At 38.1% G+C, this 121,720-nt stretch overlaps 3 protein-coding genes across 9 annotated transcripts; 1 reads left to right on the forward strand and 2 right to left on the reverse strand.

Moving 5' to 3' along the window:
• Window positions 1-7,250: 7,250 nt before the first annotated feature.
• LOC141544316 (keratin, type II cuticular Hb6) lies at window positions 7,251-51,501 on the reverse strand. Of its 3 annotated transcripts, XM_074270326.1 has the most exons (11): window positions 51,373-51,501; window positions 17,951-18,016; window positions 14,287-14,682; window positions 13,176-13,384; window positions 12,339-12,399; window positions 11,511-11,606; window positions 10,529-10,693; window positions 10,184-10,309; window positions 9,617-9,837; window positions 8,353-8,384; window positions 7,251-8,206 (listed from the first exon to the last, which is right to left on the reverse strand). In XM_074270326.1, the coding sequence occupies exons 3-11, from the start codon at window positions 14,656-14,658 to the stop codon at window positions 7,989-7,991; spliced, it is 1,500 nt and encodes a 499-aa protein (XP_074126427.1). In that variant the 5' UTR covers window positions 14,659-14,682; window positions 17,951-18,016; window positions 51,373-51,501; the 3' UTR covers window positions 7,251-7,988. The 3 variants fall into 3 exon arrangements, with proteins under 3 accessions (XP_074126427.1, XP_074126429.1, XP_074126428.1); XM_074270328.1 differs by lacking the exon at window positions 8,353-8,384 and having other exon boundaries at window positions 9,601-9,837; XM_074270327.1 differs by lacking the exons at window positions 17,951-18,016; window positions 51,373-51,501 and adding an exon at window positions 38,069-38,449.
• Window positions 30,005-71,710, forward strand: LOC141544318 (keratin, type II microfibrillar, component 7C-like). Of its 4 annotated transcripts, none has more exons than XM_074270329.1 (12): window positions 30,005-30,839; window positions 30,959-31,085; window positions 31,752-31,972; window positions 61,186-61,576; window positions 63,061-63,269; window positions 64,716-64,776; window positions 65,883-65,978; window positions 66,593-66,757; window positions 69,001-69,126; window positions 69,468-69,688; window positions 69,920-69,951; window positions 71,101-71,710. In XM_074270329.1, the coding sequence occupies exons 4-12, from the start codon at window positions 61,193-61,195 to the stop codon at window positions 71,283-71,285; spliced, it is 1,479 nt and encodes a 492-aa protein (XP_074126430.1). In that variant the 5' UTR covers window positions 30,005-30,839; window positions 30,959-31,085; window positions 31,752-31,972; window positions 61,186-61,192; the 3' UTR covers window positions 71,286-71,710. The 4 variants fall into 4 exon arrangements, with proteins under 4 accessions (XP_074126430.1, XP_074126431.1, XP_074126433.1 ...); XM_074270330.1 differs by having other exon boundaries at window positions 61,189-61,576; XM_074270332.1 differs by having other exon boundaries at window positions 61,215-61,576.
• Window positions 71,711-77,824: 6,114 nt separating this feature from the next.
• KRT7 (keratin 7) lies at window positions 77,825-97,540 on the reverse strand. 2 transcript variants are annotated; one of them, XM_074270333.1, is made up of 9 exons: window positions 96,898-97,540; window positions 93,964-94,175; window positions 92,249-92,309; window positions 90,426-90,521; window positions 87,945-88,109; window positions 87,198-87,323; window positions 84,907-85,127; window positions 81,341-81,375; window positions 77,825-78,270 (listed from the first exon to the last, which is right to left on the reverse strand). In XM_074270333.1, exons 1-9 carry the CDS (start codon window positions 97,270-97,272, stop codon window positions 78,110-78,112), a joined length of 1,452 nt encoding a protein of 483 aa, XP_074126434.1. In that variant the 5' UTR covers window positions 97,273-97,540; the 3' UTR covers window positions 77,825-78,109. The 2 variants fall into 2 exon arrangements, with proteins under 2 accessions (XP_074126434.1, XP_074126435.1); XM_074270334.1 differs by having other exon boundaries at window positions 77,825-78,296; window positions 81,314-81,375; window positions 96,898-97,539.
• Window positions 97,541-121,720: the final 24,180 nt, after the last annotated feature.

Consider the following 121,720-nt stretch of genomic DNA (forward strand, 5'->3'; position numbering starts at 1 on the left):
TGATTTGAAAGCATCAATTTTGTGGTGTTCAGCTTTCATTGTGGTTCAACTCTTACAGCCTAACTTTAACTATATAGGTCTTTGTCAGTGATGTCTCTGCTTTTTAACTTGTTGTCTAGTTTTGCCGTAGTTTTCCTTCCAAGGAGCAAGTGTCTTTTTATTTCATGCCACAGACACCATCTGCAGTGATTTTTGAGCCTCCAAAACATAAAATCTAACATCATTTAAATTTTTTTCTCCCTCTATTTGCCAGGAAGTGATGAAGCCAATTGTACAATGTTTTCAATATCATAAAGATGTTTTCTGGATCGTCTATTTTTTCAGTAGTAACAAGGTCTTCAATTTTTTCCTAAGCATTTAGTATTTTCCTCTCAGATATTTGAGAATTAATCCCTCAAAGCCCCCCAGATTGTATTGCCTCCAGCATGGAATTCTACTATGTATACTTTTTCTAGTCCAGTTGCTTTTCTCAGATTTATTTTCTTTAATGCAATTTCTACCTCCTCATGCAGTATATAAGTGTACATTAAATTAGAGTCAACACATGGTGGTATTACTATCATTAATAAAAATCTGAACAAATCTTTTTCATTTTAAAAATCTTTTCATTGTCTTCCTGCTTCTTTAGTTTTATTTTTTAATGACTTATTGATAATTTTATGTAAACATCACTTCATAATTGATAATTGTGTAAATTGCTCTTTTCATTTATCTTACCTTTGCATGAACTCATGAAAATATTCTCAAGCCTTTCTGAATTCTTCATATTTGTCATTTCTTAAGTCATAGCAATATTCCATTATATTAGTAGATCATAATTTCTTCAGACATTTTGCTGTCATTGAGAACCCAGTATGTTGGAAACATTTGGACCATTATTATACCATGATAGTGTTAGAAGAGGAGAGATAATAATTGTACTTTTCCTTCTGACGTTAACCTTCTTACAGTATCTGCCCAATAGGGACATCACCAGGTCAAAGGATTAGTCATTTTTCTAGTATAATTCCAAATTGTTTTCCCAAAGGGATGGATCATTTCACAGTGCCACAATCAGTTCAATTGCTTTCCAATTATCTACTCTGTTGTTTTGCTCAATTTTTCTTTTTATACTTTTTTATCCAAATGGCTTTAATGATTATGACTTTATCATATAGTTTGAGATTTGTTTTCTCAATGCTAGACCCTCTTCACTGTTTTTTCTTCCCATTATTTTCTTCAGAATTCTTGACCCTGTGTTCCTTTAAATGAATTTTATTATAATTTTGTCTTGTTTATAAAGTGACTTTGGTTGTTTGATTATTATGGCATTGCAAGGATAGTGTAATATGATCAAAAACATATTGAATTTGAAAACTTGATAACTTCAGTGCTGACTTTTTACTACTAATGTGACTATAATCAACTTACCTGTTGGGTACTTGATGTCTCATTTGTAAAAGAAGCTGATTGGACTACATGGTTTCTCGGATCCCATGAAACAATGAATCTATGATCTAAAATCTATAAATTAATTTAGGAATTATCCTGATTTTTATTATATTAAGCTAAACAGCATTAGACTTGTAATATTCTATAATTAATATAATGTAAGTAATATTCTGAAATTAATTTGTCAAAATTAATAGCAACACATAAAATAAATCCTTCTAGTTTCCTTAAATGTTCTTAAAATATTTGTTTAATTTATTACTCACCAAACTTTTCATAATTTTTATACACTTTTTTGCTCTTTTAAAGATACTTTTATAATCCTGCCACATACCCTTATACTTTTACAGACTTTATATTCAAGATTTTTGTTGCCTTGGCAATCATTTATTGCCTTTTTTCAGTTCTCATTCTTCTCCTTTTCTCTGTAGTCTTTGACATTGTTGATCACTTTTTCCTCCTTGATACTCTTTTCTTTTTAGGTTTTTCAAGATACTAATATCTTCTGGTTCTTCTCCTATCTTTCAGACTACTTTTTCTCTATCTTCTTTGCTGGATGTTTATGCAGGTCATGCTCACTAATTCTAGATGTCCACAGAAGTCTTGGGTCTTCTTCTCTTTTCCATCTACTCTTTTTTACTTTACAGATTCAATTGTCACCTCTATGCTGATGCTTCTCAAATCTGTTTATCCAGTCTTAACCTCTGCCGACCTCCATTTTTGCATCTCTAAATACTTATTAGATATTTAAACTTGATGTCCCATGGACATTTTATATTAAACAAAACTCAAGTCATTATCTTTCCCAAAAAATTCTCCCTTCTTTCTAATTTTCCTGGTACTATCAAGGGCACTGTCCTCCTAGTCTCCCAGGCTCACAATCTAGGTTGATTTTTCATGCTCATACCTGCTTGCAATTTGTTTGACAAGGCCTTTTGTAATTAGTATTTGTAATTATTGCAATTAATTTTATAATTAATATCTTTCAAATATATCCCCTTCTCTCCTCCAATATATCACCACCACTCTAGTGCAAGCCTTCCTCTTCTCACACCTGAACCACTGTAATAATCTGACTTATTGATATATCTATCTTAGGTCTCTCCCCATTCCAATCCATCTTTCACTCATTCACCTAAAGTATAAGTCCAACTATATCATACTCCCCAACTATGTCACACACACATACACACCCCAACTTTTCAATAGCCTCTAATGACTCATCACCTCCAGGATCAAATTTACAATCCTGTCATTCAAGGCCATTCATGACCTAACCCTCTCCTTATTTATACAGTCTTTTTAGACTTTATTTATGTACTCTTTGATTCACTTACACTGTTCTTTTTGATCTTCCTAAAACAAATCAATCTCCCAAACTTAGGCATTTTTACTAGCTGTCCCTCATACCTGGAATGTTTTTTCCTCATTCCACTTCCTGGATTCCCTGACTTCCTTCAATTTCCAGCTAAAATTTCATCTTCTATAGGAAGTCTTTTGCAATCCCTCGCAATTCTAGTGTCTTCCTTCTGTTATTTCTTTTTTTCCCCAAATTTCTTTAACTTATTTAAAACTAATACAAAATGAGAAAAAACAAAACAGAAAAAGAAAGACAGAAAATGAAAAAAAAAATTTTAAAAACAGTGTCATGCACAACAGAATACCAGGGAGGATTCAAAATATGTAATAATAAATTTCCATTTAAAGAAAGAATATATGATAATAGAAAAGATTATATTTTCATGACTGTCCATATTTTCTTTGCTTCCTTGTACTTTATTCTTTTGTTCTCCATTGTGCACTAATTATTTTTTATATTTCCTATGTATAGCTTATTTCTACAGAATTATTTGTATGTTTTTCTCCTCCATTAGAACTTCTTGAGGAAAGAGATAGTCTTTTACCTTTCATTATATCCCTAGAAAGTTAGGTGTTACAGTGGATAAAGTGCAGACCCTGAAGTTAGGTAGACCTGAGTTCAAACCCAACCTCAGTGACTTACTAGTGTGACCCTGGGCTAGTCACTTAATCCTATTTGCCTTAGTTTCCTCATTTGTAAAAAATGAGCTGGCAAGCCACTCTAGTATCTTTACAAAGGAAATTCCATATGGAGTCATGAAGAGTTAGACAGGGCTGAAAAATGACTGAAAAACAACTTACAAGTTCAGCTTTTACAAAAGTATCTGGAACACAACAAGTGCTTTTTAATGTTTATTGACTCACTGACTTGCAGGAATCAGATGCTTTCTTGCTAAGACAGATTCTGGACTCTCCTAGTCCCCTCTTTTCAGTAATTAATTTAGTTCCTTAGGAAATAGTAATTGTTTGTGCTGATGTCTATTTATCTATTTTTATTTTTTGCATCGATAGTTTATTTAAACATTTCAGTTTGGAGCTGTTTTAATTGCACACCATATAATTCTATTTTTGTTCTTCTAATTTGGCGTTGATTTTGATCCTCATTCTAACAAGCCAATTGTCTGATGATTCATAGCTCCCACATTGGTAACCAGTTATTTCTTGTCTGAAATCATAGACAATTCTTTTTTTTTTTTTTTGCAATACTATTTAGAGCTTCCCATTTTCAATGTCATTCAGGTTTTTTCCTGAATAAAATAGATTAATGCTATATAGGGTGTCTGAAAAATCTAAAGCTAAGTAAGGCTCTTGGGATACCCCCTAGAGAAATGAAATTCCTGACTTGTATATAAGGCTATGACCTATTTTATTCATTCTTCCTGAGTGTATTCTCAAAAATACTTTTTGTCTTCCTCTATGCCCATCTTTGCATTGAACTCATTAAATATTAAAGTGTGTATCAATTTATTTTGGAAGATCTCATTCATTTCTTTACACAATTTCCCTTGCTTTTCATCTCCTGCAACAAGTGTCACATAAGCTATAATTATCTTCACAGAAATCCTTTTATAAAAGCTTGTTATAAGCAATACAATACAAAATGACAAAGCGTCCCATGAAATGATATTTCATGTTGCATTTGGATGCACAATAAAACCCAACTCTGCCAACTCCTTTGTTTGCCTCTCTTAGAAAATAGAACTTCTGAGACACCCTTCTATTTAGCTGTGATTTCCTTTTGTCTTCTGATTTCATTAATAGCAAGAATGTTCATATTAAAATAATACAATTTCTCCAGTAGAACATTCCTTCTTTGGTCACTGGGCAAAGGAGTCACATTTAGAGTCTTCACATTTCACACAATATTTATATATGATTTAACAACAACACGTTTCTTAGGACCTCTCCCCACCTGCCATCCACTTGTCTGCCACCATCACTGCAAAAGCAAAAGATGGGCAAGATAGGACTTTATGCTTTTTCTCTATTTTAAAAGTTACCAAGATCAAAGGATTCTTTACCAAGGGCCCTGGAAAGGAGTCCATACCTGAAGCTTTTCCAGAACCTGTACTGTATTCTAATAGTATAGTCTTTGAAAACCCAAGCATGATTCACTTACCTCAGTATTATAGTTAGAAGGGAAATTTGAAATCAGGTCTTCTGACTATACAAATTTTTGTGTACTATGTCACAAAGATTCTCTAGAATCTTGTTTGTGTCCCTAGTAGTAGATACAATCTCTATTAGATCTGGGTCAGATGCCCCATGTCATCCCCTGACTCCTATTCCTAGAGCCACCACTCCTCAGGCTAGGACCACCTTCCTAGACTATTCCCACAGTTTCCCTGAAGGCTTGTATGCTTGTGGTATGGCCCCTTTATAAGCCATTTTTTCATACAAATGTCTAAATTTTTTATTTTGTGCATGGATTTAGTCTTGCCTCTCCATTGGTTAAAGATTTTCAATGATTCTCTGTTGCTTATGGAGTAAAAGTCAAGTTTTTGCCTTAAATTTATGGCCCATCCCAATCTGACAGCATCCTCCTTTTCCTTCAAGTTGCTATTACCTTTCCAACCTTGTCTCATACCAATTTTTTCTATGCCCCCAGCTAACCTGGCATAATTCTCTTTCACTCTCCCGTCTCTATACCTTTGCTCACATTATTCCCTATAGCTTAAAGACTCTTTCTCCCTTTCAATCACGGAATTTCTGCCCATTCTTTAAAACCTAACTTAAAAGCTACCTTCCCTAGGAATGCTTTGATTCCCTAGCCAGTAAAGACTCTTCACGTGGACTTCAAATAGCATTCTGTTCCACCCAACTCTTATATAGTAGTACTAATAATGATAGTTAGAATTTATAGCATTTTAAAGTTTGCAAATATTGTTGCATTTGATTCTCACAGCAATTCTGAGAAGTCAGTGCTATTATCTTTATTTTACAGATGGGAAAACTGAGACAGACTTGCCCAGTAAAGGTCCAAAGTAATATTAGAACTCAAATCTTCCTAGCTCCAAGTTCAGGATGTGATCCACTGAGCCACCTAGCTATGTCAAGTATCTGGAACTGGATGACCAGGTTGCAATTTTAACTTTTCTACTGTGTAACCTTGGGGAAATCAGTTCTTCTCTCTTGACACCACAGTTTCCTCAGATGTTAAATAAAGAGACCTAACTAAAGAGTCTCGAAAGCCCTGTCCAATGTTATAGAATTCTAGTGTTCCAGAACTTCAATATTCTAGAACTATGAAATTCGACTTCTGTATAGAACTGTGTTATATAACACTAGAAGAAAAGTGCTTCAAGTCAAGGAAAGGGATTTCTGTAACATCTAAAAAACTGTGCATAATTATGAAAACTCAAATTCAAGCTAAGAGGAACATAACTTAAAGATACAGACAGGTGGACCGAATCACTCAGTGGTTGGTGAAGTGGGCTTATTAAAACACAGAATCTTAGAGCTGCAAAGACCCCAGAAGGATAAAAAGACTTGCCTAACCTCTTGTGAATCAATGATAAAGTCAGCAACCCAGGTCTCCTCTGTCTCTTTAGAACTAGGTCTGTGATCTTATGATTCTCACTTCAGTGTGGCCGTTGCCCCAAAGATTCTTAATTCTTTTGTAGGTTGGGTTTAAAGAAAAGGAGAAGCTAAGTCCTGAGTCCCAGAACCCTTTGTACCTGAACCTGAGGATGGTCCTGTTAATGGTGTTTGTGATTTCAAGAAACATAGATCAATCTAACTTCTAGAAAATATACAAACCATCTGGACACACTCATACAAGAAGGGTATAAGAAGACATATACATATCCATGTCATTGTCATTTTCTGGGCTCCCATCTTTGCCTGATCTATCCATAAAGGTCAGATCTATATATAACAAATAACCCAGTGTCCATCTATGTAACCTTCCTGTTTGTGTAGTTTTGCTCTATATGTAACAAGGATCAACAGGGATCCTTGATCTCTTGGACCTCCAATGGATTCGCAAATGAAAAATTTGGGTCCATGAGGAGGAATATACCCAGCAGAATGGAGTGGGAGGGAGTCTCCTCTTGACCCCTGTTATATAAACAAAGGTAACTGGGGATTCATATGAATGCAGCAAACTTGAGCTGATCCAATATAGCAGAACACCGGTGTTGGTAGAATTCCTTTGAGATTAGGGACTGTATTCATGAATATTCATTAGTTACTATTTTTATATGTGTGACCATCCTTCACCTATGGGAAGGAGGCAGATCTAATCAGCCTGTATTACTTAGGGAGAATATCCTATTTTTGAAATCATATCACCTAGAGACAGATAATTAGAACTGAGCTGACTACCAACTGGAGAATTTCCCAACTCCCTCCAGTCTTAGAATACTTGGTAACCCTGTAAGGAATTCTATGAATCCTCTAAATCACATTTGTGAATCAGTATCATGGGTACATTTAAGACTCTTAGCCATCAGACTTGATTCACTACATTGAGTTTATTGGAGAGGCAGAATGAAACAAAGACAAACATACAAGAAATTGAATTATTGGCTTTCTGGGAACTTTTGGGCATAGACAGGGGAAGGAAATTAGATGGGGTGTGAATACCATAGAGTCAACTGAAAACAAAAATACAGCAGTGTTTCTCATCTTCCCATTCCAGAGGCAGCAGCCACAATGACAGCATAGGCAAGGTGACTGCTGGCACAACCAAGGCTCATTACCTAAAGCTACTGAGAAACCCTTTGCTCCCAGATGGGGCTTCTCCTCCACCCTCTGTAGACCTTAATATTGCTATTGTAACAGACCTGCCAGAGCCAAATAATCCAGCAGAAGACAGACAGACAGTTGGAGAAGAAGTACAGTGAGATATCTACTAAGAAATAACTGCCTGGTATATAAGCAGCAGATTCAGAAAAGGGAGCCATCCACCCATCAGAGAACTAGATCCAATTGGGTATTAAGATCAGGCCATCCAATAGCTACTAAGGTCTGGTTTAATATTAGGTAGTAGAAGAAAAAGAAGATGGAAGTCCTTGGAAAATTTCATTTAGAGGCATAAAATGTGCAAGTTCTCATGCTCTGTTGAAACTGTGGCTGGGCCCATGGAGGGAAGATGAGACTGAAGAATACATTGCTGTCCTAGAGCAGTAAAGGATGTGGTGAGGTTGCAGTGACATTTCTGGGGGTGAAGTTCAGTTCTGTTTCCTCCTGACTTCCTAACACCTCTTGACTCCACAACAGCTGGTACCACAAGAGCGGATGCTACAGCCGGTGCCAATGCCACTGCCACCCCCACAAGGGGCACAGGCATTAGGTGCACTGACCACCACACTGCCACCAGAGGGGCCACTACTGCCGGTGCTGACAACACGGGCACCGGAGGTGCTGGTGCAGAGATCGCCACAGACGACGCCACCTCGGGAGCTGCTGACACCTAGGATGGGGATAGGCAAGAGAAAGACAGGGTCAAGTCTGTGCTACAACTTGGTCTGCTTCAGAACATCTAGAAAGCAACAACCACCACAAGAGACGCTCCAGCAACCCCAATATGAGCAAAAGGGGAAAGCTGAAATTACTTACAGACATTCACAGCGCCAACACCCTCACACAACCTGTGTTGGGAAGAAAAGGAAGAGAGGTCAGTTTAATATCAATAAAGCCCCTCAGTTCACTCAATTAAGGTGGAATAAAATTCAAAGTCATTCACTATGCACTGAATTTGGAATCATTGGAATCATAAGACTGGGAGCTTAGCAGAAGCCAAATCTCTACCAACATTCCTTCCCAATACTCATAGAAAGGAGATGCCCAATATGGAGATATGCTATTTGTTGACTGGCTGACCAAAAGACCCAAAAGACATAGACTGTAACTTGGCTTATATTTCTCTGTCTCATCTCCTACTAATGACTCAGCCAGAGACATTAGACTCATTCCCTTCCTTTCAATGAGACAGTATTTTCCCCATCACCAAAAAAGTGGTCATTTCTTTTTGTAAAGCTCTATCTAGAAGGAGACACAACCTTTGAGTATCTCAACAGAAAGTTCTTCTTCGTATTTAGCTGCAACCCTTACTTCCATTATTGATTCCGGTTTTGGGAACTCAACAGAGTACAATGGCTCTGGATAGGCCAATGAAAGCTTCCCATCAAAGTCCTCAAGTATAAAACACAATCAAATTGATAGAAAGCTATGGATGAATTTGCCAGGAAAGTCAGAGTCCAACCAATGTGATTAAAGTCTTTTTAAAGTACCTATGGAGCCAGAGACCTAGAGATAAATGGTAAAGTGCCAATGATGGAATAAGCATTAAATGTCAAGGCTGGGAAGTTAAATATGAGGGAGGGATGAACTGGTGCCATTGGTGGGGGTAGAATGAGAATGGAATAAATGTCAGAGTTGAGAAGCTAAGAACCTGGGGTGTGCTAACTATCATGGATGGGTAGGACTAAGTATCATATTAAGGGGATGGTAGAGTTCTAGGAATAAGAGGGGGGTAAGTGCCACCAGTGGATGTAGGGAAGAGATTTGGGAGGATGTAAAGATTGCTGAGACCAGGTACAAAGGACTCTGATACTTTGCTAAGGAAGCTACAGGTAAGCCCTGAGTTGACACACCCCAGTCAGTGAATCCAATTGAGAACCCCCACTCAATTGTTTCTAAGGGGTGGGAAGAATACGCATAGGACTAAGTTCAAATTACCTGTCCAGTGCAGGATGGGGGAAGTTTGTAAAGGAGAGTCGAGTGACTGTTTCCTCTGCCCTAGTTCAGAATGGTTAGGGACAGAGCAATCTGGGAGACCTGGCTGGATTGGGAAAAAGGAAAGACTGCTCAAGGCACCCACCTTTGCTCCTCGCCTTCCAACAGGCGTTTGTAGGTGGCAATTTCGATGTCCAGACCCAGCTTGGAGTTCATGACCTCCTGGTACTCCTTCAGCAGACAAGCCATGTCTTGCTTGGCCTTCTGCAGAGCCTCTTCCAGTTCAGCCAGCTTGCAACGGGCATCATTGAGGGCAGCCTCACCCTGCTGCTCAGACTGTGTCACAGCAGCCTCCAGTTTGGAATTCTGGAAGAGGGAAAAGGAACCCATGAGGAGAAGTCAGATTAGCAAAGCATTTCAGGAATCATATTTCCTAAATGAGACAAACCCCAACTCTTTCCCTGCCTCTATGAATAATTCTTTCCTCACCCACCTCTCTGTGTGTCTGCCTTTGTATTTGTCTCTGTCTGTCTGTCTGTTTCTCTCTCATATAAAAAGGGGCTTCTTTAAGGGAAAAGGTTCTATAGAACCCCTTTATCTTTTATCTTTTCTGGTTCTTTGGGAGTTCCCCATGGAAATATATGTATATTGAATCTCTCCTACTATGGTTTAACCTAATTCTTTTCTATCCAAATGTGATCTCTGTCCATACCTGACATTTGGCATTCTCCACCTCAGCAGTCAATCTCTGGATCATACGGTTCAGCTCATTGATCTCCTCCTTGGTTCTGCGTAGAGTCTCCCCATGGCGGATCACTGTGGCCTTCATCTCTTCACACTATAAAGGGAAAAAGAGAAAGAGGGGAATCATGTACTAGAAAAAAACAAAAATCACAAACTTATCTCAACAATTGCTACAATAATCTATTCCTCCCTTAAACTACAATGGGAAAGGAGCCTCCATAAAGGCCTGGAATGAATATATCCAGAAAAAAGGCAAGTCCTTCCCACTGCAGTTCAGGTGGGAGAAAAAGGTGAGGAATCCATGCTCACTCACCTTGCTGCGGTACCAAGACTCGGCCTCAGCCCTGCTGCGGCTGGCAATGTCATCGTACTGAGACTTGATCTCGGCAATGACACAGTCCATGTTGAGGTCTCGGCTGTTGTCCATCTTCACAACAACGGAAGTGTCTGAGATGTGGGACTGCAGGACTCGGATCTCCTACAAAGTCAGGGGAAGGAGAAAAAGAAAGAGATGGCCAAAAGTTTGTGGAGAATGGAATTCTATCTTTGTACAATTCTTCCTCAGGATTCCATCTTCCTTTCAGACATGCCCACTGTGGTCCATCCTCTCCAAATCTCCCACTCCAGATACACAGTCCCAGGAAAGACAAACAGAAAGGCAAGAGGAGTCATCCAAGCTGTTTCCATTTCAATTGATCCTACTTGCTGATTTCTGGTCAGACCTACAGATTCCTTGCTTTCTCCTGACTTATCCAGCTGACCTGCTATCTGATTTTCTAGTTTGATCCATCATCATGGTCTCTAGCCCATTCCTTTCTTCCAGATCTACGTGGACATGTAAATGCTTTTATTTCTAAATCTTCCAAACTAGGGCAGGGGGGAAATGTAGAAAAACTGTAAAATTTAGAAGTTTTAGACATCTAGTCCATTGCTCTCTCATTTTATAGACTTAATTTACTTTCTATCTTTCATTTGACAAATCATTTGGACTTAGTCCTACAAGCATGTTCTTGCAAACTTTTTGCCAGTTTTTATAAGGGATCAGGAGTCTCTACGGGTTTTTACTCTAGCCTCCTGAGCCAGCAATGGGACTGAATTCCTGAATAAAATTAGCTTTTGAACCTTAGCTCCCCTACTCCAAGGCCTCCTATCCTGGAGAGAATGTTTCAAATGTATTCGAATCAGGGGACAAGCTGCTGTTGTAGCCTGGCATGAATAAGTCCCATGGATCCTTCCCTTCCTTCCCTTCCCCATGGTCTGTGCCATTTCCCAGGTACTCCTTCTTGGTTTCTCACCTCCTCATACAAGGCCCTCAGGAAGCTGATCTCCTCTGTCAAAGCCTCAGCGTTGGCCTCCAGGTCAGATTTGCGGAGGTAGGCACAATCCACATCCTATTGGGAAATGGAGAAAGAACAGTGAACACATAGAAATGAAAGCTTACAAGTTTATAATGAAGAAACTTGAGAGTCAAGTAGATAGCAAGATGCAAAAGTAGAACATAAATCTGGGTTTCCTTCTTCGCAAATGTATTTCATTCCCAGTTTCAAAATGTGCTCTACTCCATCTGTAAAATTTCCCAGAGGCCATTTCCCAATCTAGAGGAATATCCTCAGATCTCTTCCTCCTTTTCTTTCCTACCAAACATTCACCTGCCTCTTCAGTTCCAATATATATGTTATGTCCTTTTACTCCTAATCATATCTTTGCTTATGGATTCGATTTTAGCTTCCACTTTCAAGAAACGAAGAAGAAACTCGGGACAGGAAAAGATCCAGATACATAGATGCTTCTTTGCTACAAGACTTGGCAGAACTTCCGCCACTCTCCAGCAGGTAAATCATAAAATCTGAAGCTAGGAAGCTCCCTCAGAGGTCAATTCATACCTGTCCCTTCCTTGGAGTTGGATGCTACTCCCTGATCAAACATCACCTCCCAGCTTCTAATTGTGTTTCTCAGTATCCTGGTTTTCTTAAAAATTCATCAGGTTTACTTTGGAAAGATCATCTTACCCTCTTTTTGAAAATCCCAGATATCTATACCCTGAAGAAAGCTTTGTGGGTACATATTTCAGGGCACTTTTCTTTCTCTCTTTCAAATCAAACACTATGCCCAATGTCACTCACCTTCTTCAAAGCAACAAATTCATTCTCAGCTGTGGCTCTCAGGGAAACCTCCTCCTCATACCTGAAATAGAATAAAGGAGAGGGAACCCATATCAGTGGGAGGCAGATTGCAGTCCCTCTGAGGAAAGGGGGAGCATTTTAACTAGGAAAGATCCCATTTAGATTCAGGATCAAAAATTGGAGACCTAACTCTTGGTTCTCCAAATCAATGATGGGTCCACTAGCAATGCAGATCATTTAAAAATCACCCTCTGTTTAAACCTGAGACACACAGCACTTCAGAAAGCCTCCCTGTGTAGCTCTCTTTGGAGGAGTTAAAATGCTGTCTATCTTCCTTAGTTTTTCTATGATTTCCTTTCTCTCTATCTATACTGTCATAATAGGAAGATAAACAGCATCAAATCATCAGCCTATGTTGAGCTGCCTTCTTTCTCTGAATTAACTAGCTGATTCATATCTTTCCTTGGCTATACAGATAGATAATAAAATAGTAACAAAAGATTTTTCTTTCTGGGGTCTATAAGAGTCTTTGGGGTATGAGGGTATGAGAGTTGACTATAATGTCAAGAAAAGTAGTGATAGCTTCAATAGGAAATTAACAGCAAATCTAGGATGGAAAAATAATAAACATCCAGAAGGCTCTTATTTGTTTCCTAACACCATAACTGAGAGGGTTCTAACACCTTTCCTTCCTCCTTTACCAGGTGCATTCATGTCCCTGAATCTTCCTCCTATTAAAAGTCTCCCTATCTCTGTGCTCCAGTCTCTAACTCCTTTTACTATTGGGAGGTTCTATAGTGGAAGAAGCCTATTTCCTTTCTTTTGCCAAACTCTCACTTCTTCTTGTAGCCCTCCAGCACTTCTTGCACGTGGTTGAGCTCAGAAGCCAGGCGCCCACTGTCAGCCTCCACACACTCCAGTTCCCGCTTCAGGGTCTCAATGTAGCCCTGGAAAAGGGGCTCCAGGTTGCTCTCACAGCATTTCCGGTTCTGGTAGAATTGCCACTTGGTCTCCAGAAGCTTGTTCTGCTGCTCTAGGAACCGCACCTATTGTCCAAGGAAGGTGAATGGTCAGGCTAGTTCCTAGTTATTCTTATATCCCATGGAGAGTGCTCCCCGATAGGAGTAACACCAGGCAGGAACTCAAAGGGAAAAAAAAGAGAAGGAAGATAGGGGACAGGAGGGAAGGCAGAAGGAAACAGTAGTAAAAATAATAAATTAAACTAAAAATATTTTTTTAAAAGCAATAACAGGCTGATCCTCTGAACATGTGTCCTGTCCAGATCAGAGGACAACTAATTATAAAAAAAATAAATAAATAAAAAATAAAATAAAGAAAGAAAAAAAGAAAAAAATCCCTGAATATTTTCACCAAGAACTAAAGTTATGGATTTTGTAATTCCAAGGATGGCTAGGGAAGAAATCATACTTTTCTAATCCAGAAATTATCTAATGAGTTATTGAACATCTGGATTTTTCCAACACAGAGACAATTTAAGAATAGAAGGGGTGAATACAAAATCTAGAGCCAGGGGATACCTTCGAGATCACCTAGCCCACCTATTTTGTAGATCTGGAGTCCCCAAATAGAAATATCTGGTTCTCTGAGCCTTAATGAGAAAATTGCTTTAGTCCAAAGACCCAGCTTTCTCATTCTAAAGGCAAACTCCTATTCTGAGATGGGACTCTCCAGTTCTCCTCTGCTCACCTCACAAAGAATAAGCCATAGGGAGAAGGTTTGAGGAAGATGGGGTTTCCAGGACACCAGTGCTGATTGGGATATTGTGGCTCAATACAGAAGGGGTGTCTAGCTGGCAGTCTTCCCCTTTTGTCAAAGCTAAGGCAGAACCATCCTACACTGGAATCAAAAAGACTTTTCCCTCTGTTTGTCTGCTTCCTCTCCCCAGAAGGCATTCCCGCAGAGGAGAGCTCACTTCTCCATCACTCACCTTGTCAATGAAGGCAGCAAACTTGCTGTTCAGGCACTTAATCTGTTCCTTCTCCTCGTGCTTCACACACTGAGCATTGGGGTCGATTTCCAAGTTGAGGGGGGTCAGGAGGCTCTCGTTGACAGACACAGTGGTGATGCAGGGGGGGCTGGGCCCGCACACTCCGCCAGAGCGGTAGCCAAAGCTACGGCCGCAGGAGCCAGCCCTGTAGCCTCCACAGAAGCTGCGGCTGCCGAAGCCGGACAGTCCCCTGTAGCAGGACACTCCTCGGTAGGGAGCAGCAGTGACGCAGCAGCGGCCAGGTCTGGGCCCACAGGCTGAGGCACAGCTGAAAGCTCTCACAGAGCCTCCACAATAAGATCCACAAGTCATGATTCTGCTTCTGGGAAAGGTTGTCTGAAGAGGAGAGGAGTTGTTAACAAGATGACAAGTCTCTGGTCCCATGGTCCTTTTATACCTCTGGGAGCCAGGCTTGGTCCCTGCCACTGGGTCAAGAGCAATTAACAGCCTTAATGGGCTTGGGACATTTTGCTGCTTCAGCTCCTCCCTTAATTTGCTTAATTGGGGGCCAGATGCAGCATAGATGTTTATGAACCTTCACCCCAAAATGCCCGCTTTTCATCTTCAAAGGGCCCAACTCACACCACCCCCTCCCATTATGCAGGTGTGGAAACTGAGAGATTGCAGTGACTCAGGCCAGGGGACTGAGGCAGGGCCAATGAATGTGATTGAGGTTTCATCTTCCCTCCCTCCCTTCTCCTCCCTTCCTGGATCCAGAACTTCAAGCTCTCAAAACAGGGGTCCCCTTTTCTAAAAGTGTTTTCTGTGTTAAATTGGGAATGAGGGAGAATCAAGAACTAGACATTATTTGGGGGAATAGGAGGGGATGTTAGCCCTTTTATCATGGTTCTCTGTGACTGCTCCTTTAGGAGTCACATATACACATGTATATGCCAGCATACTTCCTTACACACTCATTCCCACACATCAAATGCAACATACACACAAAGCAAATTTATGAATTGCCTGTATATACCTATGAATATATTCATGACCATATGCACCCATAGAATTTAAAGCTGGAGCGGACCTAGAAATCCTCTAGCCCTTCATTTTTTCATACGAGAACACAGAAATCCAAAGAAGTAAGTTGAGTTGCCTAATGTCACTGAGAAATTAAAATGCAGAACAGTGAAGAGAGCCAAGATCTTCTGCTAAAAATCTAGTGTTCTTTCTGCTCCACCAAATACTTCTTGCTCCCCAAAGTTTTATGATGAACCTTCCCCCCAAAAATTGTAAATTCAGACCCTATTCAAGAGGCCTAGCATTCAAACCCTATTCAAGAGTCCTAGCAGCGGAAATTTCTCCAGAGACTGAAGAATTCTATCTTTGGCATCTTTCAGAGAACTTAGAGACAAATTTCTTTCTTCTCCTCCAGGGATCAATGAGCTATCCAAACTACCTCAGAACAGCAAACTGCTATCCTATAGGCAGAAGGGGAGATTCCAAAGTGTCCAGGGCAGAGGATCCTGTGTATACAACCAAACCCCAAAATCCCACTATTCTTTGATCTGATCCCCCCACACACATACACACATACACACAACTACCCCCTTTCCATGGCAGCCTTCTTTGTTTCATAGTCCCTCTTGAGGTTGTTGATGGACCTCCTTTCTCAAAGACCTTGATACCAAAGAAGTGATGCCATGACATGCAAGAGAATTGGATTTAAGTGAGGGAGAGCTAAGCAAAGTCACCAGCCTCACTTTCTCCTCCAGAACTATCTGGATCCAGTGGCAAGATATAGGTCAAGATGACTGGAAATGGCTGTGAATAGAATGGGAGAACTTGGTCTTTTTAAGCTAAGGTTTTCCCAAGACTGTGTGGATTCTAAGATCATGGATTCAAAGAAAGAAAGTGCCTCAAAAGTCATAGATTCTCCCTCCTTTGTCTGGAGGGCAGTGAAAAGAACTTTGGTCTTCCTCAGCTGTAGAATGAAGGTATGTAGGAATTAGAAAACAACTCTTAAGAGATGACTGTTAAATGTTCAGTTTGAATATACACACCTTAGAAATTAGTATAAGCTTTTAATAAGAGTTTGATTTATTGTTTTGTTGATTGTCCAACCTTAAGAAAATGATGGAGAAAATGTTACTCATGCCAATTTAAACTTTTGGAGAGTTGATTGTTAAATATTTGCCAAGACCCCTGGACTAGATGATCTTTAAACTTTTCTCCAACTCAAAATCCTACAATCTATGAACTGGCCTCTCTCTACCCTTCTCAGAAGGAAAGGAGGAAGGGAGGAAAGAAGAAAAGTGGGAGACAGAGACAGAGATGGAGATGAAGATAGAATAAACAAAGTGGTGGGGGAGGAGGAGGCAGCAGTAACAACTGGGAGAATCAGGAAAGGACTCTTGAATCACCCAATACTTGAGCTGAAACTCAAAGGGATGTAGAAATTCCAATAGGGATTTCAAGTTTGGAAACAGCCAAACCCAGTCACAGATTGTCATGTATAAAAAATAATCAGGAGTCTCTTTTGGCTTAACTATTAAATATATGAAATGCGATTAATGTGAAAGACTTAAGATGACAAAAGATTTTGTATTTTGCTGTGGTATCAATAGAGAGTCAATGAAGCTTCTTGAGCAATGAAGCTATAAAGTCATACCTATACTATAGGAAAATTACTTTGGTATCTATGTGGAGGAGAGCTGAGAAGGAACAGAAAATGGATATAGGGAGATGAATTAATAGGTTATTGTAACAATTTAGGCTAAAGATGATGAGAGACAACTAAAATGGTGAGAGTATGAGTGGATACAAGAGGACAAATTTTAAGAAATATTGTGAAGAATTGACAGAACTTGGTAACTGATTAGATATGGAGGCTGGGAGAAATTGAGGCTTTGAAGATGGTTCAGAGATTGTAAGACTGGGTAACTTTAAAAATGATTGAACCTTCCAAGGAAATAAGGAAATTAAATGGGAAGGATGGGTTTAGGGGGAAATTAAGAGATATTTAGACAGGTTGGATTCGAGACATCCAAATAAATATGTCTAGCAAGCAGTTCAGGATCGAGATAGGTACATTTGGAGGTCATCTGCATAAAAGTGATAGTTAAATCTATAGCACTTAATGAGATCACTGAGAGAGATATAAAGGAGAGAGTCCAAGAAAGAGCAGTGGGTTCACAGTTATATGGTGGGACATCAAAAATAATCTTGTAAAGACTGAAAAGGATTGTCCAGAGGGAAGAGAGCCATGTCAGAGGAGTTCATAAAAACCCAGGCATACCAAGAAGGATTGGATGGTTGATAGTGACATACTCTGCAGAGATGTCAAAAAAAAAAAAAAAGAATGAAAAGGAAGAAAAGCCACTACGTTTAACAATAAAGAGGTAATAGATGACATTGGAGAAATCAATTTTAGTTGAATGGTTGGAACAGAAACTGCACCAAGGGGTTAAGCAATATGAGGAGAGAAAGGGAAGGCATTAAATGTAGACTCCTTTGTCTAGTTTGATTATGAAAAGAAGAGGGAAAGGGAAGGATAGCTAGCACACTAACACAGTCAGAATCTAGAAAAATCTTGACAGGCAAAAGCATTGAGTTTAATCCAATAAGATGAAATATGATAGAGATAAATGTAAAATCTTACACTTAGGTTCAAAAATCAATGTCAAAAGCACCAAATCGGGAAGATATGGGTTAGATAGCATTTTTCCTGAAAAAGATGCAAGACATTTTAGTGGATTGGAAGCTCATTATGAGGTAGCAATGTGATGTGGCAGTTGGAAAAGTCATTGTAATCTTGAGATGCATTGATAGGCATGACTCCCAGAAACAAGGAAATGGGAGTTCTTTTAGGGGGGAAAAAGCATCCCAACACTGGATACGCACTCTCTCCTCCAACTTAGAATACCTCATTTCCTTTAAGATTCAACTCAATCCCCAATCCTCATCTTCTACATAAAGCATTTCCCTGAACTCCTAATCCCAAAGTTCTACCTCCCAAAATAACCTTGTAACTACTTTGTATATTTTCTGCATACAGTTATTTATATAAGTGATTAGAATCTAAGTTCCTTTTCAAGGCATTGTTTTGTTTTTATCCCAATACTTCCAGCCAACAGAATAATGCCAGGTACATGTATGCTTATTGATTTATTAATTGACAGCTTATTGAGATAGTAAGCCCAAGTAAATGTTATTTTAAGGATAGGGGAGATCTGAACATATTTATAGGCAGCTGGAAAAGTGCCAATTGATAAAGTTTGTAGTTGAGGCAGAGAGATGGCCACCGACCCCTTTTTATTCAGGCTTGCAGTACCGTGGACAAGTCCCTTAAGCTGACTTTACTCTTGTGCACAGCCTTTCAAGGCATCTTCACTGCCCTTCTCTATAGTTTCCATTTTCTCCTCAGTCAAATATAAGGTTAAAACATCTGTTGGATACAATTATATTTTTATTACTCTGGTTCCCACAAGGCTGGGGTTTGGAGGAGCACAGATTTTACCAAAACAGGCCACTGTACCATTAACCAGCTCAACTGACCTCCATGACTTTGTGACAGGATGAACCACATATCTAAAATGCTCTTCCTCTTTACTTATCTCCCTTGGAACTCTCAAGTCAATTCTAGATTTAGTTCAGTTGCTCTTTCCAACAAAAGGCAACAATGTCCACAGTTGTGAGCTTTTTTTCCCCTCTGCCTCACATTATTTTATATTTATTTTTTGTATATGTTTATACTAGCTTTTCTGAACAGGAATTGTTTCCCCTTGGTTGAATGCAATCTCCTTGATGACAAGAACTTTTATATTTATTTCATTTTGGTTTAGCAGAGTGCCAATTACAAAAAAAAAATGTTTGTTGAATTGAGTGATCCCATACCACTATGGACTAATCATGCTTTCTTCTGCTTCCTCCTCCTCTCATCAAAATATTCTGGGTTTTGTAAATAAGAGGGTAATAGTCTGGAAGTAAGCATGAACCCCCACTTTCCATTTAACTAGGCTGACAAAGGTTGGGGTAATCATCCCTTCTCCCAGAGAACCAAGTCACAATTTTTCTCTCTTTCTTTCCTCCCTTCTTTGCTCCCTTCCTTTCTTCTCCCCTTTCTTCCCTTCCTCCCCCTTTTCTCTTTCTCTATCTCTTTCTTTCTCTATCTATCTATATCTCTCTCTGGAAAAAAATAAGAAGGAAACAAGCTTTTATTAAGTGCCTGTTATATACTATACACCAGGCATAGCATTAAACACTGCAAATATTATCTAATCTGATCCTCACAATATTCCTATGAGATATATGCTATTTTACACTAAGTAAACTGAGGCAGTAAAGTGACTTGCTATGGATCACACAGCAGGTAAGTATGTGAGGCCTTTTCCTGACTCCAAGACCAGGACTCTATCATGGAATACCTAACTGCCTGAGTGTGCAGAAGGCAAATTCCCAGATTCTTTGGATAGGCCCCTGAGACTTTAGGAAAGATTTCATTTGACCTCTTTCTGGTAGATGGAAAATGCTGCTAATAGCATTACTGGAAAGGAGCTGAGGCATGAATAATAAAAACCATTCTGGATATTTCCAAACAATGCATGATTCACAAGTAACTTTTATTTGGCTTTGGAATATAGTCAGATATAATCAAATAGATCAGGAAGTAATAAGTTCTTCATCACCAGAGGTCTTCTGAGACTGGATGATCACATTTAGGATATTTTTGTGGATACTAGGAATAGCATTCCTAGTTACTGATTGAACTAAATTATTTCAAAAGTCTCATCTAATTCTGAGATTCTATCATAGATACTCAAATACACTCACCCCCTTCTCCTTCCTGTTTCAACTTGAAAGTCAAGAGCCCAGGAACTAGCTGAATAGTAGAGGAAAGGATGTTACAGATGATTTTTATTTTTTATACATTTTTTTTACATTTTTTATTAATTTTATAATTATAACTTATTTTTGACAGTACATATGCATGGGTAATTTTTTACAACATTATCCCTTGCACTCATATCTATTCTGAATTTTCCCCTCTTCTCTCCACCCCTTCCCTTAGATGGCAGGCAGTCCCATACATGTTAAATGTGTTACAATATATCCTAGATACAATATATGTGTGCAGGAACGAATTTCTTATTGCACAGGAAGAATTGGATTCAGAAGATAAAAATAACCTGGGAAGAAAAACAAAAATGCAAACAGTTTACACTCATTTCCCAGTTTTCGTTCTCTGGGTGTAGCTGATTCCGTCCATCGGTTGAATTAGATCCTCTCTTTGTTGAAGATATCCATTTCCATCAGAATACAATCCTCATACAGTATCGTTGTTGAAGTGTACAACTATCTCCTGGTTCTGCTCATTTCACTCAGCATCAGTTGATGTAAGTCTCTCCAAGCCTCTCTGTATTCATCCTGCTGGTCATTTCTTACAGAACAATAATATTCCATAACATTCATATACTATAATTTACCCAACCATTCTCCAATTGATGGGCATCCATTCATTTTCCAGTTTCTAGCCACTACAAAAAGGGCTGCCACAAACATTTTGGCACATACAGGTCCCTTTCCCTTCTTTAGTATTTTCTTGGGATATAAGCCCAGTAATAACATTGCTGGATCAAAGGGTATGCACAGTTTGATAAATTTGGGGGCATAATTCCAAATTGCTCTCCAGAATGGTTGGATTCTTTCACAACTCCACCAACAATGCATCAGTGTCCCAGTTTTGCCACATCCCCTCCAACATTCATCATTATTTGTTCCTGTCATCTTAGCCAATCTGACAGGTGTGTAATGATATCTCAGAGTTGTCTTAATTTGCATTTCTCTGATCAATAGTGATTTAGAACACTCTTTCATATGAGTGGAAATAGTTTCAATTTCATCATCTGAAAACTGTCACAGATGATTTTTAAAGAGGTACTTCTTTCATGGATAATCAGCAACAGACTCTCAGTACAATTGAAGGCAAAAATTGGCTTAGGACTCTGCACATCTCAGTAAAGAAATTGTGTTGTATATAATCAGATTGCTTGCCATCTTGGGAAGAGGAGAGGAGAGAGAGGAAAAAAGAGAGAAAAATTGGAACTAAAAATCTTATGAAAAATTAATGTTGACAATTGTCTTTACATATAATTGGGAAAATAAAATCCTATTAAAAATAAAAATAAAACAGTGTTATAAGCACAAGATTTTCCATCTTTTAAAGAGATAAACTTCAAAATGAGTAAAAGATGACAAGGCTGAAAATAGGACATAAAAGAATGGGAGAGTGAGGTTTAACTGAATTATAAACTACCTCAAAACTCTAAAAATCAGCCATTTCCCTGCCTGGCTAAGTCATGTTTTAAGGAATATGTTCAACAATAATTTTTTGTGGTCCTACTATATGGAAAACCTTTCCTGGATACTGTGGGGAAGGGGATACATAGTGAAATTGGGAGGCTTTCTGTCATGGGAAACCCCTAGTCCAATAAAGGAAACAGCATATACATGCTACAAAAACATTGGAAGGTGAAGAACGCTTACAAGTGAGTTGGCCATAAGTTTTGAAGGGTTGCTGAGTGATTAATCTTGCATAATTTGATGTGTTTTTCCCTCCTAAGTCAAAGAGAACAGTCAGAGAATGTTTCCTGGAGGATTCTGGGACTACATTTTTAGATATGAGGGGGAAACAGGGTTTAAAGAGCATCCTATATAAATAAGAGTCTATTATGAAAGTCAGAGGTGAAGAGGGGGGGTGAGGCCTTTGCACTGAGTCCAGAAATACACAATCCAGCAAGGGTTAAGAATCTGGATAAGACAAAGGAAGGAAGGGAGATAGTGGACACAATTTTTGGAGAGGTCCTTCCCTACTCCATGCCCTTTGTAGCTAATGTAGCCATTGGGGACCTGTAAGCTTTACTCAGAATTATTTGGCATTGCTGAAAATGGAAAGGACTACCAATACATCCCCATTTGAATGATGTCAACTATCTCTATGCTAGGCACACAGGGGCTGACAGGACTCTGCCATTGCTCTAACTCTGCTATGTGACTGCTGAGCCCAAAAGTTCAGCTGCTGGAAAATGGCTCTTGGAGGTTGGGCCAAAGAGGAGAATATGGTCCACACTGTGAAGAGGAAACGGTGATAAGCACTATTACACAGTCACTTGGGCTTTTAAAGAAGAAACTTCAAGCCCTCATCCATTGGCCAATGGACAAGTTGGTCTGTGAGGTTCTGGGTCCCTTAGTAACTAACTGGGGAGTCCCCTTTGTCTTTTATCACATAAACCCAATCAACCAGTTAGCTACTCACAGAATAGGGGAATCCCCCTGAGCCAACTGGAAGGGTATTGATAAGGGCTGAAGGCCACGGGTAGGGAACCTAAGACAAAGAACCCTGACTCAGAAACCCTGCCTTCCCCTACTTCCTCCCACAAACACACTCTCAGTAGCAACAGCACCACGATCACCACCACTCAAGCCATAAACTTCCCAACAAAAGCTGGGGCCACAGTAATAGCTGGGGATGGGCCCACCCCACCCTCAACTATTGTTTTACACCTTGGCCAAAGGAAGTTTCATTACATAAAAGGAGCCTCAAAGTAAATCCTGCTTCATTTTTCTTCAGGATAAACAATGTTCATTTTAGGTTCATCCAGGAAACACATCTGATCCTGGATATCTGTTCTCCTGTATTCCCCCAAACCTGTTCTTCTCTCACCACCTATTATACAGTGAAAAGCTGGACTTGTTATCAAGAAACTCTGCTTTGAATTCAAGTTATATATGACATTTACAAGCTAGATGACTGGGGGCAGGTAACACATGAGAGTTAAACTAGATGGCCTCTGAAATCCATTCTAGCTCCAAATCTATGGCCCTATGGCTTCTACTGACTACTTCACTTCTTCCAAGAAAGTAACAAAAGAACATGGAAACATGGTCTATTATTTCCCCCTTGATCATAGCATCACAAATTGGATTATCCCATCATTCAGCAACTCAGCTGAGAATTTCTAAACTAGGAAATCAGTGACAGTGACCTCTTCCAAATTTGTTGAATAATAAATAAGAATTATTAGTCCAAAGCAGGAAATCTCATGAGGGAACATTTGCTTAGGAGTAATTATTAATAGCAATTTGTATTTATTGAATAGTTGTATTTTTCAGAACTCAAGTGGGCTTTGTAAAATGGAAAAGAGAAAGGTAAAGGGAGGAAATAGCCAGTAAATGAACATATACAAAAAAGAAAGAAAATAATCTTCAAAAAAATTGAATTTTGATTGTCATTTTGCCCTAACTGTGTGATTTATTCATCTCTCTGAACCTAATTTATAAGAAGAGGAAAGGAAGCAACAGGCCCTCCCCCTACTTACCTAATAGAATTATTGTAGCTATGTAATGAGATAATGAATATAAAACACTTTAGTACCATAAAGTCTATAAAAACATGTACCATAGTTTTTCTGAGCTATAAAAAGATCTTAGATATCATTTAATCCAATCTTAGTTTATAGATGATAAAACTGAGTCACAGGGTGAAGAGTGTAGTGGCTAGTGATCAGTGAGCTAGAGACACTCCAATCCACTTTATCATATCATTATTATCACCATTATCCTTAACTACATATCAATTGCAGCTACCCACATTAGGGAGCTGTGAGCTCCCTTAAGAGGTAGTAAGTTTCCCATCAGTATAGGTCTTCAAGCAAAGACTATTTAGTCACCTATCAATAACATTTTAGATGGGATTCTTCTTCATATACAGAATGAACTAGATGACCCCTGAATTCCCTTTTCAACTGTAATATTTTATAATTCCATGACAAAACTCTTCCAAGTTTGGCACTGGCCACTTCTTCTCCATCTCTTAATCAGTCACTTCCAATCCATGTCTTTCCCCCACAGCAAGAAATCTTTCCTAATTAGCCAACTAACTTTGATAACTATTATTCAGTACTTATTGACTTATTTTGCACAATTTATTCACGAGTCAATGTATCAACTTATGTCATTGGCCCTTTTCAAAAAGGAAGGACAAACAACTCTATTTTTTACTCTCTTCATCTGCACACATCAATGTATTGCTGTTTGTGTTTTTCTGATCACTTCCTAGATGTATGTCCTACTTCCCTAGGGACAAGGAATTTTAGGTCTCTTTTCCCTGTGGTTGTATGTTATGTTGTGGTTATATCCTGGCATACAAGACAAGAGCCTAAATAAGGAAAAGACAAGGCTGTATTGGAAAACCAGGGGAACATTGTACACAGAAACAACAAAATTATATGATGATCAATTCTGATGGACATGGCTCTTTTCAACAGTGAGGTGATCCAGGAAATTTCAAATGATCTTGAGTTGAAGAGAGCCATCTGCACTGAAAGAAAGAGGACTATGGAAACTGAGTGTGGATCACAATATAGTATTTTCACTTTTTTGTTGTTGTTTGCTTGCATTTTGCTTTCTCATTTTTTTTCCTTTTTGATCTGATTTTTCTTGTGCAGCAAGAGAATTGTGGAAGTATTTATAGAAGAATTGCACATATTTAACATATATTGGATTACTTGCTGTCTAGAAGAGGGGATAGAGGGGGAATGAGGGAGAAAAAAATTTAGAACCCAAGATTTTGCAAGGGTGAATGTTGAAAATTATCTGTGTGTGTATTTTGAAAATAAAAACAAGATCTGGGTGTACACACACACACACACACACACACACACACACACACACATATATATATATATATATATATATATATATGGATATCTATACCTATTATATGTATGTATATACAGACATATATAGATATAGCTATGTATGTATATGCGTGTATATATATATATATATATATATATATATATATATATATATATATACGCATATACATACACACTAACTTAATTATGTGAGGGATAGAAAATCCTATCCAAAAATGACTACTCAGAGATCACTCATAGAAAAGCAGAATTATTTATTAGAATCTCGAGAAGCGGACCCCATCCTGGGAGTGAGCCAGATTCACAGCGGGAGAGCCATTCTTTTGAAGATGTTTATAACTTTTATACATTTCAGACAAAGAACCTCCAAAATCCCACCCTCCATAGGTTGTGATTGGTCATATTTGGTCATTGGAATGCAGCTGGCAATGTGATTTATAGCTTCTTCGGCCACGTATAGGTTAATCCCTATTTGGGCAAAGGAATGCAGCCTAGGCCTTCACGTGACTGAGGCCTATAGGCCTGATTTTACGTTAGCTAGCAGTCTCTGATCAATATGTGCTTAATCAGTAAGTTCTTCACCATATCCTACTTCATACTTGCTCCACACAATTACAAGTAATATCTCTAAATGTAAACCTTTGATGGATTGATTGATGAGAATTGAAGGAAACATTCTGAGACACATTTGAAAGTACTTTGGAACAAATACCTTCTTTGAGAAAATGTTAAGTACTTTTGATAACGAAATTTCCTTAAAGTCATGAAATCCTAGAAAAAAGGATATGGTATATCTACACATAAAAACTAAATTTCAAGGAAAGATTCAAAGTAAGCTTTTTTCTTAGTCTAGAATAATATCAGGGTTTAATTAAGCAATCATTGATAATAGTTGATGTTTACTGAGAAAGGAATGAAATAAATGAATGAATGAAAAAATTAGATTAAGCATTTATTCTGTACAGAGCATTGTGAATACAAATGGATGAGATAGCTCCTATCCTCAAGGAGCTCACATTCTAAACATAGGAGGTAATAATACATATAAAGTACATAAGAGGTAATAATACATATAATAATATTTCAAATCCAAGAGGATGTTCTTTGATGAAATTTCTATCTTTGATGGAAACCTTTGATGGTACCAAGTATTTTGGTGTTGAACACTTTGTTTCCTGCTTCTTCAGTAGATGTGGCTACTTCAGAAAGGAAGGTGGGTTACAGTATCAGAAGAGGCAATTGTCTCCCTGGAATGCTCTCCCTCTTCATCCCCTAGATTCCCTGGTTCCTTTTAAGTTTCAACTAAAATCCCATCTTCTATAGGAAGTTCTTCCCAATACGTCTTAGTTCTATTTCCTTTCCTCTCTTCTTCATTTCCTATTTACTCTCTACATAGAGTTTGTATATATTTGTTTGTTTATTGTTTCCCCCTATTAAATTGTGAGCTCCCTTGAGAGTGGACACCATCTTTTGCCTCTTTTCATATCCCCAGTACTTACTGCTTGGCACATAGTGCTTAATAAATGTTTACTGGCTGACTAAACTGCCAAGTCATTTCCATAAGAATTGCTCCCCTCGAAGATGGCTTCAGGGGATGGCCTAGATGGATGCCAGTGGTCTCAGTGGTGCTGGTAGTGGTGATGCTGATGGTAATAAGAGCTAAGCTGGAAGCAGGGGATGGGGATGATGCTGCTGTTCAGAGATTATGGCTTAAATTTATACCTTAACATTTATTTTTCTTTAAAGTTTGCTCTTATATTTTTTTTCAAATTATTAGGGAAATGTTAGTAATAAATGATTAGTCATGCTTATTATTTAAATGGATTCATTGTATCATGGAGGTGATCTTGAGTTGTCCATTGACCTTTGTCACGAAGTCATCCATTCTGTGGTAGCAGGGTTGTAATTTTGAATTGGTTGGGAGAGTATTCACATTGACCAAAGCATAAGTCCTTGAAGTATTGAAACATTTAATAAGGATTAGTAGGAAGAATTGAGCTGACTGAAGTATGCTTGACTCAATTACCCAAGCCACCACAGTTCACTTGTCAGCAGCTCCCTGAATTGCAAGTTCAGGGGAAATAAATTGACTCTAAAATGCCAGCCTGGCACCTCCAAACCTATAAAATGATAACAAATGTCGCCCTTCCTCAACCACCAGATGACCTATATAATTCTTATTCTTAACTTTCCATCCTCATGATCTGTTTTCCCAAATGTACTCCCCAACTAGTATGTTCTTCCCCAGGATTGAGTTTATTTCTCTTCATTTCATTCCCATCCTCCATAGAATCCCCTCTACTCTTCAGCCATAGCTTTGGGCTTCCTACCACCTTTGTCCTCAGAGAATCAAAGATGCCCTGAGGCACTAGGAAGTAATTCCAGCCTTAAAAGTATTTAGGTTTTCCTTCCAACCTAGACACCGCCAATGGTTTGAACCAAGCCTAAACTTTGAAATAACCAAGAGAATGACAACATAGCCTATTTTTTTCTCCTAATCGGTCTTTTCATGGCTGGTCACATTCATCACTCTTCTGATTTCCCCTGCCATTCATAGACTGGGCAGCCCCTTACTCCTCCCCAATTGCTTTGGGGTCCCTCTAACCCTACTGTCTCTCTTCCTCTACCAAGATTGAAACAAGGGGTCTTTCCCCCTCCCCATAGTCATCTGTGCACCTCCTCTGAAACATGGCCAATCTCCTTTGCTGCCTCTAGTATTCCTCTGTCCCCAGTTCAGAGCGATGGCTGGGGGTGTGCCCTGCTAGGGAAGCACTTTGAAGATGAAACATCCTAACTATTATTTGCACCTGGCTGTGGTGACTGGGTGGGTCCCACACTCTCAGAGGAGAGCGGTGGAGCTAACCACACAAGCTCATAAAGGACCAAATTGTCCATCACCATGTGCATAACCAAGCCTCAGGTGGGGGAATAAATAGGAAGCCCAGGACCTGAGGAGGTTTCTCAGATTGATCTCTGGGATCCCCAAATCTCGCCAGTTCTTTTCCTCCAGCGTTATGTAGCCCTATGCTTCAAGCACCATGATCTGCAGATCAGAATTTGGGGGCAGGCATTTAAGCTTCATCTCAGCCTGTGGATCCCAACCTGACTGCTGCAGTGTCAGTGCTGCTCCCTACCAAGGAGTGTTCTGCTGTAGGGGACTAACTGGCTTTGGCAGCCACATCACCTGCAGGGGCTTCAGGACTGGCTCCTATAGCCAGAGCTTTGGCTGTCGCTCTAAGGGGATGTGAGGGTCCAGCCCTTCCTGCATCACCACTATCTGTCAATGAGAGCCTCCTGTCTCCCCTCAACCTGGAGATTGACCCAAATGCCCAGTAAATGAAGCATAAGGAGAAGGAGCAGATTAATTGTCTCAATAACAAGTTTGCTGCCTTCATTGATAAAGGTCAGTTCCATTTCTTCCTGACCACTTCCTGAGTTTTGCCCAACTACTTGGAGGAGAAAGAGACCTGGGATTTATCCTAGGGGAATGCCCACTCTGATGGGAAAGGTAGGGTACATACACACACACACACACACACACACACACACACACACACACATCCTACAACATTAGATAGAAGATAGAACAGCGAGGGTAGGAAAATCTGGTGTTCATCCTCTTTCCCAAGTCTATAATATACCATCAGCATCAGTCCTTGGAAGTCTCATCTTCTAGGAATCCCCCAAAATGAGCTGATTCCAGAACTTTTGTCCTTCTCTGGAAGAGAACAAACAACTATCAACTTGGGTTCCTAGAATGAAGGTTGTGTACCTCTGGATAGAGTGTATCTCACCAGCATCAGCATTTAAAATTTTGGAGCTTCACTTTTCTAACCTATTCAGTTAGAAAAGAAAACAAATCAGCGATTCTAAATCTGGGTTCCAAGAACTTATAAAGATAGATGGATAGACAGATAAATTATTAATTTATCCTATTATGTTTTAATTAATTAATATTAATAAAGAGAGACATACATATTTATATCTATGTACATATGTGTATAAATGTTTACATACATATATCTATATTGTGTATATATAAAATCATTTTAATATATGTTTTCTTTTTACTTTTATGTGTTTTATTTTATATATTTAAGACCATTATTATGAGAATGAATCCATAGATCTTACCAGAGTACTAACAGTGTCTATCACACAAAAAGTGTGATAGACACCTAGACTAAAGACTCTGAGATCCCACCCAGATTTGAATCTTGTTACACTAACTAATGTAGACTGAGTTTCCAGATTTCTTCACTGACAGAATTTCCTCTGGGTTGGAACATCCACATGTTCAGTTGTTCATTAAATACTTTTTTGGATGATTAAATAGACACTATACTTGGTTGGTAGCTCTGTGAATAGTCTTGGCTGAACCTTAGCTGACATTCCAGATCAGAGAAGCCAGACAATCTTCACTTCCTAGTGAGTTCTGAGACTCTCAGCTGGAGTGGTTGCCTTATGGCTCCTCTCTGTAGAAAAAAGGAATAATTACCTGAGAATTACCCTCACCATTCCTCTTCTTCCCTGAATTGTAGGTATAGTTTCTTAACAAGCAGGTGCAGTTCCTGAAGAAGCAGAACAAGCTCCTGGAGACCACGAGGAAATTCTACCAGAAAAGGGAGTTCAGCAAGAACAACTTGGACGCCATGTTCCAGGAGTATATCATCTATCTGAATCCACCATGGACGTCCAAAGTGATCACTAAAACTCTGAGCTCGATTGCATGCAAGAGCTGATAGAGTGATATCTGTCATCAATGTTCTCCTAAATCAGGCTGGCTGTATGTAAGTCCTGTCTGCCTGTTCACCTTAGACTAGGGGCCTGGGAAGACAGGAAACTTGGAAAGAATTCCCTAATTGTTTTTGTGCACCTGAATAGTTCTTGCAGAAATAGAAATGCCACAAGCATTTGTAATATGGTAATCATTACCTGGACAGACAGAAAGCTGTTAACCTAAGGTTAAACCTTCTACATATGAGTTGTCCAAACCTACTTCTCTCTATCTCTGTCCCTGTTCTCTTTTTGTCTTTCTGTCTCTGTCTCCTCTGTCTCTTTCTCTCTGGTCTCTCTCTGACTCTGTGTGTGTGTGTGTGTGTGTGTGTGTGTGTGTGTGTGTGTGTGTGTCTGTCTCTGTTTCTCCCTTTGTGTCTTTGTCTTCTGTCTCTCTGTCTTTCTCTCTGTGTATATTTTCTTTGTCTTTCTCTTCTCTGTGTCTCTGTCTTTGTGCCTTTCTCTGTGTTTCTCTGTGTGTCTACCTCTATATATTTCTCTCTCTCTCTGTCTTTCTCTATTTCTCTATTTCTCTCTGTCTCTCTGTCTCTGTCTTGTCTTTCTCTGTCTCTATGTCTCGGTGTCTGTGTGTCTCTGTGTGTCTCTGTCTTTATTTCTGTCTCTCTGTCTTTGTCTCTATTTCGCTCTGCTTCTCTATCTGTCTTTCTAGTTCTCTCTGTCTTTATCTGTCTTTCTATTTCTCTCTGTCTCTTCTGTCTCTTTCTGTTTCCATTGATCTCTGTCTCTCTCTACTTCAAACCATTTGTGATTCCTAATGGAAGAGCTAGTCTACAATCTTCACCCCAGGCTCAATGATTCTGTATGAGCCACTCCATTTCCAAATTTCTAGTAGTGAAGGAAAGTGGAAGCTAATAGCTAAAATGAAAGTTCTTGGTTTATTTAGGACTATCTATTATACAGATTCCCTGTAACTTAAGTAACTCAAGGGAGCTGAGCTAAATACCAACCAGATTCAGACTCCCAGTGGAGGAAAGGAGAGCTTCCTCTTTGTAAAGCTGAATACCCAGATATTTCAACTCTGGCCTGATTTCCAGAGTAAGAGTCTGTCCCACTTTGGGGAAAATTTTCTCATTTCAGGTTCCTCACCTTTCTCTCTTAGAAATGCCTTCTGTGGCCTGTGTGAGTAACCAATCCTACTTTTTTGCCTCTTACAGTTTGAGGAGATGAAAACCATAGTGATCTGCCATGGGGATCGTCTATCTGGCACCAAGGAAATCAGTGAGCTGAGCCACATGATCCAGAAGTTGACCACCAAGGTGGAGAATGCCAAGTGCCAGTCAGGTACAAGACCCTGCAAACTTAAGCATAAGAACATTCCCCAATGTATATTGTTGCTCTGGACGTCAGACAGAAGTCAAATTTGAGTGGTATTTGATATGATGGAACTCCAGTTTCTAGTTTACTCTCAATTACCTATACCTGGATTTGAATTGTTAAAAAAAAAAAGTTAAACTAGAACTTATGTGTGAACTTATATGTGATCTGTTAATCCTCCAAGGATATATCTACCCACAGTCCCCAAGGAGGATGCCAAGCCTTGTTATTATTATTCCACAAAACTCAAATCAGAATTAACCAGGTCTGACTGGAGTTCTAAAGACTAGAGTTCTGAATAATCCATGTTCGAAAATAGTTCACCTATTATGAAAGCTCTCTCCTCTATTAGCATGAAGGATTGGGAGAGCTATAAGGATTTAGGAAGAGGAGTTCAAGTTTCTATAGTAAAATAGCAAAAGCTGTATGCCCAAGTACTTCTGTCTCTCAACTATATTTCTTCTTGTTTTCTGGTTATCACTTCTTCACTAGGCAAACCTCCAACAACACCTATACCTGAGCTCTGGGGTGGGAATGCAGATGAAAGGAGACCAATAGATAGTACTTAGAATAAATATCCAGACCACAAAAACTATAACACTTTCTTCTCCTCTCCAATTCCTATACTCCTAGAATTTTAAGCTGGAGGCTGCTATGTCCTATTTTGAAGAGTAAGGTAAGACTGCCCTCAATAATGTGCACTGAGAACTGACTGAGCCAGAAGGTATCCTGCAGAAAGCCAAGCAGAACACGCCATGTCTACTGAAGGAGTGCCAGGAAGTCATGAAATCCAAGCTGGGGTTGGGCATTGAGATTGCCACCTATAAATGACTGCTGAAGGGTGAAGAACACAGGTAGGAACCTCCTGCTTCCATATTCCACTTTAGCCTAAACCACATAGATTCGATATTGATTTCAAATTTTACCCCTTCCCTATAATTACCTATTGTTCCAAGAGATTCACATATGATGAAGTCCAGTGCCTTGTTTTATTTAGAGGTAGTTCCTCCAGGAGTAACAACGATTCATCCTGTTCCACAGATCGAAAAACTGAGTCTCAGAAGTTGTGACTGTTACAACGTTACCCAGGAAGTGAATCTAGTTGAGAAAGCAACCTTAGTGTCCTAACTCCAGTGATCAGGGGATTAATGCCTGGAGATAGATTTGGAGAGCCTAACTCACATAGATAATTAAACTTTCACTTTGCCCAGATACAAAGAACAATAAATGCCTCAGAGCTGAGATAGGAGAGAGGGGAGGCAGTTCAAAGAGTAGAAAGAAATCTTCCTCTATGAAATTAGTTGTACCAAAAATCTCCAGTTAGTCACAAAACCTATAACTCCAGTCCCTTGGTCTAAGCTATTGGGTATGGGTGCAGTCTGATCAAAAGATTTTTTTTCCAAACATGGTACCCTGGCACTTTTCTCCAAGGCTCTAGGAGAAACTGATACCTAATCTCTAAAGCCCTTTCCTTTCCACCTTCTACCTAGGCTATGTGAAGATGTCAGTAATACAAGTATCTCTAACTATCAAGGCCCTAAAAGGAAAAATAAAAGTCTAATGGAAGGAAAGGCTTCCTTCATGGAAGAATGAGAAAACTTACAAACAAAACATTGATATCTCAACAGGAGTTTAAATTAGCCTTTGGAAATAACTTTTTTACTATGAGGTCAAGGGTTCCTAGAACAGAAGAGGCCTTTGATGAACTGCTTAAATTAGAGGGAAGGGCTTTGTAATAATATTCTTTAGTAGAGTGCCTGTCATATAGTAGGTGCTTAATATTTATTTATTGAATGATTGATTGAATATTAGAGTTTAAAGGTCACTGAGTTCAATCCCCTTCATTTTATATATAAGAAAAAATAAGACCTAGGGAAGTTGGTGGTGAGTGATAGAGCTAAAACTCAAAAAGTCTTGGACCTCCAATTCTGTTCTTTCTATCACACATTTCCTGCCCATTGGTCTCTAAATCTCTCTTACTGCTTAGCATAATCCTCTGCACATAGTGGTGCTTTGAGACATATTAAGTGGGAGAAAAAAAATCTACTCTATAGAGACATTGATACATTCTTTGTTTTTCTTTTCTTCTCTCAAGAGTCAGCAGCTCCAGGGGAGGAGTGTATTATAAGCCCTGAATCCCAGGATGTCAGGGACCCTAACTCCTATTCAATATCTCCCAAGCCTGGCAGATGTGTGGACCCTTTGTACAATCTCTTGATTCATACTTTGAAACTCTTTCTGATTCTGAATCCAATAAAGAATGAGAGACTCCCTTATCCTAAACTCTAGTCTCCTTTAGATTGGCATAGGCTGCCTGGGAAAAGCAATGCCCATGGTAAAGAGAGGCTTAGCTTCCCAGAGCAGGAATTGATGCTAAGTTGACTAACTTCCGCCCTCTTCCACCTCAACCCTTTCTCACTTCTTCCCTTTCTTTACTGTCTTAGATTTTTTTTCCCCTCAATCTATGTTTCTGATAAATTAATGTAACTATTCATAGAAGTTGTCTATATCCTTATTCCCTGCCACCAGAATAAGAAAGGTCTTTTCTATGCCAAATTTGGAACAGGATTAGATTCCTAATTCTTTCTGCCGATGTCATGCACAGAGCACACACACACACACACACACACACACACACACACACACACACACTTATAAAAAAGCTTATTCTTCTTTTTCTTCCTGGTATTTAATCCTCCCCTCTCCAGTGCAGGGCTGAAAATACTGGAAAATAACTTTTGATAAAGCCAGAAAGCCCTGGCCACATTTGGATAATCTGATGGAATCATTATAAAGTTGAGTCATCAAAGTCTTAAGCAATCATGACCTATTTTCTCCTGCTAAGGTGAAATCATTTGGGAAAAATGCACAAAGTTCTTTGTGGGTATACACAGGCATGTGGACAAAAGCAGACACAATTTATTTAGCCTTTCAAAGGATATTTAACAAGGTACCTTACACCAAAGGCTAAAACTGAGTCACTCCTGGCTTAGAAAGAATGTTTTGTCACGAAAAGGAAACTGACCTGTGTCCAAGAAACAAAAGGCAGGGAGAACTAGGAAGAATAAAGGATAAAGGAGCTCACAGATCAGTCCTGGGACAAGTTTTAGTTCTCCTTTTTTCCCTCAAATAAATGAACTTAAAGATAACGAATTTTCAATCTGCAAGTGACAAAGAGCTGCTGTGGACATTGATATGTGGATGTGGGGAAGATGCTGTGAAATGGTCTGGAGTGAGATAGGTATGAATAGAATCATGTCAGTGATTTCACTGTGGATAAAATAATGTGTTTCAGGAGAAATAATCCAAATAATCAGCGAATCAATCAACATGGATTTATTAAATGCCTATGATGAGCTAAAACTACATATATAATTATAATATCTAGATGTATTTAGCTGTTGACTGATATGTATTTACACATATATGTACATAGATTGATATCTATATCTAATATCTATACATATATATCTAGAGTTATAGATACGAATTTACATACATGTAGATGCATATAGATAGATATTCAAATAGTCAATCAATCAACAAGAACTTATTAAATGTCTACCTTGAGCTAAAACTACATATATAAAATAAATATGTATGTATATATAGATATCTATATCTAGATAGATTTAGAGATTGATCTATTTCTATAGATAAAGCTCTATATAAGTATGGATACATATAAATAGATCTATTGATATCTACATCTAAATAGCTACAGATATCGATTAACCAATCTATGCAAACACACACATATGTGTGTGCATGGCCATATGTATATGGCCACATTTGGATAAGGCTAAAAAAAAAAAAAAGAGTTGCCCAAAATGACTCATAGAAAAAACCATAGCTCACAATTTAGAATATGGGTCAGAAGAAGCTTTATTCAGAACCATATAGAAGAATTCAGAAGGAACAATCTGTTTTGTTGTTATCATAAGCTGGAATAGGACTGGCATCTGTTTTTACATAGACTGAAGTTTCTTTTTAAGGAGTCTAAGAGGATATTCCAGGAATATGGTTGGTCCAGGGAACTAGAGTTTGAACAATAACATTGCTTTCCTTGCACTAAAGTTATAAATATCTACACTATGGGGAGCTAGCATCCCAGAGGATTAGCAAGATCCCTGTTGCCCTGTGCTTTGTATTCCTGATCCAGCACTACTTCTCTGAAGAAGGGATTGCAGTGTCCATTTGAATTAGGAAATTGTATTATTTTAACTTCATTATAAGTAAACATAAGTAATATGTTTTATTGCTTTTTTGATATAACCACAGTTTTCCTTCATTATTCCTTCCCCTCCTGAGAGCCATCCCATATAAAAATAGTATTTTTAAAGACAAAAAAAAAATCAGTATAACTGACCAATATATCAAAAGTCTGCAAATATATACAAGATCCACTGCTTATAGATTTCCTAATAAGGTTCTTCATAATTTTTCAATATTTACTTTTGTGTAATAGTTCTTTCATTTCTATTGTAATTATTGTGTATATTTCCCTCATAGCTAAAATTAACAGCCAAGATTTCTTGGCCTGAATCACTGCACTGGCCTGAGCTAGGCTAAACCTTTGGCAAGATTAGATCAGAATAACCTCATGGTTCTTTTTGTGGTTGTAATGGAAAGGGAGCCACATACAGGAAAGGGAGCCTTCTGTAACTAAATGGACAAGTACATGAGTCTTGTAACTGTAGTTGTTATGCTTTTAGCTAAATTTGAGAAGCCTTTTCAGTGGAAGAAAGGAGGGGAGTCCACTAGTCCTGTGGGATTAGCCTAATGGAGACTTATGCAAAAAAAAAAAAAAATCTATGGATCAACTTCCCATAGAAGACAAATGACACATGTAAATTCAATTACAAAGTGTTCCTTAGAGAAATAAAGAAAAAATTTAATATCTGAAAGAATATTCAGTGATCATGTCTGGGCTGTGTTAAAATCATAAAAATGTCAATACTACCTAAAGTAATTTATATTTTAATGCTATGCTAATCAATTTACCAAAGGGATACTTCATAGAACTTGGATAAAATGGTAACAAAATTCGTTTGGAAAAACAAAAGATCTGGAATATCAAGTGAAATGATGAAAAGATGTAGAGACAAAGAGGAAACAGTATGTCCAGACTTAAACTATATTATTTAGCAGTCATCAAAACCATCTGGTGTTGGTTAAAGAATAAAGAGATAGCTCAATAAAACAGGCTGGATAAGGGAGATTAAAAAACTAGAAGACTCAGTAATCTGGTGTTTGATAAAGTGGAAAACAAATTACCTGGGGGAAAACTCTCTCTTTGATTAAAAAAAACTATTGGGAAAACTAGCATGAAGCCTGGCAAAAATTAGGCTTAGACCAACACCTTCTATCATGTTCCACAATATATTCTAAATGTTTACATGACCTTAATATTAAAGAGCACACTAATATTAGAAGACATATATCCCTCTCATATCTATGAGCAGGGATAGATATTCTTTTTTTTAATTTTATAATTACAAATTTTTGACAGTATATATGCATGAATAATTTTTTATAACATTATCCCTTGTAATAATTTTTCCAAATTATCCCCTCCCTCCCTCTACTGCCTCGCCTAGATGACAGGCAAAGGGATATATATTCTTAACTAAATAAAAGATACAGGCAATTTCAAAACAAAAATAGACAACTTTGATAACTTTAATTTGAAGAGCTTCTGCATAGATAACACTAATGCAAATAGAATAAAATGAGAAAAAAAACTTTGTATCATTTTTTTAAAGGATCTAGTATCTAAGATATATTGTGTGTGTGTGTGTGTGTGTGTGTGTGTGTGTGTGTAAATAGTTATTCCCCAAGAGATAAATGGTCAAAGGATATGAACAAATGCTTCTCACAAGTATTCTTAACCATATAAAAAAGTATTCTTAACAATATAAAAAAATAGCAAATCAAAATTGGAGGGATTGTAGGAAGATAGGTAGACTAAAATATTGTTGATGGAATTGTGAAATGGTAAAGACTACTTCAAAAAACAATTTGGAATTAAGTAAGTAAAATTACTAAAATGTCCCTATCTCTTGAACCAGAGATTCTGTTACTTAGCTTATACTCCAAGGAAAGCATTGATTAAAAAAAAAAAGTCCTTATATACAGCAAAATATTTATAGCAGCACTTATTGTGATAGCTAAAAATTAGAAACAACATAAATTTCCATTCATCAGTTGGAGGATGGCTAAGCAAATTGTGGAATATGCAAATATGATGGAATATTACTTTGAGATAAGAAATGATGCATATGATGAAAACAGAAAAGATTAGAAAGACCTAAATGAACTGATGTAGAGTGAGATGGACAGAGCCAAGAAAATATGATGATGTAAGAAACAGAAAGTATCAATTAAAACATTCCTAAATTATAGAGTATATATGCAGATATATTAATATTTTGGCATTATTTAATGTTATTAATATTATTGACATTAATATGTGTAAATATATGTACACAGCACACCAAATTCCACTAAAGCCAGAGATGCAGAACATAAATCAGAGAACTGAAATTTTTTAAAAATGTCAATTTGATATGAGAGGCAATGAATTTGAGCTTTGAAGGGGGCATATTTCTGGTAATGAAATGCTGTTTTAACCAATGAGTGCTTTTTGCCCTGCACAACAATGTTATTGTTGTTTAGTCATCTTTTAGTCATGTCTGACTCTTGACTCTATGACTCTTGGTTGATTTGAAACAATCTAACTGAGGAAGTAAGTAGTAAACCACCATAATTCCCCCATTTATCTCCAAACAACCATAAAATAGTGCCCCAAAACAAATCCGAAAAAGCAGAACCAAAAAGATGGGTGAAACAATCTTTTAGCCCAAGAACTTGGAAGACTGATAAGAAATGTCTGTATGATTCAGGCTCAGCACCAGTTAAAGTGTCTGTAAATACCAGCCACTACTCACCTAATCCCCTCAGCATAAGGGTCCCCTATGGACATCAGGGAAACATCAGTGCTTCATCATCAGTGGAATCAGGAGCAGCAGTCCCTTGAAAGAAGCCTAAGACAGTATCCCTTCCACCCCAGAAGCAGAAATCAAATTTAAAAGAAGGGAAAAGATAAAAAATTAGCCAAAAAAACCAATCTAACCGCAGAAAGTTACTGTGGTAACAAAGAAGATCAAGACACAAACTCAGGAGACAAAAAGAATGTGAAAACACCAATAAGCAAAAACCAAAAGAAAAAGTGAAAGTGGTCTCAAGCCCAAAAATTATTCATAGAGAAGTTAAAAACCATATAAAAGAGGTAGAAGAAAAATTGGGAAAAGAAATGAGAGTGGTGCTAGAGAATTATGGGAAAAGAGTCAGCAGTTTGGGGGAAAAACAATTGCTTAAAAAGCATAGTTAGCCAAGTGAAAAAGGAAGTACAAAAGCTAACCAAGGAAAACAACTCCTTATAAACTAAAATTGGTCAAGTGGAAGTTAATGATTATGAGAGATCAAGAATCAATCAAATAAATTCAAAAAAAAAATGAAAAAATAAAACAAAATTTTAAATACCTCATTGGAAAAACAACTGACCTGGAAAATAAATTCAAGAGATACAACATCAAAAATCACTGGACTACCTGAAAGCAACAATAAAAAAAAAGACCTGGACAGCATCTTTTAAGAAATTGTCAAAAAAACAAAACAAAACAAAACAAAAAAAAAACTTACTTAATATGCTGGAAGTATAGGGCAAAATGAGCATTGGAAGAATTCACCAGTCACCTCAGGAAAGAGATCCTAAAATAAAAAAACCCAAGGGACATTTCCGCCAAATTACGGAAGTATCAGGTCAAGAAAAAATACTGCAAATGTCCAAAAACAATTCAGATATTGGAGAACCAAGATGAGGTTTACCCAGGAATTAGCAGGTGCAACATTAAAAGATTAGAGATTTATGGAACATTATATTCTGGAAGACAAAGGAGCTGGAACTACAACCAAGAATCACCTTCCTGGTAAAATTAAGCATAATACTTCAAGGAGAAAAAAAATTGGTCATTCATTGGAGCTTTCATAGGGAGAAAACCAGAATTGTATTGAACAAAAACATGATCTCCAATATCAAGAGAAACCTAAAAAGGGAAAAAGAAGACATAGAGATTCAATAGAGGTGAACTGTTTACATCCCTACATGGGAAGATGAGAAGATGATACTTGTAATTCTTTCAAATTGTACCATTAAAAAAATTAAAAACCAATAACAGTTGTTTGCTTTTCATTCTTGAAGAGGATCATGGTGTCAGGGAGGTGATGCCAAGATATACAAGTAAATTGGATTTAAGTGAGGAAGGGCTGTGCAAAGTCACCAGCCTAACTTTCTCCTCTGGAGTCATCTGGATCCAATGGTAAGATACAAATCAGGATGATTAGAGATGACCCTAGATGCAACAACTAATAGTACAGTTAGAAGGAACATGACCCAAAAAAGCAATTAAAGGATGAGAAAGAGGAGTGCACTGGGTGCTGAAGGAAGGAAGAAACAAATGAGGTAAATTATTTCATATGAAGAACACAAAAAAGCCTATTGCTATGGAGAGAAAGAAAACCTATTACAAGGAGAGTGGGTGGTGGATTTTCCCATAAAACAGAAGAGAATATCAGGGTATCAATAAAAAAAAGAATCCTATAATACATAAGAAACACACCTGAGGTGCATGTGCGTGCACACACACACACACACACACACACACACACAGTAAAGGTAAAAGCCTAAAACAGAACCTATTATGCTTTAGTTGAAGCTAAAAAAAAATAAAAAATAAAAAAAGAGGGATAGAAATACTTATTTCAGACAAAGCAGAAGCAAAAATAGACCTAATAAAAAGAGATAAGGAAGAAAATTACATCTTGCTAAAGGTATCATAGACAGTGAAGTAATAGCAATACTAAACATACATGTACCAACTGGTATAGCATCCAAATTCTTTTTTTTATCAAATCTTTTAAATTTTCAAAACATTTGCATAGATAATATTTTAACATTAATCCTTACAAAACCTTGTGTTCCAATTTTCCCCTACTTCCTTCCACCCCTTCTCCTAGACGACAATATATGTTAAACATGGTAAAAATATATATTAAATCCAATATATGCACACATTTTTATATGATTATCTTTTTGCATAAGAAAAATCAAATCAAAAAGAAAAATTGAGAAAGAAAATAAAATGCAATCAAACAACAACAAAAAGAGTAAAAATGATATGATGTGATCCACACTCAGTTCCCACAATCCTTTCTCTGGGTGTAGGTGGCTTTCTTTATCACAAGATCAATGGAATTGGCCTGGATCATCTCATTGTTGAAAAGAACCATGTCCATCAGAATTGATCATTGTATAATCTTATTGTTAGCATTCAGATCCTTAAAAGAGCAGTTAATTGAGTTACAGGTTCATCATTATCAAGCAACAGATAGAGAACATTACAAAATGTAAGACAGATAATTTTGATTATATTAAATTTAAAAGCTTTTGCACAAATAAAATCAATGTAACCAATATTGGAAGGAAAACAGAAAGTTTAGAAATAATCTTTATAGCAAATGTCTCTGCTAAAGGTTCCATTTCTCAAATATAGAGAGAACTAAGTCAAATTTGTATTATGCAATTCCCCAATTTTCAAATGGTCAAAGGATATGAACAGGCAGATTTCAGATGAAGAAATCAAAGGTAACTATAGATGTATGAAGAAGTGAGGAATTCAAATGTTGGAGAAGATGTAGGAAAATAAGGATAGTAATGCACTGTTGGTGGAATTGTAAACTGACTCAACCATTCTGGATGGCAGTTTGAAATTATGCCCTAAGGACAACCAAACTATGCATATACTTTGATCCAGCAATACCACCACTAGGTTTATATGCCAAAGGAAATATAAAAAAGAGAAAAGAATCTACATGTGCAAAAACATTTGGAGCAGTTCTTTACATAGTGGCAAAATACTAGAAATAGAGGAGATGCCCATCAATTGGGGAATGATTGAACAGGATGTGTTACATAAATGTAAAGAAATACTATTATGCAATAATAAATGATGGACAGGCAGACTTTAGAATAATCTAATGACTTGTATGAACTGATGCAAAGTGAAATGAGCAGAACCAGGAAAACATTACACACAATATCAGCAAGATTGTGTGATGATCAATTATGAATAACTTAGCTTTTTTCAACAACACAATGATCCAGGACTCAAAAGGAAAATGATCTCTCCTGATGAACTGATGAATTATGAATGCAAATCAAAGCATACTTTTTCACTTAATTTATTCTTTTTCATGCTTTCCCCCTTTTTATCTGTTTCTTCTTTCACAAGTGTAATATGGAAAAAATGCTTTACATGATACCATATGCATGACCTATATCAAATTGCCTAGCATTTTAGGAAAAGGGGAGGATAAGAAGGAAGGGAGAAAAATTTGAAATTCAAAATCTCATAAAAATGAATGCTAAAAATTGTCTTAACTTCTAAATGGTGGGGAGATACTATTTTTTAAAACTGTAGCTGAGGTTAGCAAACAGGCCAGGGAAAGTCTAGATTAGTCTGGCCAGGGGAAATCTGGGTCTTCAGAAATTAAATTTCCCAGTATGTTTTTCTCTGGAGCTCAGAACCCTACCAGAATTTTCTATTGACCTCCAAGAAATGCAAGCAGAGTTGTCTCCCTCAAAGGAAATAAGGGTACACCAACTAAGGGATACCATAGTGCATAGACCTCTGGGCCTGACGTCTCATATGTTTGCTATCTGTATAACCCTGGACAAGTTCACTAATGGCTTCCATTTCCTCAAGTATAAAATAAGGATAATAATAGTACTTATTTCCTTTTATTTCCTTCCTTCCTTCCTTTATTCCTTCTATTCCTTTCCTTGCTTCTTTCCTTTCCTTCCTTCTTCTTTCCTTCTTCCATACTTCTGTTCTTTTCCTTCTTTCCTTCCTTTCTTCCTTGCATCCTTCTTTCCTTCTTTCCCTCCCTCCCTTAAAAAAAACCCTGAGTCTTTCCTTCTAGACTGATTTTTTTTTCCTTTTTTTTTTAGTTGGCAAAAGAAACCATTCTCTGTCTCATTTCTTACCCATCCTTAAACACTGATTGGGCTTTGCCCCATGCAAACTTAGACCTGTTAGAGGCCTTAGTTTAAAAAGGCCAAGATCTCCCATTGCATCCAAGATCATGTGCAGTTGTCCTGTCTCTCCCACTTAAATCCAATTCATTTGCATATCATGATATCATTCCCTGATGTCATGGTCCTTTATGGAATGAAGGACAAACAACAACCCTCTTTTTCTCCTTTCCTTTCTTCCTCCTTCTCTTCCATCTTTTCTAAAGGAGGAATGACTCCAAGTTTTCCTGATGCTTTTATGACAAATTTCTTGCTTTCAGAATTTATATAGACTCAAAAGCTTGTAAACTCCACACAAATATAACACTATAAAATAGTTTTCACATAAGACCAGATTTATATCTATGTAGATCATGACGAATTGAATACAATTGAAACTTGTTGAGTTACAATAACAAGAAAGAGAGAAAAAAAGGAAGGAAGGAAGGAAGGAAGGAAGGAAGGAAGGAAGGAAGGAAGGAAGGAAGGAAGGAAGGAAGGAAGGAAGGAAGAAAGGAAGGAAGGAAGGAAGGAAGGAAGGAAGGAAGGAAGGAAGGAAGGAAGGAAGGAAGGAAGGAAGGAAGGAAGGAAGGAAGGAAGGAAGGAAGGAAGGAAGGAAAGAAGGAAAAGGAAGGAAGGGAGGGAGGGAGGGAAAAAGAAAGAAAGAGGAAGGTGTTTTATAAATCCTTAGACTTGTTTTTGTGCTAAATCATTAGCCCCCATACAGCCAACTCTTAATTCTCTGCCCTCATTTAGGAGAGTGGAAGATAGCACAGATAATTCCACATTACTTCCAAACCAACATTTATTAAACATTTATTTAAGGTGACACCCTTAAAGGATTAGCCACATCCATAAATACTTGTGACATTTTTCATGGCCCTATGGTAGGCTTTAAAGGGAGGAGAATGGGAGTAAGAATACAAAAGGAGGAGCCATAGCCACTAAACTTTATCATTTGTCGTAATTTGCCAATTTTTTGTCATTTATTGGACACCATTGAATAGTAGGAACTTAATAAATGTTTATTGACTAACTTTGGATTCAGATTCCTCAAGTATCCTCCCTAGCATTGCCAAGGCAAATCTTACTTTCAGCTTATCAAGAATCACACAATATAAGAGAAAAATGAAACAAAACAAAATAAAAATTTTCCACTGAATGACTGTCCCTGAGCCTCTGTTTCCTCCTCAGAAATATGGAGATAAGAATGCTCTTGATATCTACCTTATAGGATTGTTATGAAGAAAGCTTATGGTGAATAATTACTTTCACTACCATTTATTTAATCCCTTTTGGTTGATGTTACTGTCCCCTCTGATGATTCAAAAAATCCAAAAGCAACTCAAAGTGGTGATTTTAGAACTAGTAACTCATAACATCCCAATAAATTCCATTGTAAGCCTGCCAGACTAAAGCTTAGAGATATCTTTCTCTAGCCCCTGTCCCCCAAAAGCTCATTATAGGATAATATTTTGCATTAGTCTGAAAGGTGATGTTTACAACTTCTCACTGAACAGCCTTGTTATTTAAAGCAAAAAATCCTATGAATTCTAAGAGCTTTAGCATACCAACATTCACATATAAGACTCATAAAAACATAGCTCAGAGACAAATGGAAGTAATATGGAATTATCTGTAATATCTACCACTCTCCTCCATCAAGACAGATGATAGAGAGTTAGCTAGATGTAGGATTAGTGATTTAGTGGAAAATAAGCTCAAAGAATTACAAAATATCTTTTTCTTTCTTTCTTTCCTTCCTTCCTTTCTTTCCTTCTTCCTTCCTTTCTTTTTTCCCTCTTTTTCTTTCTTTTCTTCCTTCCTTCCTTTCTTTCTTTGTTCCTTTCTTTTCTTCTTTCTTTCTTTTTCCCTTCTTCCTTCCTTTCTTTTCTTCTTTTTCTTTCATCCTTCCTTTCTTTTTTCTTTCTTTCTTTTTCCTCCTTTTCCTTCCTCTTCTCATCTTTCCCTTTTGTTGTTCAATCATTTCAGTCATGTCTCACTCTTCATGATCTTATTTGGGGTTTTTCTTGGAAATGATACTTGAGTGATTTGCCACTTCCTTCTTCAATCCATTTTACAAATGAAGATACAGGTTAAATGCCTTGCCATGGGTCTATAGTTATTAGGTTTCTGAGGGTGAATTTGAATTCAGATCTCCCCGATATCAGGTCTAGGCTCTATCTGCTTAGTCTTAGCCCTGGTATAACTGAGAACTCCTGAGCTTGAGGGATGCACCCTCAAAACAGAGGGCCTTAACTGATGTATATGATAAATGGTCAAACAGGCAGTTTTCAGATGAAGAAATCAAAGGTATCTATAGTAATTAAAAATGTTCCAAATAATTATTTATTAAAGAAATTAGAAAATTTATTAGAGATTACCATGTGATACCTATCATATAAGCTAATATGACAGAAAAGGAAAATAATAAATGTTAGAAAGAGTGTGGGAAAAATAACAGGAAAGAGGAACAAAGGAAGGACAACATTACCCACAATTCAGAGTTAAAACTTGATTATAATAAAAAATAAAACAATAAAAATGAGTAAGCAAAGGAAAAAAACAACCAGACCATAGATAGCTACTTTGGTATAAAAGGTTAAAAAAAAAAAAGGCACTCATTCCAAAGAATAAGGTTCCATAGTCATAAGCCCAAAAAGAGTTCTTAGAAGAACTTTAAAAGGAATTCAAATCAAATAAGAGAGATTGGGGGGGGGGGAATAAAAGCAATGCAAGAAAATTATAAAAAGAAAATTAACAAACTGAAAAAAGATGATCAAAATTTTAAGGAAAAAAATACCACTTAGGACCTCTCTTGGAATCTAGCAATTTGATTGACTCCAATTCTACCTCTTTATCACCTTAGTATAGGAGTTTCTCCCCAAACACCCATTACTGTGCATGATGGGATTGTTGATCCTTAAAAATACAATCACATTATTATCCAGCTCAACATTCTCCATCCTTTCTGTGATGTTCTGGTTGGTTTTTTGGAAATCTCTGGACCAGCCTTCCTTTTTTATTTATTTTTATTTTTTATTATGGACTTGGGACTCTATTCTTTTTTTTTTAAATAATTATAAAAAATTTTTGACAGTATATATGCATGAGTAATTTTTTATAACATTATCCCTTGTATTCATTTTTCCAAATTATCCACTCCCTTCCTCTACTCCCTCCCCTAGATGACAGTCAATCCCATACATTTTACATGTGTTACAGTATAACCTAGATACAATATATGTGTGTAAATCCAATTTTCTTGTTACACGTTAAGTATTAGATTCCGAAGGTATAAGCAACCTGGGTAGATAGACAGTAGTGCTAACAATTTACATTCACTTCCCAGTGTTCCTTCTCTGGGTGTAGTTGTTTCTGTCCATCATTGATCAGCTCGAAGTGAGTTGGATCTTCTTTATGTTGAAGATATCCACTTCCATCAGAATACATCTTCATACAGTATTGTTGTTGAAGTGTACAGTGATCTTCTGGTTCTGTTCATTTCACTCAGTATCAGTTGATGTAAGTCTTTCCAAGCCTCTCTGTATTCGTCCTGCTGGTCATTTCTTACAGAGCAATAATATTCCATAACCTTCATATATCATAATTTATTCAACCATTCTCCAATTGATGGACATCCATTCATCTTCCAGTTTCTAGTCACTATGAAAAGGGCTGCCACAAACATTTTGGCACATACAGGTCCCTTTCCCTTCTTTAGTATTTCCTTGGGAAATAAGCCCAATAACAGCAATGCTGGGTCAAAGGGTATGCACAGTTTGATAACTTTTTTGGCACAGTTCCAAATTGCTCTCCAGAATGGTTGGATTCTTTCACAACTCCACCAACAATGTATTAGTGTCCCAGTTTTCCCACATCCCCTCCAACATTCATCATTATTTGTTCCTGTCATCTTAGCCAATCGGACAGGTGTGTAGTGGTATCTCAGAGTTGTCTTAATTTGCATTTCTCTGATCAGTAGTGATTTGAACACTCTTTCATATGAGTGGATATAATTTCAATTTCATCATCTGAGAATTGTCTGTTCATATTCTTTGACCATTTATCAATTGGAGAATGGTTTGATTTCTTATATATTAGGGTCAGTTCTCTATATATTTTGGAAATGAGACCTTTATCAGAACCTTTAACTGTAAAAATATTTTCCCAATTTGTTACTTCCCTTCTAAGCTTGTTTGCATTAGTATTGTTTGTACAGAAACTTTTTAGTTTGATGTAATCAAAATCTTCTATTTTGTGATCAATAATGATCTCTAGTTCTCTTCTGGTCATAAATTCCATCCTCCTCCACAGGTCTGACAGGTAGACTATTCTCTGTTCCTCTAATCTATTTATGATCTCACTCTTTATGCCTAAATCATGGACCCATTTTGATCTTATCTTGGTATATGGTGTTAAGTGTGGATCCATATCTAATTTCTGCCATACTAATTTCCAGTTTTCCCAACAGTTTTTTTTTTCAAATAATGAAGTTTTATCCCTAATGTTGGTATCTTTGGGTTTGTCAAAGACTAGATTGCTATCCCTTTTTTATCCTTTGTACCTAATCTGTTCCACTGATCGACTGGTCTATTTCTTAGCCAATACCAAATGGTTTTGGTGGCTGCTGCTATATAATATAGCTTTAGATCAGGTACACCTAGACCACCTTCATCTGACTTTTTTTTCATTAGTTCCCTTGCAATTCTCGACCTTTTATTCTTCCATATGAATTTTGTTGTTATTTTTTCTAGGTCGTTAAAATAGTTTCTTGGTAGTCTGATTGGTATAGCACTAAATAAATAGATTAGTTTGGGGAGTATTGTCATCTTTATTATATTCTTTCGGCCTATCCAAGAGCACTGAATGTCTTTCCAATTATTTAAATCTGACTTTATTTTTGTGGCAAGTGTTTTGTAATTTTGCTCATATAATTCCTGACTCTCCTTTGGTAGATCAGCCTTCCTTTTTAATCACCACAAGAATATCCAGGTGTTAAAGTCCAAATTCTTTATTGTCTCCTTGCTTGGGGCCCTGCTAGTTTTCTGGAGGTCCTTCAGACAGGCCTTGGTCTCAGTGGGGAAAGCAGGAGGACAGGCCTGCCACCACACCATGGTGGTGTGAGATGGAATGAATCTCTCTCCTTGGCTCCAAGAGCTTGAGCTCCCACCTCCAGTCCTCTCTCTTCTCTAAGTCTCACCCTGGCTGAGTTTGTCCCAGCTTATATGCTCTATTATAATTAGATCATTTACAGTAAACTGAGTATAAACCAATCATTATATCACTAGGGAACCATTATTTGTTGTAAGATTAAATCAATTATACTGAACTACAGAACTATTAATCACAATGCTAAACTAGATAACCATTTGTCTTATCAATTCCACTGAGTTGGCACCTTGTAAGAATCCTTGTTTCAAGTACAGAGTTCTGGCCCATAATACATTTCTATTAAAAAATAGATATTTTTATCAAACATTTTGCCAAAATCTATATAACAATGAAAATATCATCTATCTACAGATAGACAACTGAAGGACTAACATTGCAGATTCATTATTTTTATTTTTTCCAACTCTTCTCCCACCCCAAATATGACTAATACAGACATATGTTGGAGGAATATATAATATATGTATGTATACATGGTATCACCCTTCTTAATAAATGGAAGGAGAGAAAAATTTGAAAACTGAAAATTAGTAATTTTTAAAGTTTCTTTAAAAGTAAAAAATGATAATCAAATAAAATCTAAGTAGATGCTACCTAATGTAGCTTCTTCACCATTCTGCCCATTCTAGGAGTTTAAACTACTAAAAAAAAAGTGAACTATTATTATTAATAAATTACAATGTAGTGATGAAGTATGAGTTGCATATAAATGAGCAGTAAGCGGGTAAATAATAAAATTCTGTAAGAATTAGGAGACCTGGAGAGACTATAGAAAGATTCATGGAGGAAATGATTAGTCTGAAGAGGGACTGGAAAGATGACACTGATACCAACAAAAATACAAAATTTTGAGAGAAGGCAGGCTTAGGAAAAAGATAATAAGCTCAGTTTGGGACCTGTTGAGCTTAAGCTATGTCTATAAGACATTCATGTGGGGACATCCATTAAATAGCTAATATAGGGCTGGAGCTCTGGAACACTGAGATATTAAAGCCAAGATAGAGATTATGGAGAGAAGACAAGGGGGCAGGGAGTTGTGCCAGCAGATAGAAGGAGGAAGAAGGTGAAGAAGTAAAAGTTCAGAGAACTTATGCCATAATTATAGACTACCAGAACTGAAGGGACCTATCATTTGATCCCATCCCTTTTTCCCCCAGATGAGTGGGGAATAGTATAGTCCTTATTCACAGAATATAGGGTGGAGGTCCTCCTCTCATCAAGAAAATTGGTAATAGCTTCTCCTTCAGAACCTATGAACACATAGACCACATTGCATAGTTACTCTCTAATGCAATTATTGGGACAACTACAATGAACCTGGAGTCAAGAAGCCTCATCTTTCTGAGATCAAATCTAGCTGCAGACACTTATTAGCTATGTAATCCTAGACAAGTCTCTTAACCCTGTTTGCTTCAGTTTCCTAATCAATAAAATGAAATGGAGAAGGAAATGACAAATCACTCCAGTATCTTTGCCAAGTAAACCCCAAATAGGGTCACAATTTAAAATGAGTAAACAATAAAAAAAAATACATTAATCAAAGGGAAAGGTTATTATAGCCCTCATGGATTAACAGTGTAGTAGATCCATCTCTACTGGTATCTTGCTATTTATGACTTGATCTCAGAAATTTAACCTAGAGAGAAGACTGTGAACCCCTCTCAGAACACTGTTATTTATTTTTTAATGAGAAAAGAAGAGTCTATAGTTTATTACAAAAATATGTAGTGTGCAGGCTCTGGGGATCATTCTCTCAAAACTTATTTGTATTTTTGAATTCCCAGAACAAGACTACTTCCAACCTTCAGGCATAACCTTCAGAGGATTGTGGATATCTCCTAATAATATTACTCATGAGGCCATATCTAGTGAGAATACTTTTTAAATATTTTAATTAAAGCACACAAAATTCTAAGAGACACCAAAGGTTAGTAAAAATAAAGCTGTCTTGTTTGAGCCATGTAAGATCATGCATTTTTCTCACCATCTGTCCTTGGATCTCTTTTACTCACTTTTACTCACCTGAGTATGAGCCATGAGCTGCTGAATGGCCTGATTAATGATCTGTGATCTGATCTATGAACCACAAGTTTGAAAGAAAAAAAAAAACCTCTGCTTTAGAAAGAACTGAGCCAAGACTCCTGCCACTTATGTCAAATTTGTCCAAGGAAGGGAGCTACAGAATTAGAGGATCCTGAACTTACACAACTCCTGCTATTTTATGAATAGGTGAGAGTAGATATCATGGTAATCCAAAAAACATAATCTGAAAGTCAGTAGTCCAAATTTATATGTGATGTTGATTTTTAATGGAGGCAAAATGGGGTTGTGAAAGATATAATAACATATCATACTAATATAGTTGTTTATCCATAAATCTGAATTTATGCACATACAAGACCACATTCAAAAATATTGACAGAATATATCTTTAAAAAGCATATGTACAGGGGGAGCCAGGTGGCGCCGTGGATAGAGCACCAGCCTGAAGTCAGGAGGACCTGAGTTCAAATCTGGTCTCAGGCACTTAATGCTTCCTAACTGTGTGACCCTGGGCAAGTCACTTAACCCCAATTAACTCAGGAAAATAAAAAGGCATATGTACATGTATGTGTTTGCATAGAGAAAGCACATATAAAGTGTTTTCTATATGTTGGGCATGTTTTACTTGTATTGGAGATGCAAATGTAAACAAGCAAATACATAGTTTACATAGTTTACATGATATAACTATGCAACATGAAACATATGTGGGTATGTGTATACACTATATACATACCTGTATAAACTTGCATGACATACATCAAGTAAATAGTTGCATTGTACACTACTCAGGTAGGCATATATATATATGGATAACAATGGGTGCATAAATACACATACACATTACACACCGGGCTACCATTTTCCTCTGGACCACTCTCTCTTTTTTATTGGCCAAACCCCAGCTGGAATATAGAAAGGGTGAGAAAGACAAGTGATGTCTCATCCCTTCAGGTAGTTTGCAAAATACAATGCCAGATCGAACAAGTCCCTGACTGAGAAGACCAATGCCTCCCTGGTTCTTGGTGCTGTTCACCTGAGCCATGAGCTGCTAAATGGCCTGATTAAGCTTGTTAAGCTCCTACTTTTTTGATGCAAGTTCTTGCTGGTCCTCTATAGGTCACCTTTCATGTCCTCACACTATCCAGATGAGAGGGCAGGGTAGACAGAGGCAGGAAAAGATTCGGGGGGGTGCAAATTTTAAAGCAATCTGGAGTCAGGATATCTAACTTCTAGCCTTGGTTTTCTCATCTGGAAAATGTGTATTATACCACCTTCCTCATTACCTCTTGGGGTTGTTGAAAATACTATAATCCACCATCAATGTGAATGGACTTTGGAAAGTATAAGGGAGTAAGTAAGCCACAGGCAAGATTATGGTGATCTATTTCCTTTCTCTTCCCCATTCAACATCTTCATCACCCCATCAGCCATTAGTCAGTCCCCTTAACATCAGTCCCCAGATGCCTTCAGATCATACCCCAAAATTCAGGAAATAAATCTAAACTAAGGAGAAGCACAAGGATCCAATAAGCTGTTTCTCGAAATGTAGTTGAGGACTAGGCAGTAGGTAGGATGACCATCTGTTTATATGAAATCCAAGACAAATTGTCTCATGAATATGACCCTTGTAAATAATCTCCTCCACAGCAGGTGTCCCTGTTGGCCTGCAGAGCCCAGATAGGGGCAATGACCTAGTCATTGTGGAGCTCTTGGCTGCAGAGGCTGGGGCTCTGTCCAATTTTCCTCTCTTAAACACAAAACCACTTTGTGGAGGAGGTTGTTTACAAGCGTCAAACTTGTGAGGCAATTTCCCATGCTCAACTTGCCCTGAACTTCATACACACAGCCTGGAGATACCACAAAGGGCAAATCAAAGAATAATAATCATCAAACTCTTACCTTGTAGGAAATTGGTCAAGGAGAAGAGGCTGTCCATACCAAACCAAGAGGTAAAAAAGCACCTTCTTGGTAGAAGTTAAGAGTACTTGTTATCTAAAGACTGGAAATAGATCTTCCTGTTCCTCTTTCTCTATCCACTCCCTTCCCAAAAAAAATCTTAGCTTCACAGATAAGATGTAAATGGGCTCCAACCAGCTTCCCCACCCATCTTCTATCTATCTACAAAAGAGTATAGAACACAACTAAACATGTCTGAAACAAGCTGGTTCCAAAAGACCTAAGCTGGCGTCTCCCCTCCATCAGCTCTTTTTCATTCATCCAAATGTGTAGACATGCTTTACTAGGAATTTTCTCCAATTTTCTCTCTAAGGTTCAATGTAGGACCACTCTCCAAGAATCTCCCAGAATCCATCTCAGAGGGTCTGAGCACTATTTAATCCCCTTATCAGGATCATGGTGACCTCTCCTTGTTATAATCTCAGGATTCAACCTGAGCTGAACAGTAGGTATTTCCACTGGCCTGTTTAGGCTAGATGGAGACAATCACACAACTATTGTTGAATTTCTCAATTCTATCTTTTGGTTCAAATTCACTGTGAAAAAAAAAAATTGGCAAATGTCTTTAATAGAATGGTACTACTGTACTAGGCTCTGGCAGGGAAATCAAAGAAAAACAAAGGACAAAATCCCTGCCTTTAAGTCAATTGTACAGTCAATTTTTTGGAATAGTGAAAAGTAGCAAGATAGTGATTGTGAGCAAGTCACTTAATCTCCATTTCCTCACCTATAGTGAGGATACTTGCCCTGCCTATACTCAAAAGCTTGTATGTGGTGGCATCTTGTAATCATACCGTTCTCAAAAAAATGTAAGCTATTATTATAATTTTATTAATAAGAATAATAAAAACCTGGACAGAATCAATCACAAGACTATTTATTAAAGGACCTATAGAAATAGTGTTATAGAAATTATAAATTAAGAGAAGATAATCATGGTGCAAATTATATAATTGGAAAATATTTGATGGGAATAGAAAAACTATAATAAAGCTTAAGAATAAACCAGACAAGAAGGAGAGAAAAGGGAATCAATCCCAAGAAGGATACATATGAAAGTCAAAAGTAGAGTGTGGTATATATATGGGGAACCATGGGAAGAGACTGCCTTCCATTGAAATAGACTAAATACATTGGAAAATGTAGGGATTTAGGTTAGAGAGGGAAAATGGTACCTGTTGATGAGGACCTTTGAATGTCATATTTAGAGATTTAAATTTAAAAGCACATCAGTAAAGACTGCAGATTAGAAGCAGCAATCCAAATGAGCTCTCTCAACATTCTTGATTGGAAGGAAAGATCTGAGGTGATTGTCTTCTGGAACACCTACATGTAACAGAAAGAATAACAGCAGCTTCAAGAGCTTTCAGTTCAGAGATGTAAGAGGCATTGGACAACTGGTCAGAAAGATAATAGGCAAACCCCTTTCTAGTACTGAGTACAAATGGTGCAGAATGGCAATTATCTTGCTTATAAGCAGTTCTGCATAGCAGTTCTAGAATAGAGAGGAGCATTTGTGGTTCATCACAAGGGTTCAAAGGCCCAGGTCAAAGTTTCAAGTAGAGCTGAATATTGTATTGCCACTGAATACTGGTTGCAGAAGAGCAGGAGACCTGGTCCCAGTTTCAGGGCCAAAAGGAATACTAGTGCTTACAACTTCAGGAGATTAGGGGTCCTTCCTGAGTCTTTACCAGAGCACACACCAGGAAAGCAATGACCACAACTCTCCCTTTGGAATCACCACACCACCTTGGGGAATCAATCACCAAAAACTTGAGGATCTCCAGAACTAGTTCTGAAACCAGCAACCCAGAAAAAAAAAAAAAAGTCTAAAGTTTGGAAAAGAATCTCCTCACCCCTAGGTGAATGGAGTCTAACTTTAACATAAAGTTCAAAATCAAGAAATAGGCTAGGAAAATGAATGAACAACCAAAAAAAATGACATAAGAATCTACAATAATAATAGGGGAAGACCAAGACACAAATTTAAAAGAATATAATAATAGGAAAAAAGCTACAACCAAAGGCTCAAAGAAAAATGTTAACTAGATCCACTACCCTCAAATTTCTGGAACTTAAATAGATAAGAGTAATAGAAAGAAAATGGAAAAAGTTAAAAAAGAGCAATGCAAAAAATTATGAAAAGGAAATTAACAGCTTAATAAGAAAGGAACCAAAAAATGAAGAAAATAACAACTCAAAAACTAGGATTGGCCTAATAGTAAAAGAGGTACAAAAATTTATTGAAGAAAAAAATTCCTTAAAATTCAGAATAGAACAAAATGGGAAAAAGAGAGGTACAAAATCTTGTAAAAATAATTTCTTAAAAATTAGAATTAGTTACGTGGAAGCTATGACTCCATGAGACATCAAAAAGTAATAAAGTTAAAAGAATGAAAAAGTAAATATGAAATATCTCATCAGAAAAAAAAACAAAAACCTAGAAAACAAATTGAAGAAAGACAATTTAATTGATCTAGCAGGAAAACATGATTTTTAAAAATACTAGGTAACTTATTTCAAATTATAAGGGAAAACTGTTCTTACATCTATGTGCCAGTTGGTAAAATAGAAATTAAAAGAATCCACCTTCTGAAAGAGGTCCCAAAATGAAAACTCCCACTAAATATAATCCTTCAGGGAAGAAAATGGAAATTTAATGAAATAGAGGCCTTTCAAGCATTCCTGATGAAAAAGATCAAAGCTAAATAGAAATTCTAATATTTAAACACAGGACTCGAGAAACATAAAAAGGATAAACATGAAAGAGAAATCATAAATTACTCAATAAGGTTAAACTGTTTACATTCTTATGTGAAAAGATGATTCATGTAACTTCTAAGAACTTTATCATTATTGGGGCAGTTAAAGGAGTTTATATAGACAGAGGGCATGGGTATGTATGATTCAATTTTGTTGGAATAATCTTCCAAAAAAATAAGGAATAAGAAAGAGGGATGTACTAGTAGTGGGGCAAAGAAGAATGAGGGAAATTTTGTCATGTAAAAAAGGAACACAAAAAAGGGCTTTTGGAGGAAATGAAGGGCAGACAATGCTTGAACCTTACTCTTAGGTATGGACATCTAACTTGCCCAATAAAACATTTAGAGAGAAAGGGATAAGAGGAAGTAAGGTGGCTAATAAAAGAGAAGGTAGATTAAGAGAGGCAGTGATTAGAAGCAAAATAAGCTTTTGAGGAGGGATAGGATAAAAAGAGAGAAGAAGAAAGAGAAGGAAGATACAGGAGAAAACAATAATCATAAGCGAGAATGTGAATGGCATGAGTTCATCCATAAAACAGAAGCAGGTAGCAAAATAGATTACAACTCAGAATCCAACAAGATACACGCTTGAAACAGAAAGACACACCAAGTTAAAATAAAGGACTGGACCAGAATTTATTATGTTTCAACTGAAATAAAAAAGGCAGGACTAGCAATCATGATCTCAGACATAGAAAAAGCAAAAATTGACCTAATTAGAAGAATTAACAAATAGACTACATTTTGCTGAAAGGAATCATAGAAGTAAAATAATATTTTAAAAATGCAACAAGTTTCTCTGATGAAGATCTCATTTCTCAAATACATAGAGAATTGAATCAAATTTATATATAAAAAGAAGTCATTTCCCAATTGATAAGTGGTCAAAGGATTATGAACAGGCAGTTTTCAGAAGAAATTAAAACTGTCTATGAAAACATATGCTCTAAATTATTATGTGCATATATATGGAGGGGAAATGCTCTAAATATGAAAAATGCTCTAGATAACTATTAATTAGAGAAATTCAAATTAAAATACCTCTGAAGTGCCACCTTAAACCTATCAGAGATGATAAATGCTAGAAAAGAGGACAGAAAATAGGTACATTAATGAACTGGAATAGTAAATTGGAGAACAACTTGAAACTATGCTCAAAGGGCTACAAAAACTGTGCATATTTTTGACCCAGCAATATCCTATCTCCAAAGAGATCAAAGGAAAGGGAAAAGGATTTATTTGTATAAATATATTTCAGCTCTTTTTGTAGTGACAAAAAAATTGGAAATTGAGGGTATACTGTTCAACTGAACAAATGTTCAATTGAATAAATCAGTTGTGATGAAGTACTATTGTGCTATAAGAAATGACAGGGGGTGTTCAGAAAAATATGGCAAGACATATAGGAACTGATGCAAAGTGAAGTGAGAAGAAATGGAAGATCAGTATGAACTGTAGCAACAATGTTATAATGATAATCAACTGTAAAAGACTTGGCTACAATTTTTCATAATGAAAAAAAAAAAAACTTCTACTCACTTCCAGAGAAGAACAAATAAACTTTCAGTTCAAATTAAAACATAATTTTCTCAGTTTCATTTATTTTTTTTTTGCAACATGGCCAATACAGAAATATTTTGCATAATATCACATAATTGATATCATACTGCTTGCCTTTACAGTGGTTTGAGGAGGGGATAGGAAGAGGGAGAGAATTTGGAATTTAAAATTCAAAAAGAAAACAATATTGAAAATTTTTAAAAATTTTTTAAAAAGTTTGAAAACAACAGCAAACAACTGCAGCATATCAGAAGTAAAGAGAACTTTATTATTTAATCCAGGATTATTTAATCCAGGACTTCTTAATCTCTTTCCACTCACGACCCCTTTTCACCTGAAAAATTTTTGTCACACCTGTCTTGCATCAGAGCTAAGGTGTACTCATGCACACACAGTGTAAAATTCATGTGTGTGTTCAGGACAACACTGCAGAGAAGTTGCAGTGGAACATGGGTAATCACTGCCAAAAACACTTCAGATTCATTACACATTTGATTCTGCCTTAATTTTTGATAATTGCATTCAGAATCCTTTTTAATATGACCACATTTTTTGCAACCCCCACATTCAGTTACTCAACCCCATATGGGGTTGCAACCTACAGTTTATGAAGTTTTGATCTAATCCACTACCTTCATTTACAGCTAAGAATAACATATAGCTAGTAAATATCAAGGAAAAATTTTAAGCCAGATCTGCGTCTCTGAGTGTTCTTTCACAGCTTGGGAGAAAATTGTTAAGAAGGGAATCCCCTAGGAACAGGAAGATAAAAAAAAAAAAAAAAGCATAAGATCTCAACATTAGATTACTTCTCTCTGCCCAATGATCTCATGCTATCTACCCAGGAAAGGCAAAGTTGGGCAAAGGCAGAAGTACTCACCAGGATATGCCAATATTTCATTTTTAGGATGGAATGTGCCCAAAAACACTATTCAGGAGGTAGCAGGAGGCACTGCCAATCATTGACACATTCCCACAGGTACCTATTCTCCAGGAAGAGATCTTCTAGGAGTGGATGCCACAGAGATCACCACAAGTGACAGCCTCTCTTGAAGTGTTCACACCCATTGAAAGGTGGGGGTGGGAAATGGGCAGAGCCAGGAGGCAAGGTTGGGAGGCCTCTGTAGCCTATAAAGTCCATCATTCTGCCAAATTAGACTATTCCCAATGGGTCACTTCTATTCATCCTTGGTTCACAATGTATGCCAACTAGATAACTCCCTCCTTCATTTCTTGTCAAGTTCCTACCATTCTTTAAAGTCCAACTCAAATACTATCTCATCTGTCTCCCAGGACTTTCTCTGGGTCTAATTAGAGATTTCATTATTTTGTAGCTGAAGAAAAATAGCTAGTATTTAGTTTGCAAAGTACTTTATGTATTTTTTCCTCTCTTGATCCTCACCACAACCTTAAAAGGTGCTATTGTTATCATGTTTTACAAATGATTAAAGGAATTGAAAGAGATTGAGTGACTAGACCAAGTCCACACAACTAAGTAAAAGTTTGAGGCAGGATTTGGACTTGGGTCTTCTGGACTCAGTGCTGGACTACCCACCATGCCACTTAATCACTGGAAATTGACTGCCAGGGAATAGAAGTGATTTACAGAAGGCAATAGAATGAACCTAGTCCAGAACAACTATGAATGAATATCACAATTTTTTAAATATATGGAAACATTTCTTTTCTATTTCTTTCATAGAATCCATCCAAAAAGACCTTTTTGCCCATTTAGACCACCCTTGGTTTGTATTATGAAATAATCATGGGTTGCATTACAATGATCAATCCATATTCATGTCTCCCACTTGATTGTAAACACTGTGATGTGTGAGAGTGAATCTTAGCTAAACATTTTGTTTATCTCCTTTAGTGTCTTAGCACAATGATCCACATGAAGATGATGTTTTGGTTTCTGCTTCTAACATGCCCCCTTCAGTCAGTCTCATCAGTCATTTAAGGTTGCACTAATTCAGAAATGACAAAAGAACTAACAAAAACATGACTAAAGCCCATAAGACCCTCATTTTCCCCAGCTCTATCCCTTTATCCTCTTCATCCCACTCAGCCAAAGGGACTAAGATCCACAACTCCTGACTTTTCTCTGTAACATTAATCCAGAGAGGAAAAAACTAATACAATTCAGCAGAGTTCTGAAAAGTATTTGAACCAGGAGAGATGGAAAATAACCACATAGAGAAAATGTGAATAAATAAAATGCAATTTAAAAGGAAAAAAAAAAAAGGTTTCAGGTAGGAGGTAGCACCTAAACTAGGCCATAAAAAGAGGTAGGGAATTGAGGAGAAAGCATTCAAAGCAAATCAATCAACCAACCAGTCACCAAACATCTATTAAATGTCTATTGTGTGTCAGATAACTGCTTAAGTGCTGGGGACACAAAGACAATTTATGGTATTTCAAAAAGCTGATCATTGAGAGAATAATGGCACCCTGGATTAAGGAAGTAGTTGTGTTGTTATAGTCTGTCCTGGTCAGATCAGACCAGGAGTACCAGGTTCAATTCTGAGAACAATGTTTTAGGAAGGATACAGATAAATTGTGGGGTATCCTAAAGGGGGCAGGCAGGATGGTAAGGAGTCCCGAATTAATGCCATATAGAAATTACTTGGAAGAAATGGAGATGTTTAACTTGGAGAAGATTTAGTAGAGTTCTGATTGTTATCTTCAAGTTTTGGAAGACTGTTATATTGAAGAAGGAATGGATTTGCTTTTCTTGCCTCCAGAGGACCAACTGATGAAATGCAAAGCTCACTTGGGCTTGCAGCAAGGGAAAACTTCCTAGCAATTAGAACTTTCCAAAATATGGAATGAGATGCCTCCAAAGATAATAGTTTCCCCTTCACTGCAGAGCTTTGAGCTCTGGGTAACTATTAGAGGAGATTTTCATTTAGATAAATATACCTTAGATTAGATGGCCTCTAAGGTCTTTTTTATTATAAGCACTTTATTAGCTCATGGACAGGAGTATGCTAGTATGTGTTAAATAGCTGATTATTCAAACATACTCATGCCACGTTGAATTTAACCCTCATTATTAGCATTTTCTTCATTACTTTATTATGTTTAGAATACCAACAAAACAATCAATTCCTGATTTTCAACAGAAGAACAGATATTCACACTGAAAATTTAACAACTAGCTTTGGAGTCCAAATAAGCCAGCTGCAGCTTGCACATGCTATTTTGCCTGTAAACAACTAAAAGCCTCAGGTCCTTTCCAGGTCTTTATCATTTATGCCAATTTCACCATCTGTCTATTTCTGCTCCCTGGCAATGTGTCATTTGAATCCTTTATGCTTCAATATCAGTCCCTTTCCTCTCAATGGAGGGAGGTAATGACAATAACAATCCAAAGAGAAAAATGGAGCAAAAAAAAATTTCAACAGCTATCATTCACTCTTCTTAGAGATGCTCTCTGTAGTGAGAATGAAATGGGGAGAAAAAAAAAACAGCTAAAGATGAAAGGAACCAAAGGGGACAAAAAAATTTTTTTTTCAGATAAAAATCTCCTTTCTTCCCTATGGCAAAACTACTTTCAAGAAGACAGAATGAAGAGAATAGGGTTGATCTGCAACTATAAGGACTCAGATTAGAGCACAGCTAGAGAAAAGAAAGGGTTCTTAGATTAGATTTTGATAAAGAAATTCCTGAATACTGGAAAAGGAGGTTCTGGAATAAGGAAGAGGAGTGACAAGGATTGGTCTTTCCGTGGAAAAACCTTCTCATTAGGACAGCTCAGGGCTAGCCACCAGTAACCAGAAGACAGGGGGCTAGCCTGAGTGCCCTCTGGGGCTTTATGAGTCAATTGATTTCTGTATGATGATAATGTGAAGTTAAAAGCAAAAGAGGCTGGCTTCATCTACAATGATGCTGCTGAGTCTTCCCACAGTTTTCTGCTAATTAAGATCATCATCAACTTCCCTTATTGTGGGTCGTGATCTGTACACTCCTCTGGGAAGATTCAGCTCTGACCAAACACACAGATGAAGGCAATGTTTTCCCCAACAAGTACAGAGTTCAAAGAATCCATTCCCTTGTCTCCAATCAAAATGGCTTATTTGGACTCCAAAGCTAGTTGTTAAATTTTCAGTGTGAGTATCTGTTCTTCTGTTGAAAATCAGGAATTGATTATTTTGTTGGTACTCTAAACATAATAATGAAGAAAATGCTAATAATGAGGGTTAAATTTAACATGGCATGAGTATGTTTGAATAACCAGCTATAGAGAGAGTTAGATCAAGAAAGCTTGTTCTTAAATTCTGACTTTCATCACTTAATATCAGTAAGATTTTAAGGAGTTAATTTTCCCTCTTTTGGACTCATTTTTCTTCATCTGTAAAATTAGGAGTTAGTTAAGACAATCCCCCAAGATCCCTCCCACTTCTAATTTTATGTCTATAAGTCAACCTACCCTCAGAGAGCTACTGTGGGAAGAATAGACACAAACCAAAAGCACAGAAACAGGGACCATCCAAACTGAATGTCTCATTTCCATATGAGGAACCTGGGAAGGGGGAAAGTAGACCAGGCAGGCATCCAAGATGAGACATTTGTAATGTTCTCCTCTAGCATCTAGCACAAAACAATATACATAGTATATTAGCAATGGTTTGTTAAAGAAAGAATTGCTTGAATGAATTCTGAGGAAATGGTGTTTGTTCTTAATTTTCTCCTTGGGAAAAAATTAATTCTCTTCTATCCTACTGAAAATGAATCAAACTTAACACAAAATGGAATACAAATGAGAAAAAGCCTTTGCAAATTGAGCCCAGAAAAGTGCTGGAAGGAAATTTATTTAAAGGGTTGTCTTTTAGGAGTATATAAGATTGATCAGAGAAAGAGCACAGAAGGAGAATTGAACTGAATTAGGAAAGGAAATAAGAAATGCATAAGGAGGAGTGAGGATGACTCAACATCACATCCAAATTTCATCACCTCAGAAATCCAAGAAGCCCCATCTATGGTGAACCCTCCTACTCTCTGTCTTCTAGCTGCTTGCCCTGAAGTCATATAGGGAGAGAAAGGTCTGACTTCCCATAACCCAATTAGGATGACCAGGAAAGAAATTGTTTTTTAATTTTCACTCTATTCTGCAATTTCATAAAACAGCAGGGCAGGAGAAGGATGCTGTTTTATAGGGGCTGATAGACAGGCTAACCCAGCTTTGATATGTGTCTCCCTTTGGGGGTGAGGGAGGGGAGGAGTCCCCAGGAAAAGCTAGTGAGCAAATACTTACAAATACTTACTATACAAGGAGTGTATACTACAAGGAGTTCAAGCTCATAAATGCTTTCTCAGTGTTTTTATGCTGCCCAACCCCATTGGGCTGGGGAATATAAGAAAAGGGATGGCATCAGATTACCACAGACAACCTGGTGCCATCTCCACTCTTGACTTCATCCCCCTTCTCCAGCAGCATCATGTCTTGCTATTCCTTCCAAGCCAACTCGAGCAGTAGAATCCGGAACTTCAGCTCCTGCTCAGCCTTTGTGCCCAGGATGGGTGACCGTTGCTGTGTCACTGCTGCTCCCTACCGAGGAGTGTCCTGCTACAGGGGACTGACTGGCTTCAGCAGCCGCAGCTTCTGTGGAGGCTACAGGGCTGGCTCCTGCGGCCGTAGCTTTGGCTACCGCTCTGGCGGAGTGTGCGGACCCAGCCCCCCCTGCATCACCACTGTGTCTGTCAACGAGAGCCTCCTGACCCCCCTCAACTTGGAAATCGACCCCAATGCTCAGTGTGTGAAGCACGAGGAGAAGGAACAGATTAAGTGCCTGAACAGCAAGTTTGCAGCCTTCATCGACAAGGTGAACTGGGGTCAGACAATTTCCCTGAGGGCAGGCAGAACTTGGATAAATCCACTATGAGCCTCTTTCATATAAATGAGAGATTGAACTAGATCCCATTCATGGTACCTTAATCTAGGTTTAAAGGCTTTGATGCTATGCAGTCTAGCAAAGGTCACAGGGCCTTGTGTCCACAGGCTCAGTTATTGCTATTCCTCTCTTCTCCCCAGGTAGGACAGATTCTCCACTCCACTGTTCTGCAGGGCCCCACATCCTTGGGAAGAAAGGTTAAGACACAGATTTGATATTATTTTCCAAGGGGAGAGAAATCTTGGCACTAGAAAGAAGATGTTTGAGTAATAGCTCTATCTTTAGTGAAAGAACATCTACCTCCCATTCATCTGGAGAATAGGAAGAGTGTTTAGGGGGATGGAGATAAAATGTTCTTCTTCCTTTTGCTGAGTAATAAGACATCTCCACATTAATTCCATTATCAGCTGGGGGCTTCCAGATGTCAAGCACTAAAGGAGGGTAGAGAGTGGCTAGAACAATCTAGACAATGAGCCCCATGCTCCATCTCAATTAGCAAGACATTGGGGATGCAAAGACAAAAATGTAATAGTCTGCCTTCAAGAAACTTATATTCTGCTAAGAAGAAACAACATGTGAACAGATAAGTAAATAGAAAATATCTTCAAAATAATTTTGGAAGGTGTGGGGAGAGTACTAATTGAGAGGGAAACCCTAGAATTTAAGAATTGGCACTTAAATGGGGTCCTGAAAGAAGGGGACTCTTAAGAAGAGATCACAAAACTCTACAGTTAAAATTGGAAGGGTTCTTAAGGATCCTCTAGTCAGGGAGGAAAAAAGACTAGAGAAAGAAGATTTCATCTTGTCTAACCTACAACTACACAGGAATCTCTCTGTCCCAGAGCCTGAGAAGTAGTTTATCTGACCTTTGCCTCCAGTGAGGAGAAATGTCCTTCCAGTTGTGCATAATCCTGATTGCCTCCCAGTATCTTCTACCCATTGTTTCTAGTCCAACAACTTCATTTTTCAAATGATGAAACAAATACAAAAAAGGGGAGGACAGTGATGTGACAGATGGCAGAGCTAGAATCCAGATGAATTCTCTAAAAAGAATTATTTTCCCTAAATTTCTTAGGATGCTTACAACCCTGGCCTCCTAGATGGGGCCCATGAACTTCTAATCAGGTCATCCTGGGACAATGAGCTTTCCCCTATAGGATTCTCATACTAAGAGACATGTACAATGCTTAGAAAGGGAGTCTCCCACCCAGTAATAATGAAATCATAGGCTGAGCCTCTATTCTAAGACTGAGGGATAGAAGTGATAACATTCCCATGAGAGATCATCTCATCCATGCTCCTATGCAGATAATCTGCCATGATTTGGATCCATGTTTCCATACTTTCCAAGAAAGCTGAGGTATTCTCTCACTTTGAAAATCCCTGATAACTCTTTCCCTTCTCTGGAATGGCAGGTTCGATTTCTAGAACAACAAAACAAACTCCTGGAGACCAAGTGGCAATTCTACCAGAGCCGGAAATGCTGTGAGAGCAATCTGGAACCCCTGTTCCAGGGCTACATAGAGACGTTGAGGAGGGAGCTGGAGTGTGTGGAGGCTGACAGTGGGCGCCTGGCATCTGAGCTCAACCATGTGCAGGAAGTGCTGGAAGGCTACAAGAAGAAGTGAGTGTTGGGAAAAGAATAACAGGAATGCATTTAAGTTCCATCAGAAAGGATATGAGTCCAACAACAAAAAGAGCTCCCAATGGTGAAAGTTGTTAGACGTAGGAGGTGTGTGAAATGATGTGAAATGAAATGAGGGAAGCAGGAAGGAATTAATCACAGAAAGAGTTCTCACCTTTCTGGATTCTATTAAGAGTGTTTGATGATGGACCCTAGATGGGGATGGAAACACTGATAGCATGCCATCTCAAGACCCCAACATTTTCTGATTGATAGATAGTAGGCAAATTCTTGTTTTAAAGCATTTCCTTTCCATCATGTCATCTTCAAGTAGTGGTCAGTATCAATTAGAAAAAGCAAATTGCCTCACTAGCTGAACGTCAGTTTCCTTATCTGTTAAACACTAAGAGGAACACCTCCTAACCTTGTATGCTGAAACGAAGGAAAAAAACCCTGGTCTTTATCTACAGCTAACAAAAACATTTACTGATTATTGACATCTCTCTCCTCTCCTCTTCTCTCTCTCTCTTTCTCTCTCTCTCTCTCTCTCTTTCTCTCTCTCTCTCTCGATCTCTCTCTCTCTCTCTCTCTCTCTCTCTCTCTCTCTCTCTCTCTCTCTCTCTCTCTCTCTCTCTCTCTCTCTCTTCACAACTGTGATAGGCACTTGTGTGGAACATAGAAAGATGAAACATGATCCTGCTTACCCTCCACGGGTTTATAGTCTAGTTGGAGGAGATAAAACAATTTCTAACTTTTTATCAGGCGAGTGTCTCTTGAGAGCAGAAAGATGCAGCCTTGCACTTCAGCAGAAAGATTTCCGGTGAGACACTTAGAATTCCTCCCATAGGAAGAATTAGCTTATTCTTGCAGATGGGAAATAATGATGACTCCTAGACTGTTGAAGTTTTTAGTTGTTGATTGGTTGATTTTGCTTTTGGTTTTTAGTAGAGTTCTCTTGGTGGTGGTTTGAATACTCTAACAGAGAAGTAGAGGATTGGGCAAAATTACCTCTTCAGATTCCTTGCACAGACTAAGAATATTTTCATTCCATGAGCTATTTGATTCTAAGATATCTAGGATTCTCAGAAGGCCATCTTCTGGGAGTAAAGTTCAGGTCACATACAAATTCATTTTTCCTTCCTTCCTCCCTTTCTCCCTTTCTTCTTTCCTTCTTTCCTTTTTTTATCCTTTCTTTTTCTTTCTTTCATCCTTCCTTTCTTCTATTCTGCCTCCTTCCCTTTCCTTCCCTCCTTCCTTCCTTCCTTCCTTCCTTCCTTCCTTCCTTCCTTCCTTCCTTCCTTCCTTCCTTCCTTCCTTCCTTCCTTCCTTCCTTCCTTCCTTCCCTCCTTCCTTCTTTCCTACTTACCTTTCTCTCTCTTTCTCCTTCTTCTCAAATCCTGAACTCTGAGTATCTCAGAAACTAAAATTTCTCCCTCCCCCCACCAGATATGAAGAGGAGGTGGTCCTGAGGGCAACAGCAGAGAATGAATTTGTAATCCTAAAGAAGGTGAGTGTTCAAACCAGGATGTCCTAGATTAGAAATAGGAGAGGGTGCAACCCTCATGTGAAGGATACTGGAAGCCAAAGGCCCAGGAGGATGTTTAATAACTTTTATCCTAATATCTTGTAACCGAGTCCTTGTATCCCTTTCCTCAATGCCCACCATACCACACTCCCTTTCTTTCTTTGTAATATAGAGTAAGATTTGAGGATAACCCCAGACCCTCAACCCTGTACTCCCTATGTCCCTCTGGCATCACAATGACACCTAATGGTGCCTATAGCTCTGACCTGCCCAATTGATACTGTGTACCTAAGGTCAAAGGAGCATAGATTCAGAGATAGAAGGGACCATATTAGCTCATCTAAACTTTCTCATTTTTTTAGATGAAAAAAAACTTAGATTCATTAGAAGAAGTAACTTGAGACCAAGATCATACAATCATTAAGTAAATTTAATACTTAAACCTAGGTCTTCTAATTCTACATTTGATGCTCCTGAGGACTATTATCTATGAGTGCCACTGATTATCTAAGACCCAAATCATGTGCATTTGGAAAAAGTCACATTTAAAAGAATTCTTCATTGTGCTTCTTGAAAAGACTACCTAACTTTCCTGTCTGCCGCTCTTTCTAGACCTGACATCCTTCATATTATCAACTAAAACGTCATTAATTCTTAGAAATTTTTCCTGACTCCTCCCAGTGAAAAATCATGAAAATTTTCTAAACATGCTTATTTAACTTTTCCTTCTCCAGTTCATTTTTACAAATGAGGAAACTGAGCAAACACCTTTTGGTTAAGTGACTTGCCCAGGGTCATATAGCTAGTAAATGTCTGAGGTCAGTTTTGAACTCAGGAATATGAGTCTTCCTGATTCCAGACCTGGTACGCTATCCACTGTGACACCTAGTATCATCATCATCTTCATCATCATCATCATAACATGATGATATTTTATAATTCAATGTTTTCCTAACAACATTCCTGAGATAGATAGTATATTATTATCCCCATTTTGCAGATATGAAAACTGAGACAGAAGCTGGCAGTAAAGTCAGGACAAAGAATATCTGCCTCAGAATCCCTAAATCTCCCTTTCTCTTCTGCAGGATGTGGATTGTGCCTACCTCCAAAAATCAGACTTAGAAGCCAATGCAGAAGCCCTAACAGAGGAGATTCAATTCCTGAGAGCTCTGTATGAAGAGGTGAGGAGCAATGAAACAAGGATGATAGCAAGAACTCCATCCTTTCTGAACTATGGAACCAATCAGGCAGAAGATGTGGTGTCTAGTGGCAAAGGGATGATAGGTTAGAGGAGGAATAAGGGGATGCACCAGAAAAAGCTATTTTCAATGAGAATTTGGGGAACAGAAAACGCTGTGTCCTAATGACCTGAGATCATCCTGCCTCATCATACTATGTTATTCACTATTACCATGGAGATGGCTATAAATACCAGTAACCTGCCAAGGAACTAAGCTCTGGCAGAAGTCCAGTGCTCAGTACAGAGGAGAATAAACAAATAGATAAGGAATTTCTACAGAATCTGTGGGTCAGATAGAAATTACGCAAAAGGTTAATATTACCTATAATATGCAGGCAGGGTATTTTTTAAGAAATCTGTAGGTCTGTTTGACATCAACAGAAATAAAATGCCCCATTTTTGTGGGTTTCCATGGGACTGGATGTCTGGGTAGGGGGAGTCTGAAGATGTGAGCAACAAACAATCTATATTAAGGTAAAAGAGGAGGATTTTAAGGACAGTTTCAGAAAAGTAAGAATGTGTTCTGAATAAGCTTTTGGTAATGCTCCCCTACAGGAGATCCGAGTCCTCCACACCCACATCTCCGATACCTCCATCGTGGTGAAGATGGACAACAGCAGAGACCTCAGCATGGACTGTGTCATTGCTGAAATCAAAGCTCAGTACGATGACATCGCCAGCCGCAGCCGGGCTGAGGCCGAGTCCTGGTACCGCAGCAAGGTGAATAAGCCTAACTTTCTCATCTACCAGAAATAGAATTTAATCAGTAAAAATTTATTATTTTTATTATTGTTGTTTCAATAACCAACATTTGTATAGAGTGCCAGGCACTCTACTGAGCACTTCAGAGTTATTATCTCACAGTCCTGCAAGGTAGATACAAGTATTATCCTCATACAGCACTTAATCCTAATTGTCTCACCCTCCCCCCCCCAAAAAAAAGGTACATGGAAGGCAATAAGGTGAATGACTGGAAAGATAGGAGAAGGCTAAATTATAAAGAGTCTTAGATGCCGAACAGGGATTTTATATTTGTTCCTAGAGGCAATGGGGAGTCCCTGGAGTTTTTTGAGTGGGGGGGGATGACATAGTCAGACCTTCACTCTAGAAAAAATGACTTTGATGGCTAAATAGAGGATGTATTTGGAGTAGGGAGAGACTTGAGGCAGGGAGATCCACTAGCAGCATTTTGGCATAGTTCAGATATGAAATGATGAGGACTTGCACCAAAGTGGTGACAGTGTCAGAGGAGAGAAGGGGACATATTTGAGAGATGTTACAGAGGTGAAATGGACAATAGGTTGGATATAGGAGATGAGTGATAGTAAGGGGTTAAGGATGGTACTTAGTTGCAAGCCTGAGGAGCCTGGAGGATTTCATTATCCTCTTACATAAAAGTAAAAAGATTCTTTGCCTCAATTGCTACCTAGCCTAATCACTGAATGGCTGTGTCCTCAGTCAAATTGAGGCCTGTTGAAGACCTTAGCTTAAAAAGGCCAAGGTCTCTAATTTCATCCAGGACCATCTGCAGTAGTCCTGATCTATATCTGATCACTGGACCCAGATAACTCTGGAGGGGAAAGTAAGGCAGGTGACCTTGCATAGCCCTCCCTCCTTTAAATCCATTCACTTGCATGTCATAGTATCACCTCCCTGATGTTATGGTTTTCTTTGGGAACAAATTCTTTGAGGACAAATAATAATAGGAAAGTTAAGTGGAAGAGAGAATTTAGGAAAGAGAGTAAGTTCTGTTTTGGACATGTTTAGCTTAAACTGTCTACTAAACATCTAGTTGAAGATAAAAGATGAAAGTTGGAGATGTAAGACTGGAAGTTGCAGAAAGAATAGAGTATAAGTTGATTTGGGAATCATGGGAATTAAATCCATGGTTGCTAAGGAGATCACCAAGTGAAGGGAGAAGAAGGAGCGGGGCTGGACAGAGCCCTCTGGGACACCTATGGTCAAAGGACAGGATCTGAATAAAGATCCAAGAAAAGAGATTGAGAAAGAGCAGTCTTTATAGGAGGAGAACCAGGGACAGAGTGTCCCAAAACCTAGAGAGAATAAAGTATCAAGGAAGACAGAGTGAGTGATCCACAATGTCAAAGTCTGAAAAAAGGTCCAGGAGAATGAGAATTGAGAAACAGCCATTGAATTTCTCAATCAACAGATCACTGGTCACTTTGGAAAGAGTAGTTTTGATGAAATAATGAGGTCAGGAGAGATATTGTAAGGCTTTAAGAGAAGAAAATGAGACAAACAGAGGTATCTACTGTAGATGGATGACTTTCAAGTTCATCCACAAAGGGCAGATGATATGTAGAAAGATTATTAATGGGAATGGAGAATCAGATGGGTTTTTTTTTTTTAGGACTAGGGAGTCATGGGCATATTTGTAGGCAATAAGGAAATAGAATGATAAAAATGAGTTATAAAAGGGGTGACAGAGGGGTAATCTATTGTAGGAAACAGGAAAAATGGGATTACTTGAGCAGGTAGAGGAGTCATCCTTGGCAAGATATAAAGAACACTTCATCATATGAGATAGGGATGAAAAGGAAATAAAAAGGAAAGGTCTATGATCTTTTCTTATTACTACATGAGTGATATAGAGGAGAAAGAGGGATGAAGAGGATGCTCATAGCCTAATTTTTTTCTGTAAAATATGAGGCACAGTTCACATCTCAGAGTGTGTGAGAAGAGGGAACCATGAGAAGCTTGAGAAGGTTTGGAAGGTTTGAAACACCTGCTGTGGGGAGAAGGATAGTGAAGTGATGAGAGGTATAGTAGTATTGCATAGCCCCAGTGGGAAGGATTTTAAAGGATTTTCCCTTTATCTGGAGCTATTCCTCTCTGAGGGAATTATGGAATCTTTTTCCCTAGGGAGGAACAGGGGATAGATGAGATAGTCCTTAAATGTCCATGTGTCAGTATTGAATACCACCCTTCTTTCCCTCTTACAGTGTGAGGAGATGAAAGCCACAGTGATCCGCCATGGGGAAAGTCTGCGTAGGACCAAGGAGGAGATCAATGAACTGAACCGAATGATCCAGAGATTGACTGCTGAAGTGGAAAATGCCAAGTGCCAGGTGTGGACACTGATCATTCTCCAAAACAATTAATTTAGTTAGACTGTAGCAGGAGAAGTTCTGTTTTTATACTTAGAAGAATTTCCCAACAAGTCCACCTGATGACACACTAAGAAAAATGACAGACAGATGCCATGAAAACTTTTCCTGTAGCAAAGCCTTTGTCATTCTTGTCTAATTGATGTGCATATGCGTATGGGAGAGAAAAAGAAAGGAGGAGAAGAGTAGAGTTTAGCACAAAGATTGGAGAATAATTAGATTTACCTCCATTGGGGAGTTTGTGATTCCAGGACAATTTGACAATCCACTATCTCCTTCCCCTAATTCTTGTGTTCCTCCAGAATTCCAAGCTGGAGGCTGCTGTGACACAGTCTGAGCAGCATGGTGAGGTTGCCCTCAATGATGCCCGCTGCAAGCTGGCAAGTCTGGAGGAGGCTCTGCAGAAAGCTAAGCAGGACATGGCTTGTCTGCTGAAGGAGTACCAGGAAGTTATGAACTCCAAGCTAGGTCTGGACATTGAGATTGCCACCTACAAACGGCTGCTGGAGGGCGAGGAACAAAGGTAAATCCCTTTACTTCCTCAGGACTCTATGCGCTGATTCTCTATTCTCCATTCTCCATCCATATTTGAGATTACCATGATCCACATTACCTTCTGTTTGCATTTATTTGCACAAAACTCTCATTGGAGCTTTTGGAAATAGAGATAAGCAGCATGTAAGGCCACATATAAATAAATATATATATTTCACGCACTTTCTATCTAATACTGTGCCATTCTCCTTTCCCCCAGGTTGTGTGAAGGTGTTGGAGCTGTGAATGTCTGTAAGTAATTGAGGTCCTGAGTTGTTAGACAACAAGAGGAAATGGTCAGATGGACATGACAGTGTACTAAGATGCTAATCACTCTAGACTTCAATAGGATGACCTGAAACGAGATCTTATCTCATCTTCTAACAATCTGGGACCCAGTATGTTGCAGGCCTGGCACACTTTCTAGTGTGACCTTAAATCAAATGATTCCACTGTTTCCTTCTCTGTAAGATGAGGCTAATACTATTTACACCCAGTTCAATTTGCCTAGATCTCTGTGTTCCAAAAATGGTGCTCTGGGGAAGGTTTACATGGGAAGTTAGAAAATGATTATAAATGGATTTCTGTTCACACCAATAATCCAACCCAATAAGGTTGCTAGAAGAAAAGGATTTATGGACCTTAAAATACTGCAAAAATGTGAGAGGACCTATATTAGAAACTCAGCTGTCACTTAGCTGTGTAACCTGAGGCCAGTCAGATCATAGTTTCCTCATCTGTAAAATGGGAGCTAGATTAGATGATCTCAAAGTTTTCTTTCAGCTTTAAATCTAAAATTAGATAATCTCATCTTTTCAGCAGGAGAGTTAAACTAAAGAAAGTATTCCTCAGCTATGCAAGTAGGAGCCAGAAGTACCTATTCTTTTCTCCTGAGTCAGGTCCAGTGGGAGACATGTGGGTTAGGAGAGCTTCCTTCCTGTCCGTCCATTATCTCAAAACAAGGGTTGAGATGCTTAACTCTCTGAGTCTTCCTCTAAATAGAGCAGACTGTTCTGACTTCTATTGGGAGAATTGGGCAGCTAAAGATTTTGAGAAAACTGTAGAAATTTAAAATCTGAATCCAAGGTATCTTTGGTACATGTTGTAAGTATTTTTTTAAATAAATCTTTCCAGGCATTTTGCTTCTCAGATATTGTAAAAAACAAAAACAAAAAAAACAAACAAAAAAAAAAAAACTTTCTTTATGCATATCTGTACCTACTATATCCTTTTCCTTACATTTTGGTAAAATAAATTACAGCTCCTTTCTACTTTCCAGGATTTTGGTAGTCTTTCCAAATGAGATAAAATATGACACTGCACAGATGTCCCCCTTGTGGGGCGGGATTCGGCAACAACCCAGAGAAATAACGTGTCCTCTGATCTCTTTCTCCCCCACAGGTGTGAGCAGCTCCCGGGGCGGAGTGGTCTGCGGAGACCTCTGTGTGTCGGGATCACGTCCAGTAACGGGCGGCGTCTGCAGCGCCCCGTGCAGTGGGAATCTGGTGGTGAGCACTGGGGGCCCTTGTGTGCCCTGCGCTCAGAGCTTCAGTCGCGGGAGCAGCCGTTCGGTCCGGTTTGCCTAGATCCCCCCAAACTTCAGTTGTAAATAACCCCTTCCTCACCCCTCTGGGAACCAGAAGGTATAGTCTCCTCTCTGGACAACGAAAACACGCAGACTCAGAACCCAAACTTCGAGAATGGAGGAAGAATTATTGGGAGACCTGAGGATGCCCACGGAGAGGGGGAAAAGAATGGGAGAGAGAAGAAAGATGGGGTTTCCAATTTTGCAGCTGTATCTCCTGGACAGCTCTCTCTAGCTGGCTCCCCACTTCCTTTGGTCCCATATGTATCTTAATTTTTTGAAGGGGCTCCCTCCCCAAGCCAGAACCTGTTCGCCCATGCCCAGTCCCCTATCTACTTGGCTGGCTAGCCCCTACCTATATTCTCTCCGCCTTTCCCCTGGACTTGACTACTGAATTTCCAATAAATTAATCTTTCTTGCACTCCAGCAACCTAGTGGTTTGTTCTGAGAGAGTAGAGAGTACACCCATACATGACTCCATTCCAGCCCAACCAATCATGCAAACATCTTTTAACCATGACCTTCCTAAGGAAATGTTGGGCCATCCCAGCTCCTTATTCAATGGGATAGACTCAGATAAGACCTCCTGCCTTATTTGATTCTGCCAGTGTGGACAAGGCCCTGCTCTGGACAATGGAAGGAGAAATGTACAGGGAGTAAGGACAGTACTCCTTGTCCTTAGGGAGCCCTCATTCTGAAGACACACACCCAGGACACAGGGATCCAGATCACAAGATGTCAGGGCTGTAAAAGATCTCAGAGGCAGCCAGCTGATGGTTTGATGCATAAAATGCTGGCCCTGGAGCTGGCAACACTTGAGTTCAAATCTGGCCTCAGATATTTATTAGCGGTGTGAGCTTGCGCAATCATATTTGTTTGCCTCAGTTGAAATGGGAATAATAACAGCTCCTCTCTCACAGGATTGTTGCAAGAATCTAATGAAAGTATATTACTTGGCTATGGTAGATAAACGCCTATTCCCAGCCCAACCTCTTTATTTCTCAGATATTAAAAAAGAACCATGGAAGTATCACAAAGTTATGCAAATAATTGACACAATAACCAAAGACAGACTCAAACATAATAAGGAGGTTGTAAGTTCAGGTACCAATGCTGAAGAACAGGGAAGGTACTAGGGAGCAAATCCTAGACCAGCGTTCTCAAAGTGTAGTCCAGAAAATTCTGGGAGTCTCTGAAACTCTTTCAGAGGGTCTACAAATCCATTTTTATTTCTGATATGGCAAATATCTATAAATATAATTCACATAAACTAAAATTGTTTGGACAGATCCTCAATAATTTTAGTAGTACCAAAACACTGAGAACATACATTTGAAAACCACTGACCTAGAGTATAAGGGGCGGGGGGAGGAGGTGGGGAATAGGATTCAGAAACTAAAGAATGGAGCTGAGGAGAGATAGGTAGGAAGAATGATCCAGATAAGAGGACTAGCCCATGAACAGAGAATAAGAATCCTTGTTTCATTATAGCAAATTCCAAGCCAGAAAAATCCCCAACTCGGAGAATATTAGAACTGGAAGGGGAAACTCAAAAATCATCCAACCACCCCATTTTATAGATGAAGTAACTGAGGTCCAGAGATAAAGCAATTTTCCCAAAAACACACAGCTATGGAGTAGAAGAGCTGGACAGTCAGATTTTGGAGAGTTGGTGGTGGTAGAGGAGAAATAATATTTTGTAATATTACAATATGCCTACCTGCAATAAGCTACCATACTTAGAGAAGAGCACATGGGTTTGTGGCATCCAGGAAAGTGAGAGGCTGGGTCCTCCATCTGCTTCCAGTGAGGGAAAAAGGTCCTGAGGCCATGGGACTTTCACCAACCAATTCTGTCTCACAAAGACTATGGCTCTGATTTGAGGTTCAAAATAGTTAAAAATGACTTGTTGAAGGGAATGAAGGATATTGCTGGAATAAGAACTCACATGTCTCAAATCTCTATCCAGGGCTCTAATTCTCCATGCCATTTCCTGCAGCCTCCTGCCATGGCCCTTTCTTTCAATCCATCTCCACTCCAGTAGAATCTAGGATTCCCTTTCTGGCTTCCCAAGAGGTTGACTTTTTGCCTTCTCTAGCCAGGAACCAGGCCAACATCCTATTAATTGCAGTCTCCTTCTCCTCCTCATCCTCATTATCATAACTAACATTTATTTACATAGTATTACCTATGTGCCAAGCACAATGCTAAGGACTTTACAATTATCTAATTTGGTCCTCAAAACAACCCTGGGAACTATGATTGCTCCCACTTTACAGTAGAGGGAACTGAGGCAATCCAAATTTAAGTGGCTGATCCAGAATCACCTAGAGAGTAAGTATCTGAGGCTCAATTTAAACTCAGATCTTCCTGACTCTTGGTCCAGTTCTCCAATCACTTTGCCACTTAGCTGCCTCAAGAATGCTTTGCAAAGGAACTGGAAATTGAAAGGATGCCCATCAATTGGGAAATGGCTAAGTAAGTTATAGTATATGAATGTTATGGAATATTATTTTCTGTAAGAAATGACCAGCAGGATGATTTTAGAAAGGTCTGGAGAGACTTACATGAACTGATGCTGAGTGGAGTGAGTAGAACTAAGAGAACATTGTACACAGCAATAATAAGATCATTGATGATCAACTGTGATGGACTTGGATTTTTTCAAGAATGAAATGATTCAGGCCAATTCTAATGGACTTGCGATGGAGAGAGCCATCTGCACCCAGAGAGAGGGATATGGGAACTGAATGTGGGTTACAACATGATATTTTCTGCTTTTTGTTGTTGTTTGCTTGCTTTTTTTCTTTTTAAATTTTTTTCTTTTTGATCTGATTTTTCTTGTGCAGCATGATAAATTGTGGAAATATGTATAGAAGAATTGCACATGTTTAACATACATTGGATTACTTGTTTCTAGGGGAGGAGTGGGGCAAAGGGAAGGAGAAAAAATTGGAACACAAGGTTTTGCAAGGATGAATATTGAAAATTATCTTTGCATATATTTTGAAAATAAAAGGCTATTATTAAAAGATTTAAAAAGAAAAAAGAATGCTGTATAAGCCTAAAAGTGCTATATAAAGGTGAGCTATTATTATTATTATCAAAAGTAACAATAATGCCTTCATGGACTATCTCACTGTGTGGTTCTAAGGAAAATGCCTTGTAAATCTTATACCAACCAAAGGTATATGAATTTTTATGAACATTGAATTATTGTCAGTCATGTTTGATTCTTTATGATCTCACTTAGGGTTTTCTTGGGCAAATATATTGGAGTAGTTTGCAATTTCCTTTTTCAGTTCATTTTACAGATGAGGAAACTGAGGCAATTAGCGTTAAGTGACTTGCCCACACAGCACTAAGTGTCTAAGGCTGGATTTGAACTCATAAAGTTGTGTCTTCCTCACTCTACACCTGGCATTCTACTCCCTGTACCACTTAGCTGCCTATTGTTAATATTTTCATTACTTTTAAAGTGACCTGATTTCTGCAACAAAGAGATAAACTTCTGTGAATATTACATTGTGCCCCATCTGGATACTGCTAATGAAGGATTCTTTGAACATTAATAACCAAAACCATAAGAGCCATATTGAAAAGTTGGTGATTTTTATCAATAGATATAGAAAAAAGCAAAAAACAATCTCTTAGGGATTAAACCCAGGCCTCTATGGTGCTAGAAGTGAAAGGAGCTCTTGAATCAAAGGAAATGAAAGTGGAGAGATCATAAAAAATTCTATCTGAGGCTTATTCTTTTTAGTTGAAGGAGTATCCTAGCATTGTTAAAAAGTTGGTATTCTACCCCAAATCTACAACCACAAGTGACCTTCTTGTTAGGATAATTGTTGAATCTCCAGGCTTCGAACCACCAAAACAGGCAAACAGCTACATATCTGAGTTCAACTAAATCAGTTCCTTCCCCTTACAAAGGGCCATTTTAAGAAGACTTATCCTGGAAACCTGACCATTCACTGCAGAGGAAGACACTGCAGAGAAATAGTCATTAAGTACTTATTATGTTGCCAGACCCTATGCTAAATGTTGAGGATATAAAGAAAGATAAAGATATTTACTTTTAACTTATGGAGTCCATAGAACAATAGGAGAGACAATTTGCAAGCCATGCATAAATAAGATATATATAGGACAAATTGGAAAGCACTAGAATTAAGGAAAGATTGGGAAAGGGAGATTTTTCTTTTTCTTTTTTTAATCTTTTTTATAGAAGATAGGACTTTAGATGGACTTGAAAAAAGCAGAGATGAGAAGGAAAGAATATCTCTCTCTATGGAGGGACAGTCAGTAAAAATACTCCCATTCGGGAGATGGAATGTATTGTATGAAGAAATAGGAGAGTGAGGAAGCCAATGAACAGGTAAATTCATCAACAAGCTAATAAAAGAATAATTCATCATGTCACAGTCTTTGCAAGGGGGTGTCCAAGCAGATCAACTGGCCTTGGGTGTGGTACACAAGTCGAAATGTGGACGTAATGTTGGAAGCTTCAGGGACATCAATGACTTTTTTCACAGTAGGGACTAGTCTCAATGGACTTGGAACTCTGTGCATTCTGTTAAAGTTAATGTTTGTCTATGGGAAAATTCTCAGCAATACACCCCAAGATTACAAACCTGCTTAATGTTAACAGTACAGTACAGAAAATTTGTTTGGACAAATTAAGAAACTACTCATAAGTTTCTCCTGCCATAATGGACTGAATAGAATGAATAAATATCAACCTGAGATAAAATCATCCCAACAATCCCATCAAATCTATCTGAGTAAATTGATGTTTGAGATTGGGGTACATTGGCTGGTCTTGCTCACATATTTTCCAGACTTTATTTTCAATGTAATAGCTCTCCTAAAACTCCCACCTTCATGGAGGTTTATGTCTAACCCAAATTGAATTAACTCACTTTCTGTGTCAACAGACCCATAAAGAACTGAATTCTGCCTCCTACCCAATAAACTACTGAGGTTTGGACCTCCAATTATGATCAAATGGATTTGGAGAGTTGTATCCCATTCCAACTAGAGATCATTTATTCTATTCTCATTTTCTATATATGGGCTTCCACAATGTCATGAAGCAGTGCATTCTGAATGAAGACAACCGTCATTTTTAAAGATGTTTTGTTCACATTGAGTTCACCTATTGCTCCTAGCCTAATCCTCCTGGAGTTAGGCAGAACAATTTGCTCTCCTTCTAATTGGCAAGTCTTCAAATGCCCCTGAAACTACTATTGCCATTTTCTTCCAAGGCTCTTCTCCGAACTAAGCACCCAAAGTCTTTTCATCCTTCACTTATAAGACATGAACTAGAGCACTGAGTTTCCCACTGATTTCTCAAAGACTATCAGTGATCATTTCTTGCCAAATTCAATGAACTAATAAAAAAAGTCATCATCTTCTCTAACATCTCTGCAGTATTTAACACTATTATTGTCTCTCCAGAATCATCATTCTCTTGGTTTCCCATACTTTCCTGGTTCTTTTCCTGCCTCTAACCATTTTTCTTTCTCCTTCATTCACCTGATCTTTTTCCAAATCCCTTTACATAATTGCTTCCCCAAGGTTTGGTTTTCAACTATATATGCAAATTACTACAGTGCTCCAAAAGACCTGGGATCTCATTCACAGAGGATGCCCTTCCAATGACACAAGTGGTTTATCCTGCAAATGGGTGATTCATGTGTAGATGAGTCACAAATTTATACCGTCTTCTGATAATATTTAGCACTAAGTATATGCTTGTTCCCTCTTCCCCCTCACCTCTCTGTAGATCTGAATTTTCAACTGCCCATTGGACATCTTCATAGATTCCAACTTTTAGAACTGCAATGAATTTGAGTGATTTCATCTGCAATATTCCTGACAGATGATTGCTCCACTTGCATACATTTAATAATGAGAAACTCACTATCTTTTATGATAACTCATTCCATTTGTGATCAGTTTGAAACTGATTTAATTTTAAACTTTAAAAAAGTCTCTCTTTTGAATTGAAATGTTTCCCTGTATCTATCTAGTGCCTCAAATTTAATATACCTAAAGTTGAATTTATTTCTTTCTCAAAACCTAATCTTCTTCCTGATTTTTCCAATGATACTACCATTAATGCAGCTAACTGGAATTAAAATTGATGCTACCTTTTATCCTGTCAGTTATATCCTCCACTAGTCTATAAGTTGCAAGGGAGCTTGTTTATTTGTCTTTGTGTCTCCCCTAGCAACTAGCTCAGTGTTCTTTACTCAGTTTAGTAATCATTTAATTAATTAATTAATTCCAGTGTGGGGGATTGGGAATGTTAGAAACAGAGGCTCAGATTAGAAGATGGGAAGATGGGGAATGTGTATGAACCACAAGCCTTTAAAGGTTGAATTTTCCTCCAGAGTCCCCAGACTATTTGTCTTCTTCTGAGAACATCAATATTGACACCACTATCACTTATCAATCATCCTGCCCCTAGATCCTTGACATCCTTGTCCTAGCACCATTCTAAGATCAAAATACAAGAACATGGACAGCAAGCTCTCCTGAGCAGAACAACTTTATTAAGAATTTTTTCAGATATTCCCCATAGGCCCCAAGACACACTAATCTCCACTTTCTCACTTGCTACATAGTGGTTAAAGGAAATGGGGTGGGGTGGGTATGAAGCAAGGGGAAAAAGCCATCTAGAGATCCAGTTTCTCATATCTCTTTTCTTACTGTAGCTCCAGAGAGAGAAAGCAGATCAAAGGGTAAAATAGGGGACAAGGGAAAAATCTCTCTTATTCCTTGCCATTACTCTTATTGAAGCCTCGATGGCTCCTAAGCTCAGTTCCGAAAGCTCTTCCGAGTAGAAGATGTTGTCTTGATAGAATAACTCTTCACATTTCCAGATCCAGCTCCACTGGAGAAACCAAGGGCATTGGTGCCCATTGTTCCACCGAAGCACATCCCACTGCCTAAACTTCCTCCAACTGAATTCACCACAGCTGAAAAGGAGAGAGAAGAGAGATCACTATCCCATGAGGGAATGAGTTATTTAGATAACTCCAGTACTGCCAGATAATTCCCTAGCACTGGTGCTATGAATTCAGTCAATAGATAGATAGATAGATAGATAGATAGATAGATAGACAGATAGATATAGATATAGATATAGATATAGATATAGATATAGATATAGATATAGATATAGATATAGATATAGATATATTGGTTTGTCTTTGGATTTATTTCATATGAGGTTTCCTTCTTCTCTTAACATCAAATCATTAGGAGTGGTTCTATTGAATATGAGCTAAAACAGGGTGCCTAGTTAGTGCCATCTAAAGGATGGGAACTGAGGGAGTGGGAAACTATTTGGGAATCCTGGGGCAAGGAGGTACTAACTGGCCAGATTGCTGGGGTGGGGGTGGGCAGTAGAGGGGAACATCCCTTCCATTTTTGTACTTTTCCATGAAAGGGGAAAGAGCAACCTTGACTGTTTCCTTCCTGCCTCAGCTTTGCCTATTTCTAACAAACCTTGAATCCAACTCAATCTGGGCAATTCATTCTAGAATGTCAAGGCTGATGAGGAGCTCAGAGATTAGCAAGAAGTTATATTTATGCAACATAGTGCTGGAATAAACTATAAGTTATCCCACATATGTCAGACAAGATTTGGAAATACCCAAAGAGGAAATCATAAATTTGCCCAGTTGATAAATGGTCAAAGAATTTGAACAGAATTTCAGGAAAGAAATAAAAAAAAAGTTCTAAATTACTATTGATTATAAAAATGGACATTAAAACAACTCTGAATTATACTATCTCATACTTATCAGATAGGCTCACGTGACAGAAAAGGAAAATGACCAAACAATGAGGGGAATGTGAAAAAATAAAAACACCTAACCATTCTGGACAAAAAATGGGAACTGTGTCCAAAAAGCTATAAAATTATGCATACTTTTTGAACCAGCATAGCATTATGTTTATGTCTCAAAGAAATAAAAGAAAAGGGGAAAGGACCTATATGTGCAAAAAAATATTTATAGCAGCTTTTTTGTGGTGACAAAGGATCAGAAATTGAGGGAATGCCCATCAACTAGGAAATGGCTGAACAACTTATTGCATGATTGTTATGGGTTACTATTATGCTATAAGAAACAACAAGCAGAATAGTTTCAGAAAAGTCTGGGAAGTCTTATATGAACAATGCAAAGTGAATTGAGCAGAACCAGGAGAACGTAGTTCACAGTAGCAGCAATATTGTAACAATGATCAACTGTGAAAGATGTAGCCATTCTGATCAAGACAACTCCAAAGATTTCATGCTAAAAATTCTTTCCATCTTCAGAGAGAGAGCACTGATGAACTCTGAGTACAGATTCAAGCATGCTCTGTCTTTATTTTTCTTGCTATTTTGTGTATTTTCTTTTGCAATGTGGCTAATATGGAAATCTTTTGCATGACTTCACATATATAATCAATATATTGCTTGCCTTTTAAATCAAGGAAAAAAGAGTTTAGAACTCAAAATTTTAAATGAATATTAAAAAAACCCTAAATTAATTGGAAAAATATTTAACAAAATAAATTTTAAATTTTTAGAGGAAAAAACCCTGGTGATATTAAGAAATAAATTCTAATTGTTACAAGGCAGATATTTGTCTAAGGGAATTGTAAAACATATTCAGTGTGCTCAAATGGAAGTGCTACCAAATCATGCTGCAACTTTAAAGATTATAAATACTAGCAAATCCTTGGAGCTAGTGCATATAGACTTACTAAACTCTCAAAGGAGATAGTAAGAATATAAGCAATATCTTTGTAGTATCTAACTATTTCAGTGGGTTTTAGTCACATGATTGTGATGGAATATTATTATGCTATAAGAAATAACAAATTCAATTCACTTTGCATTGTTTATATAAGACTTCCAGGTTTTTCTGAAAACCATTCTGCTTGTTTTTTCTTCAATGATGCAGCATAATTTGGTAGCACTTTACACTTACTGAAGTAAGTAGTACTACAGATAGACTGCATCTCCCTAGAGACTTGAAGATATTGAAGATTCCTTGGTGCTCCTTGGTGACCAAGATTGATTTAGAGTAGGCCAAGAAAGCTTCAAGAAGATGGGCTAGCTCAGTTGTATATAAATTTCTAGAAGTGGATAATAGCCAAGATGATTCAGATGAAGAGGAAACTGCCTCTTGATACCTGTTGGACTGTGCAAGAAGGCTATCAATCAAACCTCTGGCCAAACAGGTTAAGGCAGGAGGTAGAAGGGTAAGGCTGACATTGAAAATCACCATAGTACTGCCTAATGCTTTCAGATATGTCCCAGATATGGAAGAGAAGCTGCCTATAGGGCTTGGAGACAGTGGTGGATGGCCTAGGCTACATACAAGCTCATGACTGTGATTGCACTAAAGTGTGGAGTCATGAGTTTGTCCCAGAAGCAGCATCTCCTCTGTGGGGAGAAGAAACAGTCCCACATCTAGGATGAATAGGAAGCTAACAGTTTTCTTGGAATGCACAAGGTATAAAAGGTAAAATAATTACCCAGGGAGACAGGTAATGGTCATCCTTGTAATGGTTAATACCTAAGTAATGTTCACTCTATAAGCACCCACAACATATGTAATGTGTTATATCTGACCTATGTATTTGTTACATAATACATATCTTGCTCCATGCTAATTAAACAAATAATGTTTTTGCCAGTGGTCCATGTGTTTGGTTACTACGTGAATCTATGACAGGCCTAGAGTGGGAGAGAAATTTACACAAGATCATAAACTAAAACTTAAGGGTTTCTTTTACCCACCAGTTTTTTCTTTACTTCTAATCTCAAAGAATCCTACCCCTTGGCCTGACATATGGAGAGGTTACTTAACTTGCTTTCTTGTGGCAGCCAAGAAAAAGATAGTAAAGGGTTAAGGCAATGGCAGATAATTTCAAAATCCTAAACCTAAATGGGATAATTTAGGTCACTGATTCCTTGCTCAGCTGAGAGACTTAGTTGACCCTAGGCCTTGGTGATTTGACTTTTAGTTCCAAAAAACAGTGACTTACAGATGCTGACACTTCCAACTCCATCTCCGGTCAACCTACAATTAAAAAAGAGAGGGGGGAATAGTTAGAACTTATATTACTCCAGAGCTTAGAGATCTGTAATATTTCTAGTCATTTTTGGTAACAAATTTATACTCATCATCCTAGCCCTTGATGCCCTCCCTCCTGTTATAATAACCGGCTTGTTCCACCTCCACTTCTCTTACACTTCCATGCTTTGATTCCCTGCTTGATGCCTAGAGAGCACTTCCTTTTCCTTCTCTTCCCTCAAAACCTCTTGAGGTATTTAAATTTTTCTCCATTAATCTGCACTCTACTCCCAAATTAAAAAATTATTTCTCCCTTGACAAGTTTTTTTATTTTATTTCAAGCATCCTGTATTATATATTTTGTCCTCTCCATGTTGAATCCCATATCCTCAGTCCCAACAATTTCTTTGAAGGCAGAGACTGTGTAATTTTTTTCATCTTTGTATCATCTCTCTACTTTGGCACAGTTCCTGACCCATAACAAGCATTTAATAATTGTCTATTGAATGGGGAAAAATGAAAAAAAATTAAATGAATGGTCTTGTCTAGCAACCTTGCTTCCCACCCCCTAGTCTTTACCTATCTCTTCCTTTCCTATCTCAGCATCTCCCAACAAGGCTATTTCCTAGACTGTCAACATTTCACCCAGGCTTCTTCCCCTTGTCATTCACAAACTAGCTGCATACTCCTTTCCTAACTCAGTTTCCCTCAGGTCCATTCCTTCCATCTCACATTATCCCTCTATCTAGCTACTCATTGTGGAAGCAAGGTTAAACTGGGATTCAGGAGGCTTCAGTTCTTCTAGCCCTCATTCCTGCCACTTACTTATTATGTGCCATTTGGCAAGCCACTTAATACTTTTATGGTTGTTATTGAATCATTTCAGTCATGTCCAACTTTTGCTGACTCCTTTTGGGATTTTCTTTGCAGAGTGGTTTTCAATTTCCTTCTTTAGCACATTTTCACATGAGGAAACTGCCAGTAAGGTTAAGTGACTTGGCTATGGTCACAATAAGTGTCTGAACTCAGGAAGATAAGCCTTCCTGACTTCAGGATCAGTACTCTATCACTGTGCTACTTAGCTACTTTAATATCCTTGGGTCCCTTCAAAATGGAGATAAAAGTACTTATTCTACCCAGCTATGTTGTTAAAAAGAAAGCATTTTGTAAATTCCATAGAAAGAGCTCAGTACGGGAAACATGAGCACTCAATACTATTGTTATTGTTATTATTTATTAATTATCTTTCCAGGATCTAGCTGCTTGTCCCTTCTGTCTCTGTCAGATTCTAAGCTCTCATTGTGCACAGGACCATTGGAGCCCTCCTCTTTCCAGTTCCCCACATTCCCTGTCAGGACAGGGACTCTCTTTGTACCTGATGAGGGAGTACAGAATTAACTGGCTCTTGGTAAAGGTTAACCTGGTGCCAGTGAAGGGAAAGGAAGAGGGAAGTGAAGGGTCAGCCTTAAACAAACTTATATGATTTTTGCAGATGTTATGGAGATAAAATATTCATTCGTGTCTATTTGTATTGTGACTCACACCCCATTAGAAAGGAGCAGTTGGCCTTGGGGCCACTCTGGCTCTGTTCTGGAGAACAAACAGTTGCTAGGAGAGAGCCTGGCTTGCCCCACCTCCTGATTCTCTGCAGCCAAGGATAGGAGTCACTGAGAAAAGATTGTGGTGATCAAGGCTACTTATCAAGGGAGATACCAAAGAACTGTTCCAGTTCTTGAAAGGGGATTCTTATTATGTGGGGTCCTTCCTCCTCCAAAAATAGAACATTATGTTCAGTTGGAACAAACTTTAGAAGCCATTAATTCGCAGAGGAAAATTATTCTACGCCTCAAAGCCTCAGTTTCCTCATCTATGGGCTGTGAGCTTCATGATCTCTAAAGTCCCTTTCAGCTCAAAGACTTTCAGAGCACAGAGATTTGGAGGTTGGAGATTTTAGGAGGAAAAAAAAGCCAGGCTAGACAGGGGATTCTAAGAAACAGCATTAATGACAAAGCTTTCTTTTCTCAAGAGGAAGTGACTTCCAAGTCCTGTGAAATGAGGAATGGAAAAGAGGAATGTTCTCTGTTCCATAAGGACAGTGTCCCCTTTCCCCAAAGGCAGTTGGGACTTTAATTCCTCTTTTTCTTGGGGACATTTACATACTCTAAAGTCATCCATTTGAGACTCTGATGCCCATTCCCAAAAAAGGCCAGAACAATAGGCCAAGAAATTCCCTTTCCAGTCTCAACCTCCCCTCATACACACCTCATTTTACCACAGTTGGCAAAGGTCCTATCTCACATTTCTCACTGCTCTAGCCTTTCACTAGGTCACTTATGCTCTCACACACAACCCCACCCCATTCCCCACTCTGTATCCCTAACCTCCCCACCCAGAGATAGAAGTTAGTAGCTACGGTTAGCAATCAGATAACCTGCATTCAAATCCTAACTGGACTGCTTCCCACTCATATATAATCTCATAACTCACTTAATTTCTTTGATTATGAATTTCCTTATATGCAGGAATAAATTCTAAAGGCACCAGATGAGTCCAGTTTACCTGAACTGTTTTTATTTATTTCAAAGGAGGGTCTTACTGCTGAGAGTAGGGAGAGAGTATATCAATAATTGTGGCATAAATAATAAAAATCCTCAATAAAACTTTAAAAAGAAAACAAATGGAGGAGTCAAATTTCCTTACCAATTCTATTCAGATGATGATACTCCCTTAGCTTTAGATCTGTTGATGTATACCCCATAAGTTAGCCTTTGATTCTATTCTCCCTTGCTATCTAATTATGTATTTGGTCTAAGTCTTTTCTCCCCAGACAAACTCATAAGTACTGGAGGGAAACAGTATATAAGGAGACAGTGTAAAGTACTGAAAGCATATTGCACTTAGAGCCAGAAGACCCAAAAACAAATTAAATTCTGCTTTACTACTTACTGTCTGTGTGACCATTCATTATGTGTCACTTACCCTTCTTGAGTCTGTTTGCTTATCTTAAAATGGGGGTAATAGTTACACTCTGATCTATCTTATGGGAATTTTGTGAGATACAAATGAGATCAAACTGAAACAGTTTTAAATCTTAAAACTCAAAATTATACAGGTAACCTACATGCCTTTGGTATTTGCTTAAAAAAAAAAAAATTTGATACTCCCTACAGCAGAGTATTGACTTCAAGCACATCAGAATTCTTTTTACCCTTTTTGTGGTGGTGGTTGTTATAATGTTCTTGCTTTCACTGACTCACTCATTCATTCAATAAGCATTTATTGAGGGCTATTTCCTAGCCCATCTGTTAAAGAGCAGATCAAGTACTTATTGATAATTAGAGCTTCTGAAAATTTAATAACCTGCCTCATGAAGCAATGAGCTCCTTTTCATTGGAAATATCCACTGCACCTTTCTGTGATGCTTGACATTCAGTATGGCAGTGAACATTAAGGGTTTGGGGACAGGTTGATTGATTCTCACGGGTCTTCACAGGAGATCCCATTTTACTTCCCACCCCCAAGTGCCACAATGCCTACCTGCTCTCCTCTCCCTCCAGCAGCTTCCTGTAGGTGGCAATCTCGATGTCCAGGGCCAGCTTGACATTGAGTAGATCCTGGTACTCACGCAGCTGCCGGGCCATTTCCTGCTTGGTTCTCTGCAGGGCAGCCTCCAGTTCCTCCTGCTTGGCCCGAGCATCCTTGAGAGTTAGCTCTCCACGCTCCTCAGCCTCTGCAATGGAGGCCTCCAGTTTTGCACGCTGTTGGGTAGAGAATTTGAGAGGTGGAAAAGGGCAAAAGAGAAGAGAGAAGTTTTAAGGCATCAGCTTGGAGACTTGCAATAGCATCCATAAAGATCCATCATGTCCATCATGTCCTTGATTGATACAGAGATGTAGAGAGGGAGAGAGAAAGACACACAGACAGACAGACAGAGAGCAGACAAATATAAAGACAGAGAGACAGACATTGAGAGAGAAACAGAGACGAGAGAGAGAGACAGAAAGACAGAGACAAAGACAGACAGAGACAGAGTCAGAGAGACAGACAGACTGAAAGAGAAATATGCATAGAAATATATATATATATACATGTGCATGCATACATGATGATAGATACATAAATATATATTTTATATAGTGTCTTAATGTTTGCAAATGCTTTATAAATATTTCTCATTTTATCATCACAGCTGGGAGGTGCTATTATTATCCACATTTTATAAAATACAAAACTGAGCCAGACACAGAGTAGTGTCTTGCCCAGAGAACTAGTAAGTATGTGAGACAAAATTTGAATTTAGGTTTTCCTGCCTCCAAGGTAAAGGGTAAATGTTCCCAGATACTTTGGATTGCCTCAGCTCTCCCCTATGGGATCCAATTAATCACCAAACATCATTTGTGAACATTGGTTCAGAATGGTCTGCTAAACTCTGGGCCTTCAGAAGGGCCCAGGCTTTTTGCTTCATTAAGAACAATAAAATCATAAGAGTCATGGTGGAAGAAAATACTCTGCTCCTGGTCTGGGACCCAATTTGTGACCCCTGAGAGGAATTCTAAGTTCTCTGGAAGAATAACTCCTTGAAGAACTCAAAATCACTGAATTAGTCCAGAAATCCCTCCTACATCCAAATCTAAATCCAAAACCCCTGGAGCAGCTGAGAGTGCTTCTTAAGTCTAAGTCCTTAGCCCAGAAATGGAGAAAGAACTTGAGATCTATTAGGATCAGCCTGGGATAGAGAAAGAATGAAGAAAAGAACTGTTTATTCCATCAGTCCTGATAGCTTAAATGGTCCCATTTATTCTCCTTAGCTCCTTCTTGGAATCTCCCTAACAGGTACCCCAGTCTAGCACTCTTCAGGCCCAGAATGTACAAGCAGTTCTAACTAGAAGTGAAACTAGAACAGAGAGACCTGGATTTCCTCCCTAAGGCACTAAAATGTAAATAACATTAAAAATGTAAATAATGAATTTAAAAGTGTATAATTTTAAAATTCATTATACATTCACAGACACTTTTCCACAACATGGAAACAATTGCATTTAGCACACTTAAATTATGAGAATAATTAGCTAAAATAGGAAACTACTAGCTCATAAGAAGTATTAATAAAACTAAGCTCTAAGTCACTACAGTAATTAGTGATCTCTAAGCTGAATCAAACAAATGACCTCTTGTATTATTTTCATATCATGTTTTACAATGATTTGTGCTGCTAGTTCTCAGCTTCAACATCACTAGGGATAGTTCTGTCTAATAGCCACCAGTTCTGTCTCTCCAGCTGTACTTTTGCCTTTTTCCTTCAGGGTCTCAACCTTCAGAATGAAAGCTGAACTCTAGGGAAGAAGCAGACCCTTCTGTACATTTTACAACAATTCCAGATGAAAATAAGTCCTATTTGCGCACATGTGCATGTGCATGTAAGAATACATACACACACAGATACCCTTCTTGCCTGAGGTCAATTCTTTATAAGGTTTTATCTCCAAGGTCAATATTCTATTTCCTTCTTCAGATTCCCAGGCAAAGTTGAAGAAGATATGGTAGAATAGTTTGGGGAATAGGACCATGCTAATTATTTAGATTTATTATTATTATTATTATTATATATTATTATTTAGATGCTCCATAGGGTCATATGGGTAAAAAGCAGAAGTACATACAGAAGGCAAAAAGGAAGAAGGGAATCATTGAGAGTGAGTAGGGTTTTAGCAGGAATTGAAATGCTGAAAATCCACTAATCCTACAATGCTAATTTTCATTCTTTTAGGAATCAAAATATTGGGCATTTGGAGCTGGTTAGTCATGGTAGGGGAGGGGCCCCACACTACCTGGTTCTTGACATTGTCGATCTCAGCCTGCAGCCGCTGTATAGCTCTGTTCATCTCAGAGATCTCATTTCGTGTGCTTCGAAGGTCATCACCATGTTTCCCAGCCTGGGCCTGGAGGTGCTCAAACTAAAAAGAGAAAATGAGAGAATGACATGAGGTGACAAAAGACAATGAATGATTCATTCAAACGCCAAGGAGGCAGCCACCAGGTGTGCCCCCAACAATCTTCTCTTCATTATAAAGCCTTTTGTCAGAATGGCCTCCCTTCCCATCAGCTGCTGAAGTCCCACCTATGTTTTGAAGCTCAATGCATACTTAATTCTTCTGTGAAGTCTTTCCTAAATCCCCTTTTTAGTAATGCTCTCTCTCTGACTTCACATGACACTTTATTTTGTAACAATAATAATTATTAATAATAGCTAAAATTTATATGTAGCATCTATTATCTTTTCTGGACCCAAGAAGACCAAATGATATCCTACTGTGACACTGTGGACTGAAAGTTCCTGTTTGAGGCTGACTGGTATGTGAGGAAGGTTATTACATCTTTAGTCTTGAAGAATAGTACTTTGGGACTTAAATTTTAAATTTTGTTTCTGTTTTTTTTTTGTTTGTTTGTTTGTTTTTGTTTTTGTTTTTTAAGAATAAATCTGTGTCCAAACTGAGTGGGTAAGGAGAATTACTAGGATGACTCCCGCAGGTCCTTACCAGATGGAGGATTTGAACCCACCCCAAAGCCCCATTCACCTTAGCCTGGTACCAGGATTCAGCTTCAGCCCGGCTACGGTTGGCAATGTCCTCATACTGAGCTTTGACCTCAGCAATGATGCTGTCCAGATCGAGGTTACGACGATTGTCCATAGAGAGGACCACAGAAGTGTCTGAGATCTGGGTCTGAAGCTCATTCAGCTCCTGTAGAAATTTGGACAGTTATGGTCAGGGAACATGGAACAGAACCTCTCCTCTCCTCAGTTTCCATTAGTCAAGGTTAAGAGGAAGAATCAAGGGAAATGAAGCAAAGAGAAAAGCAGCAAAACAAAGTAAGAGATAATGATACTCAAAGCCATACTGAGAGAGAAATGAAGAAAGAGAGGCGACAGATAGCAAGAGAAATAGTGAAAGAAATCGATCAATAATAGGCATGGTAAGCTAGTGAGCATTTATATAACACTTTAAAATTTTCAAAATAGCTTACATGTTATTTTCTTTGAGACTTAAAGTAAACCTACACAGGAGGCACTGCAAGTATTATGATCCATATTTAATAGATGAGCCTTTCTGAGGCTCAGAAAGATTAAGCAGCTTATCTGATCAGTGGCAAGATTTGAATTCAAGTCTTCTTGACCACAATTCTAGCACAATATTAAGATATTGCAAGAGATAAACTTAAAGAGACTCAGAGAGATATGAGATTAAACAGAGATACCTAAAGATACAAGGAGACTGGGAGGACAAAAGTGTTGAGAGAGAGAGACATAGATAGAGAGGAACTTTTCAACACCTTTAAGAATTAGATTTCTTCTTGTATTTCTGCTGTAAAGAAGAGTTACTTGTAAGCCTGTTTTGAATTAGGGGCACACACACACACACACACACACACACACACACACACACACTAATTGATTCTATGAACATTATGTGTCCAGTCCTCCACAACTCCACCAAGACACACAAAGGACAGTTAAGTTGATTTGATGAGAATGTTCATGGTTCCATGGAGGGAAAGAGTGTATAAAAAAGATTGGAGTAAGAGTGTGAGAACTGATTAGAAGGTGTGTGGTTGGCTAGAAATATATAGGAAAGAATCAGCAAAAATAGTGACAGAAGAAAGGAGTATGAACAAATAATCCAGCATATTCTAAAACCCCAGTCACCTTACACTTCTAATGAAATAGTTGTTAATGTACAAATGCCAGGTCTTCAGCCACACAAACCCCTTCAGTGTTGACTAGACTCCTGTTTCATCCTAACTGTCTTTTAGCTGCATACATATAAAGAACTTGGAAGTCTCTCCAATTTCCTCTCAGCCCAGGTCAATTCCTCCTCCATTTATTTGCACTTACAATTCCACATTTTCCTTTTCTCTCTCCATACATAACATATGACTTCAAACACTTTCCATAACTGACCCTACCCAATTTCCCTATTTCTTCCTATGTTCTCAACTCTAAGATGACATATAAAATGATAAAACATCACTGGTATAACAGCTTTAGAAATGATGATCCCACAACAACAAAATTATAAGATGATTAACTCTGATGGAGGTGGCTCTTTTCAACAAAGAGATAATTCAGGCCAGTTCCAATAGTCTTGTGATTATGAGAGCCATCTACACCCAAAGAGAAGACTGTGGATCAGAACATAGCATTTTCACTCTTTTGATTGTGATTTGCTTGAATTTTATTCTAGCTAAACAATAACAAAATAACAAACAATAGAGACCTATAAAGATTTCAAACATTAAGTAGATGTGAAAAGGATCACAGGATCTTCTTTTACCATCAATTGTAACTGTCACTAAAACCATTAGCATAAGCAAGATAAATATCAAACTCTCAAGAATTTCTTCCAGGTTATTTTCTCCAAAGGATGAGTTAAACTTAGTTTTCACAAAGTTGCTTTTCATTTTTTCTTAAAGATCATAGATAATTCATTCAGACTCTCAGGAAAGAAATTGTGTTAGTCCTTCTCTAAGTGCTTCACAGAGTCTCAGCCATAACTATTAAATTGCTCTACAATTACAGTTAAAACAATAAATCCCCAAGAATTAATTCATTCCTAAAGATACAGTAACAGTATCCCCAATCTCTATAGGAAGAACTACTGGATATAATGTTATATAAGATTAAGAATTTAGGGATTGTTTAGTCCTTTCATTGTACAGAAGAAGAAAATGAGATAAGCAGTTAAGTTACATATCCTGTATTTATGTGTGTGTGTTTATTCTATGTTGATATATTAGGATATATACACACATATATATGTATGCACACAAATGTAATTTTTATTCTATTATATGTGTATACATGTATATATTTATATGAATACACAAACATATATATATTTAATACTAATAAATTAGCAAAGAATAGTATAAAGAATTCCCAGCATATATGTATACACATATATATATCAGAAGATATCTGGTCAGGTGTCATTCTGCCCAAAAGCAAATGATCTCCCAATTTCAGTTCCTATGAATCTCATTCTTCCAGAATTCCTTACCATTTCATAAAGTGCTTTCAGGAAGTTGATCTCATCAGTCAGGGCATTCACCTTGGCTTCAAGCTCTACCTTATTCATATAGGCATTGTCCACATCCTGGAGTATCAGAAAAAGGAACACAAAATGAGTCCACAAGACTAGGTCCACTGCCACCCAAATGACCTCACTGACTGCAATTTTATTTAAGAACATAGCTTATACATGTCCCCTTGGCTTTGAAGACAGGCTATCTCCAGGATAATCAAGTACTATTGGTTATTCTTAATTATAGATAGAGGTGTTAGATTGTTGGATCAGCATGACAAGAGCTAAAAAGGAGCATTGAGGTCTTATAATCAACCTCCTACTTTTATAAAGGGAGCTCAGAGAATTATAGTAGCTTAGCAAAAGTTACATAAAGTAGCAGAGCCAAGATTGAAATCCAGATCTTCTGAATTCAATTCCAAAACTCTTTCCAAACTCTACCACCCAACATACTTGATAAATGATCTTAATACTAGGTTAAGATACATTGAATTTAACCTTTTCCTAAAATTCAAGCTAGGATTAGACTCTCAGTTCCATCACCAACCAGCTTCATGACCTTAATTAAGAAAGTTTCTTTTCCTCTCTGTAAAAAATGTTTTAAAATAATTGTTATCTTGATGTCTCCATAAGGCTATGAGAGGATTGAATGAGATAATGGAAATGAAGGTACTTTCAGAAGAGTGCAAAGTATCTTACAAATACAATCTTTATCATGGTGGTTTTCAGTATAACTAGTACATGTATTATGTGTGCTGTCTTCTTTGTAAAGATGAAAATTCTGACCCATTATCCCTGGGGCACATTCATTGAGTGGTTTCTCCATCAGTAAAGATGGGTGTGTGTTGAGCCAAATATTCTCTCTGAAGAGCACTCATCCATTTCCGGGGTACTTGGTCAAGTCTAGAAGTGCAGCCCAGAGTACAAGATAGCAACCAGATCCACCAAGAGCTGGAAATCATTACCCTTGAACCATTCATGCCCTGCTCTACCCCAGCAAGACTATTGGCCTTAGGATATGACATTATCTGTCCTAGTCACGGTCTTAGAAACAAAACATCAAAAAGGAAAGGACCTTTGAGATAAGCATTTTTCAAAAGAGAAAGCTAAAGGTGGTTGAGGGAAGGAAATGGATTAGGCCAAGGATAACAATACTTCTGAGGCAAAGTCACAACTAAAACCAAAATCCCCTAGGTACAAAATTTACACTTAGGTAGTATCTTAAAGGTTCATAAAGAACCTCACAACAACCAAATGACATAATGCTACAAAGCAATCAGTCAGTCAATAAGCATTAATTAAGTGCTTACTACATGCCAGATACTATGTTAAGTACTGGAGATACAAAGAATGGCAAAATATAATTCCTGCTCTTCAAGGAGCTCCCAGTCTGATGGGGAGACAACACAAAAATAATCATATACAAATAAAACACAAAAAATCGGGCAGTATTATTAAGGGGACTCAAGAAAGACTTATCCAATAAACATCTAATAAATCCCTACTATCCAAAAAACACATTGATAAGTGCTATGGATCCAAAAGCAAAATCATTGCTGACTTCAAAAAATGTATTCTACTTTGTTCCCAATTTCACTCATAAGGAAATGGTTTCAAAGAAGAAATCTACATCTGAGCCACCAGGATACTCGCTGGACCTCCAAGCACCATGTCCAGCATTCTTCCAACTATATCTCAGTGTTGTTCTACACAAACGTCTTTTCACCATAATACTGACCACATGATTGGGACATATGCTAGCCACTTTCTGAACACCCCTGCTCCTGATTATTACTCACCTTCTTCAAAATCACAAATTCATTCTCAGCAGCTGTGCGCTTATTGATTTCATCTTCATACCTGAAAATTGAAATAGATGGAGTGAGAAGGATGGGACAGCAAGGATGTTTCTCATTCTACCCCACTACGAACCTTAAAAGAAAGTAATCTATTGATCCAGTCCTTCAATAGTCCTTCTTGGAAATCAGCCCTTTTTCTCCCCTACTCTTCCCCAAATCCAAAGATCTGCCAGAGTCTAACAGAAATGTAATCTTTGAATTTCTTTGGAACTCTGTATGAAGCAAGTGGTACTCTGAAATTGAGGTCTATAGATACTAGAATATGCAGGATCACAAAAGTGAATTAATTTTGTCTCACTAGGTAAAAATTAGAAGTTGGGGAGAGAAGACATTTATTTAATACTGTGTTATATAACTGGATGATCTCAAAACATTAAATAGGATTGCAGGTAATGAAGTTTGAAAGCATCTGATGGTTGTTCAGCCTGTTCAGGTGACCAAGTCACCAAGAAGGATCGTGGCATAGAGAACCAAGAGGGACTTCTGTTTACTGAGGAAAATGAGATTCTTAATCTCAATTAAGTTAATAGCTCAAAACCTCGAGGTTTCCCCGTGCTCCACCCTAGCCTTTGAAATTAGCTTCTATGGCCAGAGGGAGACTGGAGGGGAAGGGAGGTGATAAAGAAATGAACAGCTGTTTCAAGGTAGTACAAACAGAAAGGAAGAGCAGACCTCCTCCCTGCCCTCCAGAATCCTTCTCCACTGCCCTCCCTTCCTCAGCTTTCCAGGAGAACAAAGCACAGAAGAGATCCAAGTTTTAGCAGCTAAGAGGAAAAAAGGAGAGAAAATCCTCAACTTAAAAGAACTTGAATCCAGAGTTTAGAATCCCTGGGAATCTCTCTCTTGCACCTGTCTCCATTGCACCTGCTTTGAGGATTAGGGCTGTTGACTTTTCTCTAGGAGAGATGGGAAAGGCACTACCCACTAGCCAAAATACCCAGTTCATTCTCAGGTCAGCTTTTTTTTGTTTTTGTTTCCTATTGGATTCTGACTCCTCTCATTCTCTTTGACAAACCTGTCCCTTAGGAGCATAGGATTCAAGTTCAAATAAGACAACTCCTTCATTTTCCAATAATGGGACTTAAAGAGGTTATAATTTTTTCCACCTCTGAACCCCAAGCTTTCTGAATCCCAATCTACTCCTCCTTCCACCTTATCACACTGACACCTTTCCAGAAGTCCTTTATTCTGAATTCTCACAGTAAATAGTGTCCATATTTTATTTGGAAAGATTTCATCCGTCTGAATCAATTCCATCCCTCTCTTCTCCTGCACTTCTCTCTTTGAAGAGCAACTCATAGAAAGAAACAATGAGACTTGTCCTCAATGGGCAAAAAGACTAGGAGTAATGAATGGAAGATGTCATATGTTAGGTTTGAGATCAGGGAAAACTCCTAGCAATTAGAGTTGCCTAATAAAGGAGTGAGCTCCCCATGACTGGAGAGTATTCAAAGAGATGTCTTGGTTGTGGTAGGTGGGATTTGGGCTCAAGTTGGAATAGGAGTAGTCTCTAATTCTCTCAGAACTGAGATTTTGTGAAAGTCTTTCTCAACATTTTGGAGGTAATAAGAGCAGAGGTTACATGATGAAGAAGTTAGGTAGACAGAGCCCCACAATCCTGTGCCCCCACCCAGAAGCCCCTCCCACTATATTACTTGTTTTTAAAGTCCTCCACCACATCCTGCATGTTCTTCAGCTCTCCCTCCAGGCGGCACCGGTCCGCCAACAGTCCATCCAGCTGCCGCCTCAAGTTGGCAATCTGAGTTTCAAAGATGGATGGAAGGCTACTGCCTTTGCATGACTTCTGCTCTTGGAGAAGGCTCCACTTGGTCTCCAGCATCTTGTTCTGCTGCTCCAGGAAGCGCACCTGAGAACCCAAAGAAGAAGTAGATAAGGGATGGAGTGGATCAACCAGGTAACACAGTGGACAGATTTCTGGGCCTGAAATCAGGCTTTTAAACATTTCCCAGTCATGTGAATTCCATGCTTCTAATTCCAGTTTATTATCTAAGGATCCATCCCAATCAAAATTCATATGTCCTTTGTCTCCATCTGCTACTCTACTATTGCTAATAACTCGCCTTTCTATTCTACTTTCCTCATTATGACCCTGTGAAGCAGATGGTACAAATATTATTATCCCTATTTGCAGATGAAGAAACTGAGGTCTGTAGGAATTGTGATTTAGCAAAAGTCACATAAATTGTGTTAGAGCTAGAAGCTGAACTCAGAATTCATGACCCTGAGACCCATGCTCTTTTTACTCCACTGGGAACACTTATAGTACAATTGTTGTTGTTCAGTCAGTCATGTCCAACTCTTCCTGATGCCATGGACCACGTAGGGTCAACATGCCAATACTGTTTATGCAGTATTTTGGCAAAGATTCTAAAGTGGCTTGCCATTTATTTTTCTAATAGATTAAGGCAAACAAGTCCTGGATCACACACTTGTAAGTATCTGAGGCCATATTTGAATTCCTGCTAGGCTCAGTGCTCTATCCACTGTACCATCCAGCCATCCCTAATATAATAATAGTAATAATTAATAATAATGACAATAACATTTCTATAGCATTTGAAGGTTTAAAGAACATTTTCTTTACCTACATTATGTACCTTTTAGGACAATGCACCCATTTTACAAGTAGAGAACCACACTACTTAGGATCATACTACTCATAAGCAGACTACAGGCTTGAGCCCAATTAACTGGGGCTTTGTCCATGTCTTCTGCTCTGTGTTATAGGAAAATTCAGGCGAATGAGACCAGATCTCCACCATCACAGTCTAGTTGAGAAGACAAGACTCAAGGTGACAAATAGATAACAAACAAAAAGGCAGTGTATGCTGAATGCCAGTAAATGGCAGGCTTCCTGAAGAAGGAGAAATGTGATCTTGGTCTTGGGGTTGAGAAAGGGCATTGAGAAAGAAAGGAGTGAGATGTGGGCCAAGCATTCCAAGTAAGAGGAATCTTACAAACAATGAGGAAGTGAAAGAAATAGGATCAGGGAATGGACATTCCAGGAGGAGAATGTTCCTGCAAGGAACGCTGGACAAATAAGGTTGGAAATATGAAGGATTTCAAAAGCCAAAAATCTGGCTTGGGGCGGTAAAGAGGCCAGTCATTTAAAAAAATATTTATCAAGTGTCTGCTGAGGAGTAAGGAAAAAGATAGTCCCTGCTCTCAAAGAGCATCTAATGAGACAAGTATGTACACACAAGCTATGTAAAGGATAAACTGGAAACAATTAATGGTGGGAAGGTACCAGAATTAAGAAAGGTTGGGAAAGGCTTTCCTATACAAGGTGGAATTTCAGCTGGGTCTCCTAGGAGGCTGGGGAAGTCAAGAGTGGAGAACGTGGATATATGAAATCGCCCAGAATTGCCTCCTTTCTCCAAAGAAACCAATCAAACCCCAGCCCTTCCTCATCTCTCTTCATGGCCCAGCTCTCTTGGTACCCCTACAATTCTGTTCTTCTTCCTGTTCTTCTGATATAGATCATTTGCGGCTATCTGGCCCAATTCCTTCAATTTAGAGAAGGGGAACTGAGGTTCAAAAGGGAATAAATGACTAAAACAAGGTCAAGCAGATAGTGAGTATAAAAGCATGGCCTGAATTCAGGTCCAGTGATTACAAAGCCAACACTCTCAGCTACATCACCCCTCCTGGCTTTTGTCCACAGAACAATGCTAACTCAAAACTTCTTCATTGTGTAAAGCAACCAAAGCATGTTCCTCATAACAGCTCTGGGAGTCAGGGGGGACATGGGTCATTAGCCCCATTTGAAAGTGGCAGAGACTGAAATGCAAAGTTACTGAATTATGGATAGTCAGATGGTTACTATCAGAGCCAGGATCCACAGTGCCTCCAAATCTGGTTCTCTTTCCAACATTTATTTATAATTTATATATATATGTCTAATATTTAATATAACAGGATCACAATAGCTACATCTAATTTGATCCTTCCCAGTTACCTTCAGTCAATTATTCTGGTAAATCAAATAATCCTATATTAAGCACTGCACCAGACACTTGACATACAAAAATAAATGTAATATAACTTCTGTCTTCACTGAGCTTACATTCTTTTTTTTGAGACACTCGTGGTTAAGTGACTTGCCAACCGTCACCCAGATAGTAGGTGTCTGAACTGGATTTGTACTGATTTCTACTGGAACTATTTATCCACCTTGCTTATCCTATTCTCTCACTCCACAGAGAAGTGGAGCTCACCTGTTCCCAGTCTGATGGGGAAGGAAGGACACACCCCTAGTTTTAGATCATGTTGGAGATGGAGGGAAGTGGGGTAGAAAGACAGGAAAGACTTCCAGGAGAAAGGGATACTTAAGAACGGGTCTAGAGAAATAAGGGTTGGTCAGAAGGCTTAATTAACCCTTAGAAAGGGATGAGGGGGTAGAAGAATTCCCATGTCCATTGTCTGCCTTGTCACCTTCACCCACTTCCTTCCCACCTCCTGCAACTTGGGGATAAAGATCTCTATAGTTTAGTGTTAAGTGGGAAGTGAAAGAAAGGGGAGGGGAAACAGAACCCCCTCCCCAACTCTCTAACCTTCTCCTTTCTTACCTTATCAATGAAGGAGGCAAATTTGTTGTTGAGAGTCTTGATCTGCTCACGTTCCTCCTTGCGCACCTGCTGGATCTGGGGGTCAATCTCCAGATTGAGTGGGGCTAGCAAGTTCTGGTTGATGGTCACCTCTTGGATGCCAGCCCCTCTGGCTCCAAAGCATGCCCCTGAGCTTCCTCCATAGGTAGAGTGGACTCCCACAGCCACTCGGGGCCTTCCGGTGCCCAAACCATAGAGACTGCTGCTTCCGAAGCCCCCAACGTGGCTGGCTGAGCTGCCTCTGGAGGCCACTGAACTCAGCAGCCCCTGGCCGCCCTTTCGAGGGAAGGCTGCAGAGCGGGAGCTGAAGGTCTGGGAGCTATACCGGACAGACATTCTGTTGGAAGATAAGGCTTAGGCTGGGCTGGCTACGGCTGGACAAGCCTGGATGAAACAAGAGCAGTGAACTCTGTGGAATCCCCCAGTGGTTGGCCCCTTTTTATCCGTTAGGAGCTGGGCTGGGCCTGCCCCAAGCCAGCTGGAGAGATCAGTTTACAGCAGGTAGGTGGGCGGGGTTGGCTGTCGGCCACCTTTCTCAACCTGCCAGGAACCTCCCCAGAGAGACCAGACCACTTTTGCCAGAAGGACTGGCTGAAGGGGATGGGGGTGTAGTCTCAAGGCCAGCCACACCCAGTCCTGTGCTGCCGTCGATCCCACCTAATCTAGAAGACCCCAGAGAAGACCACCTGGAGGAAGAAGACATTGATCTTGCCGTCTGGGAGGTCTCATCTGATGGGGGACACAGTACCTCCATTCAGAATACAAAGATAGATAAAGATCGGAAAAAAAAGGGACTCCTGAGAGCTCTGAGGAGATGGGGAAAGGATTTGTGAAAATGTCTAGGGAGGAATTTTTGACTTTGGGGACAAGATGGGTGGATGTAGAGCGAGATTGACAAAGTGGATCAATGGCAAGAATATTCATTCATTTTGGTCTTCAGTTCCCTTATTTAGAAAATGAGGGTTTGGAGCCCTTTGACCTCAAGATTCCTTCCAAGGCTAAACCCTACACTCTCTGACCTGAGGTGTCTCAATCTGGGACTGAAGTGGTGATAGTGGTGAAGGGAAAAGATAGGCCCTGGGGCCCTGAGGATAATCTCATCCCTACCTTGCTTCCAGGGCCAAAATGGGAATTTGCCTCATGGTCCCTAAATCAGCTCTAAAGACAGCACTCTTTAGCCAAGGGGTCCTCTCCCCTGAAGTTTAGTTCACCTCTTAAGCAATGTGACCCCTTATTCCGGGGCCCTAGAGCTAGATTCAGCCTCTATCTAACAGGTTTACCTTAGCACTTTCACCCCCAGGTCTGAATTTCCACTTAAGAAGTAGTTTGGGGAGGGTCCCACTTTTACCTCCCTCTCTTTTCCATTCTGGTTCTTAACTCTCAGTTCCCTCCCCTTGCAGGAAGCTGTGGTCAGATATGCTGGGAAAATCTGCCTCATGTCCCAGTCATGTACACATACACACACACTCATTCACACAAAGACACTCATACATGGTTGAGTGGGTGGGGGAGGAAATGAAGGAAGATGGAATGTTCTGCTAGGGGAATCGATAGAAGGGAGATTAGAATGTTCTGCAAGGAGAGCACAGCAAGATTTTCTCTTTTACTGGCTATCTGGGGCTCAGAGCCATTCCTAACTATTGCTTCACTCCCCTGTGAAAAAAGCAGAGTTTATACTGAGAGGTAAAACATCTTCATCCTCCAACCCCCACACCTCCAAAATGAATGGAGGTTCACCATCCCTCTGCCTTCCCAAGAGCCTTGAACATTATCTGTCTGCTTTCATAATGCTGAATGGCTGAATGTCCTTCCTGATTAGCTCTAGAACTCACAGATTTTAATCACAACGAGGGACATATATATTTGCACCTGTGCAAGTGGATATCTATGCATGTATCTGGGCATTTATGTATGTTAAAGTATATTTGTGTGTATATGCATGTTCACATATACATATGAGTATTTATATGCATTCATATATGTATGTACCTAATGTGCTTCTATGTATGAAATGAGAAGTTAGATTGAAAGGAACCAGAAAGGCCATCTAGTCCAGCTCTGTCATTCATATTGATGAGGAAACAGGCTCGGAGAGATTTCATGACACAAAATCACACAACTATTTTGTGACACAAGCAGAATTCAAACTCAACTCACCCAACCTCGAATTCCATATTCCTGCTGTAGGCCATTCTTTATAATTGGGGTATGTCTTCACATCTGGTGTTTATTTGTACCTACCCACTTGTATCTACAGCTGCTTGGAGTTTGTGTATTTTCATTATCTGTACATACAAAGTGATGTCTTTGTAGGTACAAAGCTGTATATCTCTATGTGTATCTATTCACATAAGTGCACACATATGTATGTATATGCTCCTTTGAAGAGAAAATCCTTTTCCTGAGTGTTTAGTATCTTAACAATTCCTAACAGTGAGTCACACATACCTCTCCTATCTCCTTCCTCAAATCCTCCCCTGGACCTTAGCAAACAATTCCAACTGCTTTAAAACCCTGCTTAAAAGGAAATAAACATTAGACTGAGTAATAAATCCAAAGAGAAGCAAAAGGTCAGCCCTTCCAGGTATGTAACCCTGGGCTATAGCCAGATTCTGCCAGCCCTGCCTCACCTCAGGCTGCCTGAGAGGTTCCTTCAGAAAACTCTCCAGAGCTGCAATTTTGGTGCCATTAATGCAAAATCTTAGATGTCAAATTTGACTATTCAAATAATAAAAGCTGGTCTTCTTTAGGGTTAAGCTTTCTCTTGCTGGAGTGGCTGGAACTTCCAGCTGGATATTTGTGAGTGAGAAAGAAATTAAACTTCCCCTGTAGCAGCAAGAGAAATGTCATTTAGACAAAAGAAAGACTGAGCAGTATTATCTTCCTCAGAGATGTTAGAATAAGCAAAATCTGAATTCTTTGCAGTTGCTTGTTTGTGGAAGTGTGAGCATGACCTATGGTCTGTCACTTGGCTTTCATCAATCTAGCAAGAAATAAATGCTTATGTGTGCACGTAATCTATGTGTGTAAGGCTTTAAATTCAAACACAAAACCCTTTTCCTGGATGTTTGGTGTCCCAATAATTCCCAGCAGTGACTTCTGGGTGCTAGCATGGGGACACCAAGACACAAACAAAAATGGGAACCGATCCTCTAGGGAATAGAAATAAATATGTGCACATACAAGTATATGCAAATATATTAGAGTAAGATACTTGTGCCTAGAGGAAATCTCCTGAGCCTTGAAGGAAACTTAGGATTCTAAAAGGCAAAGGTGAAGAGGGACTACACTCCAGGCATTGAGGGCAGCCTGGAAATGGAACAAGAAGGCCAGTTTGGCCTAGGAGGAGGAGAACGATATGTAAAATCAGCCAAGAGAGACCCAATTATGATTAGATCCAAAGATGTAAAGGGCCAAATAAATAAAAAGAATGGTTCCCTGGGCAAGGGAAAAAGGAAGGAAGAAATAAACACTTATTAAGTACTCCCTATGTGCCAGTTACTTTGCTAAGTGCCTTTTATAAATACTTTCTTATTTTATCCTCACAATTACTTTGGGAGAGAGGTGCTATTCTTAACCTCATTTTATATTTGAAGAAATTGATACAGAGGCAGAATGATTTCCTCAAGGTCAAGTAATTGAGATAATTACCTGAGATAGGTTGTATTTGAACTCAGATCTTCCTAATTCCAGGCGGAGCACTGTATCACCCAAATGCCTTATTTAGCACATAGTAGTATTTAATAAATGCTTGGTAACTTGATTTGGTGTAGCAGAAGTTTTTACTTGTTTTGCTTTGTCATAGGGACAATTGGGATGACAAAGATATAAAGGGAAAAGACATTGATATATATATATATATATATATATTTTTTTTTTTTTTTCTGAAGTAATTGGGGTTAAGTGACTTGCCCAGGGTCACACAGCTAGGAAGTGTTAAGTGTCTGAGACCACATTTGAAGTCAGGTCCTCCTGACTTGAGGGCTGGTACTTTAGCCATTGCAACACCTAGCTGCCCCAATAACATATATATTTTTTTAAAATAAAACAAGTCTTCCATTGCCTTTTGTCTCCTACCACTGCTTCAAAAAAAAATGACAAGAATTGATTGCTGGTGCAATCTATGGGGGAAGGATTCACCACATGACCTTCTGATCTCATACTGCAAGAATGAAGTCTTACTTAGTATCAGAAGGATCTACAAACTGACTGAAGTTCCTTACCAAAAATTACTTACATAAATTAAATCTTAAGACCAGTTAAAGAAAAAAGAAAAAGATTTGACCAGGACCTTAGAAATTATTTAGTCCATTTCAATAAAGTACCTAAAATATGTGACACTGCCTTTGGGCTCAGTCTCTCAAACTGCACTAGTACTGTTAAGTTGAGACTTCAAAGAGAAACTGACAATTACTTTCTCAGGGTTTTAAAAGGTAACCCTGAATTATAGACTTCATTCAAGAACTCCAATCCAATGTGTTTCTCATTGTTTATCAGCCAGCCAAAAACTTAATTGATTTTTAGAAAAGGGTTTTTACTAAGCAGGTATAGTATAAATAGTAAATATAAAACCAATCTCCCCAAAAGTCTGGGCCATCCTCTCCCACAAGTACATCTAGAGTGGGAAAAGTGGGTTCTAACTTAAAGAACACATGTAACAAAAGGCTAATTCACAGGTCCTGGAAGTTCTTTTCTCCTTTTTTCGAGTCCTCATGAAGTTCCCCTTAGGTATAGCTCTCTGCTGACTACTAAGGACTGATAACTTCTGGAAATTTTTACTCTTCTCAAAAATAGACACTGATGGGAAGTCCAAGTCTTCTGACCTTTTGAAGTTTAATAAGTACATTATTTAATCAGTGGGAGAAAGGAGTGTATAGCCTTCCAAACTTGGAAAACAGTTAGTAAAAATGCATAAAATATCTGAGGTACCTACCACTTCATAGCTATCAGAATGGCTATTTGACAGAAAGGGAAAATGATAAATGTTGGAGGGCATGTAGAAAAACTGGGACACTAATGCATCATTGGTAGAATTGTGAACTGATTCAAACATTCTGAAAAGCAGTTTAGAACTATGCCCAAGGCCAATCAAACTGTGCATACCTTCTGACCCAGCAATGTCTTTATTTAGTCTGTATTGCAAAGAGATTTAAAAAAAAGAAAGAAAAAAGGAAAAGTCCTATTAGTTCAAAGATATTTATAGTAGTTCTTTTTGTAGTGTCAAAGAAATGAAAATTGGGGGCAGCTAGGTGGCGCAGTGGGTAGAGCACCAACCCTGAAATCAGGAGGACCCGAGTTCAAATGTGATCTCAGACACTTAACACTTCCTGGCTGTGTGACCCTGGGTAAGTCACTTGACCCCAATTGCCTCAGCAAAAATAAATAAATAAATAAAATAAAACTGAAGGGATAATCATGACCATCAATTGGAGAATAACTGAACACATTGTTGTACATGATTGTGATCGAATACTATTTGTGCTATAAGAAATAATGAGAAGTTTTTCAAAAATAAGTTGATTCAAGGCAATTCCAATAGACTTGGGATGAAAAATACAGAGAGAGAATTATGGATACTTAGTGTGGCTCAAAGCATTTCATTGTTGTTTTTATTGCTTTTTTATTTTTTTGTTTTTTATTGTTGTTTGTTTTTTTCTTTCTCATGGTTTTTCTCTTTGGATCTGATTTTTCTTGCTCAGCATGACAAACATGGAAATAAGTGTAGAAGAATTGCACAAGCTTTACCTATATTAGATGGCTTGCTGTCTGGGCAGGCGAAGACAGAAAAAGGGAGGGAGAAAAAATTGGAACACAACTATTTTTGCATGTATTTGGAAAAATAAAATACTACTGAAAATGAGAAAGTTTTTTTTTTTAATTTTAAAAAAGAAATAATGAACAGGATGATTTAAGAAAAAACTGGAAAGGACTTGCATGAATTGATATGTGAAGTAAACAGAACCAAGAGAACATTGTACATAGTAAAAGTAATATTATTACATTAAACAATTGTGACTGACTTAGCTATGCTCAATGACATCATGATCCAAGACTGTTCCAAGAGACTCATGATAAAAAAAAAAAATACCATCCATCTCTAGAAAAAGAACTGATGGAGTTTAAGTGCAGATCAAAGCATACTATTTTTCACTTAATTTTTTTTCATGGTTTTTTTTTTTTTTTTTGGTTTGTGTTTTCTTTTACAACATGACTAACATGGAAATATGTTTTGTATGGTTGTACATGTGAAAACTATGTCAGGTTGCTTATCAATTCAGAGAGGGGGAAATGGAAGGAAGGAGAGAATTTGGAACACAAAATGAATATTTAAAATTGTTTTTACATGTAATTGAGGAAAAAGTAAAATGTTATTTTTTTAAAAGTCAGAATAGGAAATACCAGCAAATAGATCAATGTCACTGGATCCCAGAATATATAAAGAATGGTTGTAAAGGTTGTAAAGGGCTTTGAAAGCCAAATAGATTTTATATTTGATCCTACAGGTAATAAATAGGGAGTCATCAGAGTTTATTGAGAAAGGGAATCTATTTAACATGTATGGGCAGACTTGTACTTTAGAAAGGACCTTGTAGCAGATGAGTTGAGAACAGACTGGAGCTGGGAAAAACTTGATAGTGGGATAGTTGAAAACTATTTTTTCACATATTTTGAAAAATAAAATACAATTTAAAAGAAAAAAGAAAGATACCTGTAGCCAGTATCCAATCCTGCCAGGTGATCTTCAGAATCTTCCTAAGACAATTCAAATGGAAATGATTCAGTTTCCTGGCATAGCACTTGTATACTGCCCAGATTTCACAGGCATACAATGAGGTCAGCACAATGACTCTGTAGATCTTCAGTTTGGTGCTCCATCTAAGACCTCTTCTTTCCTACACTTTCCTTCAGAGCCTCCCAAATGCTGAACCAGCTCTGGCAATGCATTGCCAACCTCTATATCAATGTGTACATCCCTGAAAAGTATACTGTCAGGGTAAGTGAACTTATCCACAGCATTCAGAACATCTCTGTTTGCTATAACTGATGGTTCTACATATGAATGATGGAGCACCTATGTTTTCCTGGTGTTAATTATTAGGCTAAAATTTACACAAGAAGCAGAAAATCAACCCATACTCAGCTGCATCTTAGCTTCAGAAGCTACATTGAGTGCACAATCATCTGCAAACAAAAAATCATGCACCCACACTCCCTCCATTTTAGTCTTGGCTTATTGTCCTTTCAAATTGAAGAAATTACCATCTGTGCAAAAGTTGATCTTGATGCCGTTTGTCCTCATTGAAGGTGTTTGACAACATGACCGAAAACATGATGCTTAAAAGCATGGGAACAAACACATAGCCTTGTTTCACTCCATTAGTGACTGGGGAAGCATGAGAGCATTGTCAATGGCCTGCCCAAAACCCAGTATTGATGTACAATACTGATGAATTTCTTCAAGAAGCTAAATTTTGGCATACTTTTCCATAAGCCCTCATGACAAACAGTATCAAAGGCCTTGGTCAGATCTACAAATCTTGTGTGCAGACCTCTTTTCTGCTTTTGACAGTTCTCTTGGAGTTGTCAAGTAGCAAACATCATACTGACCATTCTTCAGCCCTTTCTAAAAGTACACTGGATCAGGAAATGAATATCTTCCAGGTGAAGACTCTGGCAAGAATCTTGCTATCATTGACTAAAAGTGAGGCTCTCCCATTCCCCATAATTGTTCCAGGACAATCTATTTCCTTTACCTTTATAGAGATGGATGATGGAGGCACTCTTGAACTCCTGGGGGATAACCTCTTCTTATCATATAACCTGGAAAATATTAGTTAACTTTTGGATGCCTTTTTTGCTTTTCTAAATATTTCTCTAGGGTTACCTGAGAATTGTTTAGACAACCTGAGTTAACACCTTGTAATCCTAACAAATAACTTTTCATTTTTTTTAAATATTGCTTTTGTAGCAGTAATGGACCTCCCCACCTTAAAAATAAATCTGCTGAAATTGAATCAGCAGCAGGAGCTTTGCCACAGGAGAGGAGTCTAATGACATTCAAAACCTCTTCTTCAATTAGAAATTGGTCTAGAGAGGGATTGACTTCAACCTAAGATGAACAGTCAGTGGCTTCAGCATTGATTAATGATAGTCTATTGAAAATATTGTGGAAATGTTCAACCCATTTCTCTAGAATCATGTCCTTAGCAGCAATCAATGTGACTCCATCAGCACTGAGATATACCATATGTGTTTGGCCCATAAATATCTTCCAGGGCATCATGAAAGAACTTTGGATTGTTACTATCAGCATAAAACCAAATTTCATCTGTCTTCTTATTGAGCCAAAAATCCTACATCTCTCTAAGATTCACTGGTATTTTACTTTTTATGGAATTAAATAAGGCCTTTTTAGAGATGAATGACCTATCTTGTTGATACATCTGTGATTTCATTTAGCACTTCTGGATTTCCCCAACATTTCATCAAACCAGTCTTGATGTTTGCTAGTGTTCTGATCACACGAGTGCAGTACTGGACATCAAATCTCTGCTCACTCCTTTTCTGCTCCATTGTGGCTAACCATCTGTTGGCTCTTCCCACTTAAAGAATTGCTCTAGTCCATTGATATTAAGTCTTCTGGTGGTTATTTTGCTTTGAAGCTACCATTTGTTGAATCATCCATATGTGGAACCATGAGTTACAGCACTCTGCACCACATATTACCTTTGTCCTCTCCTGTCCTATTTGTCTCTTCTCCTTATAATCACACAGTCTTTTAAATGCCATATTTGCTGTGAGAGTGCATCCATGAGGTTTTATTGCATTTAGGTAAATGGAAGATAGTGTTGGTGATGAGAGGGTCATGAGATGCACAAGTCTTCAGCCAAAAGTGACCACAGCTATTGTTGTTTCCAACTCCATTCCTCCCAAGGACTCCCTGCCACATCTGGTAATCTGAGATTACTCTGACATTAAAATCATCCAGAACTATGGGCATCTCTTCTTTTTGCACATTAATGATAAATGTCTCCAGATCTTCATAAATTTTTTCCTTTCACCTCATCAGTGTGGCATTTCTCTGCAAATGGCAATCGCATTGTTATGAGCCTCCATTTACTCCTTTTGGAAGGCATACAAGCTTGTTGATTGACTAGAATAATTGTTATTGCAAAACCTATTCCAGCTTTAGGTGCTCCCCTTCAGTCTACACATTCCATGTACCAATGGTGAGTGGAATCATCTTTGCAGACATTTTTGTACATTTTTGAGGGTATTTCAACTATAAGTTAGGATCCCTACCTGCCACAGTAATCAGACCAGGGCTTGATAAGCAGATAATTTTTAGGGCACCTTTCTAGCTCCATTCTCCCACCAGGATGTGAGCAGTGCAGTCATTAAAAGACTGCTCAGATACCCTAATTGCTGCTAAATCCCACTGCTTTTTCTAGTGAGCAGGTGATCCTATGGCCCAGGCCATCCATGTATAGGCCATTCAGTGTATCTGTACCTTCTGCTTTATCATTTGCCTGTTGCCAAAGAATTTTGAAATAGGTAAAATGATATGAGTGGTGTCTTTTGATTTGTGCATAAACTGGATTTAAGTGAGGCAGAATTGTACAAAGTGGACAGCCTTACTCTTATACTCTTATATCATCATCATTATCCAGTGGCAGGACAGAGTCAGGATTACTGATGAGGTGAACTGATGCTGAGTGAAATGAGCAGGACCAGGAGATCATTATATATTTCAACAACAATACTATATGATGATCAATTCTAATGGACGAGGCCATCTCCAACAATGAGATGAACCAAACCAGTTCCAATAGAGCAATAATGAACTGAACCAGCTACACCCAGCGAGAGAACTCTGGGAGATGACTATGAACCACTACATAGAATTCCCAATCCCTCTATTTTTGTCTGCTTGCATTTCTGATTTCCTTCACAGGTTAATTGTACACTATTTCAAAGTCTGATTTTTTTTTGTACAGCATAATAACTATATGGACATATATACACATATTGTATTTAAATTATACTTTAAGATATTTAACATGTATTGGTCAACCTGCCATCTGGGGGAAGGAGTGGGGGAAGGAGGGGAAAAGTTAGAACAAAAAGTTTTGCAATTGTCAATGCTGAAAAATTACCCATGCATATATCTTGTAAATAAAAAGCTATAATAAAAAAAGACATTTAAAAAAAAAGATTACTGATGAGGGCTCAAGATGCAAAAAAAAAAAAAAAAATGGCATTTTCAAGTGCCTAACCAAGCTCTAAATATTCCATTGTGCCTGCTTCAGCTGCCTTTATGGCCATTGGAACAAATTGTTTTCATCCACCTATTCCACCAGGGGAAGTCCTCACAGGCTGGCATAGACACTTCCCTCACTCACCAACAGAATTGAGACCCCTCAGTTACCTTCAAGTTTGTTTAATCTATCTACCCAAAATGTTTGCTGGGGTGTGTCCACTGCACATGCTACAAGTTCTGGAAGCCACAGGTGACAGGTGGATCAAGTGGATACCAAATGTGGAAAGCAGCCCTGAAAAGGACTTAGCATCCTTCACACCAAATGTGCTAGTCTTCCCTGAACATACCCTACACTCAGATGAAGTCTTGGAGAGCACCCATGATTAATGTATGTGGCTGGGGAGGGGAAGAAAGAGAAATCCAGCAAAAGAAACTGAATAGTTCAGACAGGTAAAAGTAAAATGAGGAGAAAGCAATGTCACAAAAACTAACAGAAAAGACAATATCCAAGGAGAAAAAGGACGATGGACTATGTCAAAGGCTACAGAGAAGTCAAGAAAGAATAAGAATTGAGAAAAGAACACTAGATTAGACAATTAAGAAATCATTGATAACCCTGAAAACAGGAGTTTCAGTTAGAGAAGGTTCAGATAAAATGATTAAAGAGGAAATGGAGGTGCCAATTGTAGATGGCCTTCTCAAAGAATTGAATCATGAAATGGAGGAGAGATTTAAAATAAGAGCAAGCAAAGGATTATTTTAAGGATGAGAGAGACATGAGTAGGTTTTTAGGCAACAAAAAGGTAACAAATAAATAATGAGAAACTGAAGATTAACTTGAGAGCAAGGATGATAGAGGGGAGAATCCAATGAAGGAATGGAATGAAAGTTGCATGTAGAGAGATGGGGTGAAAAAAAAGAAAGAGTCAATCTGCATGCTACAAGTTGATATGATAAGGAGGACATTCCCAATGATACATCTGCTCTAGTCTCAGTGAGGCTTGGCAGGAGGGCTCCAATGTGGTTGTCTCAGGAAATAGTATGTTCACTATCTTTAGTTTGTTATAGCAGAAATTGGATGACTATTTGTTAGAAATACTGTAAAGTACATTAATGTTTCAGATAGAAATTGAACCATTTAACTACTGAAGTACCTTCTGATGGATGCTAAGTTCTATGAGCCTTCAGAATAGAATGATTATATTCAACTAAACAAAGCTTCAAATTATTATTAAGTACCTATTTATGTCAAAAGATACATACACAAAGATGACAAAGGATAAGAATGCAGACCTCAAAAAGTTTACAAGCTACTGGAGATAAAGGTGGAAATAACATTACATCATATACCCAAGGACATAAAGGTAGGCCATAAGGGAAGGAAAAGTGAAATCACCCAATATGGACTCCAGTTTCATGAAAGGTTCTATGGTGGGCAGACTTAAAAGGAACTATGAAAGTCTGATAGTGAGCAGCAGAAAAAGAAACAAAAGAACGCAAGAAAAAGTAAATGGCATAGATTTAACCATAACATCCTGAACTCCATTATCCCATCATAGCAAGACGCATCAATATCCATCTACCTCCTAGAACTCAGCATTTTTTTGCCTGCAATGATAAGACTGAGAAAGAAAAAATTTGGGAATACTGCATGTCAGTATGGGCATAGTGTATTTGATCTGAAATGTCCTCTCACTATGTTGAAAATTCAGGCAAATTAAGGAGGGAATTACTGGTTTGCACTCCCCTATATATGTGGAAAATGGTAGACATTTATGTACAGATTCTGAGAACATTTACGATCTGGTTTGATTCTTCGTTATTTACCTGGCTATCCTGTTAGTTAATTAAATTGGACTTTTCTTGATTTGTTTTTGTTTTGCTTTGGAACTCATTCCAAAGACATCTTTTTCAATTTTGTTTACTGTGGTCTTGACAGAGAGAAATATTTTAATAAGGACATGAACAATGGTTTTGAATCAATGATAATTCAAACTATTCTGAAACTATATTTCCTAAAAGGAATGCCTCACTAACAAGTCAGAATTCACAGAGCATAAATCATTCAATTTCTAAGGTGTTTCAGAGAAAAGGTAACAGGGCAATTAAAAAGGAGGAATGGTATTCAAAGAAAGAAAAAGGTAATCCCAAAATGAAGCTCATAACCTTATTAAAGGAGAGCAAGTTTAAGTGTTTATTAATAGGAGGCAGAGCAACTCTAGAGGAGCTCTGATGTAGTTGATTAATGATCAAAGAATATGAATAGACAGTTTTCATAGAAGGAAATCAAAGCTATCAATTATCATATAAAATGCTCTAAATCATTAACAATTAGATAAGTATAAATTAAAACAACTCTGAGGTACTACTACCTCATATCCATCAGCTTAGATAAAATTGCAGAAAAAGAAAATGACAGATGCTGGAAGGGAAGAAGGTGGGGGGAGTATACTAATCCACTGTTGGTGGAGCTTTCAATTAATCCAACAATTCTGGAGAATAATTTGAACTATGCCCCAAAAGCTATATAAAACTGTGCATACCCCTTGAACCAGAAATACTGCTACTAAAGGAGATAAAAGGAAAAAGATTTATATGTACACAAACATTTATATCAATACCTTCTTCTGTGGTGTCAAAGAATTGGAAACTGAGCAGATGCCCATCAACTGGGGAATGGTTGAAGAAGTTTTGGTATACAAACCTGATGAAATACTATTGTTCTCTAAGAAATGATAAACGGGATGGTTTCAGAAAAATCTAGATAGACCTATATGAACTGATGTAAAGTAAAGAAGGCAGAAAAAGGAGAACAATCTGCACAATATCAGCAATTTTGTAAGGAACATCAACTTAAAACCCTAATCAATTCAATGATTATACAACTCTAAAGGATAATGATGAAAAATATTATCCATCTCCAGATAAGAGAAGTGATAGAATCAGGGAGCATATTGAAGCATACTCTTAAAATTTTTAATAATAGAAGCCTTTTATTTTCAAAATACATGCAAAGATTGTTTCAACATTTACCTTTACAAAATTTTGTTCCAAAGTTTTCTCCCTCTTTCCCACCTCCTCCCCTAAACAGCAAATAATCCAAAATAGTTTAAACATGTGCAATTCTTTTAAACATATTTCCACATTTGTCATGCTGCACAAGAAAAATCAGATCAAAAGGGGGAAAAAATGAGAAAAAAATCAGAGACTTTTTTTTTTATTTAAAAATTAGAAAAAACAGAACCTAACACTAAGCTACTGTAGCAAATAGAGTGAGGTAAGAGTATCCTATATGTGGACAGGGGCCCGTGTATTCATTGGTTCTGTCAATATGTGTCTTGATGGGAGACAGAATAGATATTTCTAATAATTCCAACCTTCTCCTGCCAATAGTGGAAGCAGGAAGTTGAGGCTGAGGACCTTTACCCTTAGAGAGAGAGAGTACTGAGCTAGAATTAGATCTATCTGTTCCCTTTTAGGGGATATGATTGAATACCTAGCTTCTGATCACAGTATCATTTGTGAAGAAAAGTGGAACTCCAAACTCTATATCAAAAATTTAACGCCTTTTCTACCTGATGCCAGTTCTATCTACAATGAACATAGAGTATAATAAAAAAATCCCATTTCCCTAAATCATCCCAAAACAAAAAATGTAAATAAAAGGTAACACAGAATGACACAGCTTTTTCTAGAGTCTTAAGCTAAAAATAGGGACATGATGAAGATGACCGGTTCCTTTCATGTATTCCCAACATTTTTTTCTTCAGCAATCTAAAGTGGGTTGGATTCTTCCATCTTCTCTCTTGAAACTGGAAACCCAGTAGATCCCAAAGAGACATCATAAATAATACTTAAAACTTAATGAAACTCTTACCTCTTGTCTACTCTGCCCCATCCCTCATGAAGGAACCAATAAGGTGAGAGTGTTATACTAATGGGCTTTGTGATAGGGGGTTCCACTACTCACAGGAAACATATTTAATCTAGAACATTTCTAAGGGGACTCAAAATGAAAGTGTTCCAAAATTTACCATGCCAACTCAGAAATAGTGAGAATGACCAAAATGATATTTTGGTTAACTTGGATTTAGACTAGAAAATGTTAAAGGAGACAAATAAGGACATTGTATTATGTGAAAAGATTACAGGCAAATGGAAGTAATCAGTTTTAAACAGAGATGCATCTAATAATCTGCAGTAAAATTCATAAAAGAAAGTCTAAAGTTATTTGTGAAGAAATCAAAATTTAAGATAGTAGTTAGATTTTAATATCCTATTATCTATGTATGGTAAATCCAATAAAACATTACAGAAATAAACAGTTTTAAACAAACCAGACCTAATAAATATATGGAGGGCACATAATAGAAAAAAATGAAGATTATACATTTTTATAATAGCTTTTTATTTTGTCAAAATAAATGCAATGCAAAGATAGTTTTCAACATCCACCCTTGCAAAATCTTGTGTTCCAATTTTTTTTCCCTTTTTCTTTCTAGTGTTTTTTTTTTTCCTTTTTGATCTGATTTTTCTTGTGCAGCATGATGAATATGGAAATATGTTTAGAAGAACTGCACATGTTTAATCTATATCGGATTGTTTGTGTCTTGAGGAGGAAAGGAATGAAGGAAGAAAAATTTTGAACCCAAGATTTTACAAAGATGAATGTTGAAAACTATCTTTTTATGTATTTGGAAAAATAAAATATTAATTTAAAAAGTAAGTTTATTTTGGTTGCAAATCACAGCTTTTTTTTTCTTTTAGATGCTCTCTTGGAGAAGTTATCAAGTCTTGCTTTGTCCTGACCATGGTTCCTTGATACTTAAACTCTTTCTAACTTCTTTCAGTATTTTTTCCCTTAAATATGGAAGCTCTGGATTATGATTATGACATTCCTGTGACTTGCACTTTTGTGGTTTTTTCAAGAGGTAATTAGTGAATTCTATATTTCTTCATTTTCCTCTTTAGTTGAAATAGATCTGAGCAGGGCCAAGATGGCGGCGTGGAGGCAGACAGCTGCTTGAGTTCCGCGTTTTCTCTCAGGACTTACTTCATGACAAGCCTCAGAGTTAATGCTTGACCAGAAAAGAAACCCACAAATAATCACCAAGAGAAACATCCTTGAAATTCACCAGAGAAGGTCTGTGTGTGCTCAGGGGAGGGTAGAACAGACTGGGCGCAGACTGAGGGCAGGCAAGCCAGAGCGAGACAGGTAGCTCACACAGCTCAGACCGGAGGGGGAGGGGTACCATCTCTGCCGTTTCTGCAAAAAGGCTTTTACCCCACTGTGGATACTCCATCTTGGCAGCAAGCCAGGAGCAGTGGAGAGGGTATAAACACTGGAAGTGAAGATTAAAACCCCGGAAAGCTAGCGTCTCAGAACCGGCCACCCCCCAACCCCCACCTGGAATGACTCAGCGTGTTCTCAGAGCCTCAGAGCGCAGACACAGAGCAGCCATCGCTGTCCTGTTAGTGGCTCTCTGCTGCCCTACCCCCAGTCTGTAGAGGAAGCCCATTAACACCATCCAGCCCCATCCCCCCCAAAGCAGACCAATTGTTTCTCTTGTCAATTTGTTTTCTTCCATTCTGCTCTTGACAAAATGAACAAAAAATTCAAAAGGGCTCTAACCATTGACAGCTTTTGTATGGAGAGAGAGCAGACTTCAAACACTGAGGAGACTAAAAACAGACTGTCCCCAGAGGAATCCCCTAAGGGGGATATGAGCTGCTCCTCAATACAAAAGAATCTCATAGAGGAAATCAAAAAGGCTCCCACAAGAGAGCTAGAAGAGAAATGGGAAAAGGAAAGGGAGGCTTGGAAAGAGAGCCTGGAGAAGTCATCCAGAGTGGATAAAGAGATCAAATCATTGAGAAATAAAATTAGTGAATTAGAAAAGGCAAACAACACCAAGGAAAACAGGATTAGTGAGCTGGAAAAGATAAACAACTCCAAGGAAAACAGGATTAGTGAGCTGGATAAAGAAATCAGCTCTCTAAAAAATAAAATGGATAAAATGGAAAAAAATCCATAGAAGATAAAAATACGGTTGGACAATTACAAAAAGATATAAAAAAGTGAGTGAAGAAAATACATCATTGAAAATTAGACTCGAACAAGTAGAAATGAATGACTCAAGGAGAAACCAAGAGGTAGTCAAGCAAAACCAGAGAAATGAAACAATTGAAAAGAATGTCAAATACCTTATTAGAAATACAACAGACCTGGAAAACAGATCCAGGAGAGACAATTTGAGAACAATCGGACTCCCTGAAAAATTTGATGAAAAAAAGAGCTTGGTCTAATTTTCGAGGAAATTATCAAAGAGAACTGCCCAGACGTTTTGGAAACAGAGGGTAAAATAGACATTGAAAAATTTCATCGATCACCTACTGAAAGGGACCCTAAAATCAAAACGCCAAGAAATATAGTGGCCAAGTTCAAGAACCATCAGACAAAGGAAAAAATATTGGAAGCTGCTAGAAAAAAGCAATTCAGATATGGAGGATCCACAATAAGGATAACCCAGGATCTAGCAGCATCCACATTAAAAGAACAAAGGGCCTGGAACATGATATTCTGAAAGGCTAAGGAACTTGGTATGCAGCCAAGAATAACTTGTTAGTTTCTGGAAAAGTTTTCTTCCCATGGGTTATTGAGCAGATAGAAATGACTATGTGATTAAAAAAAAATTTATCTCCAAAGGGTTATAGGATGCCATCTTGGGAGAATGGAGCTGCCAGATGAGAGAAGCCAGGAGAGATTGTGGGTGAAGTAGTTCTGGACAAGTAAGTACAGGGAATGAGCAGGAGGTAAACATTCTAACCCTTCATTTAAGGAGGATGGAGAGACAGCAGGAATCTGCAGTGAAGCAAATTAGGACCAGGATATTGAAGCTAAAAATGATCCAGAGCAGAGATGATGGCTGCCTATTGGTGGTAGGCAATTACTGTTTCAGAGGACTTTAATAAGCTGAGGCACATCCCTCCCAGTCCCTTGCTGACAAGGATGCACCCTTGCTAGGAGAACCCATAGGACTCTTCTACTCCCCAGTAGTAGAAGCTGTCAGCAATTGCTTAGTAGGCCTTCTCCCTTTTCAGACCTTTTCATTATTCCTTCCAGGCAATAGGGTGGGGAGATAAGGGAAGGGGTAGAAACACACGTAGAGCTAGATTTGTGTTTGCAAAGGATTTTGAATCTGGAATTCCTCTGTCTCTCAACTCCTAACTTCCTTCTTCTGTCTTTCTATTTCTTTTTCTGAGCAGAGCTTAGCAATCCTGAGGCATGAACATTTCTAGCCTTAGGGATGACCTTTGGGTAATGCTGCATTTGAGAGCTCTTAAATTGGAGACTTGGGCACCAGTTGCCCAGAGGGAGAGCATTTTATTAATAACTTGCTTCTTCGAGGAGGAGAAGAATGTGTTGACATTTCATTTCTGTTGAGAAAGCTTCTATATCCTCTACCCTTGAATCCCTTGGTCCCTTGTCCTACTAGAGGAGTCTAGTCAACATTTGTACCCAAAGTTTGCCAAGTGTTTTATTTACATTATCTCATTTTTTTTTCCCTCTCAACGACTTTTGGAAATTAAATTATATTATTATCATTCCCATTTTACAGATGGAGAATCAGAGGTAAAGAAGTTAAATGACTTGCCTAAGATCACTCAGCTAATAAGTATCTGAAACAGGACTCAACTCCAGATGCAGGGTGTACTCTATCCAATACTTCACTTAGCTGCCAAAATTTTTATTATGACTGGACAAGAAAGTCCATTTCAGTGAATGAGAAAAACCAGTTCAGCAGTTTCACAAAGGTTCTTTACCTTCTAGGGGAATATAATGGGCTACGTTTCTTGCATTTGCTCATGCTTGCCTAGGCTCCCTTTATGCCCTTCTGTTGTTTCTGCACTGGCAGAAATAAAAGCTGCCCTCTACTCAATACGCATATTGTACATCCAGCACCTTTGTGGGAAGCCAGCCAAGGCTTGAGCCATATGTAAACTTTGTTTTAGAGATTTCCCTGGAATTTTATTCCAATTTAGGGAAGGGCCAAAGAAAGAAAATCTCCTGAGGGTGATCTCAGCCAGAAATGATCCTCATGCATGTGCCTGCTCCTTTGAGAGTGGTAGGGCAGGGGTTCTGAGCCAGAGGTAACAGAAATAATGAATATGATGATAAGAGGGGTGAATATCAGAGTTTAAGGCTTTGTTTGAGGTAATGATATAATCTACTCCCTTATTCCTTATTCCTTTAAGTAGCTGAGTTGGAGGCAGTCCACAATATAAAATACATGTTCTCCACTCCTAATCTAAAGAAATATCTTTCTTTCTCTAAGAACTTGGAGATATGCCTCACGTTGAATGAGACTGAGGTGCCATTCCCCAGAGCAGAGGAGGGGGCATGTCAAAAACAGTGAAATCATAAAAGAATTAAATCTTCCCTTGGGCAAGGAGACTAACTCAGGAATTCCCTACAGCTCCTGTTTTGTATTATTATGCCATGCTTCCCCAACTAGGGTCCCTTCTTCCTTTCTTGCTCTGGATCCTATGAACTTTAAGGAGAAAGATTAGACAATGCTTTTTTTAAACCTTCTTTTCCTGCCCTTCAACCTGCCTGTTGAACCTGGCACTACCTATTAACTTCAATTTGACCCCTCTGATTCCTCAGAGGGTCTGATCATAACTTGGACGACATCCCCTTTTCTCTAACAATATTCTCCACTTGATCTAGTACCGCTTTAGTCATCAATGTGCCTGGTGATACTTCTCTCAAGGAGTATCTGACTTCGAAAGGAAACTCACCAAACCTTACCAGTTAGGACCACTACAGATTTATGTTGTTATTGTTGTTGTTCAATCATTTCCATCATGTCCTAATAAAATAAAATCCTACTTGTTTGGGTCATGTCATCTCAATTTGGTTCTCATGGAAACAATGCAACTCTTATTATTTTCTCTAATTCTCTACTCTCTTCCAAACCCTTTACCCTCTTCTCAAGACTCTGCAACACTGCCTTTCTCAGTCTCCCAGCTGAGGACTTCATCTGTAGTCACCAAAAAAATCAGCACCATTTACAGAGTTAATTCCCTCTTTTCTCCTTATCTCACTTCTGCTCTGACATCATTGTTCACTATCTTCTTCATTCCAGATTCTGATATGAAATGACCCTTCTTCCAAGGTTATCTTCTATACGTGTACCCTTAATCTCATCCCTTGCTACCCATTCCACCAGACTGCCCCTCTAAGCTTTAATCTTTCTCTATGAAATGCCTCCTTATCTGCTTCCTACAAATATATCCATGTCTTCAAACTCCTTAAAAGTAAAGGCCATTTTAGGAGATGCAATAATAGTTATGATAATAACTAGTATTTATGTAATGCTTTATGTACTTGAGAAATACCATCTCATTTGATCATCAAAGCAACCATGGGCAGTAGCTGCTATTACTATTCCCATTTTATTGGTAAGGAAACTGAGAAAGAAAAAATTAAAGTTCCTTTAGAGTAGACGAGTTGGACAATATCACACATAATAGTGTGTTAGTAAATATTTAACTCTCTAGCAGCAGGGGATACTTTTAAGTTAAATCTGAATTATTAACATTTTGTCCATCATATGCTTAAACAATTAACAAAACAATAAGCTCTGATTTGTGAGCATTTGCCAAAGTGTAAATATTTGCAGTGGAAATTTAACAATCAGCTCTTTTGATCTGGTAAGTATACACCATACTCGAAAAGCTGGTTACCATCTGAGACGGAATTTGAACTCAGATCTTCTGGAATTCAAATTCAGTGCTCTATCTTTTATCTTTTTTTTTGAGGGAGGAAGAATTTTCCCATTCTTTGTATTGCAGCATTTAGTACAGTGGCACATGGTAAGTGCTTAATAAATGCCTGTTGGTGGATCCAAATGATTAGTCCAGGGTCATTCAATGTTATTGAACAGATTCCAGCCCAAATCCTCTGGTTTCAAATATAAAAATATTTTTAATGTAGCATGTCACCAGGACTGTGATCAGAGGACTACTTGCACAGTCCTCCCTCACTTAAATCCAATTCACTTACATATTATGATACCACCTCCCTAATGTCATGGTCCTACAATTGTACTTAACACTAGCTTACAGTTCTTTTAAGCTGGCTTCATTTGCCCTTCACTTTTTTTTATCCCCTCCCAAGTACAAATATATGTAAGGAACTGTATTGTCTTTTGTGAACTTGGAAGTTGAATTACTTTGCTTTTTGAGGCAAGGACAACCTTGCCTGTACTGGTTGTGGTCCCGTTTTTACCTTGGTGGAGGAAGGATCCAGGTGCCTTGGCTAAGTGGCTATGTGGTGTTATATGTGCAGCAACCATAAGCATGTCATGCCATTAAAGAGGCTTCTTTATTGCCTAAGGGTGAACTTGGTACTAGAGGAAAAGACCAATAAGCTCTATCTATATAGTATAAGCTATCAAATATCCAATCTGCTTGGAGACCCACCCTGCTCTGGAGTCTTCTGTGACCTGAAGAGCATCATGGGCCATTGAAGGCACAACAAACCCAAGGCAAATTGAGTAGCTCAAGAAATGTGGTGCCACTTAGTCTGGCAATGAGCAGTTATCTTTTTATCCACACTTTCGATTTAGGCATGCTAAGTGGCATAGTGAAAGTAGAACATTGGGCTTAGAGCCAGCAAGCAAATTCCTTTCCCAGATAGGCTACTCAGACACTAGTCTTGGAAGCTGAGGAAAGTCACTTAAAGCTCTTTCCAGTCTCAGTTTCCTCATTTGTAAAATGGGGACAGAAAAAGCACCTACCTCACAGAATTTTTTACAAGAATCAAATGAAATAATATATATAAAGTGCTTTGCAACCCTTAAAGAGCTATTTTAATTAGGTTCTGGTACATTATTTTTGAATTTACACTTTCTCTTTTCCCTTGTAAGCAAACCTTTTTTAAAAATTGTCCTTTTGTAATCTGTAATTATGAGGATGATAAACAGAAATAGAAAAAAAAAGGGAACTGGGTATTGTAAATGGGAACTTAGATACAGTGATAGTATCAGCAGAAAGGAGAAAGATAGCCAGAGGCCAGATCTCTGAGATTAGAGCCAAATCAACTAAAGAATTCTTAGTATCTCAAATGGTGTATTGATAAATGGGGTTAAGAACATAAAGCATAGTCAAAAGTGACATCTCCAGGACTATATGAAAGGGTCTGGGGACTGGTAGCAATGGTTCGAGGTAGTGCCTCAGGAAACTGAGTCAGAAAGAACTAAGTCTGGGATCAGAATCTCTTCTATGGAGGAAATGGCATGATATATTGAAAAGAGTAATAGATTAGAACCTAATTCTATCTGAACCCAAAAAGATTTGGGTTCAAGCACTAGTTCCTATGGAATGTTAAACAAGTTTCTTCCCCTCAGATTCCTTTTCTTTCCAATGAAGATGGTGGACTAAGAGATCTCTAATGGGTCTTTCAACTTTAATTTATTGATTTTATATATTCAGCTGTCCCATGGTCATTGAAACTCCCAGATCATCCACCAAAACCAACTAACCCAAGAATATTGAGCGCCTTAGGCTAAGATTTCTAACAATGCCTTTATATTTTAATAAATACCACCAAACCATAACAATCTAGAAAAGTCTGTGGTAATTCTCTCTCTTTAAACTCCTAATTTGGATGATGAGAAAGCAAAATCCTTTTCTAGACAGTGAGGTAGAAAAGGGAGGGAGATAGAATGTATATAGAGAGAAAAGGAACAAGCATTTATTAAGTACCTCCTATGTGCCAGACACCATTCTATCTGCCCCTAGAAAAAATATTTGTAAAGCACTTAAAATTCTATGTTATATATCCAAATTAGGAGTCAGAATGTTCCTAAGTTTAAATCTAGCCTCATACTTATTAACTGTAGTATATATTATATATATATATATATACACATATATATGTTATATTATATATATATTTAGTATACTATATGTTATATAATATGTATTATATATTATGTACATATTTTAATTTAATTAATTTAATTAATAACATTATACATATATAATACATAGTATATAACATTATATATTATTATATTATATGTATACATTATATATACATATTATATAACATTATATGTGTGTTTATATATATATATATATATATGTATACACACACACACACACACAAACACACACTTTTTTTTTCCTTATTTGATCCTTGAAACAACTCTGGGAGGTAAGTGTTATTATGGACCACATTTTACAGTTGAGAAAACTGAGACAGAGATTTGAACTTAGGTTTTTCTGACCCTGGAATCAGCACTCTATTCCTATACATATCTAGAGTGGAATAATTGGGGAGAGCTTATCATCCAGGAACATTGAAATATAAATATTATCTTTCAAGTAGCCCCTTCCACATTTGTCCAATTATGTTAATAAAACTATCCAATCCCTGGGCAAAAGGTGTCTAGTGATAAAAATTATAGAATCTTCCTAAAACAGAATTCCCTTTAGGAATGTTAACTTGGGTTGTGTAACTAGCAAAGATAAGAAGATAGATCTGGAGTCAATAAGATTGAGGTGAAATGGGCATAGGAATGAAGAAATGGTGAGGAGCAGAGCCTGGCAGCTAGGCAAATAGAGGACTAGAAATAGAGTCAAAAAGACAAGTTCAATTCTAGCACTAGGCACTCAATAAGCTCTGTGATCCTAGTTAAGTCATTTAATCACCATCTTCCTCAGTTTCCTCATCTATAAAATGGGATTAATAATAGCTCCTTCCTCTTAAGTTGTGAGAAGTAAGTGAGATAATATTTGTAAAATATTTGCAAAGGTTCAAATTCTACAAACTCTAGCAAGTATTATTATATATTGAAGGGAAGTTGCCTGAGGAAAATTTGGAAAAAAAGTTAGGAAGAGTTAGGAGGAACAGGGAGAGAAAGATGAAAGGGTCTCAGGTTAGAGAAACAAGTTTTGTGAATAACAAAGCCATTTTCCTCTTTGGTGGAGAGTTGAAACAAGAGAGATCACAAAACCAAAATATTGAAAGAAGATCCTTGGGGGATAGCTACTCCATTTCCTTCATTTTCTGGATGAATATACTAAAGCCCATGCTCATAGTAGTAAAGCAACAAGTGGTAGAGCCAGGATTCAAATCCAGATCATCTTACTTCTACTGTACTACAGGGTGGTCCCAAAGTCTTAGAGTTGCTTTAGTTTAGTATAGCCTAAAACTACATAAAGCCATCTGCAACAGCTGGTATATTGATATTGAAGTACATTCCAGCTTAGATGAGGGAAGATACTTTTTCCTAGCTGCTTCCTTGAGACAGTAGAGTGGGTATGACATTTCCTCAGTCAAGATCTTCTGTTTGAGATGAAATCAATGGGGAGAGAGGAAGGAAGAGGGACGGAAGGAAGGAAGGAAGGAAGGAAGGAAGGAAGGAAGGAAGGAAGGAAGGAAGGAAGGAAGGAAGGAAGGAAGGAAGGAAGGAAGGAAGGAAGGAAGGAAGGAAGGAAGGAAGGAAGGAAGGGAGGGAGGGAGGAAGGAAGGAAGGAAGAAGTTCTGTAATCTAGTGAAAAAAGAGGAAAACTTGTCCAAGATCAATACCTCAAAGAGGATTTCTCACCTTCTATTTCCCAACCTTCCTTTTGCCAAAACAATACTGACTCATTCTTTTGTATCCAACACAAGGAGAAACAAGATGAGAAGAAAGAGCTTGGAAATCTGTGAATTAAAGTCATTAGCTGTTTCACTTAAGGATCCTTCATGAAACTCTTTGAGCCTCAAATTGTCCACAGTGGCACTTAGAATCATAGTGGAAGAAAGACTGAATTTAATGACAAAATTCATAATTCAGATTTTAGTTCTACAATTTAACCATTGTGTAACCTTGAGCATATTACTTCTCTCTTTCCTGGATCCCATAAATGGGAATGGGGAGAAGCTAGACCAGAGATCTAAAGTCTGTTCTGGCCTATTCTATGAGCCAATGATTGGTATGCAAAGGGATTAGGCAGCAGACCTAGCAACAGGATTTACCAGTCAGCCTCTTTCCCTGTGTCTTGGGAGGCGAAGTTTAAGCTATGATTGCCTTAATTTGGTTTAGAGTCTGGTTTATAGTTTCTATGCTCTTTCTTATGGTTCGGATAAGAATAAAGTTGCATCTTAGAATTTTGTAATCATAAGTACCATCTCACTAAAGTCATGTAAAGTAAATGAATTGATATTGCTTGCCAGGAGGAAACAAATATTATTAAGTAACTACTGGGTGCCAAGTATTATGCTAAGTGTTTTACAAACACTAACTCATTGATTCTCACAAGAGTTCTGAAAGGTTGATGCTATTATTATTTATCATGTTATTATTATTTAGAGTTGGGGAAACTAAAGCAAAGACTTATTCAAGGTCACATAATAAATGTCTGAGGAGAGATTTTTAACCCAACTCTTTTTGACTCCAAGCCCAGTGCTCTATTTCTTGTGCCTTTTGAATGTTTTACTAGAAATCACTTACATATATACATACA

This window comes from Sminthopsis crassicaudata, chromosome 5 (assembly GCF_048593235.1).
Source record: "Sminthopsis crassicaudata isolate SCR6 chromosome 5, ASM4859323v1, whole genome shotgun sequence".
Classification (NCBI taxonomy): Eukaryota; Metazoa; Chordata; class Mammalia; order Dasyuromorphia; family Dasyuridae; genus Sminthopsis; species Sminthopsis crassicaudata.

Bases quoted from the DNA above. Each gene is read 5' to 3' on its own strand.
- LOC141544318 (XM_074270329.1), top strand. From the start codon at position 61,193: ATGTCTTGCTATTCCTTCCAAGCCAACTCGAGCAGTAGAATCCGGAAC. The intron at 69,127-69,467 runs GTGTGGACACTG...GTGTTCCTCCAG, and splicing joins TGGAAAATGCCAAGTGCCAG to AATTCCAAGCTGGAGGCTGC. The intron at 69,689-69,919 runs GTAAATCCCTTT...CCTTTCCCCCAG, and splicing joins CTGGAGGGCGAGGAACAAAG to GTTGTGTGAAGGTGTTGGAG.
- KRT7 (XM_074270333.1), bottom strand. From the start codon at position 97,272: ATGTCTGTCCGGTATAGCTCCCAGACCTTCAGCTCCCGCTCTGCAGCC. The intron at 90,522-92,248 runs GTGAGTAATAAT...CTGATACTCCAG, and splicing joins AATTTGTGATTTTGAAGAAG to GATGTGGACAATGCCTATAT. The intron at 78,271-81,340 runs GTAAGTCACTGT...TCTCCTTTTCAG, and splicing joins AGTTGGAAGTGTCAGCATCT to CTGTGGTGAATTCAGTTGGA.
- LOC141544316 (XM_074270326.1), bottom strand. From the start codon at position 14,658: ATGACTTGTGGATCTTATTGTGGAGGCTCTGTGAGAGCTTTCAGCTGT. The intron at 12,400-13,175 runs GTGAGAGTTTGG...ATTCTATTTCAG, and splicing joins CTGGAGGGCTACAAGAAGAA to GTATGAGGAGGAGGTTTCCC. The intron at 10,694-11,510 runs GTGAGAAACCAA...CTGACTTTGTAG, and splicing joins TGAGGGCCTTGTATGAGGAG to GAGATCCGAGTCCTGCAGTC.